The 141,842-nt window shown below is 41.9% G+C and overlaps 1 protein-coding gene across 1 annotated transcript; it reads right to left on the bottom strand.

Moving 5' to 3' along the window:
* Positions 1-20,977: 20,977 nt before the first annotated feature.
* On the bottom strand, positions 20,978-77,872 carry FUT9 (fucosyltransferase 9). Its single transcript, XM_035110684.3, has 2 exons — positions 77,731-77,872; positions 20,978-22,723 (listed from the first exon to the last, which is right to left on the bottom strand). The coding sequence occupies exons 1-2, from the start codon at positions 77,870-77,872 to the stop codon at positions 21,639-21,641; spliced, it is 1,227 nt and encodes a 408-aa protein (XP_034966575.2). The 3' UTR covers positions 20,978-21,638.
* Positions 77,873-141,842: the final 63,970 nt, after the last annotated feature.

Below are 141,842 nucleotides of genomic sequence, written 5' to 3'. Positions count from 1 at the left end.
GGGAGGTGGGCGAGCGAGCGGGCGAAAGGGACGCGGAGTGAGCCTGAGGGGGAAGTAGGCGAAGCGCAACAGCCGCTCTCTTGATGGAGCCGGGTTTCTCTTCCCTCTTCCCCCGTTTTCTCCTCATAGACACTCGGGAGGGTGCCTGGCTTTTGCTCTGCCCCCCACCCCCGAGCCGTCCTTTGGCTTCTCAGTTCCGGCGGAGCTGCTCCCCGGGGGGCGGCTGGGAGGGAGGCGGCGGTGACGGCACGGGTTCCTGCTCTTCCCACTCTGCCGCCGCCTCCTCTCAGCCCCTCGTGATGTAGGGCTCCAGATGGAGTCACCTCGCGGTTTGAGTAGGTGGGAGGGGAATTTGGGGGGGGGGTTTCAAGCCTCCTCTGCCTGTAGTCCCGGTAGGGAGAGGCGGTGGCGAAGACGACAACAGCGCGGGTGGGGGGAAGAGCAGCTCTGAGGCGAAGATGCACGTCCGCTGGGGCTGCCTCCGCCTTCCTCCTCGGGAAATCCGCTGCCCTCCCTCAGCGGGAGGGGAAGGGACTCTGGCGCTGAGGAGGGAGGATGCAAAAGCAAAGCAGGGAGTTGGCGCTGCACCGCATGTTCCTGCCCCTCTCCAAAGCATGGGGTGGGTTGCAGCGTGTGGCATCCTGCCTAGCGGGGTTTGGGTGTGCGCAGGGCGGGAGAGGGAAGCCCTCTTTCCATCTGCAGGTTTTTAATCCCAGCAGTGGCTTTCTCCTTCCTGCCGAAGGTTTAGTTGAGCCCCCCCCCCCCCCCGGAAGCCATCGATCCCCACCTTTTGTTCAAATTTCCCTCGTTTACATCCCCTCCCACACACGCGCCACGACGCAGGAATGTGATCCGCGTGGGGGCGTGAATGAGCTTACATTATTACAAAAAACAGTAATAATTGAATGCAGTGACAATAATTTATGATAATAAAGAGTGGACACATAGTCCTATAGACACAACCGGCCCTTTGAGGGTGACCAAACTGCTGATGCGGCCCCCGATGAATTTGAGTTTGACACCCCTGCCTTATGAGGAATGGCTTAGGGAGCTGGGCATGTTTAGCCTGGAGAAGAGAAGGTTAAGGGGTGATATGATAGCCATGTTCAAATATATAAAAGGATGTCATATAGAAGAGGGTGAAAAAGATTGTTTTCTGCTGCTCCAGAGAAGTGGACACGGAGCAATGGATTCAAGCTACAAGAAAGAAGATTCCACCTAAACAGCAGGAAGAACTTCCTGACAGTAAGAGCTGTTCAACAGTGGAATTTGCTGCCAAGGGGTGTGGTGGAGTCTCCTTCTTTGGAGGTCTTTAAGCGGAGGTTTGACAGCCATCTGTCAGGAATGCTTTGATGGTGTTTCCTGCTTGACAGGGGGTTGGACTGGATGGCCCTTGTGGTCTCTTCCAACACTATGATTCTATGAATGCTGGACTAGGACCTGGGAGACCAGAGTTCAAGTCCCCACTTGGCCATGAAGCTCGCTGGGTAACTTAGGCCAGTCACTCCAATTCCGCCCAACCTACCTCTCAGATTTGTTCTGAGGATTAAATGGGGGAAGGGGGAACCCTGGATGCCACCTTGAGCTCCTTGGAGAAACAGGTGGGATATGAATGCATTAAACAAATAAGTAAATAAATGGCCCACTTGCGTTGAGGAGTGCTGGGACAATAGGGGCACATCTAGCATGGGCACAGCATGGCTGGTGGGCTAAGGTTGTGCTGAAATCCAATGCAGCCCTTCTTTGTTCTGTTCTTAATGTACGAAGGAAGCAGAAATGTGCCCAAAGCCAGCAAGGTATTGATTCTCCCAGCACCATAATTCAACAATGCCATGTAGCTTTTTCTGCAGATGGTTCCTGCCACTCTTTCCTCTCTCTTCCTTTTCAAATTAAGAAAATCCTTGTTAGAGTTTCAGAATTAGCATTTCGAAGTGTTTGGCAGATGGTTATCAGAGGAAGAGGGTGTTACAGGGATTCTCAGGCATTTAAAAGCCTATGATCATAATTAACTTCACAAGAGCAAATACAAATGATTCAGCAGTTTGGTTTTTTAAGTGGGACTTGGAAGAAGTATATGTATAGGTTCCTATGAGAACAATTGTATCACCTGTACAGGGCCAGCCCACCCAAGGTGAGGCAACAAGGTGAGGCAACTATCTCAGGTGGCAAGATCCACCAGGGCAGCAGATCCCAATCTTCCTCCCCCCCCATCACTAACATAGATCTCCCCTCACCCCTTCTTACCTAGCAGAGAGATGCCATTTTGGGGACTATGCCTCAGGTGCCAAAATGTCACAGGGCAGCTCTGTACCTGTAAAATGCATCTCCCTTTTGGTAGTTTTGGAGAGGTTCTTGAAAGTGGGCAGAAATGTTCATGCACCCTGCATGCTAGTATATGGCGATGTTAATCATAATGCAGAGTCATTCATCAGCTCGGAGTCCTATGTGTTATTGTTTGAATAGGGCAGCATCTGCAGGCTCTCCTGGTGGATCTCCTAAGAGGGAAAAAGTAATGCTTTGCTTATGAAACTTAAAATTAAAGCACACTTCACAACACACCACACAGAAATCCTGGAGCACTATGTAATTTGCAGTATCAAGAAAAGTATGCTGCTGCCAGCCATATAATCCTGTATCTGGGAACATCATTGTGTCTGGACTAGAATTGGGGAGTGTGAGGGTGCTTGGTGTTGTGCATGCATGGGACATGGGTGCAGGCTTTATTCCTTGTACCCAGTAGCCTATGTTCTAGTATATGTTCACCAGTCACTTCATGGCCAAGTAGGATTTTCTTTTTTCGCCTATCTGCACCAGGGCAGTCTTAAGCAGGTCGCGCGCCCTGGCACTGAGGGGCGGAAATCGCTCTGGCGCCCCCGCCCTTGCAGGGCGCAGCATGGCTTCCGCGCGGCTTTGCCACGCAGCGCCCGGCTTCACGGCCTGGCGCCCCGGCGCCCCACGCCACCAGGACTCTACCTACAGCCGGCCCTGATCTGCACATTGGGCAGGGGTTTTTTGTTTTTTTTTGCCTACTCTGCACTGAATTTAGGTGGTGTTGGTGTTTAGCGGCCAGTGCTGTTAAATAGGTTTGTTTGTTTTCATGCTTAAGTTGGTCACATTGTTGGGAAAGGTTAAGGTTAGCTAAGTGAACAGGTTAGCATCCTTAGGGACCTTTGAAGGGGAAGAGTGTTTCCAGAGACCAGCTGCTTTGGGTCGTGAGGCCCTTAGCTTGGATATGGAACATCCTTGAAGCTCACCTGCCAAACCCTCCCAGAGTTGTGGGGTCCAGAAGGTGGTGAGTCAGGAAGACCTCCCTACTTGCCATAATGCATTGGGGCAATGCCTCATCATGCCCCTTGGAATGGGCAGGGTTTGAAGTTAAGCTAGGTTTCTGCTCTTCTCATTTTCCCTGCAGATATAGTTTAATGCGGTCCTAGTTCAAGCCATCACTTGTGTCTCGCCTCTTCCTTCCCGGGTCTGGTCACAAATAACCTCTCAAGCAGGAGCTGTTGTTCACCATGTGAAGCAATTTCTTGCACAGGGAGTCCAGCTGGTCTTTTGATGAAATCTTTGAGATCTGTGAAAAGCAAACCTCTTGAAAATTCAGCACAGACTATGAAACATGTTATCGCTGCAGTATAATTGTACCACTACAATCAACCATTCTCAATAATTGTAAAGAGACTAGGTAGTAATGAAGTGGGGAAACTGGGGAGCTGGGGGCTGGATGAGGCCTGCAGAGGTCTGATAACTGCTTAGTTTCTGCCTCTCTGCTCCATAATTGTCCCCTTCCTAGGCTTCATTTCCTCTTGTTCCTGAACTGAACAGGGGAGGGAAGTAGCATACAGCACAAAAACCAAGTGGTGGGATGGAGAAAGTGTGCATGTATGCATGTGAATTGAGCGCAGGTATGTGTATACCTGCTTGTATGCTGTGGCCTCACTCACTCTGGACTTCAGCTCTAGCCATTGCAGATATGTGGCTCCTAAACACCTTTTCCTGAGGGAATACAGCCCCATGGTCAGTTTCCCCATTCCTGATGTAAAGGAACCTATGCAGGACTTTAAAAGATACTGAATTGATCTTGTACTGGTAATGAAAGGCTTATACATATTCAGGGTTGGTGAACTCAGATCACTTTGTGTGCCACATCCCCAGGCTCCTATTTCTCCACCTTGTGACCGTTGCAAGAGATAATAGAGAATGAAAAGAGGGGGTTGGCCTATCCCTAAACCTTTAAACCTTTGGTCTGGAGAAATGAGCTTTATTTCATTAGAGGAAGCCTGTATCAGGTTCAGTTGTTTGCTGTCTGCACTTTGGAATGTGATCTGAATACCCCATTCCTTTTTAATTATATTGATTGAGACTGTCTTTTGTGAGCAGGACAGGGGAAAAAATCAATCCCTAAATAGACGTGTGGTGAAGATCAGGTGGTGATTCAATGATGTGTTCTTTTCAAGGTATTTCCTAGACTTCCTATATGTCAAAGATAAAATTTGCTCTCATATTGCTGAACTAAGGAGGAAGACTGTGATGACAAGCAATTTTGTTACAAGTTCTTAGAAAGTTAAAATGAAAGAGTACAAAGGAATTATAATACATATGGCTATTGACTTGGTATAGGCTAAGGGTGCAATCCTACCAGCCCCTATCATCTGATGTTCTCTGGGTGGTTATTTTGGAGGGGGGGGATTCCTGAATGCAAATTGTTCTGGACAGGGTTGCACTTCCTTTGTGAGACCCAGTTTGCAGTTTGGCAATGCTCCTGGATCCAGAACAGCTTCTGATCGGCCAGATGGTTGTGTGGCTAGGAGTGCCTTTGCCTTATTTCAACTAATGCACTAACTGTCCCTTCCTGTTGAAAGCAGAGATTGCATCCACATTAGATTACTGTGATGCCCTCTATATGCTGCCCTTGGAAAGTATCTAGAACAGGCACCCCCCAAACTCGGCCCTCCAGCTGTTTTGGGACTACAACTTCCATCATCCCTAGCTAACAGGGATCCCTAACCAGTGGCCAGGGATGATGGGAATTGTAGTCCCAAAACAGCTGGAGGGCCAAGTTTGGGGATATCTGATCTGGAAACTTCAGAATGTGGAAAATGCTGTAGCCAAAGTAATTTATGGTACTCATTTTTCTGACCATATCTTGTTGCTTGTTTTATGGAAACCTCAAATGTCTTGGGACCATGATCTTTGAAGGATTGTCTATTCCTGCAAATGGGAAGAGATAACATCATCTTTTTAATCACACCCCCAAATTGTGGGATTCCTTCCCAAAGAAGGTTAGATTGCTCCTTTTTCTGTTGCCATTCAGCATGCGGTTAATAGATTTTATTTTTGTTCCACCAGGCTTTTAACATATTTCAGTTCAAGGTTTTATCCGTTTTGTGTGTGTGGCTTTTTTTTTTTTTTTTGCTTTTTTCTCCGAGCAACAGCATTTTATTATTGTAAACTGCTTGGGGGTTATTTGTAAAGCTGAAAGGCAATGTATAAACCTTTTATAAGATTTTAAAAATAAATCAGCAACTGACAGCTCCCCTGAGAGATATTATCACAGTGTCAGTATAGAGTGACCATGGGATTTGTGGGTGATACGAAGTAATGTATGGCAACCCAGCAGCCTTTACCTCCTTCTGAAATAATCTTCTGCCTGAAAATAGATGCTCATCAAGTACAGATTGATATTTCTGTGTGGGACAGAGTGAGGCATCTGTCTCCTTCATATTTGCCTGTACCACGATGATAACATTCCCTTTTTTTAATGTCCCATCAATTTCAGTAAAACTGACTTCTGAATAAGTAAGGCTGCAATTCTAGACACACTTAAAGGTAAAGGTAAAGGGACCCCTGACCATTAGGTCCAGTCATGATCGACTCTGGGGTTGCGGCGCTCATCTCGCGTTATTGGCCGAGGGAGCCGGCGTACAGCTTCCAGGTCATGTGACCAGCATGACTAAGCCGCTTCTGGCGAACCAGAGCAGCACACGGAAACGCCGTTTACCTTCCCGCTTGGAGTGGTACCTATTTATCTACTTGCACTTTGATGTGCTTTCTAACTGCTAGTTTGGCAGGAGCTGGGACCGAGCAACGGGAGCTCACCCCGTCGCAGGGATTCGAACCGCCGACCTTCTGGCAAGCCCTAAGCATGTTTTGCAGCTCGTGGCTGCAATCCGAACTGCACTTACCTGGGAGTAAGTCCCACCTAAGTCAATAGTACTTACTTCTGGTTAGACATTATTAGGATTGTGCTGTAAATGCCCCTTATTTCAATATACATAATAAGTATGGCCTGGTCAAAGTAAAATTGCCTACAAAATTGCTGTTTAATTTGAGTTCAACATGCTTCTGCTTAAAGAAATCAGGAAAAATATATTTACTTTGAGTGAACATTTCTAAAGATGTGTAGGCCTGGAAATCCAATGCCCCACAAATTGGGGGGGGGGGTTGAGATTCCCCCATTTTTTATGAAGCCTTTTTGTCATCTCCCACCCCAAAATTTGCAAAATGGGGGATGGGCTATGAAACATTTTCTTTAATAGTGGTGGATAAAAGGTTTAGACAAAGTGTTCACATATTTACTCTCACAAAATGATGTCTAAAACTGTGAAACAGAAAAAACTTTTATGTAAGACTGTGTACAATATCAGACCATTATCAATTCCTGTATTTTCAAAAGCAAGAACAAGGTTCATTTCTGCCTCTTGGAGGGCACTGCCATTGGCAAAAGGAATAAAACCTTCCTCTTATTGACACAGTTGGTGAATCTATTTCTGTCCTCTTGACTAGGACTCAAAGGATTGGGAGAAAATACAGAGCAACACAATTTTGTGGCTATCAAATTCATGTTGCTTGTGAGTCTATTTTATCCAGGATTCAAAGGTGAATATTTAAGTGATGACAGCACAACTTCTGCATTTGATTTGATTATAGGCAAAAGGTGAATTCAGACTCCTTATGAAGATGCAAAAAGAGGCAAGGGTTATTTTTCAGTCAGGATTCTCCCCTTCTGAGTACTGTGTCATCACTCTATATTAAAAAAGGAGTATTGTTTTATTTCCAGGGACACACGGTTTATATTCAAAGCACATCGTCCAGTGCTTTGAATACAAACTGATTTCTCTGCAGAAGGAAAAAATGCTCTGGTCTGGGGAGCATTCCCCCCTCTGCAGAGACTTCAAAGGGGCTTCCTATAACCTTGATGCCTCTTTGATGGTTCACCCCCAGTGCCATTCAGCTAATTGGCAGTTAAGAGTGACCATCTTTGAACTGGACAGGGGCGAATCACTTGCTCTCATTGTGACATCAGGTGACTGGCAGGTGGGTGATAACATCCACCTGTCAAAGATGTCCTGCTGGGAGTGGGAGAGATAAGGATCAGACAGGTAGCTGGACCCAGTCCCACAACACTGCCCCCTATGTCCACTATTATCACAGCCCGGGGTTCCCATTTGTATGCAACTGCAGCAGTGTGGTCCGTGTGCGACTACTTCAATAGCGACATCTTTCCCAGTTGGTTATTGCCCAGTGTGGAACGAGTTTATGACTGGGTGACCCATATCGTGGGTTTCAGTTGTACTGCAGCAGTTACACGCGTACCACAGGGAAGCATCACTATTGGTATGTGTGAAGAGAAGGCACAGAATGAACATAGAATGAAGTGGCTCCTTTGTGGAACAGGTGCAGCTGGCAGGAAAATGATGCCTATTATAAGAAGAGAGACAATGATGGATTCAACAATCAGAGGTTCAGTCGGGTGTAATTATAATGAGTTGGTTTTAATATACCATGAGAGAGGTATACAACATTTTATGGCTACGGTGGGTTAGGTAGGGAGTTCTCTTTGGGAAACACATTAGAAAATAGGATGCACTCTCAGGCAACAGATCAATAAACATAATTAGCTGCACAAAAGATTAACACAAATTATTAAAAAAAGTATTATTGCGATTCTGTTTGGGAACAGTGTAATGTGATGTATGTTAGCGAGCACCGCAGTATAGGAACAATGTAATCAAGAATGCCTTAGTGCTGAAATCATTGTACGTCTTGGAGAATTTTAATTACCGTGTTAATAAGATATGCTGAAGAAGCTGGCGTGATTTATTATTGCTTTATTTATTAATTTATAAAAGTTCTCTGGGCGGTTTACAATAAAAGTTAGACAGTTAAGTACAAAATTTAAGCCATAAAGCCTAAATGCAACTTAAAAACTAGCAGCAGAGGATGAAACAATGTAATAAAGCTCACAGCAGCACCAAAACATTTATGAGGTCTTAAAACACAAATTCAAACACAAATTCAAAAAGATGAAAAATCCTGAGAAAATCAGAAAAATGTTATTCGCTTAACACCAAAAATATCAGAGCATAAGCCTCCAGCGAACCTGTCCGGGGAGAGCATTGCATAGCACGGGCACCATTCCTGAAAAGGCTTTCTGCTTTACACAAGGTTTTTCAACAGTGTCATGTTTCTTATGTGCTAACAAAGAAAGCCTTGATTCTTGGGGCTTACTTGTCCATGTCTTTCTATGGTTCTGATCTTCTCTCTTGTTTCTACAAAGGCCATTGGACGAAGCTTACAAACTAAGGTTTTGTTCAGTGTTGGTCATACTAAGAAATTATTTGAAAATAATGAACAAAGCTAATTTAGGTCCATTGATTTCAGTGGGCCTACTCTGAGTAAGGGATTATCCACACTTACCTTTCCTCTGTGCTTTCCAGCCACGCTTTAAAGATCCATGTCCAAGTATTCTTCCGTCCTGACTCCAGAGCTTCCCCCCATGAAAACCTGCTCTTTAAAGCTGAATCAGAACTCAAGCCTACTTTATGAATCCGGTGCACAGCCCTAGCTTCTACAAATAACCACACACACATCTCTCAATCCAGGTAACCACACACACGTCTCTCAATCCATGTAAACAAGAGACATTATCTCAATTCAAGGATGTATCCCAGCCAGGCGAAAGCACTTGAGAGGGATGTAGAACAGGGCTGATGGAGGAATATGGTATGGGAAGATATGGTTTAGTGTTGTGTTGGGGGTAACACATCAGGAGGAAAGCAGGCCTCTCAAACACAACACTCCTTTGCTGCTACAAAACAAGAGTGGAAAAAGAAACTAACTCTGGAGCTTTGCAGCACGCAAGCTACAGGCACTTAAGAGGTCCAAAAAGTATTACCTTGAAACTCAGTGCCCCTGGCATACATGACACCTACGACATTCTTTGTCAACCTGGTGCCCTCCATCTGTTTGGGCTACAACTCCCACCAGCACAATGTGCTGGCTATGGATGATGTTTCCCACCAAGTGGCAAAGGCTGGTCTGGGGAGTGTCCTGAGGGCTGGAATGCTATATTTGTCCAGTGCTCCTGAGGTTTCCCACCCCTAGCCTATTTGGACTTTAGGAATACCCCCCCCCCCCACTGGTTTTTCTGTGTCTAGATCACATGTTCTTATGAACACTCTTTTCATCTTTATAGCTAGCAAAGCTGCAGTGGGAATAGAATATCTCCTCAAAGATTAAGGTTGTTTTTACCATTTTTCTAAGAGGCTCTGAGTAATAATGTTAAGTGATATTGCTTTCAAAGCACATGGGTAAGAGGATGCCTTTTCGTATCAAACAAATAGCAGATAAGAACATCTCCTTACATGCAGCGCAAAAGATAATTTGGCAGAGGAGGCTGACTTTTGATGACGGCCTGAATTTTTCAGCTTACAGTCATTTAGGAAGAAGAGGTTGAAAGAATAATGCGCTCTGACCAAATTAATTTATGTTTGAGTCCCCACCTCATTCCAGATCTCAAGATCTGGCTGGCATGACAGACTGGCTTCAGGTACTGACTCTCAAGACGAAGGCTTTCCGCCTCAGTAGAATCCAGAAGGGGATGGGATAAAGAGAGCACAGCTTGAGTTCATATTCTCCGACATGCCCCAGAGGAAAATTGGGACCCACGTCGTTTGGGGCCGTGATCCCATGGGAACCAGGTGACTCACATAAGAGCATAGCACCCCAAAATGTATGTCTTTTGGGGCCATGATTTTGTGGGAGCCAGGTGACTCATGTGAGAACATGACTTCCCGAAATGGGATGTATCACTTAAATTGGGACAGTTGAGGGGTATATAAGTTGCATTTGGGACTTGTTTATTGGGGAGAAAGTGAATTAGGCTGAAATAGAGAACCAAGGTGATTTGTTCTAAGCCTGTCTTCATCAGATATATAGTTGCCCTATCCTTTAAATGACCCTATAGTTATGGATAGGGCTGGCCCAAAACGGCACAAGGGAATTAAAAAATGTTTCACCCACACTGCTGTTTTCTATTTGGATTCTACTTAGGAGAGGCAAAATCACTTTGGTAGACTGGACAATCAGAGCTCTGACAGTATAAGCAGACAACTTTTTAAAAAGGTGAATTTTGGGAATCAAAATGGCTGCTGCAATGAAATAGATAAATCATAGCGCTAATCAGATCATAATATAGAACATTTCCACTGAAAATACTGGACAAAAAGCAATCTTTATTTCAAATCAAGTGAGATTTGGATCAGAATCACAGGCAGAAATCTCTAAATCAAACACAAAGGAAAAAGTACTTTTAAATTGTGTCTTTTATTTTAAATATACCTATTACAACAACTTTATACACATATTGATACCTATTTACATATCCAGTGTTTATCATCTTTTGGGGAGAATTTCTGTGCTAATCTTTTAAAAAATCAATGAAGTGCTTGAAAACTTGTGGAAAGTAAAATTCCACACATTATTGAAGTCTTTATTACAGTTCCCTGGCATTCCACAAAAGGGAGTTTTGCAGACTGCCACATGTAATATGTATTCATAAACAGAACCACAGATAATCAGGCACACAGAAATTCACAACATAAAAGAGGAGGGGAAATGCACCCACATATTTATACTTCCACATATTAAGGTGGCAAAATGGTAATCCAAGCAACAGGAAACCTGGCTTTATTTGAGGTTACACTTGGGATCACAAAGAGGAAACCTTCAACTTGTAATTAATATAAAAGTATACACATTTTTTTAACAAGGCCGTTTGTCCTTTCATGGCTTCTTAAAATGTATATTTTAGAAGTGAGCTATAATTTCCCACTGCAGTTTATATCACAGTTGGATATTTCGTTCTATTTATGTACAATAAATGATATGATAAACACAATGGCGCAAGTGTCTGGAATAACAAAGGAGTTCTGCTTTAATATTATTATGCAAGTAAATGAAAACTTGGCTTCTGAATTGCTGGGCGTGAGAGGAAATACAAAAAGGGAACAACCCCTTTCTGCAAGGCTAGAGTAGTTCACCCAACCAGATAACGGAACCATGCTTCTGAACTCCCTCTGAATTTGGGTGTTAATACTGAAAGTACTTGCTTACCTAAAATCCTGTTTTACCAACTCATAGGGGACACGTGTGGTGCTGTGGGTTAAACCACAGAGCCTAGGGCTTGCCGATCAGAAGGTCGGCGGTTCGAATCCCTTTGACGGGGTGAGCTCCCGTTGCTCGGTCCCAGCTCCTGCCAACCTAGCAGTTAGAAAGCACGTAAAAGTGCAAGTAGATAAATAGGTACCGCTACAGTGGGAAGGTAAATGGCGTTTCCGTGCGCTGCTCTGGTTCGCCAGAAATGGCTTTGTCATGCTGGCCACATGACCTGGAAGCTGTACGCCGACTCCCTCGGCCAATAACGCGATATGAGCGCCACAACCCCAGAGTCGGTCACGACTGGACCTAATGGTCAGGGGTCCCTTTACCTTTACCTTTACCCATGTGATGTGGGAGCTGCTTCACTCTCTGTGGGTGAATAAACCATACCCTCTTTCATTTCCCAGCAACCAGGATATTACATTGTCATGACTGGGTAAGTTCTTCAGCTTGCACATGATACAGCGGCCTTTTCCCTCTTGACAATACCATGAGGAGTTCAATCATTGCTTTTGATAGTATGCAATTTGAAGAGGTATGGGTGCAGCAAACAAGACTGCTCGCTATTGTATTCAGCTCGGTTCCAGCTTCCACCGGATAATCAGTTATTGATAATTTAACCAACACATATTTATTAAATGTCAACATTATTCACTATCAGAATGAAAGAACAGCAAGACTAATAGCACCCTTTTTCATTTCGTAAGACATTTCAAGTAATTTGGCAAGCTAGTGATTGCGTAATTCAAAAGCATCTTGGCTCACAGTTTCAATTGGTGATCTGTATCTTAAGATATTCTCTAGCAACCTGCTATTCTACATCAATATTAGCTAAGGGTTTTATATTTCACAGACATGGAAAAATACAAAAATAAGTAGAAAAAGTGATTTATGAAAGTAGCCAATATAAAAATTAAAACAATCCATTGGTGTGTTGGGTGTGGTCATTGTTGCTTGAGTCAAAATAGTTAATTATACATCACATTAACACTCAGAAAAACAAGATAATTAGATAAAGTCAGCAAAATATTTTACATACTGTACATTTGGCATGTTTTAGATTTTTAAAGTTTTTTACAAAGTAGTGCAAAATTACAGTGCATTAATACAAGAGATAAGAAGTCCTATATAACAAATATTTTCCCCATTTTTAACCTTTGTGCTCATTCACTGGAAACAAGTTTGCACATTAAGACTAACAGCACAAACCTATGCATGTTTACTAAAAAGTGAATCCTGCCAAGTTCAGTAAGTTCCAGGTAAATATGCATAGGTTTACAGCAGTTGTCACAGAGAACATCCATTAATTGGCCCTTGAAATATTTAAAATGTGTGAAAGGATGTAACGTTTCCATATTGTCTTTCTGGTTAGAAATGTTGGAATGGCCCAGCAATTTCTTCTGCAATAGACGTCAGAGAAGAACAAACAAAGTCCTTCCCCCCACTTGCTATTGAAGGCTTGATGGATTTTCCAATGGGTTTACTAAAGGTGTTGCCTTCACCCATTTGTAAGTGCTCCTGACATTTGCATTCATTTGCCTCCCTAGGATAAAAAATTGATCATTTTTTTTCTTTTATTGTCTAGAAAAGTAAGTTGGAGGTTTAACTTGTAGAATTAATCACATGAAGCATGATCAACCAGAAATTAAGAACTTTTAAGTCCCTCTCATTTCAGTAGCAGAATTACACCAATACTAATATTGGCTCAGTCACTGTCAAAATCCTTTGCGTACATCTAATGCATAGTGAATTATTTCACTGACTAAAACTACTTAAACCTCTGAACTTTAAAGATTGCCAGTGCTGCTAATAACATCCTTAGGAAAGCTCATGCGTTCGCTATTCATTCTTACTACACTGTGTTACTCCAGGATGAAAAATTATGGCTGTGATATAAAAAGACCAATGTGCATGGACTTGCGAGAAGACTTTTTACGGTAAGTGAGAGACAAAACGTGGTGTAAAGGGGAAGTGAAAAATCTCCATGAGCAGAAGACAATGGGTAGCTTTTCAGACCCTAGTTTATAGGCTTCCAACAACGGGATACTTTGTTGAAAGTAGGAAAGCTCAGTGTGAATCATATATATCCCCTATTTAAATGCATTTTTTTTGCATGTGCAATAGTGATTCTGATATGTTTCAATTAACACTATAATGTAAGTGATTCTGATCTGCTCACTTATATCCGTGCATCCCAAAGAAGTGTATGGCCCTTCTGATTGCCCTCAGTGAATGAACAGTTTGCAATCAGATCTCTAGCCACTAAAGACTGAAGTTATATATTTATAGTTCACATTAAACAGCTATCAAAACCAATTTGGTTTCAACTGATTATCAGCCAAAAAACAAAAGGCTTTGTATAGCTTTGTTACATCACTATGCTGACCACCTCTCCATGACTGCACACAAATGGTACTTTGTGTTAGCTGTAGAAAAAAGAATAAAGGGACACAAGCTCCCAATGAATTTCATATAACATAATGAAAAGAATCTATGATAGCTTTAAGGAGGCTGTTTCCCTGAGGAATTATTTCAATAGGAACACATATGGTGTAAAGTCATGCTTTAAAATTGTCCCAGTTTGCATGAGAGTATTCAGTACTGGCTGCACCACTTAAAGGCAATTTAGGATTACAGGTTTAAAGGTTGTATGGGGAAAGTAGTCCTCTTGAAAGCACATATTCAAAGAAGGAAAAATTAAGTCGTATGAAGATTTTGTTAGGAAAATGAAAAAGGAATGATTCTCTTATTTTGATTGAAACACTAGATAAATTAATGGAGAAGTGCTTGAGGAAAGAAACAGAATTTAAGAAGATAAATGATGAGTATAAATAAAGGCATGTTATCTACAGTATATCCGATACTGATAGAAAGTAGAAGTTTAAAAGAAGAATTACTCAGGATGAAACAAGAATAGGAATATAATGGATAACATTTTGTGGTATTTATGGACAAAAGGAATGAAAATGTCATACTGCATTTTGTCTAACTGAAAACGTGTTTATATAATGGCATTTAACTCCATGGCATTTGGCTCCATAGAGGCTAAAATAAATGTATTCAAATATATCTGCTACCTGTTGGCACTGTGGTTGTATAGTAGCAAGTATATTTCGAAGAGTTGTGCTTAGGACAACTGATTTAACATCTCTTAATGGATAGCAGTGTTTTAATAGCCCAATATTGGTGGGAAAGGAGGTTTCCATCAATAAAGCAGTAGAAGAAAAGTGCTGGTTATAAGTTGTTTAAAACTCATATATGCATTGCAATACAGTGAAGGTAGAACTGAATATACAGTATTGGAAATGTTGAGATGATATACGTTGTTGATTTTCCAAAACAGGAAAAATAATGATTTAAAAATGTGTAATTGAGTTAAGATGATGGCATACCGTGGTACCCCAGTGAATACCTGGTTCAGATATAACGACCTAGGATATCAAAGCATGGTTTCATCCTAGCTTGTTTTAGCTGCTCATAATACAACAGATCCTACCTCAGAATAGGGTTTTGATTGAAATAAATACCTAGTGCTCTATATCCCCATAACATGATATCATTTTACAATTGTAGTTTATGGATTTGTGGTTTATTTCTTGGATGAAAACCTGAATGGATGAGAGGAAAGAAGAAAGGTGAATATACTAGAAAGTATTCCAATAAAATGCAACTGGCAGATGAGAAAGGTAGATGGAAGTGAAGCAGGAGCCTCACATATAGAACAGGGTCAGCCCTACCATGTAAATGAAGAACCCCAAATGAAGAACCCCCAAACCTTAAAAACAAATCTTTTTAGAATAGTTTCTTGGGACTAAACTAGATTTTTCAGGAGAACTGCAGCTACCACAACTATACATCTCTTCCCCTCTCTTGCTCATACATCATTGCTAACACACCTGTGAGTTCCTAGAAGAGCATGCTGAGTGAAGAGGTGGATTGTTTCATCTGGCAAGCCAAAATGTTTCCACTGACAAGAATGATCAAAAGAGCATGCAATTGAATTCCTCCCGCATATGATAATAATAATAATTATAGCATTATTTGCTCCCTAGGAGGGGTGCTCTGTGGGATTTTTGTTCTCATGTCAACTGCCAAGATGGGTACTATACACCTATGGATGGGGAGGACATTTGCAGTTATTTTGGGCCAGCCGTGCTTCTAATTACAAAGTGAAATTATGTCACAGCAGGCACTGGATCTAGATAAGGAAGAAAAGGTAGAAGTTGTGTCAGGAAATTGTCAACACACTTCAAAAATTGCCTTAGATGCCAGCATCCTTCATAGTTAAGATTGGTCTGCCGTAGTTTCACACACTCCAGCAATCAACAGAGTGTTGCAGTTATCATAATTGTAACATGTGTGACCTTGTCCATCATAACTTATGACTGAAGTTTTTGCTGGGCCAGTTTTTGCTGGTCTTCAGAGAACTAGAGTGACATCACAAGCAGGCTTCAATTCCTCTCATCAGCCTTGTGCCCCACAAATCTGCTCTGGAGGGTTCCCCCAACCCTCTGTAGCAGATTTAGGGGGCTTGCAGGGGCTTGCAGGGGGAGGGGGATTTGTTCAACCTGTGATATCTGCTCTTAGGTTCTTGCTATTTGTTTTGATTTTATGCTATGCACCAGAAAGGTAGAGCCTGTAGGTAATTATACAGTTTCAAACCTACTTTTACATTTTGAGCAAGCAAAAGGATAAACATCTAGTTTATCAATTCAAATATATGTTCTTCAGTACAAGACAGAATCAGTTGCCATTGAAGACAATACAATGCCAATACAACTCAAAAGAAAAGAGCTCAGGTTCTAAGTTACTTCGACATGGTATGGTCTTTTGGATTCATTTCCCCAACACAAAATAACACAGTTTTGATAATGCAACCTTCAGTTTGCTTTGCAGCATATTGCTTTCAAAAAAAGCAAAACAAAACACATAAAACATACAAACATTGCCTGTATATTTGATTACACACATACACATTCAAAGAAAATTTGTCCTAAGGACTGAGAACAATGTTTCACTCTTAGGAAAGGGCTTTTCCACTCCAACCTCCTCACTCCAGCTTCCAGCACCACTGAAAGCCAATTTTGAGGTTTGTGAATGCTGTGGAATATGGCACAGGCCACAGCGCAAGGAGCAGGGAGTCTACATAAATCAGGGATCTCCCTTATGTGAGCAGAAATGCCATTCAGCTCACAGTAGCTACTTCTGAATCCAAGCCAGGATTTTCCTTTTAGATAACGAAGGTTAAGATTTCACAGTCATGCATATTATTGGTTTTCTCTTGTAGTGTAACAATGTTAATGCTGGTGAACGGCGGAGATTTACAGTTTCCCCGCAATAGAGCTTTTTTTAAAAAAACAGTGGTAATACCATAGATGATACAAATGTGTGTGTGTGTGTGTGTAGGGGAAGTATCAAAGTTTCACTTGGAAATAAAGGTGTCAGCATCTCGCTCTACTTTAATAGCTTTTTGTTCTTAAATGTTACATTTTCCAAACCTTTGAAGCTACTGTCCTGATAAGAGTTCCATGCTTCCTGTAGTGAGGAATTCCCAAACTGTGGTCCGTAGACCCCCAGCGACAGATAGAAAAATCATTAAGTAGTCTGCTAAGACAATCTGCAACTTTTAAGTCTTCTGTGGGAAAACAAGTTTGGGAACTACTGCTGTAGCATACAAACAGAGCTCTAATGAACAGAATGCTTCCTCATTCAGAAAAGAACACCTAGATCTGTTTGCTCCATTGAAATAAATGGGGAAGCTGCTGCAGCCATGTCTTATCATTTAGATATTGGGTAAACAATTACCATCTTCTCAAACAAAGAAAATGGAAAAAGTTCGATGCATTATAGAACCATTTGCCTAAATGCTCTGGGGAACATGCAAATCATTTTGAAAGTCCAAAGTTCAGACAAAAATGAGCACAATTTACATACGATTAACTGACACAGAGTTTCATTGCAACCCCACGTTATATTTCAGATAACAAAGGTTCATTTGTACAATATCTATCACTTAAAGATTATCCATTATTCATTATCCTTATTGCCCAGAGGTCGCATAAGAATAAAGCACTAAGGACATATTTACATAAGTTGCTAGACTGGGTAGGGATGGAAATAAAACAAATACAGGGGGAAAGAATTTTGAATCACAGATAGAGTTATCACAATGCATAGTTGTACAAACACTGTAGCCCTATTTGGGTGCTCCCAATACTCGTTTAAAAAGTCCCTGCTGGCTATGCCTTGATACACTGTAGAAAGGTGCATGTTCTACATACAGTATGTAGGGTTCTCCTGCAATGTGGAACCCAGATCTCCTCTCATCATGGGGAGAATCCATGTGTGTAGAGGGTGTGTCCTCTGAAGACATGCTCTCAAATGCATACATGGTAAAAGGCAAGGACACGATAGAGGGATTTGAAGCTAGCTCTCCCTCTCATACGATTGCTAATCTTGTTGATGAGCAAACATCAAATAGGGCTTGACAGAAAATGAATTCCAAATGTTTGCCCCCAAAACTCTCTCTCTCACACACACACTTTTTTTTTTTGCTGAGAAATATGAGAAAGGTAATGCTTCATTTTGAATTCTACTGGCTAGTAAACGTATCACATACTGAAATGTGAGCCTTAGAGTTCCGAGCACAACTTTTGTGCACAAAGACATTTTAGTTTTGTAGATTGGTGCAGGTTCGAATTCAACTGCATCAGTCTCTGGGACCCACCGGTTGTAAAACCTTTTTTAAATTGGATTTAAAAGATGTGCAAGTCTTCACTGTTGCACCACTATAATATCCAAGCAGCACTCATTTAAAAGCACACTTTATTATTTTCCGGTCATGTATTGAGCTGTTGAATGTTATCTATGTTACACTATATTCTAACACAAGGCTCCCCAACTTTTATTTTAAAGGCATATTTGGAAATCTAATAAACTGTCCTGGGCAACACAATATACCAGGGCTGTGCTCATGCCCCAAGATTCAACTTGTATCACCTTGTAGTTGTGCATTTTTTTAAAAAAAGTGATTTGTTGCTCTGTGTTCAATCTGACTTCTGAGCAACTTTATATAAAATTGAGCTTTGTGTGCCCCATTCACTATAATGGGAAGTTTAAGAACAGCTATAACATCCTGTGTTTTCTCTCAAAGTAGATGAAACTTACAAGAACAGGAGCCCCCCCCCAACCAAAAAACCTATTGTACAAAATGATGGGCAGGGGGCCTTGCTGAGCACCGGGGGGGGGGTGTATCTGCACCACACCAGGGACTCAAGTTCTAATACCTACAGTTTTTACCTCTTTAATAAAATACATCTAAGCAAACAGCTTAGTCCTTCTCTTAGGGGAAGTGTCTACTTGCAGTGCCTAAAAGGCTGTTCTTTTTTATTGCATTGATTTAGTGTTAACGAAACCCTTGATTCATACATTCATAAAAGGACAGGAATAGATTTAAGCTACAAAGTACTGAGACAATGTAAAATCCTTTGAAACAGAAGGATGGGTGCTTCTCCCCAAACACATTAAGAAACACATGGATTGGACTTGCTATATATAGGTAGATCAATGTATCTTAGGAGCAATAGTATTCTGCAAGTAGCCATCGCCTAATATTCAATGTCCTATGTGCCAACAGTCCCCACAATGTGGAGCATTTATAAATGTGATCAAAATAAATTAAAATGTTCTACTGCCGTTGCCTATCAAAATAAACCACCATTATATCCAGGTTTCTGCTCACTGACAATAGTGGCCAGTGTGGTGGGGTAGTGTCACAGATTTGCATCCAAACACCAGTGTTGCTGCAGGTTACTTGGCTAGTGCTGGGGCAGGGATGGAGCAAGGTTAGGGCTGTGCAGGTGTGCTGGTGGAAGTGCTGGCTTGGCTCTGCTAGCCCCTATCTTCCCACTGCTCTGCCCTAGAGCTATTCAGGTAAGCTGCCTCACCTCATTGGCTGCTACTGCTCATCCCTTCTGGAAGTGTGGAGAACAGGGAGCACCACATCTGTCATCAGCTCCCAAACTCTATGCACAACCCCTTCGGAAGATAATGAACACTGACAACTCCGAAGACACTGACAACCTTCTAGTTGCTGTCTTGCTTTCTCTTCTTTCACTTTCCCAACAGGTGAAAGGTTCTGTCAGCATTCGTGATTCACTCTGCAGCCTTCTTTTGTGCTGTGACGTCTTGATAATCATGCTTTTATGTTTATTGTTAAAACATGAAGTAATCAAAAGCATTTGTATTCATCAATTTAGAAATATGAACTGAAATGTTTGCTTAGATCTCTGACCTTAAAATATTTGTGCGCCAATAAAAGTCTGCAGTATCATCACAACATAATGACACTGGAAAACTCTTTTCTATGGACTTAAATTCAAGCCAAAAACAGCTGCAGCAATTTTCAAACATTTCCCACCAGTAAGTGTCCCAGTACTGTCTTAATTGTGCACATAGCTCAGGGATCACTTCTGAGACTGAATATTCCTATCATAGCAGCTTGCTAATGGCTGAATCATTGTCAGATGGTTACAATTGAGAAGTAGATAATTTGCAACTGTCAGAAATACAAGACTAACAATAGAATCCTATGCACCCAGCTACCCAGAAGTCCCACTGAGTTCAGTGGTGATTACTCCCAGGTATAAGATTGTCACCTAACTGATAAACCGTTTAGATAAACCGTTTACTCTTTTCAAGGCATTAGACAAAATATCTGCCTACTGTTGAAACAGTGGTCCTATCAGATAAACAACTTCAAAAAAAGATTGATTATTGCTTATGGGAGGGACCAAGCTCAGGAGTGGAGCATGAGCTTTGTTATGCAGAAGGCCCCAGGCTGAACTGGTGGGATCTCCAGTTAAACACATCAGGTAGCAGTTGATGTGGAAATATTTCTGCATCCTGAAGCGATGAACAGCCTCTGCTAGATGGACAAATAGTCTTACCTGGTATAAAGCTGCTTCCTTTGTCCCCAAATGGAAACAGACTTTCATTTGCTGCCTTCTGAATCTTCATTTCAACAAAGCACTCAGTTTTGCATTTAATTCTGACTGTGTGGTTTCAAAGCATGCCACTTAATACTTCGCCAAGGATAGAAAGTGTTCACTTTGTCAATCAACCAGCATTCTAGAGTAGATGGAGGAAAATGCACATTTTTTTTTAAAAAAAACACCCAAATGTATTTGTTTACAAAAGCCAGAGTTCAAATAATTAGGAAACAAGTTCCATGAGCAGAAGGGGTGTTTAGACTTATTTTTACTCAGAAGAAGCCTTCCAAGCTTAATAGAAAACTGCTTTTGAAACTGTACCTTGTACAGTATATAAAATGGCATGGAAGATCACACTGAAACTCACACTGAGACTCTGGATCTGAAAATATGTATTTCACTAAAGAGTTGAACCCACAAATATTTTTTCTTTAAATCCTATATTGAATATTAGCTAGAAATTTTAATTTTTTTCTATGCCTCTTTTCTCCCAGAAAGAAACTATCTGAGCCAATGTAAACACCATTACTCTATGTATTGGCCAGTGACTGCTGTATTACAAACAAATAAAAAATGGGGGGAAGTTTTAAAAAGAAATGGTAAACAATAAATTACTATTCAGTGCACATAACCAGCTATATACATAGCAGGATTTCCAACAAAATATAAATAAGATAGCATGCCAGTGGCTCAGGAGGAATAATTTGTGCAACCACGGTGCACCTGTTTCACATACAGATCTCTAAAAGGTGTCCACATAAGCTACTTCTCAGTTTTTCTCAGTACACATTGCAAAAAAAAAAATGATATTTGTGTTTGCATTTGATGAAAATATAACAAGAAATCACCATAGCGCTGATTGCTTTAACAAAATAATTAAACTTCTGTTCAGGTTGCCAGCTCTTAATTCCTTTTCAAAGTCACATCTATATAAAATAAAATGACCACCTCTCCAAATAAGCCAACAACACAGAAAATGGCCAATGTCCGTGGCATCATCAGTCTCTTTTAATCAGATACCTTTCTGTGGAAAGTAAGGAGAGTTTTGGATGAATGATCCAGAGATAGTGTAACTGGAATATGTTGTATCCAGGAAACAAAGATGTCACATATTCTGGAGGGATTTCCCCCACCATCTTCACTTGGAATAATGGTTTCGTTAGCTTTTAAAAATATATATGTAAAGTTCAAGTAAGGGATAGGAGTTTAATTCCAAAACCATTTTTCTAAATTGCCAACAGACCTGTACTCCTGGTGTCTTTTTACATGATCACAGGCAAGGCATGCATGTGATTCCCAAAATCGAGGAAGGTGCACTGAAAAATCCCTCCTCCAGTCGAAGTAGCTAACATACAGTTTATCATTTTTGTCAAGCAAAAGAAGATACTCTGAGAGGTCCCTTGGAGAGAGAAAATCCTCCACGTGAATGAAAGAACTAGCTGGGATGTAATTCTCATAGTTTTCTCTAGGAGGACCTAGAACGACTGGCACAGATCCAGCAAGAAAAGCATTGTAAAGCTTCTCTGTGATATAGTCTCTGTGGATAGAATTCTCAAAGGAAAGGTAAAACTTACAAGCGGAGATGGTTGGGATCAAATTTTTATCACTCACATAGTCTCCAAATGCTTGCCCATAGGTATGGATCTCAAGGTATTTACTTAGTTCATTATAATATTTGACCCTAGCATGCTCTGGGTTCCAGTTACTCACCACCCAACACACCAGTCTTTCTTTATTCGGTATTTCAAATGAAAAGGAGCTGGTGCTAACTACCATAGAGCCATAAGGCACATGAATGTCTGAATCTCGACGATACGTGAGGGTCAAATTGAATAGATGCTCAATCCCACTCTTTTGTGGAGTGTGTGTTGGTGATTCCAAGTTCATCCAGATCCATTTCTGAAATGGCGGCCTAGGTTGCTGAGGTAAATTAGTCAGATCCCAACTGATGTCTCTGTGGTGAATAAGAACGGCATGAGACTGGTCATATAGTGTGCGGTCAGTAGTCAGGTGGCACCCGTGGATGTTAAATGCTGGGCAGAGTTTCAGATCAAATGTCTGACCAAACGGCCATACCCATATCAGAATAGTTGTCTCATTGGTATAATAATTTTTGGTGGAGAAGAAGTTCTTCATTTTTATAACAGAGCTAGCTGATTCAATAGGACCAGATATCCAGCTGCTTGTTGGTTTGATATAAATAAGCAGACATGCCATGAAGCATCCCAGCACAATGAAGATAAATAGAAATGGCCGGAAAATTCCTTTGGGTGATGATGTCATAATTTGATCTGTGAAGGGAAGATGGAAATAGGAAGTCATCATCAAGCATTAAATTATTGTAATGTTACCCCATGGTAATAATGTCATACATTATACATTATTGTTACACAAAGTGGTAGAACAACACCATCTGAGAAAAATCCGCTTCAGGAATCCTATAAGTAAATAAATAGCTCACTAGTAGAGCAGTTGTTCTGCATGCAGGATTTCCCAAGTTCAGTCACCAATATTTCCTAATGAGTGGTTGTTTTGTTGGCAAAATTTTCAAAATATCAGGAAAAAGCAGGTGAAACATTTGCTTGAGCTATACTTGCAATTGGTACATCTCTTTCCATAAGTGTAAATCAATACTTCAAGGGACACTGGAATCTAATTTACATCTCATCTAAGTTACTGTTACTGGATAGAGAATATGTCAGATGGATGGAGTGAAATGCAAGGAAATTATTTATCAAACATTATCTCCACAACCCCTCAATATTCCTGCAAGCAGCTGCCTAGTAGAAATTAGTTAAACTCTGCTGAAGTAGATGAGTGGACAACCATAGCATATCATGAAAGGTTAGTGTGCCAACAGTTTTCAGTATGTTGTCTCTAACCCTCCCCACCATAAACAAACTTTGTAAGGCATTCTGTTACATTTTTACATGTATTAAATAAAATATAACAACAACAACAACAACAACAACAACAACAACAACAACAACAACAACAAACAACCTATTTTATGGAAAGATTTGAAGGAGAGTGAAATGACTTGATAGCAAATAAAGTCTAATATTCTTTATTCTTATTTTAGCAAAAACAGTAGTCTTTGTGGCAACTTAAAGACACAGTAAATTTTAGTCACAGTAAATTATTTTCCCAGGACACTCAAATCTGAAGAAGTGTGCATGCACATGAAATCTCATACCAATGAGAAACGTAGTTGGTCTCTAAGGTGCTACTAGAAGGGTTTTTTGTTTTGTTTTGTTTTTTACTACGGCAGACCAACACAGCTACCTACCTGTAACTGAAATCACAGTGATTGGGATTTTTTTTAATTAAAACCTTATTGCTTATGTTTGATGCATTTCGTATGTTCTTTTGATACAGAAGATCAATTTAATTAATAAATAAATTCTACAGAAAAGTTTAGTTCAATTTATGGAGATTTCTATCAACAGCTCTTAGGTATGATAGGTACATGGAGTCTTTAATTCAGAACACGAGAGACAAGTCCGGTTGGCTGCTGTTGGAAAGAGATACTTGTTGCTTTGGGCAAAACTTTGCTCCTGGTTTCTGTACCTTACTACCACCCTTAATGTCCCAAACAAATTTTGATTGCTGCAAACTGGAAGCCCCAGTGAATGCTAACTTTGCACACCCACCATCATGTTAAACTGTGAAAATTCTACCATTGATGCAGGCCAACACAAGTTCTCATGGTTGTAATCCTCTTGCTAAGAATGAATCTCAATGAATGAAAAAAATGCCAAATTCCTCCACAAAGAGTTTCTGTCTTCTCTCATTCATCCTAACAACATAAACATTTGAGTTTCTTATACAGTGTGAATCATATAAGATATACTAGTTAAGCTATTAAATATTTATGTTTTCCCAAAAAGATAATACAATGAAGGGGGAAAAAAGGCAGAACTTCATCTTGTTCTGACTAATTATTTTTAACAAGACACTCTATTAATTTAGTAAATTGCTGGAGAAAAGGCAACCCAGAAGAAGAAGAAAGAGAAAGAGAAAGAAAAATGTGTCTTTACATTCAGGAGAGAAAAGTCCCACAGAGAAAAATCAATAATGCTCTGTTATGAGAATGAGTCACACAAGTCAGATCATTCACTAGTGATTACAGTGAGAGAAATCAAACATTTGATTGAAGTCAATAACATAGCTCTCACTGAATTTAATGGTGTTTGATTGCCCCCAATAATGGTAGATTATGTCCAACAACTGTACATAAAGCTAAGTACCCCAACAGATCAAAGCAAACAAATATAGTGAAAAGGTACCACAGAAACCAGAAAACTAGAACATATAATTTTAAATGTCTTTACAAACATTTCTATTGAAAACTATAATATGTAAAATCTTCCCCTCCCCCTCAAAAATACAATGAAAATTTGATCTACACCATTGTTTAATACATAAGGTTTAATTTACAAGCCACCATCATCTGTAAGGAAGCTAACTAAAAAAAATTCCACATCTAATTATTTACTGCTCAGTAATACAGCTATTTTTATTGCGGCTCTTGAAAAACAAGTAATACATTTATGTTATGAGTGTATAACAGACAATTGCTTTTGATTTGCTTGAGAAGGTAGATCTTGCAAACAATATCAATGAATGTTGCACTGACTGTAAATATGTGCAGAATAATCAAGTCCAAGGTAAGATTTCAATGGAAGCTGGGGGGGGGGAACTAAATAAAGGGACAGGAAACACACATGTTGTGAGAGAAGTTGGGAAGAGGGTCGCAGGAGGAAAGAAACATGAGAAAATATTTTCATGTTCTCAGCATCCATGGCCCAGCGCTACCCTCAGGGGGCTCAGATGACTAACAAGTCACTCCATTTGGGGGTGGGGGTGGGAGGGAGATCCTGCAGAGCACTCCCTTCTACTCTTACCTGACCCTCCCTCCAACCCAGCCCGAGGATACGGCTTTCATTTCACCCTCAGACTCAAGGGATGTAGTTTCACCTCCAGAAGCATGTAACCACAGAATTAACTATGGGTCCTTTAATGATTGCAGACAGCTATCCATTGTGGTTCTGGAAAAGAGGCTTAGGGATTCTATGGCAGACAGGGTAATGTGGGAAATGTTTCCTAAAGGAAAAAAGTTTGGGGGGGGGGAAACCTCTCCCCTAAACATTTTAAAGAGCTTAACAGATGGCTCAGCAGAGTTTCTATACTTCCAGTATTCCAAAGATAGTAATACCTGACTGGAATTCTACATTATTTCAGATAACAAGTAGAACAAAATGCTTTATCATCCAAATACGTTTTTTGGGTGGATAATCCTTAGCTGATAAAGTTAAATGAAATGGAATAAATTCCAACTGTTCTGATACCAGCCTTGCAAACTGAACGCGCTTCTGTAGAAAAGTTCTAATACAATTTCAAAACCAGACTATGACCAGCCTCCCATAAGTCAATTGGAAAGGTACTTTAAATTTGAGTTTTAAGTAAATTGGAAAGGTACTTTAAATTTGAGTTTTGTGAAAGTCATGAATATGTAATTTGGAAACTGATGTTGTTTTACCACTATAGCCATTTCTCCTTTTATTCCACCAGGGGTACACACTGTTCCTTTCTTAGCTAAAATAGAGGGCTTTTCTTGGAGGGCATGCTGCCAAGGCAAATCTGTCATGAACTGTATTTTGTAATGTCATTTCTACAAATTCTAAGAATGATCAACACATTTCCATGGCAGTTATTTTAAGCACAAAGTTCTGATTAACCATTGTTTATTGAAGCAAGCCTACATCATAAACAAAGGTTTGAAGTTGGCACGCTTGAGAAAATTTAGTTAAAACTAACCACAGTTTGGATAAACTGAAGTTGTGGTAAAAAGGGAAGGGACATCCTGCAGGCTGTATTTTATATACGGTATTGTATCAGTGCTGTATCTGTGTAGAGAATTTGATAATATGTTTCACTTATCAGTTTTACAGCTTCAGTTATCATCATATTTGTACTTTTGTCTCACATTTCATTGGCATTGAAGCCATTAAAAGGGAACAGAAATGGTTTATTTAGGTGTGACCGTCAGCGATAAGGGTTGTTTCCTCAGAATGTAAAGGGACCATTAGGTCCAGTCGTGACCGACTCTGGGGTTGCGGCGCTCATCTCGCGTTATTGGCCGAGGGAGCCGGCATACAGCTTCCAGGTCATGTGGCCAGCATGACAAAGCCGCTTCTGGCGAACCAGAGCAGCACATGGAAACACTGTTTACCTTCCCACCGGAGCGGTACCTATTTATCTACTTGCACTTTTGTGTGCTTTTGAACTGCTAGGTTGGCAGGAGCTGTGACCGAGCAACGGGAGCTCACCCGTCGCGGGGATTCGAACCACCAACATTCTGATCGGCAAGCCCTAGGCTCTGTGGTTTAACCCACAGCGCCACCCGCGTCCCTCAGAATGTACCTTATGCCAAAAGAAATCTTGTGATTTTGACACATGATATCTACGATGGTCAGTGGATAGAGTACATACTTGGCCATATAGTTTAGATCACCAGTTCAATTGCTTTGGGAACTTGACTATCAGTCATAGTTTCCATTTTTTCATAGTTTCTGAATACCACTTGCTGGAAACCACAGGAGCGGATAGCTCTTCCAGGTCCTACTTTCAGACTCTCTATAGATGTCTGGTTGGCCGCTGTGAAAACAGTATGCTAGACTAGATGAGCCACTGGACTATTCCAGCAGGTTCTTATGATCTTCTACTTACCTTGGGAATGGTTCTATTTAATTGTCATCTCCAAATTTTACTTATGTTCATGTTTTCTTTGTCATGCCCACAGGCTTTTATATGTATTTATATTTATATGTGTTCATCACTATATATATTTTTCGGTTTTTATTGCTTTATAAATCTTATGGCATTTTTAGCCTCCTTATTGCAAGCCATATTGAAGCTATCTTGTGAAGGGCAAGGTGTAAATAATTTAAATGCAATGAATAAAATCACAAAACAATGGCAGGTTGGATTTTCCGGTCTTTTACATTGGTACACAGCAGTACTAGGGCGGGTGTGGTGAGGAATTAGTGAGACCATAAGCAGTGTAGAAGCCAGCTCAAATGAAAATCTTCTTTGCTTTTTTGGAAAATCTTCCTTGTTATTTCTTGCCATTAAGAACCAATTCATAATATCCTGCATCAATCCTAATTAATACAATTTTAGGATGAGGCATTCAATATTTTCTTGATTTCTTTCTCCCTTTCTATAAGCCCCGTCTCTCACAAAAGACTGACATTTCCAAATCAATCCTATTCTGCTACTGTGTTATGTGTGCTGCATCACTGATCAGGCTTGTAGGTAGCCCATTACCACTGTACATTGTTTTCTTCTATAGCAATTTAGAAATCTTCCATTGTAAAGCTAAGGAAACATACTCTCAGTGCGTTCTATTGTTTAATGTCCTTTTTTAGAATGACAATATGGAGGAGGCATCTTTGATGAATTTCAATAAAGGGGTAATTTTCATTTTCCTTCCGAATCCCTCCGGTACTAGAGCTAAAAAAAAAGAAAAGTACTAAGAAGAAAATATGATGATGTGCAACCAGAAGATTAAATATTAAAGGTCAGCAAGTGCTTGCTTTATACTTCTTGCAGCACAAAATCATACATAAAATTAATTTTTAAAAGCTGCTTATAGAACTGTTGTGCAGTGTATTAGGAAGCTACTGAATTTTAGACAGAGATTTGAATTTTAATGTAAATCCGTGGGGAAGCTATCAATATCTAAAAATCTGCACATCATAATAAAATACACATTTAAATCTTAGGATGGACTCAAATGAATTCTTCTTCTTCTTCTTCTTCTTCTTCTTCTTCTTCTTCTTCTTCTTCTTCTTCTTCTTCTTCTTCTTCTTCTTCTTCTTCTTCTTCCCACCATGAAGTGATCCCCCTCTCCATTGCCTTGTAATGAGATCTACTTTACACAGAGGATCATAATGAAAAAGTTTCATCTGCAAGACTTGCATTTGGCAAAGCGCATTATCTAATCAAAGATAATGCGGGTTGTGGAAGGGATGCAGAAATCCTCCTGGTTTGGGTGGGTGCTGGGGATCTGCCAGTATGCTTAGGGGGTGTGCATGAATGAATGTGTAATTCTGATTGGCTAATGGGCTCCCTATTTATTCCTGGCATCTTTTGATTTTGGTCACTCGTGCTGGTTTTGAATCTCCCTCCCACCCGCCACTTGTTTTTAAGGTGTTAGCCTGACATTGCTTTGCCTTTCAAGGGGTCGCCTGTATTCAGGGGCCCAGTAGGAATTTTGCCATCTGGCTGATTGGCCTTGCCATTTGGTTTTTGCCTACTGCTAAGCAAATTGTCACAACTTGTTAGGTTGGCGGTTAGGCTTTTGGTTAATTAATTTGTTGGAGGAGGGGTGTGGCATCTACATGCCGACCCTCTTCTTAACATTGCTCCATATAGAAGTATTCCGTTAAAGGAATCCTGGGGCTTTGTCTCTCGTCCTTAATCCACGCCATATGGCGGGGCTGGGGGGCCTCTTTACAGAGACTGAGCCTTGGGGAACACTCATGGTCAAGAGGGGGGAATGTCTGGGCACAGCTACCTCCTCTCCCATTGGGTGTTTACTTGACTTCCCTTTACGCGTGGGGAAGTCGGAGCTGGTCCTGTCCAAATTGGACAGATGGTGATGGTCCTGACCCAAGTGGTCAGATGGAAATGGCCCTGCCCCTACGGGCAGATGGAAATTGGTCCTGTCCCAAATCACATGGACTCTAACCACCGACCTTTCGATCGGCAAGCCCAAGAAGTTTACACCACAGCGCCACTTGCTCCCTATAAGTCAAGGAAGATGACGTAGAGGAACAGCATATGTAGGAACCATGTTGAATAACCCTGTTCAATAGGAGATCTATTGCGAACAGGAATCTTCTATAGCAGCTTTCTCCAAAGCAGCACTATTGCAATTTTAATACAGAAATTTTCAGAATTTCTAACATTTCTCAACCATAATAAAAACAAAAAATCCTTCCACACTTCTTCAGATACCTCAACCATATAAAAGATAATCTTATCTTCATAGCTTTATCCTATTAAACATGTTAAAAAATGCAGGACAGGGAGGGGGAGATTCAGCAATATTTTAACATGTTTCAAAACTACCAACACATTCCTCTTTAAGAATGAAGGATGCCTAACAAAACTACACAGGTAAAATGAACAACCATAGCAACTGTTAAGTCTAATTCATTTGCATAACAATAGAAGCAAATCGAAGAATAAGACATAATAAATAAGGATTGTAAGAGGTTTTCCCCCTAAAGACGATGAAAGTAAAGAAAAAATGGTTGTATGACAGCTTGGATAGGGTGGTTGCCACAAGCAGCAATAGCAGTGCTATTTTTCTAGAAAAAGATCTGCCAGAACTCACCATGAACACATCCCTTGTTCTCTCATAATAGCAATGGCACCCACCTGAGAGGTGCCAGAACTGAGTTCTGTTGAGTTCTGGCTGGAAAAAAAAAGCCCTGAGCAATAGGAACGTGTATGAGAGATGTAGTAAATTAAAATGCCTATGTATTTTAGGAAAGTAGGTACAGTGGTACCTCTACTTACAAATTTAATGTGTTCCGAACACACATTTGTAAGTCGAAAAAAATTGTAAGTCGAATCCCATAGGAATGCATTGGGAGAAAAAATTCGTAAGTCGAAGCAACCCTATCTAAAAATTTGTTAATAATAATAATAATAATAATAATAATAATAATAATAATAATATATTATTTATACCACGCCCATCTGGACGGGTTCCAACAAAACACCAAAATACAGAAATCCATCAAACATTAAAAGCTTTCCTAAACAGGGCTGCCTTAAGATGCCTTCTAAAGGTCTGGTAATTGTTGTTCTCCTTGACCTCTGGTGGGAGGGCATTCCACAGGGTGGGTGCCACTACCGAGAAGGCCCTCTGCCTGGTTCCCTGTAACTTAGCTTCTCGTAGCGAGGGAACCACCAGAAGGCCCTTGGCGCTGGACCTCAGTGTCCGGGCAGAACGATGGGGGAGGAGACGCTCCTTCAGGTATACTGGACCAAGGCCGTTTAGGGCTTTAAAGGTCAGCACCAACACTTTGAATTGTGCTCGGAAACGTACTGGGAGCCAATGTAGGTCTTTCAGGACCGGTGTTATGTGGTCTCGGCGGCCGCTCCCAGTCACCAGTCTACCTGCCGCATTCTGGGTTAACTGTAGTTTCTGGGTTACCTTCAAAGGTAGCCCCATGTAGAGCGCATTGCAGTAGTCTAAGCGGGAGATAACTAGAGCATGCACCACTCTGGCGAGACAGTCCGCAGGCAGGTAGGGTCTCAGCCTGCGTACCAGATGGAGCTGATAAACAGCTGCCCTGGACACAGAATTGACCTGCGCCTCCATGGACAGCTGTGAGTCCAAAATGACTCCCAGGCTGCGCACCTGGTCCTTCAGGGGCACAGTTACCCCATTCAGGACCACGGAGTCCTCCACACCTGCCTGCCTCCTGTCCCCCACAAACAGTACTTCTGTCTTGTCGGGATTCAATCTCAATCTGTTAGCCACCATCCATCCTCCAACCGCCTCCAAGCACTCACACAGGACCTTCACCGCCTTCACTGGTTCTGATTTGAAAGAGAGGTAGAGCTGGGTATCATCCGCATACTGATGAACACCAAGCCCAAACCCCCTGATGATCTCTCCCAGCGGCTGCATGTAGATGTTAAAAAGCATGGGGGAGATGACAGAACCCTGAGGCACCCCACAAGTGAGAGCCCAGGGGTCTGAACACTCCTCCCCCACCACCACTCTCTGAACACGGCCCAGGAGGAAGGAGCGGAACCACTGTATGACAGTGCCCCCCAGCTCCCAAACCCTCTAGACGGTCCAGAAGGATGTTATGGTCAATGGTGTCAAAAGCCGCTGAGAGATCCAGCAGGACCAGGAAACAGCTCTCACCTTTGTCCCTAGCCCACCGGAGATCATCAACCAGTGCGACCAAGGCAGTTTCAGTCCCATGATGAGGCCTAAATCCCGACTGGAAGGGATCCAAATGGTCCACTTCGTCCAGGCGTGCCTGGACTTGTTCAGCAACCACTCGCTCGATCAAGTAGAAAAAATCCTATCTAAACCGCGTCCAAGACAGCGGATGGAGCTCCGTTCGTAAGTAGAAAAATTCGTAAGTAGAGTTATTTGTAAGTAGAGGTACCACTGTATAGCCTTATCAACTCCCAGAAAAGAAAAGATGTGCATTTTATATTGATATGACTGCAATTCTAAAAATATGCCAAGTGTATCGGAAGCCTAGGGCTATTTAAAGAAGCATTTGAAACACTGTCATACAAATAAATCACAGAAGCAACTACAATCCTAAGATCAATAGATATCTAGAAAAATGTTTTGCCTGCTCCAAACAGCTACCCTTCATTAAATGAGTTTGCAGTTTCCTTCAGGAAAACAGTACTGTTTTCACCTAGCTAGGTGTCTGATAAAAGCCAGTCCCAATAAATATGCCAAGTATCTGTTGCTCTCCTTTGGTTAGTTAATTTACGGAAAAACAGTTCATAATTCTACACTACATTCATTTCTGATTTTAAATCAACCCAAAACAATAAAAGCAATTTATATCCTCCTTTTCACTAAGTTTTGGTAGACCACCTCAAAAATTTTATGTAAAAGTGGTTGGTGTGTATTATCCTTCAGGGGGAAAAATACATCATGAAGTGCCTGGTTTTTTTAATTGCCTGGAAACTTTCAACTATAGAAATGGCAACTGGATCATAATTTGTAGTGCTTATAGTAATACATAGTGCTCTGTTAAATTCAGTAGAAATTACTCCTAACAAAGTGTTTAGGATTAGACTTGAGGCAGTTATGGCTGCTTTAGGATTAGATGTTCTCTTTCAAGCTGCCATTTTTGGGAGTCAGTGAAGCAGAAACAAATGGCTATTGCCGGGGAGATAAATGTTGAGGCTGCAGGCGTATTTCACATAACTCGATTAAAGAGTCTCAATCATTCTTAAAGCCAGCCAAGAACAGGTCCAACTTTCATGAAAATACCACTGTATTCTTGATATTAACTGGAACAATGCCTTGTTAAATAATCATAATAGCAAACTACAGGTAGGTTGCAATCTGCTCAACATACAGCAGATGCAATCAAGCCGTTGAAGCAATCAGAGCCAAAATGATCTGCAAAGAGGCTATCCTGACAGTGGTTCACCTGCTATTTTATTCATTTATTTAGAATATTTATAAACCACTTGATCAAAAAGCTTTCTATTTATGAGTGATCTGAGGAATGAGGTAATCTCAATCTGTGCGTTGGTAGGGTTGCATTATTTCACAGGCAGCTCTAGAAACAAACGACTGCTTGTGATAAAATCAATGTGAAATAACAGTGATTGCATAAAATGTACATGAATAATTTCCTCACAAATCTAATTTAGGAGTACAGGTCTCATTTTTGCCTTTGGTTGCTTGGAAGGGCCAGTGCAAAACTGTGGCATGACTGATTGGGGTTAGGCATGTGACACTTACAGAAACTATAAGCGTGGAAGTAAATTTTGGTAGAAATCAAATATTTAAGTAGATTTGGAGTTTATATGTGAACTCTATTTTGAAACATATGGACTATAAAATTTTTGACTTTGGATTCATTTATTTTAATGTTGTATTCAGGTTGCTGAAGTTTGGGCATTGTGCATCTTTGATATTCCTGTGTTTTATTTTTTTCTTATTGTGAGTTTTTTTAAGTTCTTTATTTTAATTTTTTTAATCCAATTTTTAGTCCAAATGCTGCCATTACAAGGTTTAGAAGACTCTAAAACACATGAAAGTAAAATTACAACACACACACACACACACACACACACACACACACACACAAAACGGCAGCTGCTAAATATTTTATTTCCAAGTAGGTCAAAATTCAGGAAAACACACTTGAAAAAAATGTACCTTCTAATAACTGACATATATTCAGAGGTTTAGAACTTTGTATACCAATCTCAGAAATAAAACTTATAAACCACAGTCTCGTGTTTTGAAAACTTGACTCAATTTGAATTCATGCAACATTCAAATTCTGTTCTGTTGTAGAATTACATGTGGTTTTTTAAAATGTAAACCATGGTGCTTAAAGGATTAGATTGTTAAAGGACAATGTCAACTTCACTGTAAATGGAAAGAAAATGTTGCAGATACTCTTGTGACATAATTTGAAATGTTGGTATACTTTGAATATCCAATTTGCTTATTTCTTCAGTATCATATTCATTCCACATTCATGGCTGAAGAGATCTCAATACCCTTTCTATGTAAAAGCCTGTATTCGATTAAAAAGTATTTCCTTCTACAACTTTCTATATTGGTTCTTAAAAGATCAAATGCTTTCCTTCATCTCTTGTGTATACACTTGAACCTGCACTCATTGTCCCATCAAGAGTTTCCTTTAATTTGATCTTGAGAAAGATTCTATCCCTCAAAGGATTTTATCAGTGCCAGTTCCTTTGTCTACAGGCAAGCCTTTATGAGAATGAGGGCTGGTTCTTTTCACTAATTTTAATAACTATCATAAAAAAACACAGGGACACATTTTTATGTTTGATGTCTACATTTTTTCTATTCCCATTTACACCTACATTTTTATTTCCATAACATTATGTTTTCTGGCAAAGGTCATTATAAAATGCAAAACATTTCGATAGTGTATTATGTTACAAACTTCCTTTTTCAAAGGAAGAGGAGAGGAGCTGCCGTTATTTCCCTTTTTGCTGCAGCCCCCTGAGCCTATTTGAATGCTGCTCCAGAGGCTTCTCAACATAAGGCTGTTGGGTTCTGCTGCTGAAGGTGGAGTCTGAAAATTCTCAGTGGAATCCTGGATGATGAGGTACAGCCTTTCAATCACAGCCATGCAGTATTAAGTTCCAAGGTCATGTTTCACATAGCACATGGCTAGACCACTAGTGCCGTATCATGTTCTGATTAAGCAATTCGCTGATATGATTAGCCCCACTTTTTAAATCTTGGAAATATTCTGTATTTCATTCACACAGAACCCACAGCACATAGCTGGTCACATAGTACTAAGCTATGTTCTTTTTTGTCATTATATTTGCTTATTTGTTTTAGAATATACTCTACATCTGAATAAAAAAAAAGTTTTAAATAATCTTCAATGCATGTACAACAATGAGACCCTTTTATCTTTCCATTGAAATAAGGGTGCACATTAGTTAACTTGTTCCATCCTCTGCAACTGAGTATGAATAGTTCTTAAGTGACGGGGTGAGCTCTCATTGCTCAAAGTGCAAGTAGATAAATAGGTACCACTCCGGCGGGAAGGTAAATGGCATTTCCGTGCGGTGTGCTGGTTGGCTGGTTTCGCCAGAAGCAGCTTACCCATGCTGGCCAGAAAAACTGTCTGTGGACAAACGTCGGCTCCCTCGGTCAGTAAAGCGAGATGAGCGCCACAACCACAGAGATCTAGGAGCATGCAAAGAGAATTCTTAAGAATATCTATATATTAAAAAATGTAAAAATCGTGAAAGTGCATGTTCCACTTTTCTCCGTAACTGCTTGACCGGTCGTCCTGAAATTTTGACACAACGATCCAGGCCACTCCCCGAGCGTTGTTGGGGACAAAAATCCCTCAAATCACACACCTGGGCAGGTATAGACCTGGTTTTCCACCAAGTCAAACAGCGCCCTCAAGTGCTGTTATACCCTCCTCCACCCCCTCCCTTCCTGTGAAATCTAAGCCACACCCATAAACCAAATGACATCATCAACCAAGCAACTGAAACCACTAAGTCAGCCATTATCAGACCCCTAGGCCCTGCCGGGCTGCTAGGCCCCCACTAGGCTCGGGGGGGGGGGAGAGGGTGAGCACCCGGATTGCAGGTCGCAGCACGGCCTTTGTTTTATGTAGGCTCCTGCCAGGCCCCCACTAGGCCCGGGGGGGGGGGGGAGAGGACAAGCACATGGATCACAGGCCGCAACATGGCCTCTGTTTTATGTAGCCCCCTGCCAGGCCCCCACTAGGCCCAGGGGGGAGGAATAACCCACAACAACACACTTGGGGGCACAGCAAGGGGTCTTTACTTTACAATTTAGCACCACTACCCCCCCAAATCCCCCACCAAATAACCACAAGACAACAATAAATACCATCCTTCAAAACGTCATGAGATACGCCGGTCACGGAGGGGGGGGGAGGGAAGAAACAGAATAGATCATGGATCGGGACACGTGGGGGGTAGTCACAGGGATTAGCCACAACATCTGACGTAGTCAAAGCAAAATAAAAAAATTCCTTCCAGCAGCACCTTAGTTGGTGCCGCTGGAAGGAATATTTTTATTTTGTTTCAACTGAAAACAGGCCTTTTCCAGCAACAAGGCCCAATGAATAGGGAGCAGGGATACGTAATGGGTCAGAACAGGGTGGGGGGAGACACAGGGATGAAACCTGCCCTCTCCAGAGTATCTCGCCTCGACTCAGGGGGATCTGAAGGGGGGCTATTACCCTCCATTTCACATATACTATGACGGGTTCTCCATTACAGAGAGCACGATTTGCGGTGGGGGCAGAAAACCACGCCTATGGCAAAGGTGGGGGCATGAGTGGCCACCGTTTGATTGGTTAAGGGCTGTTGTTGGGCATATTGGTATGTATCATTTTGTAAATCAAACCTTGGGGTGTATTTAAGCTTAACGTTGGTTTTTCTGGACCCTTCTCTTTGGCTGCGTTTCTGATCACGGCGTGACCACATCAGCACCAGAGATTTTCGGTTGTATTCGGCCTCATTCTACTTTGAATTTATTATGTCTCCTTTTAATTTAATTTGGTTTAATTTGCCTTGATTCATTGTCGTCCTGTGTCTCTTTCCCCCCTTCTTCCTACCCCCCCTCCACTCCCACCACAGGCTAGCTCTCGCTGGGTGGTTCTTATAATTTAATTTATTTCGATTTCTTTTAAAACATTTGGGTTCTCCTACCTGGGGTTGCTCGTGGGGTGCAGTGGTTGGGCGCCGCGCTTTGCGCGTGCCTTCCCGGTCCGGGTTGGGTGTCGGTTCTTTATTTTAATTTAGGCTTGTTGGGGGCTTCTTCCTCCGCTCGGCAATTGCTGGCATTCGCGGCCCCACCCCACCCCACCCTCGCGGCTTTCTGCTGCTCAGCAGCCCGGACGCCTTGAGCTTCGCGTGCTCTCCTAGCCTCCGCTTTCTGCGGAGTCTTTTTGATTCGGGGGCAATTTTGGCGGGCGCAGCCGCGGCGCCGAGGCCGTTGGCAGTTCTTTTGGCCATTTTTTCTGGCTCTCCCCCCTCCTTGTGGGCTGGGAGCACGTGTTTCGGGAGCGCCAGTATAGCTGGCTGCCCGCTCCCGGGCTCTGTTTGCTATAGAGCCTTTTCGGCCCGAGCGGCATTTTTGGCGGGCGCTGCTGCTGCGCCGCGTCCTTTGGCGGTTCCTTGGGCTTCCCATTCCTTGCCTCCGCTTTCTGCGGAGCCTTTTCTTTGATTCAGGGGCATTTTGGCGAGCGCTGCCGCTGCGCCGCGTCCTTTGCCGGCTCCTTTGTCCGTTTTTCTTTTGGTTCCCCCCCCTCCTTTGGGCTGGGAGCGCGTGTCCTGGGAGCGTCATTTTAGTTCCGCTCCCGGGCTCTGCCTGCTATTGAGCCTTTTCGGCCCGAGCGGCATTTTTGGCGGGCGCTGCTGCTGCGCCGCGGCCTTTGACGGCTCCCTGGGCAGTTTTTTCTTGTTCACCCCCTACTGTGGACTGGGGGCGTGCGTCCTGGGAGCGCCATTTTAACTTTTGCGCTTCCCGATCGCTTCTCTGAGGGACTGAGGCGATTTTTTGCAGCCGTCCTGGGCTTATCGAGGCTTGTTGTGTGGCTTCATAATACTGGGGCGTTACTGCCATCTAGTGCTGACTAGGGCTTACTGCAGTTTATTTTGGCATTCTTTTTCTGGCTGCTAACTTGGACCTTAGCTTTACTGCCATCGTGTGGTGGCTGGGGCTAATTGCAGACAGATTATTTAAATTTGTTTCCTGGGTTTGAATTTAATTTAGTTGTATCCTGTTATATTTGATTTTGTTCCTTGTTGAGGATTATTACTTTTGGCTACTTGGGGGAAATTTATTTATACAAAATAATTTGATTGGTCAAGTATTGATTAGTTGTTTGACTAAGTTAATTAATTGAGTATTATATATATATATATATATATATATATATATATATATATATATATATATGAAAGGAAAAGGAATACACTAATTTCACTTTTCATTAAAATTGCATTTACTTGATTTGGGGTTTTTTTTGCTGCTTTGGTTTCCCCTGTTTTTCCTTAAGATTCCAGATGGCGCCAAAGCGCGTTACGACTCAAGTTGAGGTTCACCTGCCACCTAAAAGGGTTATACGTGGGCCTTCTCAGGCTTTACGTTCACCCCGGCCCTCGGGCACGATGGACCGTGTCTAATCTTATGTAACTAGTTTGGCAAATGATCCACGGGCCTTGGCTTCTTTTGAATCTCGCTTGGATGGCCTGATGCGTCAGGCCACCTCAAGGCGTGGCCCGCGTCCTTTAGCTCCCCCTGCTGAGTCAGTCTCCACCCAGTTGTCTATTGGTTCCAACCCGGAGGATGATATAGTTCAACCTTCGGGTGTGTTGTTCCCGGTTTCACAGCTTTCTCGTATTCCGGTGCCATCCACTTCGTTGGCCAACCCGCGGGCGGAAAGGGTTCTCATGCAGCCAAGGGTTAGGGGTTCCACCATTCCAGTTCCTTCACATGTTTCTTCTCTTCCTGCTGTCCCAGGTACTTCCAATCGGGATCAGGGGTCCGATTTGTCTGCTGAAGATGGTCGCCCTGAGCCGGTGAGAGTGGCGTCAAGGAGGAAGGGTCGCGGTAGGTCACGCAAGTCCCGGGTGGAGCATCAAGCCGGAGATCGTCGCACACCAACTTCCGCATCGGCTGTGAGTCCAGGTATGTGGCCTCAGGTTCTGGATTTGGAATCTTCTGAAGAAGACAATCTTCCTGTACCTGCGAGAGTGTCTTCTGGGGGGAAACGTCGTCACAGGGGATGTTGTGGGCACCGTTCAAAGCGTAGCAGGAGAGATACTTCTTCCTCCTGCTCGGACTCGTCTTCGTCCGTTTCGGACGATGACTCTGATGATGCACCAGGCTTGTATTGGGGATTTGGTGAAGGGGCTGGGGGTCTCCCTCGGTGGGCGTGGCGCAGGCATGCCAACGCTCACCATGCCAAATATGGGGCCCCCCTTGAGTATTTGGATGGTGCCCCCGTCCCTGAGATTATGGTATCCACCAATAAGGCCAAAGATATTATCCCGGGTTCGCACTTGTCTTCTAAAATACGGAAAAGGATTTTGGAGGGTCGTTATGTTGATATTTTTAAGCTTGCCCCCCTGGAAGAGGATAGGGATGATCAGGACAAAGCAGCTTCTTCCAAGGGGAAGCGGTCCGGTTTGCCGAAAGTTGAAAGGACTTTCGAACGGTGGCTTGACTGCTTCCAGGTATTTGCTGCTGTTGTTGCTGCAGCTTATCCTAAGCGAGCACTTCATTTGATTGTGTATCAATCCATCGTTCGTCTGGCTTTTACTATGGCCGGGGAAACTGCGGCGATTTCATATGACAAGAAATTCAGGATCCGGGCTAACCGGATCCCGTCGGCAAGGTGGGACCGCAGGGATTTGGATGTTTGGTCCACTTGTGTGGCTCCTCACATTAGGAAAAGACCTTCTGACATCCAGAAGTCGAAATTGCCAGTTTTTAGGAGTGATCGCAGACTCTGCTGCTGGGCCTTTAATAAAGGGGTTTGCCGGCGCCCTTCTTGTAAGTTTCCTCATGTCTGCGAGAAATGCGGTGGAATGCACCCCATTTCTTCTTGCTTTCGGGTCGATCGGCCCTTTCGTGGGGGAAAGGGGGGTGCTCAGCAGGTCGCTCGGGCGTCCCCCTCTCAACCCGCAGTCGCTTCCTCTTCTAAGTGAGGATCCGTTTTCACTGGCTGTTACCCCTGTCCGTCTTGTACCCCTTCTTTGTTGGCTTCAGCGTTACCCTAATAGAGAGGCAGCTTCCTATTTGCGGGAAGGATTTTCCCAGGGCTTCCGGATTCCAGTAGCCTCGTCTCCCGTTGCGCGGAATCCTGACAATCAGAAGTCTGTGCGGGAGTTGCCGGAGGTGGCTCGGAAGAAGATTGAGAAGGAAATCGCTTTAGGGCGTATTGCTGGCCCTTTTGCGACTCCTCCGCTTTCTGGGCTACACCTTTCGCCCCTTGGGATTATTCCTAAGAAGGCCCCTGGTGAATTTCGTTTAATCCACAACTTGTCCCACCCCAGGGGTACTTCGGTGAATGACATGATTCCAGAGGACCTTTGTTCGGTGAACTATGCTTCCCTGGATCATGCCATAAAATTGATACGGTCTTTTGGTAAGGGTGCGCTCTTGGCGAAATGCGATATTGAATCTGCCTTTCGCCTGTTGCCTATCCACCTTCGGGATTTTTGGTTATTGGGTTTTAAGTTTGAGGGCGCTTATTATTTTGATAAGGCTATGCCCATGGGCTGCTCCGTAGCCTGTGCGGCTTTTGAAACATTCAGTACCTTCCTGGACTGGGCGCTACGGGTTAAGTCGGGACTAAGGGGTGTTACCCATTATCTCGATGACTTCCTGCTGGTTTCGGGGCCGGAGTCAGGGGGCTGCTTGGCCCTCTTACAAGCTTTTTCGGCTCTCACGGAAGAGCTTGGGGTCCCGCTAGCGGCTAACAAGACCGAGGGCCCGACTACTCAGTTGGTCTATTTGGGCATCCTTTTGGATACCGTTGCTCAGACGTCGAGTTTGCCAGGTGATAAGATTGACAAGTTGCGTCAGGTCATTGAGGAAGTTCTTCCCCTGCGCAAGTTGACTTCGCGCCAATTGCAATCCCTGCTAGGCCACTTGAATTTTGCATGCAGGGTGGTGTCCCCGGGCCGACCTTTTTGCTCGCGCCTGTCCAGGCTTACGGCCGGTCTTCGCGCTCCTTACCATCATGTTCGCCTTCCATCTGAGGTGAAGGAGGATCTCAGGAATTGGTTGATATTCCTGAGTGAATTCAACGGGGTATCGTTATGGCAGGACACTTTGAACCTGCAGAGCGATTTCCAGGTTCACTCAGATGCGGCGGGGTCCTTGGGTTTCGGCGTTTATTGGAAAGGAAGGTGGTGCGCGAAGCCTTGGCCGGCCGCTTGGCAAGGGGAAGCTATTACTCGGGACCTGACCTTTTTGGAATTTTTTCCCATCGCAGTGGCGGTTCATTTATGGGTTAATGAGTTCCGGGATTGTCGGGTCTGTTTTTGGACTGACAACCAAGCAGTAGTAAGTGTTTTGGCAAAGCAGTCGTCGCGTTCCCCCCGGGTATCGGCACTCCTAAGGGCATTTGTTCTTCACTGTTTACGTTTTAATATTATGTTTTCAGCACGTTTTGTTCCAGGGCTTTCGAACGACATTGCTGATGCTCTGTCCCGTTTGCAGATGGAACGGTTCAGATCCTTGGCTCCAGAGGCGCAGGAAATGTCGGAATATTTCCCGGACCATCTTTGGTCCCTTGGCAGCATTTAGTTCTCCAAGGCGTGGCCGCATCAGTGGCTCCATCCACCCTCAGGTCTTATGGGAAAGCGTGGGAGGATTTCCTGGCCTTTAGCAAGCGGGTTCGGGCAGGGGATATGGGGACGCCCCTGTCCACAGCGCAGGTTCTCCAGTACCTGGCACATCTTTTTGAACTAGGTAGGGCCCCTCGGACCCTTCAATTACACGCGGCTGCCATTTCCTTTTTTGCTAGGTTATTTTTCTCGAGGGATCCCTGCTCGGACTTTATCGTTCGTAAGGCACTGTTGGGTTGGGCTAGACTTTGTCCGGCTCGGTCGCCAGCTCGACGCCCAATTACTTTTGATCTTTTGTCCCGGATGCGAGCTCAATTGCGTCGCATTTGTTGGACTAAATCCGAAGCGAGGCTTTTTTCAGCGGCCTTTTCTGTAGCATTCTTCGGGGCCCTTAGGGTGGGTGAATTAGTAGTGGAGGCGCACGGGCATTCAGGATCCAGGGGGTTGTTGTTAGGGGACGTGACTTTGTCACCCTCAGAGGTGGTCCTCTCGATACGTAATTCAAAAACTGATCAGCAGGGTAGAGGTGCCATAGTGCGGCTCCCCGCAACGGGCGAATCTGGCCCTTGTCCGGTAAAGGATGTGGCGAAATATTTAGCGCTGCGACCGCCAGGAGCCGCCCCCTTTTTTGTTCATGCGGACGCCTCACCATTGGGTAGACATCAGTTTGCTAGGGTTATGCGTAAAGCACTAGCAGCTTGTGGTCAGGCGCCTCTTCTATACGCCCCTCATTCTTTTCGTATAGGGGCTGCAACAACAGCGGCTCATTGGGGTTTGTCGGCAGATCGGATCCAGAATTTGGGGCGCTGGAAATCAGCAGCATACAAGGGTTATGTGCGGAAATGATTCGGATTTGTGTTTAATTTCATGTTTGTTTCCTAGGTTTTTCGCCCGTTCGGATTTGGATAATCGGGCACAGCATTGTGCACTGGGCCTCCCGCAGAGCTTTGGAGTCGGGCCTTGGTTCCAGTTTCGGTTTCCCGGCTCGGGTGCAGGTGTTCTGGCTATCCAGGAGAGGGATGCGGTGGCGAGAATGTCTCCCGTTGATTTGCGAGCAGTTGCACGTTTATGGACTCCCCTCGGCAATTGTGCTGCAGCTGGGGGAAAACGATTTGCCCGCCATGGACTGTCGCACCTTGAGAACTGCTATATGTTGCGATGTTCGCACCCTGCGTGCAATGTTTCCACATACACAGTTGATTTGGTCTCGCTTGTTGCAGAGGCGGGCATGGCGGGGGAGCCGCTCTCCGGCAGCCACCGAACGGGCCAGGAGACGGGTGGATTGGGCGGTTGTTACACTGTTCAGGGAGATGGGAGGTTTGGTTATTGATCATCCGTGAATTTCGTATCATGCTGCCCAGGTTTTCTGTCCTGATGGGGTTCATCTTTCCGCACTGGGTTATGATTTGTGGTTGGCAGCTGTTAGAGGCTGTTTGCAGTTTTGGTTGGGTCTGTGAGTGGTTTTGGCGGTTGAGCCTTAGGCTCTGGTGGCGGTTAGGCATTGGTTATGTTGTTTGTATTAAGGGTCTTAAAGATTAGTTGGCCCCAAGTTTATGCCTGAGTGGTGGGGAAATCCTGGTCAGGTATACAGTGGCTCTATGCTGTGTCCGTAACCCCTAGGTAGGGGCCAGGACGGCATATTGAAGCCTCTGGGAGCCTGAAGGGAGAGGGGAGAGTTCTGTACACCCGGTCCCCATCTCTCCCTGTGGGGATTTCCCCGTGTTGACAAGGCAAGTTTATTTTATTATCAGATCTGTCCTTAGGTGACAGTTTGGAACCAATGCCTACGCAACCACTCACACATTGTTTTGGATTTTAATAAAGTTGTGGCCAAATTCATGCCAAAAACCATTAAACTTAATTCTGTGTACGCTGTGATTTATTTAAGGGTGGTTTGGGGATCTCCACACGCAAGACGGGTTCTCCATTACAGAGAGCACGATTTGCGGTGGGGGCAGAAAACCACGCCTATGGCAAAGGTGGGGGCATGAGTGGCCACCATTTGATTGGTTAAGGGCTGTTGTTGGGCATATTGGTATGTATCATTTTGTAAATCAAACCTTGGGGTGTATTTAAGCTTAACGTTGGTTTTTCTGGACCCTTCTCTTTGGCTGCGTTTCTGATCCCCAGCCTCCCTCCCTGTTTTTTTAGGCCTCTGTGTTGACATTGCTATGACTTTTCTTGGTCGCCTGTATTCAGGGGCCGGTAGGAATTTTTCCCATCTGGCTGATTGGCTGGTGCCATTTGGGTTTTCGCCTACTGCATAGCAAATAGTCACAACTTGTAAGGTTGGCGGTTAGGCATTGGTTATGTTGTTTGTATTAAGGGTCTTAAAGACTCGTTGGCCCCAAGTTTATGCCTGAGTGGTGGGGAAATCCTGGTCAGGTATACAGTGGCTCTATGCTGTGTCCGTAACCCCTAGGTAGGGGCCAGGACGGCATATTGAAGCCTCTGGGAGCCTGAAGGGAGAGGGGAGAGTTCTGTACACCCGGTCCCCGTCTCTCCCTGTGGGGATTTCCCCGTGTTGACAAGGCAAGTTTATTTTATTATCAGATCTGTCCTTAGGTGACAGTTTGGAACCAATGCCTACGCAACCACTCACACATTGTTTTGGATTTTAATAAAGTTGTGGCCAAATTCATGCCAAAAACCATTAAACTTAATTCTGTGTACGCTGTGATTTATTTAAGGGTGGTTTGGGGACCTCCACACGCAAGACTGAATGCAACCCTCTGCGTATTTTTTTTAAAAAAACAACAACCATGCACTTTCTCTCCCCAGTTTAAGTCCTCAGATATTTGCAGTGCCCAATTCCCCCCCCTCGATTTACAATCCCCTACCTTCCCCTTGTCACTTCCTGGGTTTTTTATGGAACTGAACAACTCAGGTGCTTCTGTTGCCAGGCCCTTGCAGGGCCAGACAGAGGCCCAGCCAGGTAGATAATTTGGCCCTGTTTTTAACCCTTTTATTACTTTTTCCATTTTACTGATTGTGAATATGCTGACGAAGGCCCCTTTGGATTCGGAGGCCCGCACCAAGTGGCCCATATGACCCCCCTCCTTCTGTCTGGGCCTGTCTGTTGCTACGGGGCTGTGGGGCTTCGCTATTTGACACCCCCCCCGGTCAGGATTTTTAAAGTAGTTCTCTGGGTCCCAGGGCGCATCATCACCCCCGATCCTTAATCTAAATATAATAATAAATATAAGACCCATCAGCTTTGATTTCATGTAGTACAGTGACTGTGCTATTGAGAGACTAAAATTACATGCGATGGTCATCTATCAAATTATTACTTATCATTAATCTGCATGTAGCTTTTACTTGAGCAATACATGCTGTTATCGTACTGAGTCATTTGAGAAAGCAAGTAAATTGCACTAAAGCAGCTGATAACAAAGGAATTGACAAACATCCTTTCCTCAGGCTTTATTGTATTTCTAATTCACTTACTTGAAAAGTGCCAGCATGGTGCTGCAGCATACAATGTGGGGTGTGTGTGTGTAAGAGTTTAAGTGTCCCACCAGTTAGCATATCTTCCTAGTTCAGCTTATGCCAAAGGTAGTGTAATAGTAACAATGACTGCTACTGCTTTTTATTCTTCGTATTTCACCCATCTGACTGGGTTGCCCCAGCCATACTGGGCAGCTTTAATCAGTATGCCTATACATACTGATTGTTTATGTTCTTTGTTTCTCTGGTGTTTCATAGTAAGTTATGGTTGCATATTCAGTATTGAATTATTGCAACAGCAAGCGTTAGCTTGTATGTGTGAATGAATTTACTAGGCCACTTACAGAACAAATAGCAGATTCTGAACTTTCAAAGTCTTTTCCTTTTAGATACAATGTCCATGGATTCAGCTAGTCAATGGATTCAGTTCATATACTCAACTGAGAATTATCAAGCACTGCATAATCAATAAAGGCGAAATTATGCTGCGTGCATGCATTTGTGAATCAGGCTGCCCCTTGCAACTCATTGTGTATTCTCTGTACATATTCTCAAACCTCCTTGGTTCATTGGATGAGCTTGCATTTGAAAATGGCAGAAATGCCTGCTGTGGTCTAAAAACAAGCAAATCACAAACAAAACATTGATGGAGGGAGAGAGGGAGGGAGGGAGGACAGAGACCTTTCTGGATTTATCAAGAGCCACGAACTGTGTACATATAGAGTGTACAAGAAAACAAAAAGGTGAGGGAAAGGGGACAATGGCTGAGTCAAAACTATTGCAAAAATCATTTGTCCAAATGACCACAAAGCATACTGGTAAGGTTAGTATCCTTTTCCCTGTGTCCCTCAGTCTGAAGCTCAGGGGGCAGCCATTTTAGAGTGGGCCTTGTCAGTGGTGACCCCCTGGCTATGGAATGCCTAAGGAAGCCTGCCTGGCTCCAGTTTAAGAATTATAAGAATTCTGGTTTTAAATCCCTGTGGTATGGTGGGTGGTTTTAATTTACATATTTAATGTTATGTGCTAAATATGGTACTTTATTATGCTCATTTTGTATTTGAGTTTTTATGCTGATTGTCTATTGAGCTTATTGTGGTTTTATTATAATATGGTTTTATTCTTATATTTTATTCTTTTATTCTGCATCACAATAAGAAAATGTATTTTATGAGGAATCTCACAAATCTGATTAATAAAAATGAAATGAAATGAAATCCAGTGGAAGGAGGCATCTAACTAAAAGGGATTTACATCGGTGAAAACCTATGTATGCTTTGAAAAATTAAATCCTTTGCATACTTACTTGGAGTTTAAGTCCCACTGTATATTCTGGGACTGACTTCTGGATAAAGTGAAGGTGAACAGGTCTGGTTTGCAAATCCAGTTCAAAATTAGCCAGAACATTTGCAGCAATACCAAGTTGCTTTTCATCTCTGACAATAACCACATATTGGCCACAGATATGACAGCTAAGTGGCTGTTCTTTTCTTCAGTTTGTGCTTTTCTGGTCCCTTCCCACTCCTTCTCCTCCTCTCCCAAATCTTATGCTGTTGTGTATGACCCATATCTCCTTTTAAAAGGGAAAAAAAATCTTTTCAGACCTCTGCAGTCTATTTTTACACACAATCTAAATTTAGATGGCTTTCCTCTCCCTCTGTTACTGTCACTGTTTTTCTCCCTCCTACTTCAAACCAGGGTTGATGCATCTTCCCTTTGCACCACTGTGTGTGGGAAGAAAATGTGTTAAAATTTGAAAAGTGCCTTGGAGATAAGAATTCAAGTAAGCACTGCACTGTCTGCCCCTGGCTAAGGATAAAATGGATCTGAAAGAGCACAAGAGATGGGCTGAGGGGTGATGCAGTGTCAAGGCCAAGTAAAGAAGCCTGTGTGTCTAGGGTATTAACTATGTGTGTTTAAAGAAAATAAGCTTGATGGGAAATATTGCGGCTTTCCCTACAAATCTTCATTAAGAAGAACCAAGGATGGGAGCTCACTAAAGACATGGCAAGAATATAAGTGAAAGAAAATAGGTCTATAATATAAAAATGATAGTCGCTTAAGGGATTGCTAATGGGATGTATTATTAAGACATAGAATTACATTCCATATGAGCCCTCATTATAGATGAGATCTTCCAGAGTAGCATTGCTCCATGTCACAGAACCAATTCATGGGCCACTGGGGCAATACAAGAACCAATTCTGCCGGGCTGAATCTTACATTGCTCTGTAAAGAAATACCAGATGGCTTGGATAAACAGTGTGACCTCTAGTGGGAATGGGAAAGAAATCTGATTCAATTCACTTTTAAAGGTGGATCAATTGAATTTGCACCTTGCAAAATAATTAATACTTTCTAAAACACAACCATCCTTCAAAATTTGCATTTATCCAAATTTTGAAATGCAGTTCCCCAACCAGTGTTTATAGAAGTGCATACATTAGGTAACACTGTGCATACAAATGAATACATTGCTGAAAGTAACATACAAAAATGCAGCCACTAAGAGAAATTGCTTGCATTCATTCATTCTATTAGATGTATTAGATGAAAGGATAAAGTCTCATGCCACCCCACCTCTCTCTCTCTGTATGCAGCATCTAGGGCCGATCATGTAATAACTGCTACTGGATTGGGTCCATGCAATGACAATAAGACGGAAATAATGCATGTTATGCATTCATGGAATGGTTGTTTCCAGCTGTGTGCTCATGTTAGCAGAAAACTCCTTTATTGCATTTGAATAAAATTCAGCAAACAGAACAAAACCCAATCCTGCAGGTATCAGCATACTACAGTTTTCACCGAAACATAATTCCTCTTTGCAACAGTCACTTCTGTTGCAAAAGGAACAAAATACTGAATTTATTAAAATTAATTGCATATTTTTAAGAGATGGAACTTAGTTTCTTATGACCAAGCTCTAAAGAGCTGTGTAGTTTTGTAATTGCTGCCATAACTTTGGCTGTTAAGAAATGGTCTGCCAAAGGAATTAATGATAACATGAGGAACTTTATTAAATTAGCTGTATTTCTAGATACTTATTATTAAATGAGTGTTCAGCACTTGAAATATCCCCACACATAATAAAGACAAAGGTAATAACTCTGGAATTCATAATATTTCACCAATTTATAATAGGGTACGGCGATGTCACTTATGAAGCTTCATAAAATTCAGGAAACATTTTTCTTTGAAGAAGATAACATTTTTCTGTATTGGTAAGCTTATAATTTTAAGTATCAGAGTAAGTTTTATTTCCAGCATTAAATCAGTAAACATGGTTGGAGTAGATGCCCACTCAGATCCTGATAAGTTTTGACACAGAATGGCTCTAGAACCATGCAACATCAAAAAGCAAATAATTTCTCAAATTACAAGCTACTTCATATGTCCATGTTACAGTAGACAGAGAGCTGGATTCTTCCCACATCCATTTCTGGGTCTCATGCAAGGGATGGGGAAGTGTGATTATTATCCCTGCTGCCTACAGCTAATCTCCTAAAGAAGACAGAATGTCCCAATTTGCATGGAAATCAGGAAGGATGTCATATAAGGAAACAACCTTTTCATTCTTCCTATTTGTGGAATGCTTGCAAAGTAGATACATATTTAATATATATATATATATATCTTGAAACCACACAGAAAAGTTCAAATGGTCAATTTAATTTTGGCTTCTACTGCAATATACATATTTCCAGCACCCCTGGAGGATGTCTTGCCTGAGGATGTCTTGCATAGGACTGCATTGTTTCAAAAGATTCAGAGAAGGACATTCAATTGAAAACATCCACCACACCATTCTCCCTACATGTGCAAAGCTATAGTGTCAATGAAAAGACTATTGCCCCTAATGTAGTAGCTGTACATAGGTGTAGAGCTTTCACATGGGGCAGACAAATTCTAGTACTGTATAGTTTCTAGAGAGTTTGACAGGGAAACAGTGTATATGAATTGTGAACAGGATAATACCACATGAAATTTTTGAACTTGTCTCTGGAAACACTCCTATTGATTTAAACAAAATTGTCCCAATTGAAGTGCCATTGTGCTTCTGTTTAAGTAGTTTGTGAACAGCTGTGAGATATATTTTTAGTAGTAATCATGTTTAACTGCTTGCATAACATAAAATTAATGTACAATTCAATTTATATTTAATTTCAGACTAATTTTTAGAGACCATGAATATCCAGGGTTTATGAATGGTAATGGACACGCCAGTATGCCATAATGAGACATCAAAAATTATTATACTCTGCAGTGCAAACTGGTGGTTTAAAAATAAAATAAAAATCTAACCAATTTGAATCCTTTTGAGATGTGGGTATTGGGATGTAAATAGGACACACAATGATCAGATTGCTTCTTCAGCAAGGTAAGTGATGAAGTCCATTTTCTTGTTTTATGGAATAAGAATAACTGAATAATAATTTTGAATTCTTTTGCTTGCATAAAGTGAAAATCAGAAAATAATAAAGGTTTTTTTGTGTTTAATAGCATATGGAACACTGAAAGGACATGTATCTGACTGTTAACGATTTATAGTCATTCTTTGTCTCACTAGAAGCAACTGCAAGTTGTCAGATTTCTATGTCTGATTACCAAACACACTTCTGAAGACTGAAAATGGAATTTGCTTTCTGGCATGGCACTGTAAGTGAAACATTTGCTAACTTCTCCAGACCACCTAGCAACAAAATTCACATTGGCAGAGAAAACAAGTAAATATTTGTATGGAATTATTAAACGTAAACTTTTGGTAATCTTTAAGGTGCTATTGAAAAATTGCTTTTCACTAAATCAGCCCTTCCAATCATCTTTCCATTCTGCCAGTACCATGCTGCTCAGGGTTTATTCTAACCTGCAGTTTCATTTTGTGCACTGTCAAAAAGAAAAAAGTGCAGTGTGAAATAAGTTTGGTTTTTTTTTTTGCAGTTGGGCATATGGATATTAAATAAGGATCTGGGTAGCTTCTAAAAAAAGAAATAGAAAAAGAAATAGAAAACGACACCAACTTTGTGCTTGTCCTAGATAGCAAGGAGCACTTTCCAAAAGCAAAGCAGTGTGGTTTAGTGTTCATATGCCTGTGTCCCAGAAGCTACTGTACAGTTCTATCCAAGCCTTGAAGCTATGCTTCTTGCTCAGCCCTCCAGTAGAACTTAGGTCTTGAACCACAGTTAGTTCTCTCTCTTTCAACAGGCATCTTGGCAAATACAGTAACAGGAAAGCCCCCCCCCCCAACTTCCTTTCAGCTCTTTGTGCAGGTTCTTTCACCTTCTTCCCCCAGCCTTTGGTCAATTGAAACAGCAACTGCAACGTAGGACAGGTCTGTGCTATGCAATGCTACAGTTGCCAGGATTCCTGGAGCTTTATTCCTGTTTGCAAGTATTGTTTTTGTCTTTCATCTAACCTGGAGAAGTAATAATTGAAGAAGACTAGGATCAAATAACTAGTCTCCTGGAAAGTTCAGAAGGCCACATCTCAGGGAGACTCTCAGAAAGAGACAAGGCCTCCCTACACTATACTCAACAGATTGCAAGGCTTTATAAGCCAAACAAGGTCCCCAGATAAACTGAAGGACTAGCATATATATACTGAGGTACCCTATGATACATAGCAATAGAACTAATAAGAAAAAAAGGTGTTGTTAAATGGAAATTTGTCCTCTCTACAGATTTGCTTCTGCATATATTTGTGTAAAGGACATTTGCAGCCTTTATTTGTTTTCACCTATGGATTATTTTAGGTGCTTTACTGGTGGGTCAAATTTTGTTTTATCACAGAAGAACACTGGCTGGACCTCTAAGAATTACATAAATAAGAGCTTCTTACAAGGGTGCTGGGTGAATGTAATGTCTCATCAGCAACCATCAATTGTAATATATATATATATATATATATATATATATATATATATATATATATATATATATATATATTCCAAGGAAGAACAATATAAAAAGGAAAATGAGTTTATTGGTGGCAGACCAAAAAGAAAGAGAAAGAGAGGTTTTAAAAGTTGCTATCAACTAGATTTTATCTATCCTCTGTTTTCTGCTTAAATTGTCTATAATCCAGGTAGCTTAACAATATTTAAAATATTGTAAATATTAAACACGCACACACACACGAAAAAAGAATAGAAAAATGAAAGGGATAAAATGAATGGAAAAATGCCTTATCTAACCCCCTTCTAGGGAAATTATTGAAAGCTCTTTTTTTAGCCTTCCATTCTACAGGCAAGAATCCTAAACTAAAGTAGTGTGTCTCTGTTCCAGCCCCTCTCACATCCACAAGCCTTTCTCAAGGGTCACCTGCAGTTCTGGAGTCCCAAATTCCACCATATGTTTGATTTTGCTGGCCCTGTGCTGTGATGTTTTCCCCCGTCTGAAGCAAGTTGTGTCCTAAGTTTACATCTTTAGATACACAATATTGTATCCAACTAAATTTTACTCAGACCTCAATGGACCTCAATTTCATGGGTTTACTCTGAATAGGACTAACAGTAGCTAAAACCCTTTTTTTTTGTATTTTTCCTAGGAATAACATTATACTGTACCAGAATTCAGCTAAGTCATGTAGAAGTATGTATTTTTTAAAAAAACCTCTGAGAGGTTAAATTCTTACACACATTCTATAAATAAAACATGGGTGGAATGTTATAATTGATCTAAATATCAGTCTAAAATGTGTTACACACTGTTCCTATGATAAAGTGACAGTTTGATTAGTTGATTTTGTCAGAAACCCACCTGAAATATTTTTTCTTTATCTAAAAATTCTTTAGTTGCTTTTCTACACACAAAACATGCAAAACAGCTTACAATTAAATTATGAACAACAATGTAAAATGTATTTTTCTCCATATTCATTATTGTAAGTTCAGTATTGTAATATCAGCAGAGATCTGCTGTATCAGACCAAAGGTAAGTATCTTGTTACTGCTCATGGAAGGTGTGGATGCCTGTTTTTTTCGGGGGGGGGGATCCTGTACCATGACTCCTTAATTCTAAAAGATTCCTCATTGTAACAGAGAGTTTTAAGGGGATCACAGTGAAATCACCTTCCACCAAGCCCCCTCCACCAGTTCCTATGGATCCACGCTACAGTTTTTGAACAAGGATATTGCATACAGCGACTTCTGTGTTGACTGCACACAGGCAGGGTGAGTTCCCAGCAGAATAATTATGTTACTGTGTGATAGCCTTCATATTTCAGTTCAGGGCCACATTTTAGCATGTCCCTTCAGATTAAGAGGCTTTTCATATTGGGTTCCACTGGGCAGAGGTGTGGATGGATAAGTCTATCTGTTGCCATTCACTAATCATGCATGTGAACTTTCGTCTTCTTTGTGCCTTCATTTACATGAGTCAGGCAGCTTCTCTTAAATTCTAGTTCCTTTTGCAAAGAGACAATTGATCTTATAACACAACAGAAACCAAATAATTAAAAAAATATTTGGAAATTTCTATTTTACTGTGTATGTATAAAAGTGTTAATTACCTTAGGAGTTACAATTTATTTCCCCTTGTTCTCTCTTTAAACTTTAAAAATATAATAATTATACATTGTCACAGCTGCACCTCTGAGCAGCCTGCTCTGAAAGCATTCATATGAATTCTTTGCTGGCAAAATCTATTAAGAGGTTCAGCATTCAGTGACATGTCATGAGAAATAAACTGTCTATTTTTATTTTGCTAGAAGGAGCTCAGTATTTTATTTACCAACATTAATATCAAAAACCCTCATGCTTACCTCCACAAAACAAGCTTTTGATCTTGTGCTATGTACCATATGCTCACATGCTCATGCTTTTTTGCAAATTTCCTGCTCAGAATGCTGCCATAAAATTAATATTATATAAGCAAATACCAAAGCAATCCTTTCATAATGTAGAAGTCAAATAGTGTGCCTAAGAAGTTAAATCAAGATCACTTGATTACTGCTGAACCCTTGATAGTGCACTGTTGAATGTGTAAAATGTCAACTCAAGACGTAATTATTTGAGGTGGGAACACTGGCTGATAATGGAAATCCTGTCCGTGGTGATTGATCTTTGATAGCTCATTCACCCATGCAAGTCATCACTTCATGTGATAGGCAGTGAATGATGAACATATACATCGTAACTATACTCTACAGCTCATTGAACTCCACACCATTTGGGAAGGGTAAATAAAAGTAGCAGTTTGTCACAAGGTTATCATTGCTGGACTGGATTTTATTTTATTTTCTTGTGCAAAACTTAGCTTCTTGAAAAATTTCATTTCAGCTCCAGATACAATTGCTACACCATCAGGAGAGAACAGCCCCCTTCAATAACCAGTTCTGCTGAAAAGTCATACTTCGTACTAGCCAAATAGGATTCTTGGAAGGCCAGTTGCCACAGCTGTCACTCCCTTCATATCCTCCCTCTTCTACTTTTGCGGAAGCAACTGGTGGACAAGCAGCACCTCACAGGGAAAACATAACCCAAGATCCACCCTAATCAGTAGATAAAGGATAAGGGAATATACCTGGGAAGCTCCACAGCCTGCAGAGGCGAACATCTGGAAGTTTCCCCACCCAGGAAAGCTAAAGAAAAGAAATAAGTATCCTGGACTCTGGGGAAAGAAGCTAGACAGAGACTGTGATTCACAGAACTCTAAAGCTTTATGAAGGGGTGGGAGAGAATAAGACAGAAACTAAACTCAGGGACTGTATAATAACTTATTAAATGAGATGGCCAAACAATATAACTTCAAACTTAAGATCTTGATAAGAAGAGCTTGGAACCTCCATTAAGGATAACAGCCTCACCAGGTCTTCTCTTTTTAATTTTTATACATTTTTCTGCTTGCAGAAAAACTCCTAGTAGCATAAAACAGGTTTTCCCTTTCTGTTTTATCTTCTTTTAAAACTTTTTGCCACTGATAACCACAGCAATGTTAGCAACAGAAACAGAGGTTTCATTCTGGTGGAGCAGGAAGTTAAGATTTCAAATTATTTCTATAGGTCACTTTTTTCACACATACTAAAGGGAAAATAAAAAAATTCCTTCAGTAGCACCTTAAAAACCAACTATGGTTTTGGTATGAGCTTTTATGTGCATGCACACTTCTTCAGATAAACTTGAAACAGAAGAGTCAGACCCTTATGTATATGCAGAGGGTGGTGGGGGTGGTGGGAATGGGTGATGGGCTGATGAGAGTGGTAAACCTGTAGATGGCTGTTAACGACTGCTGATGACTGCAATTGGTCCTGCGGGGGGAAAGCAAGGGCTGAGGCACTAAAGAAAGCTTGATCATGCATAATGAGATAAGAATCCTATGTCTTTGTTCATCCCAGGTGGCTCCATGGTTTTAAGCTTGGTAATGAGTTCCAATTCAGAAACTTCTCTTTCCAGTCTGTTCCTGAAATTTTTCTGTAATAAAACAGCCGCTTTGAGATCTTGTATAGAATGTCCTGGGAGATTGAAGTGTAGAGAACACTTCAATCTCCCCGGACATTCTATACAAGATCTCAAAGCATGTAATTTGAAGCATATGTTGTGTTTATTGTATTATGGTTTATGTATTATATTATTTTTTTGTAAGCTGCTTTGAATTTAATCTAAAAAGAAAAGCAAGGTATAAAATTTAAAATTATTAGCTGGTGGAAATGTTTTAAAATAAGGGTACACCACTGTGAACACAGGCAAACTATTATAGTGTCTATTTAAAAGATTTAGTTTTTTTACAATCACTGTAAAATATTATTTCCAATTATAAAGCCCAAACACTATTAGAGAAAAATGTAATTAAGGAATATCTCACTGTCTACATTACAGCCTCCTTAATCAAACTAAGGAACATGAAAGTTAAGTGTTATTCAGTAAATTAAATTTCACTGTTTTCTTTGGAACTTATCTCTTGTCTGTCCATTATAGTATTAGCTGCTGTTCAGTATATATGTAAAGTTTTGAGACATGTTGTATCTAAAGAAATGAAAGGCAGTTCAATCACATCATATTTGATCAAAGTGGAGCTGATAGATATCATGGCCCTCAGCCAAAAAATTGCTTACTACGTCTGCTGTTGCTTACTATTCTTACAGAGAGCAATCTACCAAGGATTCTTCAGAAGGCAGGGGATGCCAAGAAAAAAAAGCAACTGGAGGACTGAACACATTGTAAGCAGAACCGCAAAAGTGAACAGCGCTGAATTTTAAATGTCAATTGGGCTGCAATTTTGCCAAATGAATGCATAGTGTGATGATACTACATAATAGTGGCAGCCACAGCAAATGGCATTGATTACAATGCTCTAGAACTTTACAGTGGAATAGAATTGTGCATCATTTATCCTGGAATGAGATGAAAAGGTCCACTCTGAAGATAAGTACTGTGTAACTCACATCTATTTCAGATGAATTAACTTTCTCAGTTACTATATACAACCTACAACCTTTGATGTTGTTTGTGTGAGCAATTGTGGAATGTCAGTGTCTGCTTTAAAAGACCATTGGCTATAACATTATAAATTAGCATAATATTTCCACCTCTGACCTTTTAATATGATATTTAATTCCCAATTAAGAAAGGCAATAGGCAGGTAGGACATTCTTAAAACAGTTGTTGGCACACTTGGGTGTTAAATGCAGGCAATGACAACCACCAATGATAATGACTTGGCTGGCATTATAAGGCTCCAATCATGAACATTTACTTATTAAGTAAGGTTTATTTATTACATTCATCACTTCTGGACAAAGATGTGTAGAATTGGGTTCTAACCTGGACTAGAATTGGGTCCTAACCTGGGTTCTAAGAATGGACTATTATAGTTGTGTACACAATGGAAAATATCAGAGAAAGAACCAATTTTTATGAAAAACAACTGACTTGTTGCCTGAACTGCACCCAAAACATGTCTATAAGTTAGCAGGTTTGCTGGGATAGTAGTCATCAGGTTAAGATGCATGCTACCTTTACAAGAAAAACAATGTGCCAGATTGGCATAGGCAGAGGATAGTTTGAAAATATAGCACCCTACTTTAGGTTCTTCCAGAAATATTCGTTAAAAATATATTTTTAAAAGGAGAGATACAGATGACTCTATTAGTAAGTACAAGTTGCTACTTGTTTTTCCACATTTACTGCTGCAGTATTTTGTAAGCCAAACAAATGGCTATGGTCTTCCCAAATGAAATAAAACAACTCTCAGATGTCTGACTAACATCAATTCTTACTCTAATAGACGTCATATTTTCCTTTCAAGCCACTTCCCAAATATTGATGATTGGTTAATCAGGAGGGGTTAAATCAACAGCTCTGAATTGATGGATGTCTTCCTGGTGAGGTTTGAGTTGCTGGTGGCATTTTCCCTCCTTCACAATTGAGAAACTGATAAAGATGGTCTGTCCTTAGAGATTTGTGGAATCTCACTGATGATTTGTTAATTATTCTATATGTTTTATGTTGTATTTGTGATCCTCTATTACAATATATCATGTTATTGTTATTTATTGCTTGTAAGCTGCTTTGGGATTCATTTGAATGAAAAGTGGCATAGAAATATAATAAAACAAAATATGCCCATGCCCATGCCCCTGTGATCCATAAAATTGACTCTGGGTGGGGTGGGGTAGGGTGAAACCCTAGAACAGAATGTAGAAGGAGGGGGGTTGTTCTGCCTGACAAGCTGATATGCTGCAGAAGACAGAACTTTTGTAATAGCATGATGTTGAATGCCTTGGTTTTTGCTTCTTGAATTCTGTTTAATATCTCCTTTCTATCTTTTTTTAAAAAAATACATTTTATTCCATTTTCCAAATTCAACAAATTAACAAAACCAATCTTTTATACAAAATCTTATATTCACATCTTTTACCTTGCTCCGCCGAGCTATGACTTCCCCCCCTCCCTTCATGCGGGTTTCTTATTAATTCCCTTTTTTGCAGTTCCTTTTTTGTCATATTGGTCAATTCGTAAGGTTTATTTTAATCCTGCGAGAGTTTTTAACGATCTACAGTTTTTCTCCATATAGTCCACATATTTACTCCAGTCCTTTTGAAACCTTGTCTCCCCCTGGTCACGAATCTTGCATGTCAATCTAGCAAGTTCAGCATAGTCCATCATTTTTGTCTGCCACTCCACAATTGTAGGTAATTCCTGTAATTGCCATTTTTGGGCTAACAAAGTCCTAGCCGCGGTTGTTGCATACATAAACAGTGTTTGATCTTCTTTTCTAATCTCTCCTCCCATTATTCCTAACAAAAATGCTTCTGTTTTTTTTGGAAAAGTATATCTAAACATCTTTTTCAATTCGTTATATAAACTTTCCCAAAATCTTTTAACTTTTTCGCATGTCCACCACATATGATAAAATTCACCATCTTTCTCTTTACATTTCCAGCAACTTTTGTCACTCATTCTATACATTTTAGCTAATTTAACTGGAGTTAAATACCATCTATACATCATCTTATATACATTTTCTTTCAAGGCAGTACATGCTGTAAATCTTAAAGTTTGATTCCATAATTTCAACCACGCATCATATTCAATATTATGCCCCAAATCTTTTGCCCATTTAATCATCACTTCTTTTGTCAACTCATCTTTTGTATACCACTCCAACAACAAATCATACATCTTTGCCAAAAGCTTTGTTTTGCCTTCTAGCACTTCTATTTGAAATTTGGATCTTTTATCCTCAAAACCTATTTTTCTATCTTCTTTAAGCACATCATTTATTTGATGGTATTCTATCCATCCTGTTAATACTCCTTTAATGTCATCAAAAGGTTTTAAACTCCATCCTTTTTCCGTTTTCGTCAAGATTTCCTCATACGTGGCCCGCCTCTTCTCCATATTTACTTTCTTAACTGTTAATACCTCTGCTGGTGAGACCCACCAGGGTGTTTTAGTCTCTAACAGCCTTTTATTTCTTTCCCACACCTCGTATAGAGATCTTCTTATCACATGATTCGTAAACCCGGTATGTGATTTCTTTTTGTCATAACATAAATATGCATGCCATCCAAATCTATTGTTAAAACCTTCCAAATCTAACAAGTCCGTATTCTCTAGAGTTATCCATTCTTTTATCCAACAGATACAAGACGCTTCATAATAGAGCCTCAAGTCTGGCAGGGCGAATCCACCTCTTTCTTTCTTATCTACCAAAATTTTATATTTTATTCTAGGTTTTTTCCCCTGCCAGACAAATCTTGATAAAATCTTTTGCCACTCTTGGAATTGCCTCGTACCTTTAACCACAGGTATAGTTTGAAATAGGAATAACATCTTAGGTAATACATTCATCTTTATTGTTGCGATTCTTCCTAAGAATGACATTTTCATATTAGTCCATCTTTCCAGGTCTTTCTTTATTTCCTTCCATACTTGTTCGTAGTTGTCACTATAAAGATTAATATTCTTTGCTGTCATCCATATTCCCAGATATTTTACCTTTTTAGCCACGTCGAGTCCATGTTTTAACTGTAATTCCTGTTTTTCTTCTTTCGTCATATTCATTGCCATAACCTTGGTTTTTTGTCTATTTAATTTGAATCCTGCCAATTGGCCAAATTTCTCCATTACTTCTATTGCTTCTGCAACACTTTCCTTTGGATTTTCCAATGTTAAAACTAAATCATCTGCGAAGGCTTTCACTTTAAATTGCTTTGCACCTACTTTAATATCTCTAATTGTAGATAGGTCTCTTAATCTGATCAATAATATTTCCAGGACCATGATGAACAATAACGGTGATAAAGGGCAGCCCTGTCTAGTTCCTTTTGTAATTTCAAGATATTCTGTTAGGGTGTTATTAATTATCAATCTTGCCTTTTGCTCTGAATAAATCGCCTCGATCCCATTCACGAATGTATTCTTCCCAACCATTGATTCCAAATTCCTCTTCATAAATTGCCAAGATATATTGTCAAAAGCTTTCTCAGCATCTACAGACATCAAAACAGCTGGTTTATCTATCTTGGTCTCCAGATATTCTATTACATCTATTATGTGTCTTACATTATCCTTTAACTGTCTACCAGGAAGAAAACCAGCCTGATCCTTATGTATTATTTGATTTAAAACTTCTTTCAATCTCTTGGACATTATATCTGCAAAAAGTTTATAATCATTATTCAATAGTGAGATTGGTCTATAATTTTTAACTTCTAAGCCGTCCGTATCCGGCTTTGGAATCAATGTTATATATGCCTCTTTCCATGTATTTGGGATCTTTCCCCCCAACAGAATATCATTCATCATTAATATCTCCTTTCTATCTTGGCCCATCAAGGCCTTCCTCCTAAGTTTTACCCCCATCTTCCAATAATTTCATTTATTTTATTTAAATGCAAACCTACCCCACTATTCTAATGCATGCACTTCATTCAGGGTGGTTTACAGGTATAATTAAAACCTTAACTTCTAATGAAATAGCAATATATAAAGCAAGCACTGAGTTCAGCAGATAAAAATAAGAATAAACAGATTTTTCTGAGTCTATCTTCTGAATTTGTGTGTCCTGGCTCTGGTCTGACATAGCCATAATTTGACAGTTCCATTATAGTTAGGTGAATAAGGAGCATTTGTATGTTTTAAACAGAAGTGACAGTTTCAACCTGTCTAGGACATAGGGAAATAATTAGCAGTCACTTTCTGATGGACTTAGATGCGTAATAGGAGCAAGTCTTAGTGGCTACTGATTTAACAAAAGCAAGGTACAAACAAAAATTCAAAATACTACTGTGGGAAACTACATGTCCTAATTTGTTAACTTGATGAAATGCAAAAGGCATCTTGCACAATTTTTTGATCTCAGGAAAACGACACTCCAGCCAAATTAACTGAAAGTAACTAGAAGCATAAGCTTTTTGCAAATGTTCTGTTCATGTCGGCTGTATGTAATTTTGTAATTTTGGATTATGCGGAATGCTTTATCTGAGTGGATGTAGCAACCGAGTAATTTCGTTGTTCCCGCAAGGGGACAATGACAATAAAGATATCTTATCTTATCTCTTATGTATGGTATGCAGGCCATTGGGGTATATGAATTACAGGCCACTGTATGGGCAGTCATTAAACACATGGAGGTTTCTGTGTTGCAAAATGGATCTTCAGACTCTGCAAACTAGATGTGCAGAGCAAATTAACATGAATCTTAAAACGCGTACTTGTATTGTTAATTTATAGAGCAGGGATAGGGGTCCACTCTATACTGCAAAATGAGCATGTGAGAAAACAGAGTTAAATTTGCTCCTTCTTTCAACACACCTTGCTGTGCTCTGTAGATTTATGGCATTTTCTCCCTGCCTGGCTCACTTCCACTACTGAAGGTAGGCTGGGGAAAATATGACTTAAAAGAGCACAACTTAGCTAGGCAAGATGGAGGAAGGCTGGATTTTGTTTCTTTCATTGTGAACTCCTTTGACTGTGCAGCAACTTGACCCTCATCCTTGTTTTATACTACATTAATAAGGCAAACTCATACAAAAACGAGACACAACTGTCCCACACATCGAGTTTGACTGTAAAGGTGCCGCTACATGGGGGAAATATACCTAATCCTTTCCATTTCTGCCACTTTTCTACTAAAAGATGAGCTCAAATCACCTAACCTCCCCTTAAAATAAACATATATGGGTACCTGAGAACAAAAAGGGTGGGTGGTGACTTCTGCTTCAGTCTGCAGCCTTTATATGGTTCAGCACTAAGTGCTGACTCAGAGAACACAGAGCTACTGGGTGACAGGGACTCAAATCACAATCCTATACACCTTTTTTTTATAAATAAATTATACTATGGCTTCAGGGTGCTAATGAGTCTTTAGCACAAATTATTTCCCCCTCTTTATGACAGTGATATTGTTTTACTTTCTCTCTTAGTTCAATGTAGGAAAGTCCCTGAAACCTTGCACATCATAAGAAAATGTTCTGCAATGTATTCTTCATCATTATATTTATTGACCCCACAAAACCAACAAAATATTAGATGTCATACCATTACATTTAGTTTTTTAAAAATAATAATATGTGCCTCGTATTATATGGAGTTTGTGGTGAATGTCATTTTAGTATTGCTGCAAAGCTAGAGAAGACGTATTAATTCAGCCACCAATATTTTGGACAAAGCGTTGTGCTCCATTGTACAGAATTTAATGTCTATATGTTTGTTCCTTGTTCAGTGGAACTTCCATAGTGCTCAGTTGCTTTACTAAAAGGAGTTTTGTCCTATGCTTCAAAGCCTGGCCATTTCCCACTATTGCACTTCATGTTATCAAACTTCCAGTGCTCATGAATAGAGTTCTCCTTTCATAACTCCTGTGATTGCTCCTCTCATTTCAGCAAAAGGAAATCAAGCATTTTTACTGAAAATTAAGCTGACATGTTCATTATACCACCCCTTTTACTGAATGAAACATATTCACACAAAAGAAAGCTTGTCTAGGGCATCTGTTCATAAGGAGGTACTGTTTTCCTGGGAACTTGAAAAGTTTTACCTATTGACAAATGGGAGAAGTAAAATGGAACAAAACTGAATGCAACTAAATGTGCCTCAGATTTCCAAAGGTCAAATCAAGGGTGATCAGTTACATTCTCCAGTACCACTGACCCTTTAAAGCTATTGAAAAGAAAGTTTAAATATTAGACAAATGGGAAGTAAGAACTTCACAATTGTGAAGTAAGAACTTCACAATGGAGATGTGACATGTCCTTATCTGCTGATAATAGTTTAGAAGATATTGCACAAAGGAGAATTTCTTAATCACTACATAGCCAAAAATTTCAAAAGAGATGTGCCAAAAGCCATTGAGGTTTTAATAGGATTGTTGATGCTAAAGATTTGCAAGGTATTGAGGCTACAGACATACCCAGTTCCAGTTACTGGGACTCCATCAGAATGTTAGAGAGCAAAATTAGGAAAGAACTGTTTTTCGCTGTATTGCCGCAAGAGCCACCCAAATGAGTACAATTTTTAAATTATCACTGCTAAAATATATTTTAGGCTGCATTGATCTAATAACAATTTTCTAATTTTCTGCTGCATTCATATGCCAAGATTCAAGCCCATAAAAGTGTTGTTGTTTTTAAATGAAAGCCTAACTTTAATTTAGTGGTTTAGCTGTCTTCAACGATAATAATTCAACTTGATATAATTAGAATTAAGGATCTGCTTACAGCCAGACACAGTTGCATGTTATTTACAACAAATCTACTTATTTATGGAATAATTCAGTTTAATATTGCATCTTTTATTATTGTTGTGTAGACAGAAGGCGTCTACTTGTGATTTAATGAAATTGCATACAGAGAGGTTTCTGTTGTTTGCTACACTTAGGTTTAATCACCATCCTGTTCTGTATAGTCTAAATAAAACCTTCCACATTCTAGAACCTGCAAGTGAATATTCTGCATGCTAAATACACACAAAATATGTATGACAGAAAGAAACTCATTTGCTGCTTTTCAATTATGTTAGTGTGTAGAATGGTGGGCCACAACCAGCCCAAGGGTCTAATAGCCACACCAAGCCTGCCAAGCTACGTATTATTAGTGAGCCACATCCACCTTTACAGTGCCTGATGACACTAGGTATGGGAAAGTTCAAACTGCAGGTCCTGCAATGTGCACTCATGATTCTTCTTTTGCATGCAAAATCCAGAACTTCTTGAGTTTCTGCACATTTTCCTGTTGCCCTGATACTTCCTTTATAGCTGCAACTTGAATAGATAAAATTTACAATCTCCTGATGTTATATGATGCCTTGTGATTGACAGGTGGGTGGCCCTTTCCGTATGCCAAAGTGATCCGTGAAAGGCTGGTAATTTCTGGCTGGTTGCATTTCCCCACCTCTCACATAAAACACAGGACAAATACTAAGTATTGCAGGTTTGCAATGTCAAATAATTTTGGAAAAGAAAAGAGAATGAGCCCGGCAATTACTTATTTAAATTGGGATGCTTAAATGCTTACCAGCCACCACAGAATATTTCAGTCATTCCTCCAACATTTGCCAGTGGCTTAGCAACAAACTAGATATGATTGCACAAGAACATGCCGAAAATGAGTAGCCCTATGTAAAAAGAGGGAAAAGCCATGTCAAACAATAAACATCTTTTCCTGTGTCCCTCCATGTACTTTTGGTAAACAAATATTACCAAAATAAGGAAAACAATGACAAGATGGTACGTGCTATGGATGGAATTAATGGAATGCCTTCGGTGAACAACAATGACCATGGCTCCCTTAAAGCTCTACAATTTTACCTCACAGTTTGCTAATAATAATAATATTGGCACAGCATATTCTAGAGGGCGAGGAAAACATTAATTGTATAATTAATTATTATGAGGGGAAAATAAATATTTTACAAAGCTGCTCAGCAAGGGGAAAAAAAATCATAATTGCTGAGTGCAATAAACAGTCAAGGAAAGCAAAAGAAAATTATATCACTGTGACATTTTCAAATTAAAAGCAAAACAGTCAAAATTGCATCCCCTAGTTCAACCATGAACCTTTTATTATAACGTAATGTAGAAATGTTGGTTGAGGTGGCCAAGTAGATGACATCCCTTCTAGAAAGCGCTGTCAAAAGTGGGTCTACTCCACATTGCTACATAAGAAGCTGTGATAGCCCTATTAAAAAACAAAACAGTCAATGGAGCAAATGCTCACCTGGATCCTGTCCTAATATATGCTCTCAAAATAATATCTCCGCATTAAAAGCTTCTCTGAAACTGTCCAAATTCAGGCACTATTTGTGGACTGTTATATGGATCCTAATGTCTATAGGTGACTTGCTAGTCTTACAGTGAAATATAGAGCCCTTGATAATAAATACATAATCTATATTTCATTTGCTATACAGAATCTATTTCTAAGGAGCTAACCTTTGCTTGTTATACGAGAAAATTTCTGATTTCAACAGAGATTAAAACTGTTAACAATTATCTGCAGCATATTCTCTATTCAGAGAACTTCTTATAAATTTATTTGCTTTTAAAATAAATATATTTTACCCCTACTGTGGGATTTTAATCACATTTCTAACTACATATAATAATCATCATTATTTTGAAAGTACTGTAGTTTTATTTATTTCAAATGTTTCTGCTATAAAGAAGTCTGCATAAGACCAAATAAAATGACAATCATCCTAAACAGTTTATGAACTACTGTAGTTTGAGGAAGAGGTCAAATGCCAGGCATGCCGCAGAAAGATATACTGAAGGGAAGCACGTATACTAATTAAAGAGCTACAGTTTCCAATGTATTAAGGACCACTGAAATGCCCCTGGTGTAATTTACAGATGGTAGTGCCATCACCACCTGTATTTTAATACTTTACTCTGAGCACATAGAATCCAGACCTATAGTATCTCAAAGGGAAGAGCCAGAGATCAGCTATCCTCCTAGTAATTAAGTGCCTTGAGGCAGAATAGTTATGTAGTGTGGGCAAGACTGCCCAAGCAAAGGCTCAATACTCAACCTCAGGTCTCTAAGATAGCTATTAAAGCAAAAGAAATACTAGCTGTATTTAAATAAAACAAACAGTGTTTCTGAACTAGTCCTAACACTGGATATAAATCCTTTAAAAAACCCAGTCTCAGTAACTTACAAATGAGAGCAAGTCATTATTCTGCGTGCCTATAGGATGGGTTCCGGAAGATAAGACGCAGAGCTTCCCCAGACCAAAAAAGCATGTTTAAAACCATCTATTTCTTAACTTGTGATTCAGCAGTAGGAAGGCTAGCTTGAGAGAAAGCCAGCATCGAAATGGGACTTTGAGTTTCTAAGAAGTCTCTAAGATAGCTATTAAAGCAAAAGAAATACTAGCTGTATTTAAATAAAACAAACAGTGTTTCTGAACTAGTCCTAACACTGGATATAAATCCTTAAAAAAACCCAGTCTCAGTAACTTACAAATGAGAGCAAGTCATTATTCTGCGTGCCTATAGGATGGGTTCCGGAAGATAAGACGCAGAGCTTCCCCAGACCAAAAAAGCATGTTTAAAACCATCTATTTCTTAACTTGTGATTCAGCAGTAGGAAGGCTAGCTTGAGAGAAAGCCAGCATCGAAATGGGACTTTGAGTTTCTAAGATTAAATATGTCATGGGGAGGGGGGGGGAACCTTATGAGGTGTAAACCTGAGAAGATATTTCATTTTGTAAACCTGAGAATATATTTCATTTTGATCCAGATATTTCATCTGGATCAACTCAGTGAAACCGTTTTCTTTTGGATTTATGCACACCTCAGGTGATGTTTCTGTTCCTTGCTGTTATGGAGGAACAAAGCCTCTAGCAAACATAGTGACAAGAGGGTTTAGGGTTTGGGTACTCTTACAATGTTTAAAAGAGTAAAATGTGTAACTTACTCTCTGTGGGTTGTGTCCAACTAAGCTATACTCAGAGTAGATGCATTGAAATCAATAGACTCGAATTAGTTGTGACTAACAAGGCCATTGATTTTAAAGGGACTTAGTTGGATATAGCATTGTGTTTGAACATTAACAATAATAAATTCCTTTGGTGAGGATTCCTACCATGATAGCATCTAGTAGTGCAGATGGAGAAGCAGGAGCTCAGCAAAATATTTTTCAAACTTGTTGCTGCTGTTGTGGCTCTCAAATAGTACTGAGTAAACATGTGAAGAATAGTACACTAGCAAGGCAATTCTACCATACCATGCATGTATAACATGGAGTGGGTGGTGGCAGATAATCTAACATAGAACTTGCCATGTCCACTGCCAGGCCATTTTGCTTTGGACAAGGCAGGAGATGAGTAAATAGAAGTTTTTTACCCCCTGAGTCACACCTGTGACTCTTCACCAGTCTGACTCATCTTTGCCTCTTGGCTTCCCTCCTACCCTGTTTCAGCTTTTCCCTCTGATTCTGGACTTCTCTGCTATGGACATTCCCAGCTCACTAAGCCCTGTTACCCCTTCAGCTTCCAACACCTCCGCTTCCCATTCTTCTCCCTCTTCTACCTCTGCCCACTCATCATTGTCCCACCAAGACAACTTGGGCTCTAAGCCATCTTTCCTTCCACCACCTCTCTGCATCCAACTAGTCCATGACAAACAATGGATATGTTATACTGCTTAATAATAATACTCTTAAAATATAACAGGTACCCCCCCCCCCAAATACTCATATGGTATAGAATAATGTTAAACAATACAAAAATAATGTGAACTAAACTGTGGCCAATAGTCCATGTGGCAATTTTGGAATTAATTTTAAAATTTTCCTACATTAAATTAGATAAGAGCAGAACAAACCCCCAAAACTAGAAAGAAAGAAAGAAAGAAAGAAAGAAAGAGGCATATAAATAGGGAAATCTGCTCATTCTTATATGAATAAGATACATGTGTCTGCCAACATTCATAACATTTTGAACATTAATAATAATAATAATAATAATAATAATAATAATAATAATATTTATACCCCACCCATCTGGCTGGGCTTCCCCTGCCACTCTGGGCGGCTTCCAACAAACATTAAAATACATCAAATATCACAGATTAAAAACTTCCCTTAAGCAAGACTGCCTTTAGGTATTTTCTAAATGTCAGGTAGTTGTTTATCTCTCTGACCTTTGATGGGAGGGTGAGGGAACCGCCAGAAGGCCCTCGGCACTGGACCTCAGTGTCAGGGAAGAAGGATGGGGGTGGAGACGCTCCCTCAGGTATACTGGACCGAGGCCGTTTAGGGCTTTAAAGGTCAGCACCAACACTTTGAATTGTGCTCAGAGACGTACTGGGAGCCAATGTAAGTCTTTCAAGACCGGTGTTATGTGGTCTCGGCGGCCGCTCCCAGTCACCAGTCTAGCTGCCGCATTCTGGATTAGTTGTAGTTTCCAGGTCACCTTCAAAGGTAGCCCCACATAGAGCGCATTGCAGTAATCCAAGCGGGAGATAACCAGAACATGCACCACTCTGGCGAGGCAGTCCACAGGCAGGTAGGGTCTCAGCCTGCGTACCAGATGGAGCTGGTAGACAGCCGTCCTGGACACAGAATTAACCTGTGCCTCCATGGACAGCTGTGAGTCCAAAATGACTCCCAGGCTGCGCTCCTTCAGGGGCACAGTTACCCCATTCAGGACCAGGGAGTCCTCCACACCTGCCCGCTTCCTGTCCCCCACAAACAGTACTCCTGTCTTGTCAGGATTCATTCTCAATCTGTTAGCTGCCATCCATCCTCCAACCGCCTCCAGGCACTCACACAGGACCTTCACTGCCTTCACTGGTTCTGATTTGAAAGAGAGGTAGAGCTGGGTATCATCCGCATACTGATGAACTCCCAGCCCAAACCCCCTGATGATCTCTCCCAGCGGCTGCATGTAGGTGTTAAAAAGCATGGGGGAGAGGACAGAACCCTCAGGCACCCCACAAGTGAGAGCCCAGGGGTCTGATCCCCCCCACCACTTTCTGAACACGGCCCAGGAGGAAGGAGCGGAACCACTGTATGACAGTGCCCCCAGCTCCCAACCCCTCTAGATGGTCCAGAAGGATGTTATGGTCGATGGTGTCAAAAGCCACTGAGAGATACAGCAGGACTAGGAAACAGCTCTCACCTTTGTCCCTAGCCCGCTGGAGATCATCAACCAGTGCAACCAAGGCAGTTTCAGTCCCATGATGAGGCCTGAATCCCGACTGGAAGGGATCCAAATGGTCCGCTTCTTCCAGGCTTGCCTGGAGTTCAGCCACCACTTGCTCAATCACCTTGCCCAAGAATGGTAAATTTGAGACTGGGCGATAATTAGCAATATTTGCCCGGTCTAAAGATGTTTTTTTAAGAAGCGGTTTAATGACCTCCTCTTTCAGCGGGTCTGGGAAGACTCCCTCACAGAGGGAAGCATTCACCACCCCGTGGAGCCCATCGCCCAGCCCTTCCCGACTTGCTTTTATTAGCCAGGATGGGCAAGGGTCAAGGAGACAGGTGGTCAGTTTCACTCGTCCAAGCAGCCTGTCCACATCCTCGGAGGTAACAGATTGGAATTGATCCCATAGAACATGACTAGACAGGGCTCTGGCACTCTCCCGCCCCGGCCCTGCTCCCACGGTGGAGTCTACCTCTTTCCGAATCTGAGCGACTTTATCTGCCAAAAACTTTGCAAAAGCATTGCAGGAGATCTTTGGGTCCTTGCCAGGCCCTGATGACAAAGGTGGTTCTGATAGATTCCGAACCACCTGGAACATAAATCACAACAATTTCATCAGTCTAAATTCCTGTTTTGCATTTTGTATGGCTTTCTGTAACAAGTTATGTGCTAATTTGTGTGTGAATATGTTAATAAGTATTTAAGAGATTGCAATTCCCTGATTCAAATATTGAAGATCACACTGTTATATTTGTGTTGCTAATGCCGATACTGAAAACATTTAATAACATTTTAAAGAATCAAAGTATATAGATATGTGTTCAAAAATTGTAACTGAGCAAAAAGTTACTCCAAATATCTTACCCTTAACTGCCTCAACTCCTGAAGCTCAAGGTGATGAAGGCAAAACTCTAGCTTCACTCGCATGCTTTCAACAGGGCTTTAAAACACTAATGAGGGAAGGAACCAAAACTCTCTTTATTGTGCTGTAGGGGAGAAAAAGCACAAGTTGTACCCTCTGATTTGTGTCTTCTCCTCCTGCTGGAGAATGCTAGTGTGTATATCATGTTTCAAGTATAGAATTTATGATATAAGTCAGCTTTTGGATAATACTCACCTTGTGCCCAAAGGACACTTAAATAGACAACTCTCATATTAGGAATGCTGTGAGCATTCACAGCCTTGTGAGTCATACCAAGCTGAGAATGGTGCCCAAGATTCTACTTGCCCCAAAACTACCATTCCTGATGTCCCTCACCTATTCCCCTAAGGCCTAGCAATTTGCCTATGGCAACGGGAAAGACAAAAGGTGGTCCTAGGAGTGTCGTCTCCAGCTGGGGATGGACTGGAGCCACTAATCTCATAAACCTGGGGTGGGTGGGGATGCTGCTTTTTTTTCCAGAGGGCATTCTTTCTGGGAGAAATTATGCCAATAGGGTGGCCCCAGTCTCATCCCTGGCAGGAGAATATGCTCTGACAGGACTTTGTCAGTATTTGCTGCTGCCTCTAACATTATCACCAGTAGGTTTCTGGGTCCATGGGGACACAGAAAAGGAACAGAAGGTGGTTGCTCCATGAATGTGAATTACACTGACAAATCTTTAATCTTTTTGGGTTGAGCCAGCCTAAGGAAGAAATTTGGTCTGGTTCACATTTTAGTGCAAAACTCTTTAATTAATACACAAACTGAAATGCAGCTATGCTTCGAAATTCACGCTTCTCTCTGAACAAGCAATACTTTTTAAAAAATGTGTATCAGGAGAAATTTGCATTAAAATGCTGGTGACTTTTCATGAGAACCTCTTTTTTTAACATCACAGTGATGTGGGAATGTGGAGACATGGACCTAAGATTGGAAATATAACAATGTGAGAGAAACCAAAATTCATAGATTTGTCCTTCCTTAGTTGAACCTTGGCATCCTTATATAGTACTAGTCAACAGCAAGTGAAAACCATTTCTACCCGACTATTTCTGTGAGTGTTTTAAATTAGGGGAGGGAGGAGTTTGCTGCTGCTGCTGCTTTTGTGATTGTACTATATCGTCACAATCTTTTGATGGTTTTTTTTATTTAATTGATTATTTTCTTGTCTTGTCTTGTTGAAATTTTAATTTAACTTGCTTTTATCTGTGTGTATTCTAACTTAGGTGCAGCTACATTTACAGTAGAAAATCCTTAACACATCTATATAGGCAGGTCGCCAGAGCTGCCTGGCCATCCTCCAGAAGCAGTTCAAGACATATTTATTAGAACTGGATTCTGGTGGCCAGGACCATATGGGATGAGGGTTTAATCCTTGGAGACTCCAGATCTAGCATAGGTGGGTCTTGAAAATATATGTTGTAGTAGTTTCCCCCTCATAACAAGAATGCTCCTGTTCCAGCCATGACTTCATCCAGGATACTATATGACTAGGGTAAGGAACTGGACTTGGCCAGTAGGTCACATTATTATCTTCCCTACCACTCGAAGTCCAAGACTGACAGGTGGCTGGAGTCACCCACCCACTGATCACCTGGGGGCTTCCAGAACCTCCATTCAAAGCACTATTGAGTCTTCAAAAGTCTCTTAAAGTTCTGGGCAAAATAGTGCTCATTTGCTTTGGATTTTGGACAAACTGGTTGCACTATTCGAGCTGGTACTTTCCCCTTGTTTCCCCAAATGGGGAAAATGTGTCTTCAAAAGTCTCTTAAAGCTCTGGGCAAAATAGTGCTCATTTGCTTTGGAATTTGGACAAACTGGTTGCACTATTCGAGCTGGTTCTTTCCCCTTGTTTCCCCGTTTGGGTTACAATCCTGTTGACACTCACTACCTGAGTTCATTATTAAAGCAAGTGGCACTTTTACTTATTCTAATTCTGGGAAAAGTTACTGGAAAGGATTGGAAATGAATCTGTAAACATTAGAAAACTCAGTTTGCAAAAGTTGTTCCTAACCTCCCATTACATTTCCGTAAGAAGTCTGGTTTAATGTCAGGTAACATGGCAGAATAATAAGCCCTGATCAGATCCTAGTTTATTACATGGGTTTGATAATCAACATTAAGCTAGAGTTCCTAAGTTTGGATGTAATGAAGAATTTGGGGTTAATGTAAGCAATGATCTCTATCCTGAAGCTGATGTACTAGTAGAGGAGGGGAGGGAGGAGTGTGTAGCCATGGCACTAGTTCACAGGCTGCAGATGAAATCGAAATGAATATCTGAACACAGCCAATTAATGCCTATATAATAAAACTGTCACTGCATAACTTGTACATTTATTCTCATAACATTACATCAGTCTGCAGGGCTGCCATGTTTTATTCCCCATGACTTTAACAGCTGAACAGGCAGAATTCACAGATGATCATGTCCCCATCAGTGCACTTGTTGAATTTCTGTCCGCCATGCAGAAGGTATAGACACAGAAGCTGTCTTAAGGGAGGGATCAATGCTTTCATGACATCCACATGAATTACTCTAAGGCTGCTCAGCAGTGTGTGAAGTAGACCTCACTTGCAACTTAGGAGGTAGTTTTTAGGGAAAATAAGTGTTCTGCCACACTTGCACATAATCTTGCACAAGAATTCACACAGTGTAAGTTTTTGTTGCAGGTGCCACTTGTTACATTCTATTTTAGAACTCTCAAAAATGCAGGTTTTGAATTATTTAACTTATCAATGCATGCTTCAAAGAACTGATTTTTTATTTCATCATTCTCTGTGAAAACTGGTTATGTAAAAGTACATTCAAAATTCAAAAATACAAAGAGGAAAAAAGGAGAAGCAATGGAAACAGCAAAAGCATATTGACTTTGGTAAGGTAAAAGGTAAAGGTAAAGGACTCCTGACAGTTAAGTCCAGTAGCAGATGACCCTGGGGTTGTGGCGCTTATCTCGCTTTACAGGCCGAGGGAGCTGGTGTTTGTCCTCAGACAGTTTTTCCGGGTCATGTGGGCAGCATGACTAAGCCGCATCTGGTGCAATGGAACACTGAGACCACCAGAGCACCACACGGAAACACTGCTTACCTTCCCGCCAGAGTGGTGCCAATTTATCTACTTGCACTTTTTGGCATGCTTTCGAACTGCTAGGTTGGCAGGAGCTGGGACCGAGCAACAGGAGCTCACCCTGTTGTGGGGATTCGGACCACCGACCTTCTGATCGGCAAGTTCAAGAGGCTCAGTGGTTTAGACCACAGTGCCACCCGCATCCCTGACCTTGGTAAGAGTACATACCACATTTGTGATTTCCACCAAGCCCTCTTTGAATTCATGCAATTCATGATGTGCCCCATCATCTTACTTAGCCTATGCAATAATAATACTTTTTAAATGCTGTCTTCATTTACCCACTGTAGTAAGATTGTCCATTTATTTAACAATGAGCTGAAATAATCCCCAGTGATTTCAGGGCAACTTACTTTCAAAAAAGTTTGTTTAGAATGAAGGTGTTGCAGGATGGAATTATTAAATCATCAAGCATAAGTCAAGTACAATAGCATTCATGAGTAATTCCTAATGGACATGGATAATATTGCTACTAGATCCCTTGTGTCTGTGCATGGTGTGGTTGATTAATACTGTCATAACATTGTCATTGTGCAGGCTTTATGCAATGCCACTGTAAATGCTTATAGTACATTGCCAGAATGAGAAACAAAAATGGTTGGAGTTGGGGAGTAGTGGCAAGGGAGATGCCAAACCTTTTTGATCTTATACTCTCCTCAATTACAATGCAATGTGACAAACCAACAGCAAATTTGGGCTAAATTAAAACACTCCCACCAAAACCAATGGTGAAACCAATGTGAATGTCTCCATCATCAGCTCTCAACACTTTGCTCTCTTGTTTACATGAGAAAAGAGGATTCCAAATAACTAATCAAATAATCATGACAAAATACCAGCGGTATATAAGTCCTGCAAAGTTCATTCACAGGGCTACAGCATGCCTAGAAGACTGGGAAGTGGGTCTCAGCTATGGATTTATTTATTTATTTAGCAAGTTTTATATACAAAGTGATTGTAGTAAAACCTCAAAACAGTTTACAAATAGAATAAAACAACAGAATTAACAGCAAAAAAATCCAGCTATGTAAAACATTCAAAGACAATTAAAATCAGCAATAAACTGAAAACCAGATTAAAACACATGTCCACCATCTACATGTTTGTATAGGCTTGCCAAAACAAAAATGTTTTTAGCAAGTGTTGAAAGGAGTACACTGAAGGTGCCTGCCCAATGCCATTAGTGAAAGAAACTACTCTGCATGAACACAACGGACATTGCACAGACAGGAATCTGCAAAGTCACAAGAAATGTATCTCACATCAAACCACGTTCCAGTACCACTGAAAGACCTGAAGATGATAACTTCATAGAAAGGGACAATGTCATCCCGCTCACCACTCCTGCTGCAACAAATCCAGCACTCCATGGTCAATGCTACCAAGCAAGGACCAGCCATCATGCTCCAAGCTATTTGCAGGATTATGTTACATGAAGGAATCTGTTCTTCTGAATCACAAGTGAATTTTCCAGTTTTATTCCATTGCTTTATTTGTTTAGTTTTATTATATTAGTTGCAGTTTTTATTGTACAGTTGAAAATGTTATCAAGTGTTCTAGGATTTCTCAACTGTTCTGTGGTTTTATATTTAGGGGGAAAGGAAGGGTGTAACCTTTATGTAAAATGTAGGGTACATTTGTAAGCTTAGGATAATGAACTGAGCAGGGAGGGGGAGACCACGCCCCAGAGCATTATATCTGCATTTCTTCCTTAAGCACCCAAAGAAAAGAGATGGAACTCCCAAGCACTCTTGACACATGACCATGGAGGGTCTCCATATCCCAGGCATGTCCAAAGTCCATTTTGGGGGCCTAATCCAGCCCGCTGGTTGGTTTAATTAGGCCCTTGTGGCAGTTTATTTCCTGGGGTAAAATCCTAAAAAAAAAAACCTCAACAACTCCAACCCTAAAAGAAGCTCAACAACTTCAATCTTAAAAGAAGTTCAACAACTTCAATCCTAAAAAAAAAAAAACGCTCAACAACTTCAATCCTACCTTCACTTCATCAAATCTTTGAAAAACTTTTTCATACCACTGCCATATCCCATAAATTCTGTCCTGAAACATAGGGGAGTCGGTGTCCTAGCTTAAAAAGTCTCCCTTATTTAACAGGTTGAATCAATGTACAGGGGATATATGCACTCTGCATATACAGGGACATCATAGGCCACAAACCCCAAACCAGCTCCATTATAAGTAAGTCATGTCCATCTGATTGTGCAATTAATTTCTGTTTGTGCAACATGGTTTCCCCTACCTTCCCCCCTCCTTGTAATCCCTCATGAAACATATGTGTTTCAGGGGGTCCCAAAAACACTCCCAAGATGCTTAATGTGATTTAAATAATTAAGGTTTATGATTTAAGTTGAAAATATATATATATATATATATATATATATATATATATATATATATTGCATGTTTAAAGGAAAACTTTGTTGTTATCCTCTCTGGGTGCAGAGAGAAAAAACAAAGAAAGGGGGGGAACCACAGCCAAATAATTTGTGAAAATTCATGCAATTATCTTTAACAAGAATTTGTATTTAGGCTACTGTAACCATTCTAGAGATAAGGGTTGCTGAAACAAAGCCTGTGAAGAGCCTTAAACACTTGAAAGTTCTAAATATTATATAGTATTACAGTATTGTTATTTTCATTATATTCTTTATTGTTGTCTGTTCTGGTTATCACATTAATACTTTTCATGCCCTTGGAACCTCGAAAGGACTTTTTATTTCCATTTCCCCTTTTTCAGTGAAGAATTTCAGCCACTGTTCTCTAATTCATTACTGAAGTTTATATCTTTACCTGTATCACACCATTTTAATGTTTTGTTTGTTTCCAATATAATATCTTCTTCAGGACAGAAACCAACTGATTGCATATGATTAACACAGATTAGAAGTTGGTAATTTGGTAGCATTTTCCAAAATGCCCCCCATCAACATTTGGAGTCAGCTGCATTCTAGTTTTTTAAAACACAGTAAATTCTCATAGTGTTATATTAAATATACATTTTCCTACATAAAGCCCTGTACTTAAAATATTATTTCATGAAATAATATAATTCATATATTTCAGGTTTATGAAACTATCATTTAAGAGCATTAGTAGTGGAAATATCTTTTATCCAGCATATTTCTTCCTCCCCCCCACTCTTGTAGGTAAAATTAACCAATTTAGTCATACAGATTTATAAACCAGTGAGATGATTGAAACCCCCCCCCACTACTTCAGCCATCCACTCAGCCATAATGCTCAGCTATTGGCCTTGGACTTGTACGGCCTAACTTCTTACCTTGACAGAGCTGTTACAAAGACAAAGCGAGATAAGCATATACTGTTGAACTTTGACATTTTCTTTTAATAAATCAAAATCCAAGGTATATAATTAAAGAATACACACAGAAGTATGAATTGCCAGCCCAATCCTTCTTAAAAGACAATAAGCCCACAGTATCTTCCCTATACCTGTGTTGAAGTATTATCCTAAACTCAGTCCATGCTAAAATTCACCTTCACCCCATCAGTGATTATTCTGGTGCAGAGAAGGGGAGGCAATGTTCAAATCCCATATCCAATGAAGATTTTCCCCAGTTGTAGATGGGATACGAGAATTTCATGCTGATTTGGCAAAACCAATCTGGGTGCAGGTCACCATAATGAGTGCATCTCATACTGTATACCTAAAATGTGCTTGTGGATGGGGGCTAAACCTTTCTATTCAGCATCCAAGGCTGTTCCATCATATCAGTGATCTTTGCAGAATTAAGCCTGCGTGCGTATGTTAATCTCTTAAGAGTAGGTTGGCTGGCATTTGCTTGAAGAAGTGGGACGAATGAATCAAAGTGTTTCCCCCAGTCCTGCCTTAGTCTCACTCCAATGGAGCTAACTATCTGTATGGTGGATGCAAATAGAGAGCCCTCATGCACAACAGCATGCAAGCATGCAGCCACCTGTCACACACAGAGGATCTCCAGATTGGGTTCAGTGCCTGGAGTTTTCCTAACTAAGCACCGTCATCAGAGTTTTTTTGAATCAGCAGCAACAGGCTTATGTCAAACTGTAAGGTATCTGAAGCAACTGCTGCTACCTGGATCATGGTGCCTGTTCATGATGTTGGTTCAGTTTAGGGGATAAAATATCCAGTTGATATTTGCTTTGATGTAATATACAATCCAATAACAAATGTTTCAATTAATTCCAATTTCTTAATAAATTACTTTATCTAACCAATGTTTGTACTAAGGCAAGTCTGCAGAATTCCTCTTTGTCTATAAATGCAATTATTTCTTATTTTATTCCCTTTATTACTAGCACCTAGCAATTATTCTATTTAATTTTTCATTCCCTATATTATGGTGAACATATTAGACACTTATTTTATTTCATTTTATTTTTTGAAACAAAGGCACTGTGTTGCATTTTCCATTTCTTTTCTTCCTCCAGTTATTTTATTGTAGTCCTTTCCTATTCTCGTAGAACAAAGGTTTCTAAATATATGGAGGTAAACTTCTCATAGATCTAGGCTAAAGTGGTACAAATGCAAAAGCCTTTAAAATGAGGGGGAGGTAGAATTCTATGTTTAAGTTACAACCCTCCACATGTGGCTAATGAAATAATGCTTACCTTAAAGGGGCGGGGGGGGGAGGTGAAGGTTAAGATGAAACAAGGAACTACAAATGTAGCATTTGTATATATATATGCATACAATGGTGTCGCGTGTGAAAAAAAGAGAGAACAAAGAACCAATTCTTTCTTTTTTCACACGCGACACCATTCATATATATACAAATGCTATATTTTTTCTGAAAATAATTTTTTGGGGAAGAGAAATTAGAGGAATAGATTTTGAGCTACAGCTTCATAAGGTGATAGAAAAGCAAACCCTCCATGACATAACCGTTACTAGTAATGACAGACTGACTCATTGCCATAAAAACCCATGGAACTGATAGTTTTGAACTACCAACAACGTTTCAACTATTAGCAATTACTACCTAGTTTTCAGCAATCCGGGAGCTCTCAAAAGTTATTGTCAATGCTCACAAATCAAGCAATACAACCTTGGTTTCTAGGTAGATACCAGCATTCAAAAGACATTTCACTGTGCCTGTGAAACTTATTGTGTGTGAATGTGTGTGTGTTTTTTAAGCATTTCCATCCTATAATCCAAAACCTATGCTGCTGCAGTATAAAAGAACATAAGTCCCTTTGTCATATTTGACAAACACAGACACACATGCACTGAAAACTGGAAACCCAAATAGGAATTATAGTAGGATTACTAACACATGCTCAGTTCAACAGAACCGTTATTACAATAAACACTGACTCAGGTGTGTGTGTGTGTATGCACTCATATTTCAAAGATTACAAGATTGCAGAGTTACTTCAGCAACAGGCTCAAAAACCTATGTGTCTAATGTAGCCAGCAATGCTGTCTATAAAGTAATGATGGGGTGTGGGGGGGGGGTGAGTGGAGAGAGAAACTGCTGTCATAACAACCCTTCCACAGAGCACTACTGAAATGCTGAAAATAGTCTGAAAATACTACACCTCCTACAGCGGTATAAAGGGAGGGGGAAGAGGAAAAAGGCATTTCAGTAATGCAACATCCCCCTTCTCCCATCTGGAAGGAGACCATAGAAGAGGGGTGGAGTGCTTTGGCCATTCATTCTTGGCGTCTCCTTCCTGCCTTCGCCCTGAGAGCATCCTAACGGCTTACCTATGGCCCCCAATCACATCACCGCAGCCCTGGGGAGCCAGGTGTGCAGGGTGCCCTCTTCTTCTGCATAGATGGCATTCCTTGCTTAGTCTCGAGGAATGGTCCAGCGCTCCAGTGGAGAAGTCCTGGCGCGAGCCCAGCCAGCTAGCGGGCAAGCAGGAATCTCTTTTAAAGACTTCATTGTACGGCAAGGAGCAGCAGGAGGAGGAGGAGGGAAAGGAGAGAAGCCTGCAAGGGCATGAAGGGACTGTCGAGGGGGGAAACCTCCACAGCTTCACTTCGCCCACTTCTCTCTTTCGAAACGAAACAACCACCAAAAAAAATCAGGAAAAGTTAATAGCTGCTCTGAAAGGAGCAGCTCTCAGAGAAAGGTCTCTTTGGCTGGGCTGAGCATTCAAAATGGGTAAAAAAAAGGGATGAGCGAGAGGAGGAAGGGAAATGCCTCCTGGGTGCCCAGTGACCCCAGAAGGCCAAGAGGGACACGTGCTATTCAAAAACCATGCTTCGCCTTTGCTTCTGGGGCGCTGGACCCGAGGAGATTGGGAAGCTGTTGTTTCTATCCTCGTCCCAAGAACAGGCTCCCTTTTTCGCTCTCCTTCCCTCAGACGGTCCCCTCAGCTTTGAGGGGCTGCCCAAAGGCGAGAGCCTGCTCCCTTTCCCTGCGGGGCAGGAATGCCGCTGACTGACTGACTCGTCCCCCTCAGGCAGCCGCCCGCCACTTGCCCAGAAGACCGAGAGCGCTCCAAAATTCACCCCTCGCCCGCCCCCCGCCGCCCCCCCCCATGCCGGCTAGAGCAGGTGCTCCGAGGGAGGAGCCACTCCTTCACTCACCCGTCCTCGGTGGGAAAAGGCGGGAGCGCAGCCGAGGCGCCGCCCTGGGGGCAGCGGGGCAAGAGGAGCAGCACGAGCAAGAGCGGGCGCAGGGGGGAGCGGCCGAGCCGGGGCTGCTCCTGCGCGCGCTCTCGCTGCCCATCCTCGGCGCCGGTGCTGGATGGAGGAGGCTCGGAGAAAGAGAGAGAAGCAGGAGAGGGAGACACGGAGAGAGAAAGGACTCAGCTTAGGGCTCGCGCACGCGCGCGACCGGCCGGCGCGCGACCGAGCAAGGTGGGGAGGGGGAGAGGGTGGCTCGTGGCTGGGCTGCTGGTGGCGATGTGAGGCGCGCACGGGGTCGCTGCTGCTGCTGCTGTGGAAGACGCCGGCTGGTGTCGCCGCGGTCTTCCCGCTTCGCCTTCCACCCCCCCCCCCCTGCAGCGAAGCCTCGCGGTTTCGACCCGCTCGCCGAGGAAGTCGGAGCCGCTCGGCCGGGTTGGGGTGGGCGAGAAGGAGAGCAGAGGCTCACGGAGCGCGCAGGCAGAGGGGTCTCCTTTTGTGAGGGGCCTCCACCCCCTCGGTTTCTCGCGGCCCCCTCTTGGCGCCGCGCACCCACAGCAGCTCCTTCCGCGGGGAAGGTCGTTCTGTGGGAGAAGGGCAGCCAGAGCCCTCGGCCGCCCCCTCGCTCGCTCTCGGCTCTCCGTCTTCTTTCCCCTCCCGCTCCCCCCCCCGCCCGGTTCTCCAGCGCTGCCTCCTTCAGAAAAGGAGGAGAAAACGAGGCAGGCAAAATCAGGGTTATGCAAAAGCCAGGCAGAAGCATCCCTCATGGTCATGGATGTGTGACACATCGCAAGACGGGCTTTTTCCTCCTCGGTGCACTGATCATTTGTCCTGCTTGTGTGTGGTTTTGCCACATCGCCTTTGTTGGCAACAACGAAACGCGCGTGCAACAATGAGGAGGCGAGGAAACCGGATGGCCAAAGAAATGTCCGTTTCAGATCGGAGAGGGGGGTGGGGGTGGGTAGGCTGGATCTGCCTCTTCGCCTTTGCAAATAAAGGTATCATCCAAAGACGGCGGGGGGCGCACGCCCGAGCTGGGCAGCCGAGCGTAAAGGCAGATCCAGCAGCAGCACCCGACGCTTGCGCACGTGCTGCTCTCCGTACAGTATTTGTTTTCTTGTCTAGCTGGGAAGGAAGAAAGGAGTTCGGGATACAGAAAGGATGCTCTGTTCTGAGCACTTGATTCTAGCCAGCCAAACAGACGCAGGAAGGAGACCTTCTGAAAATAGAAACATCCTTACACTGGGATCAGGAAGAAGTTTGCGATGCACAGCTTTGCAGGAACGCACAGGGCATCTCAAGGGATTTGTTAAAACTAACAAATAGTGCCATCAAGTAAATCCACGTTTAAGCCTATCAAAACGTATTTTGACATGCAAGGCCCAAGGGGGGGACGGGACGTAAATATATGGAAATTAGGCAAGCAGGTGCCAACAACAGATACTGGACTGCCAGCAGCTACCTAAGCCATACCTTTTCAACCAAGTGCGATTCTGAACACTGAATGTCTACAGCTCATACATATAGGAAGCTGTAATCCACACTGGTTTCTTGCTGCTCTAATTGGCTGAAAAGAACCACCTATGATGCACAGAGTGAATGATATCTGGTAGGAAAGTATCAGCTTTCCCCCCTCTGTGGCACTTCTTGAACTCTGCTCCACTCAGGTTCTGGTGTTCTGCCTCATCCTACAGTAATTAAGGACTAGGTAAGACACACAACAGCAATGAGACTGAATTGAGTGGCACTGCAAAGTGCTTTGGAGCACAGAGTTTTAAAACAAATTAAATCAAAATGACACCAAAAAATAAAATTGATATATTGACTAATAACAACAAAATAAAGACAGAACACATTTGAATACAGTGGTACCTCGGTTTATGAACACAATTGGTTCCGGAAGTCTGTTCATAAACTGAAGCGTTCATAAACTGAAGCGAACTTTCCCATTGTATGTAATGGAAAGTGGATTAATCCGTTCCAGACGGTCCGTGGAGTAACCGTTCATAAACTGAAGCGAACTTTTCCATTGAAAGTAATGGAAAGTGGATTAATCCGTTCCAGACGGGTCCGTGAAGTACTTAAACTGAAGCGTTCATAAACTGAAACATGGGTGTAATTGGTTCCAGAAGTCTGTTCATAAACTGAAGCGTTCATAAACTGAAGCGAACTTTCCCATTAAAAGTAATGGAAAGTGAATTAATCCGTTCCAGATGGGTCTGCGGCGTTCATAAACCGAAAATTCATAAACCGAGGTGTTCATAAACCGAGGTTCCACTGTACAGTAGAAGGTCTATTTCAAAATACCATATTTGAATGTGGGTAGCATTGCTATTTTCTTACCCTACCAGTATTCAGCTGGAAACTGAATACTATGATGATGATGATGATGATGATTGATTGCTGCTTCTCTCCCTCAGGTCCCAGGATGTGTTACACATTAACACAATACTAAAAACAATATGAAACAACTTACTAGACCAGATGAACATCTGGACTGGCCTACCATAGCTCCTCTTAGATTCTACAGTGCTACAACAAGAAGGGGTCAAATGCAAAAACGTGGGGGGGGGATTGAGGAGACAAGAAGAACATATGGACATAGACTGCAGGGAGCAGCTCATTTGCTCTGCTCTGCAGCTGATCTTTGCAGAGCATGGTATAAATGCCATCACTAAATGGCTAAATGCTGGCACAGAAGCAGAAGGTGAAAGAGGATATAGGAATTACGTGAACATGAGCCAATAGTATAATGCCTCTTTTCAATGGCCTCTGCGTCTGATGTGTGCCAGAGGTGTGCATGCAGTCTAGGTGAATCCAAGAACTGAAGCAATCTGCCTCAGAAAAATTCAGGAGTCATCCAAGCCAAATTGGGCTGTTCAGAAACCCATTTGAGACCAATTCAGAGATTTGGAAGGGCACAGAGACACAGGCAGCAAATGTGTAAAAAATTGATAGATTTTCCTGCAAGCTCTCTATGTAAGGAAAGCACCAGAGAGTAGGAGGGAGAAAGGCATAATTTTATGGTTGACAGCTCTGCTTCCAACCAAGGGATCATTTTACCTGGACACTCCTTTCCCCCTCTGTTTTCAGTAATGCAGTGCAGAAGGAAATGGTTGGCTAGCATCAACTGAGCAGGAACAAATATCTAACCCCTTCAAGAATGCTTTGATGGTGTTTCCTGCTTGGTAGGGGGTTGGACTGGATGGCCCTTGTGGTCTCTTCCAACTCTATGATTCTATGATTCTATTATTCTTCCACCCCCACTCTACACCCATGTTTCTGAAAATTTTAAGGTTATTTATCTGGGGACAACTACTCAGTATACCCCCCATGCAAATTTCCACCAACCCCCCCCCCCCACAGGGAAGTAAGTGATCACCTACCTTGCACAAAAATCTTCCCAGGCATCTTTCTGAAATATTGAGGTACCCATCCACTAAAAAGGGGCTAAAATACCTACAGGTTTCTTCGAATTCTGCTGAAAAATTCAAAAAGTTATAGGCAATCCTTAAAAAAACCCCTCAAAATGTAAAGCTTGCTTACATTAAAAAGCTCTGCATCTATTTGTCTGAAACTTGGTAGGTTTCAATCCTTCAGAAGGAGCTACTGTATGTACCTGCATGTTTCATTCAATTTGGTTAAACAGCAGAAAGGTTGCTGCCATTTGTTGATTTCCCTTGATATTCAGTGTGGAAGTTAAGAAGCTTCAGATATTCTGCGTACACACATTTAAAGAATTATTACATACCTGAGCTTCTTGCCTCTTGCCAATTTATCCATCTCTTTGACCTCCCTTCCTTTGCTTTATAATCACTGTCCATACACTGTTCTAATGAGGCTCTTGTGTATTGCAGGTTTGTACTGGACTGTGCTAATGGATCCACACAGAAATACTACTGGAAACCTAGTAAAGTGGCCTAGTAGTATGCTTTTTACACAAATTGCAGGTGACCCATCTACATAGGAACTAATTGTTAGGACATTCCTGAAGGAGGACATGCCTTTCTCTTCAATTCGCTCAGCTGGGGCTTTTATAAACTTAGTCTGTCTGCCTGGAAAGACTGCAGTTTGAGTCAGAGACTGAACAGAATTTTGGGGTGCTTGCTGTCTTTTCCAGGATATTGATGTGGGAGCAGTGGACATTTAAGCTGTGCCTTTCCCTATGCTCAATCTGTATATTTGAAAATAAAGCCAAATATGGGAAATATCAACAATTTTCGATGACCTTTGAAAAGTTGGCTAGGTAAAAGCAGAGTTCATGGAACTTCTCACGTCTCAGAGAAATGGGGCAAGCATAACTGTATGATGCTCAAACTGCTGCCATATGGACCTTTATAAAGTTAATGGGTATTATCAGATGAAAAAGCACTGGTCTTCTGCTCTCCATTAATCCTAAGCAAGGCAAGTCCTCCCCTCCATTAAGACTGAATGAGCCAAGCATGTAATATCTGCAATGTCTCCAAATCCACAAGTTATAGATTAGCAGGAAGATGGAAAGATCTGGGTGACAATTTTCACCAGCACTTTCCATCTTCCTCTACCTCAGATGGTATCTAACATCTTTCCAAAGTCCCAGCCAGGTGTGGGTTCCAATTGGTCACTAAATGGCAGTTGTCAATCCAACAGGGAGAATAGAATCCTTAAAAGTGGTTTGTGCCACCACCACCCTGCCATCTTGGTTCATCACCCCTCAAGAGCTAACCATCTACATTCTGTTACTCATCAGTAGACTGAGAACCTGTTTTTAATTTTCGAGGCCAACAAGATAGATCTACAGCACTCCTGTCATTTTAAACCTGCTTTGTGCACTTGCTTCTTACCTTCCTTCTTAATCAAATTTCATAAAACTTGACTGCTAGGGGTCAAGAGTGTGTGCACTTTCCAGTCTCAAGGGTTCTTGTAATATCCCTCATGCCAGTAGGTTGCTTGGGTTCTGTGATGTAGAGTTAAACATTATACTGCTACTTCAGGTATAGGTGGCACTGTGTGAGTCATGCTGGGGTTTAGACTGTTCTTTGTGCAACGAAGCTGTTCCACTATTCAGCAACCATTTTGGCCTGGCCTAAGGTTACCAGACGTCCCCGTTTCCCGGGGACAGTCCCCAGATTTACAAACAACAACAACAACAATTTATTATTTGTACCCCATCTGGGTACAAATTTTATTTGTTTCCCCAGCCACTCTGGGTGGCTTCCAACAGAATATTAAAATAATCTATTAAATATTTAAAGCTTCCCTAAACAGGGCTGCCTTCAGAAATCAACCCCCATACAAAATTCATTGAAGTTGAACAGTGCCCCCAGATTCATTGAAAAAAATCTGGTAACCTTAGCCTGGCCTCTTTTCTGAAATCACCTGTAAGGTTCATATAATAATAATAATAATAATAATAATAATAATAATAATAATAATATAATTTATTATTTATACCCCGCCCATCTGGCTGGGTTTCCCCAGCCACTCTGGGCAGCTTCCAACTGAATATTAAAAACAGTACAGCATCAAACATTAAAAACTTCCCTAAACAGGGCTGCCTTCAGTTGTCTTCTAAATGTAAAATAGTTGTTTATTGCCTTGACATCTGCTGGGAGGGTGTTCCATAGGGCAGGTGCCACTACCGAGAAGGCCCTCTGTCTGGTTCCCTTTAACCTCACTTCTCGCAATGAGAGAACCGCCAGAAGGCCCTCGGTGCTGGATCTCAGTGTCTGGGCTGAATGGTGGGGGTGGAGCATACTATAGAAGTATGCTATTGGGGGGGCATACTAAAGATCAGCAAGTTTTGTGATCCCTGGGAGAGGCAGGTTTCACTTCCTACTGTAGGTAACAGTGTTTCTGGCTGAGAAACACTGGTCATATTGCATCAGGATCCTGAGATCTAGTATTTCCTTGGATGTCGCAGTATTTCTTCTCATCTGAGGTGCTGTGAGTTAAGAGTGAAGTGGAATCCTAAAGCACAGAAAACCAAACATCAAACTGTCCTAAAATGATTTAATATGTAAGATGCAGATTTTAGCATGTCATTGAGTGGAAAGTGAGGATGGGGGCGGGGGTAATCATGGAGAAAGGAGGTTTAAAGTTACATGTTCACTATCAGCATCCAAATTATGGGAGGAGTCTTTTGTAAAACTCTTTTAAACAAACCTTTAAATGAACAACAAGTGCTTTTTATCTAGTCAGAGAAATGGACTGGGTTGTAGTTACACATACACACTCCATTTCTGCTACAACACCATGTTTACTATTATCCATTTTCCTGGAAACATTCCAGTATCATGAATTTTCAAATGCAATATCTGCATTTTGAAATATTATCTTGTAAATAATAGTGCCAAAGAAGCACCAAGTTATTTAGCCTTCTCTGCATCATCTGCCAGTATCCGTCTTTCTGAGATGAGGAGTCGTGTCAGCCTTCCTTATATATTATGAAGTGTTTACTTAGAGGTTTTTCTAAAGTTATTCATTGAAAAAATTAACTGAGTTTGGTCATTAAATCAAACAGGAGACCAGTGTCCCTACACTGCTACATTAGAACCAGTAATGGTTTCAGGGTGTTTTGGGTAAACTATTACCAATTTGGCAAATAGCATCACTCATTCCTTTGCAAATGTGGGGTGCTTGTTTGATGGTGTAGAACTATATAGGAACAGAGCAAGCCATCTGATTTATTCATGTTTTCAAAATCCTGCCTTTGCATTAGCATTCTCAAGATAGCTAACAAAATTAAATTCCACAAAGAAAATATACTAAATAAATGAAAAAGCAATATAACAGTCATGCAAAGTGTGTGAATCCCCAATCCAAAAATAGCTTAAAGGTAAAGGGACCCCTGCCCATTAGGTCCCGTTGTGACCGACTCTGGGGTTGCGGCGCTCATCTCACGTTATTGGCCGAGGGAGCTTCCAGGTCATGTGGCCAGCATGACAAAGCCGCTTCTGGCGAACCAGAGCAGCACATGGAAACGCTGTTTACCTTCGCACAGGGGCGGTACCTATTTATCTACTTGCACTTTTACGTGCTTTTGAACAATGGGAGCTCACCCCGTCATGGGGATTTGAACCGCCAACCTTCTGATCGGCAAGCCCTAGGCTCTGTGGTTTAACCCACAGTGGTCTGCCAAGTGCATGACAACCTGTGAGTGTGCCTGGGCATTTTGCAGTCAGCAAAACAGGAGCTTCATTGAGGCCCTGGTGGATAGGCATGCATGATCTGTGGGCTACACTTGCTATATAGTTCACAAGTTCTGCAAGTGTGCAATATACCAAAAATGAGAATATAGTAATTGTGGGGGAGGGGATGGATGCCTGGTTTTTTGGCCACTGTTTCTGCTTCTGTTATTTGATGTTACCCACTAGCTTCCTTTGTAAAATTTTGAAGGCGGGGGCTCCAACAGACTACCCAAACAGTTAAGACAGTCCAAGGCCTGCCTGCCCATGAGGTGAGATGAGAAGGTGACCTCAGGCGGCAGATCTGGGCCTGAGGAGTGCATTGCTCGCCACCACATCTCCTATTCAGACATGTTGCACCCTTGTCATGTCTGCACTGTGGACAAGCTTTCCCGCCCCGTGGGTACCCCCTCCCTCCATGGCAGCAGTGGGGTGTGTGTGCCCACATCAGCCACAGGGAGCACCAGAGGATGAGGAGGCAAGGGTTTGGGCAGGATGCATCCATGCCAAAAGGCAGAAGGTCCCAGGCCAGCCCTGGAAGAATTGCTGGTGAAACTCACTCTGTGGGAAAGGCAATTAGTAGCAGATTATTAAGTAGTACTTTGACAGATTGAGGAACTGCAGCCTTTGGAATAACCAAAGTAACCCTTCTACAGAAGTATAGAAGTAACCCTTCTGCATCTCCCTCCCTCCCTCCCTCCCTCCCTCCCTCCTAGTTAGCAACAATGACTCATTTGCTGGAAAGCTATTGTGGCAGTTCTGTGCCACCCGGAGAGTCACTTCACAGAGGTTCTTCTTAAATACAGTGGTGCCTCTGGTTACAAACTTAATTTGTTCCGGAGGCCGGTTAACCTGAAACCGTTCTTAACCTGAAGTACCACTTTAGCTAATGGGGCCTCCTGCTGCTGCTGCCGCACTGCCGCTGTGCGATTTCTGTTCTCATCCTGGGGCAAAGTTCTTAACCCAAGGTACTACTTCCGGGTTAGCAGAGTGTGTAACCCAAAGTGTTTGCAACCTGAGGTGTTTGTAACCTGAGGTACCACTGTATATTATGGCTAAGAGCAGATGGCAGACAAACCCCTCCAATAATTTGTCTAATCCCTTTTTAAATACATCCTTTAAAGATGTGTACAGTGGTACCTCGGGTTACAGACGCTTCAGGTTACAGACGCCACTAACCCAGAAATAGTACCTCGGGTTAAGAACTTTGCTTCAGGATGAGTATATCTTGTGGCAGTGAATTCCACAAGTTATCTATATATTGTGTACAGGTGCACTTTATTTAGTTTGTCCCAAAGCTACTGATCATCAATTTCATTTGCTTTAGTATTATGAGATGAGAGCCAAACAAAAAGGCTCTTCCTCTTCTATCTTCCTACACCATGCATAATTGTGCAAACCCCTTCACTCTCCTATCCCAGAAATCCTTATTTTTATAAACTCACAAAACCAGAGCCCTCTAAGCAATGCTCATAGGCAAGATTTCCGTTGCTCTTTTCTGCACACCTCTGCAGTGTACTTTTTGAAATGGGCTGACCAGAACTGTCCAGAGTATTTCAGATGCTGTTGCACCACAGATTTATACAGAGCCATGCGAACTGACAGTCAACATCTATGAGGAGATATTAATTCTTAATGATAATTAAATGATTGCGCGCCTGTCCCCATTAGTTGATTAGAGTGCTACATTTAGGCAGCGAGATGGAAACGGCGTTAGAAGCTTTCTTCTGTAATAATACACAAAGCTGTCTATTCATCTTGTCCTGAGCTGGCATGGATGAGAGGAGGCATTTTCTCAAAGTTGGGAGGAATGGGGAACTGGGCTGCCTTGGACCCAACAAAGAGCCCACAAGGCAGCAGTGAAGGCCAGTGGTTCAGTGCCACAGGTAGCTCTGAGTTAGTTAAGCATGAAGGGGGACTGTGTTCTTTTGGGCATCTGTTTCCAGTCCAACTCTCCTGTGCTCTGCCATTTTTGGAGCTCTAGGTACTCTTAACGGGCATGAAGATGGATATTCCTCCATTATGTGGCCTCCCTCCTGGTGCTATCCCTGCGGCAAGGTTGTGTGGTCCATTGGACTCAAGAAACGGCACCCATTTGTCCTTTAAAACAAGACAATTTAAAGAGGAATCGTGTGCTTTATAGCACAAAATTTGTTGAGAGGTGGACAATTGTTGTGAATTGTTGCAATGCAAATTTAGGAAATATTAGACTTGAAAGTCATTTATTTATGTAAAGTATGGGAAAAATGTCAGCAACCTTAGCAAAGCTTTCTATGGGGGAAGAATTCTCTGTACCTGAATTTGGTCATTCATTGCTCTTCCAAAGTAGCCAAGAGGTGTTTATGAGGTTATAATATGCTTTGTATATAACAGGTAAAGACTGTAATGACGATTTTTGCCCTCATTTTAATTTGATGTACTTGCTTCATGTATGCAGATTTACAAATAGATAGATATAGATATGCTTTGCTTTTCATTTAAGATGGATTGTAATGTCCCCATGCTAATCCAAAGAGTAGATTGTGGCTGAAACAAAACTACTGCTAAGGACAGGATGCAAATAATGTAACTGAGAAGTGGAGAAGCCTGACAATATGATCTAGTCCTTAATCATTTTCGATGTTTGAGGTGGAGAGATATCACTTATGGGAATGCTAATGTAATTATAATTTTCATCCAAGTTTCTTCATTTATTATTAAAACGGGAAGATAGAAGTTATTGTGTTGCAATTACTTACCTGTCCTGAAGCAAAAAAAACCATGGTGACTAATTAGGGAACCTTGAATGTTGCTCATTATGACATGGGATATGGTGAAAAGATTCAAGTAGAAATTTCAGGGTTGTCTAAATAACCCCTGCATCACTAGCATTGGTTAACATCTGCAGTGTTTCAATTAACACTGACTTATCCATTGGGCAGGATATTTTTGGATGACACATACTCAAAGGGGTTCTCTGAAGCAGTGGTTCCCAACAGGTGGTCCGGGGACCCCCAGGGGTCCGCGAGCTATGCCAGAGGGGTCCGCAAGATGCTATTAGAATAAAAAATATATTAAATATATTTCGTATGATAACAGATTTTTTGTTTTGGCCGCTTCCTGCATGAGCAGAGTCTAGCGCAAAACTAGAATTAGATAGAGGCAGTAGTTCTGCTGTATGCCGTTAGGTGGCGCTTTACAAACACTAATGTTTTGCAAAGAGGCAGTGTGCGCATTCTACTAACGCTCACCTCCCTAAGATGCTTTGCGCGCATCGGCTTCATTTGTGCGCTACTGCGCAGGTACCCTGTCTTCTCCATTCCCCTCCCTCCTCCCTGGCGCGCGCTGCCTCTTTGCAAAACAGTAGTGTTTGTAAACAAAGCAAGCATTTTCTTCCATGTGTTTCATGAAAAACAAATATAGGAATCGGCTCGACATGCGGTCAGATTTCAGAGTGAAAGTTTCAAGTTTGGAACCTAATATTTCAGAAATAATGGACTCAAAGGACAGATTTAACTTATCTCAATAAGAACTGAAAAGTAAAACTAACTGTATACTGTATACTGATGGAGTACTCTGTTGTAACTGTAAAAAACGTATAAATATAAAATATAAAAAGACTCTTAATTTGGCTCTCACTTTTTAATCTTAGGATTAGGAATTAATGGGGGTCCTTGTCACAATAGTGGCTTGATGAGGGGTCCTCGAGAAAATTTTGTTGGGAACCCCTGCTCTGAAGCATTGGAATCGTAATAATTACATAGGTATGTGATGACCAGTTTTAATTATTGTGGATATCAGATGTAAATAAAGGAAAGGCAAGATCTAGCTCATGACAACAAACTAACCCCATCAGATCCTTACAGGAAACTGAGAGGCTTGGCTTGCTCTGTGTGCTGAATCCAAAACTATGGCTTTGAGGATTCCCCTGGGAATCTAATGGGGAAGCAAAATCTGTTGGAGTGTTAATGCTGTTAGCCCAGGCATCCCCAAACTGCGACCCTCCAGATGCTTTGGCCTACAACTCCCATGATCCCTAGCTAGCAGGACCAGTGGTCGGGGAAGATGGGAATTGTAGTCCAAAACATCTGGAGGGCCGAAGTTTGGGGATGCCTGTGTTAACCCTTCCATCTTATGCGCAGGTTGCATAGAGGTGTAAATAAAACATTGTACTGTATCATAAAGATGCCACAGTCTCCCATGGTCTTCCTTGCAAGGAAACTAAACCCAAGGTAAGTGCTGGAACCCATGAAGTCTTTCACTGATCAGAAACTGAGCTGCATGCAACAGTTTCTGAAGGAGCATCTCCACCCCCATCGTTCTACCCGGACACTGAGGTCCAGCGCCGAGGGCCTTCTGGCGGTTCCCTCACTGCGAGAAGCCAAGTTACAGGGAACCAGGCAGAGAGCCTTCTCGGTAGTGGCACCCACCCTGTGGAACGCCCTTCCACCAGATGTCAAAGAGAACAACAACTACCAGACTTTTAGAAGACATCTGAAGGCAGCCCTGTTTAGGGAAGCTTTTAATGTTTGATGGATTACTGTATTTTAATATTTTGTTGGAAACCGCCCGGAGTGGCTGGTTAAGCCCAGCCAGATGGGTGGAAAAATAAATAAAATAATAATAAAAATATTATTATTATTATTATTATTATTATTATTATTATTCAACAGTCTGCTTTTTCCATTTTTCTTTCACTTAGCAATCTTGTAGTACAGTTATGCACCCACCCCCTTACATGTAGTTTTGACTTTATTTCAAAGTAAAATGCTATAATAAAATAGAGGAAGAAACAAGGAACAAGGTCATCTGGAATGGTCTGTGTGAACCTTTGGCAAAAGGTCTCTTGTTCAGTTCCTGGATTTCTGTATACTCTGATGCTTTATTTTCCTTGTTTCATTACCATCAGCAATAATAATTGCCACCCTTTTAATAATACAGAAGAGGATAAATCACAGACTACTCTATTGCCTTCTAAATCACTGCATTCTTTCAATATTTGTTTACAATGTGCCTGAAATTGATGAATGGTTAAAAACCCTATTATGTGCGATGATACATTCTAAAGGAGCTTCATTTTCCTGCTCTGTGGTGTGCTAATGCTCAGCCAGGGTGTACATCAAGGTGACGTTCAGGCTGGGCACAAGAGAAGGCAGAGTTCAGGCCAGATACAGGTCAAGGCTTTGGGGAAACGCAGAGCTGTGAAGTTGTTCCAGCAAGGAAGAAGCTGAGATAGAACCCTTTCATAGCAGAAGCACCAGGCACACCCTAACTATCAGCACCATATGTGCTGTAAGATGATGCTCCCCTTCAAGGGGCCTGCCCTTCTCTAGTTATCTGTGACTGCAATGAAGCCAGGAAGGCTCAGGTCTTCCAAGGTCTCCTACAGTGGAGCCCTCAAGGTAAGAGGACAAAGGTGCCACTTGTGCCTCACCAGGGAAGAAGAAATTATTCAACAGAACAGGTGACAAAAGAGGGCAGAGACAACCACAGTGCATGCATATGCTAACTTATATGAACAGATGCAAAGTTAATTTAGAAATAATTGGTGCAGTTTAGATTTTTTTTTTTGTGCTTTTCAAGGGTCAGAGTAGGAAATGGAGTGACTGCAATCTAAGAGCCTTAGGGAGAAGGAAATGAGGTGACCAAAGGGGAGAAGCAAGTGGGAGAGTGGGAGAGAGCACCAAAGAGAGAAAAAGAGAAAGTACATAAGCATTAGATAGAAGTGATAAAGCAGATCCGCTTCAAATTGCATAGCTTTTTCATTACCACCATCATTATCAAATGACAGGTCACACCTGCCTCCATTGGCTAAACCCAAACAATCACCGATTTTGTGCTTTCGAGCAGTGCTATAGTGCAAAAACATGTTGGCACATATTGCTATTCTCTGAATTCTCTGTTGTTGTTGCTGTTGCTGTTGCTGTTGCTGTTGTTATTATTTTACAAGGGATCCCCTCAAAATGATTGATCTTCAGAGCATAGGTCAGTGATGCGTTCTGTGATTTGTTGTTTTCTTCGTCACCCTATGTGAAAAATGTGAAGATCCATGAAGATCTGTTGAGGTGCTGGCAAGTATCACATCTATTGTTCTACTGTGCCCTCCTAACACTGTAAACTTTAATTTGATGGTGTTTGTGGGATTGACCCTGTATAAAATCATGCAGATTCAAGATGATGCATTTTAATTCTAGTAGATTGTCTGACATATCCAGATGCCATGAAATAACAAAGAATGTGATTTATAATATTGATAACACCACAGGTTAGGCAGATTTTCTCCTTCAACTTAAACAGTGACTCTTTTTAGAATGAGAAAATCTGCCTAACCCGTGGTGTTATCAATATTATAAATCTTGGGGAAGGATGATCTGTGAGGGCTAGGTGTCTGCTACCTTCACTGCCACCTACTGTACATGGAAATGCCATCATATTAATACCATTGCCTTAATATGATCTCTTCCATTACTGTTACTATTTAACTGAACGCCATTGCAGTGATTCCTCCAAGTCAATTTTGTGCGCCAACATTTTCTTTCACTGCTCCTTTTTACATTAGGCTGGCCAACTTAGCACCCAATATATAGGTCAGCAATACATTGCACTAATTCCATCTGCTCACCACCCCCTATATACCCATTGCATTTGAAGGGTGCAGCCTGTGAAATGCTTTTGAAATGCAGGATTTCTGATTATGTCATGTGTTTGTTCTGGATACAGTGGTACCTCGGTTTATGAACACAATTGGTTCCGGAAGTCTGTTCATAAACTGAAGCGTTCATAAACTGAAGCGAACTTTCCCATTGAAAGTAATGGAAAGTGGATTAATCCGTTCCAGACGGGTCCGCGGAGTACTCAACCTGAAGCGTACTTAACCCAAAGTATGGGTGTAATTGGTTCCGGAAGTCTGTTCATAAACTGAAGCGTTCATAAACTGAAGCGAACTTTCCCATTGAAAGTAATGGAAAGTGGATTAATCTGTTCCAGACGGGTCCGCGGAGTACTCAACCTGAAGCGTACTTAACCCAAAGCATGGGTGTAATTGGTTCCGGAAGTCTGTTCATAAAGTGAAGCGTTCATAAACTGAAGCGAACTTTCCCAATGAAAGTAATGGAAAGTGAATTAATCTGTTCCAGATGGGTCCGCGGCGTTCGTAAACCGAAAATTCATAAACCGAAGTGTTCATAACCCGAGGTTCCACTGTATATCTTTGGGTAATACGTGGCTAGGCTTATATATGAGAATCTCTGAAGTCACATGTTGGTGTGCCAGTTGAGTTTGTTTCAGCATCTTTAATTAATAAACTAATACTTCTTTTTATATACAGGACAACACTTTGATCTTTCTTTCTTGTTATTGTTAACCCCAGGGGTGCCATATTTTGGAGTGCATTCAAGCCTCAGTGTGGAAAAGATCCTAAAGGGAATATCAGAGTTGCATGTAAGAATGCAGGTTGTATACAAGCTGCATACCTCAGAACTTTTTAAAAAATGAATCTAGTCTCTTACTTTTAAAGTTATGGTGTGCTTTCCTAGTAAAAAGTTATGGTGACATTAGAGACACACTAATATTATAGACACAGAAAAGAAAATCCTTTGCTGCCATTTTGTTTGTTCGGCTTGGATGGAGTCCTGCCAAAATACTTTAGCTGGGATAATGGGCCAACAGTGATAATAAATCATGGGGGGGGGGGAATAAAATGTACAAGAGCAATAGATTTCTCTAGGTCACCTTTAATCCTAGCCTCAAGTTCATTTCAATTTTCACACTAAATTTCTTTCTTTCAAGTATGTTTGCTAATTGTATTTAATTTCCCAATTATCTGGTGCTTTGGGCATGGGCTGGCATACATGGTCATTATGGCTTAGGGTGAAAAGAAAGTAATCATTCTTTGTGTCACTCACTTTGGAAGATAATTATCTAGGAACGAGAGCACATGAATCTATTAAAATGTTCTTTACACAGTATTCCTGGTACATATGAATTTGATCCTTGTCGGAACCTGCTACTTTGTTTGCAGTCACACACAGTTGTCTATTCCAAAGTCCCACCAATTTAAATGGGATTTTATGATCCAGGAATGATTCAGAGGGATGTTGCCTATTGTTTCTCACAGATAATAACAACTGATTTGGATGTTTTTTTATAATAAACATTTGTGTATAATCATGTTACAATATTCTGTAGAACAGAGGTGGAGTGCCCTCTTCAGCCTTAAGACCACATTCCCTAATGAACCACCTGACAGTGGTGGGTTGGGCCAGAAGCAAAAGTGGGTGGGGCAACCAAAGCAAATGTTTACCTTTGTAAAAAGGCTAGTTTTACTGTTTAGGGGGGCTTTTAATGTTTAATCGATTATTTTATTTTATTTTTCTGTTGGAAGCTGCCCAGAGTGGCTGGGGAAACCCAGCCAGATGGGTGGGGTATAAACAATAAATTATTATTAATTATTATTATTATTACCCCTCTCTATCCAGCAGCCCTACTAGTTCCACTTGCAGGGAGTCAGGAAGGGTAAACCACCCAAAAAGGGAGCCACATCAGGGGAACCTGCCTGCAGCTCTCATCAGTGTTCCCAGAGGCCTGGCATGGCCCTAGCCCCTCACTCAGACTTCGGACAGGATCCAGGCCCTGGATTCCTTTAACAGAATACCCTTGAACATGGAGGGGCATGCAATGGTCGACCTCCCCTCCCCCCCCACATCAATTAGCCAACGCCTAACCGCCAAAACTTACAAAGTTGTGACGATTGCTAAGAGGCAGGCAAAAACCAAGTGGCCAGTGCCAATCTGCCAAATGGAGAAAATACCTATCCGCCCCCCATCCCAAGACAGGCGACCAAGCAAAGTCCAAAGCAAGGCCAGAGGACACCTAAAACAAAAGGGAGGGTGGGTGAGTGTTTAGCAGCACGAAGAAGGTGCTCAGCACATGTCGCGCTGCTGCTTTTGTACCCCCACGATCGCCCTACTCAATTGTGATTGGCCAAAAGAGGCCTGGGGTGATTGTGGTGCCACCCTGGCGTAAAGGGCATCACATCCTCCACACCAGGGAGCGGGGGGAACTGTGTTGTGGGCCCGCCCGCAACCAGGACCATCCTTTAAGATGATCCAGTTTGGTGTTCCCAGTCACAGGGAGTCTTCTAAATGCATTCAGTAGAACATGCAAAGAATGTTCAGTCCTTCTACCCAATGGGCAAAGTTCTGAGGCTACACTTGGCAGGGGAAGAGATAATGGAGGCAGGGCTAGGATGTACAATCCTGCTCCTCCATTGACACATATTTAGACCAACACCTGAAAAGGACTCGTGGAGAACCAGAATGTGGTTTAACCTAGGCTTCAGGTCTTCAGCTTGTTTCCCCGCTTGAAACAAAGTATGCATTTGCATATTTTCAGGAAGATTATGTGTCAGCTGTTCCTGTGGTCCTATACTTACAGCAAACATGTAGATTCTGAATGTGCAGTTCCATTTTAGGAAATTCAGTAAGGTTCAGGTGAGTTCACGCCTAGCTCAAATGGTCTACAAATAATTCATGTCTCTAAGCCTTGTGATCTCTACCTCAATGAAACTCAAAAAGTAAGCCAACCATTGATTTCTGAAGATCCCTTTTTTAAGGCTCAGGACAGGCAATATACCAGGCATCCCCAAACTGCGGCCCTCCAGATGTTTTGGCCTACAACTCCCATGATCCCTAGCTAACAGGACCAGTGGTCAGGGGTGATGGGAATTGTAGTCCCGAAGTTTGGGGATGTCTGCAATATACACTAAAGCTACATACATTAGGACTAGATTCCTATTTCTGCCTGCTGAAAAATTAGCATTGTGATTCATTTTAAGGATCTGCATATAAATTTTGGTGGACCCCTAAAAAGGGAGTTGCCGAGCTAAGGAGCAACTCTCAGTAACATCTTTTTTTCACTCCTTTGCACCACCAACTGTGGTTGTGTTGATTGCCACTGTTTTTACTCTAAGTTTTAACACTGCTGTTTAGTACACTAAACAGATTTACACTAAACACACTGTTCCATCAGATTCCTTACACCAGATGTATCATGGGTGTCTTTATTTCCTGATTGACACACAATACCTTCAACAGTTTCATGAAATGCATAGCAACAGTGCAAATTTCCCATCATGACATTTTCATGCCAGAAAAATCTGCACCTATTTGATTTATGTCACACAGCTGTTAAAAACAAATGTTTCTATCAAAAAGGATATTGCAGTCTGAAGCCCCAGATGAAAATAAAAGTCTTGGGTGAATATATGTATGCATATATGTTTGTAAAATGTCTTCATGGGTTGTCAAAACAGTGCCTGTGGATGCTCTTGTTCCCTCTAGTGCCTCCTAAATATCCCCTCAAAAAAACACAATGCATGAGAGACTATTTGGTTGTCTTGCTCAACTTCTGTTTACACTGGCTCTGACATGCCTTCATGGCAGCCATTTTGTGTTATGCCACACCCCAATGGCAGCCATTAAACTTACTTTACTTTTGACAGAAATGGCACCTGCAGCATGATCTTCCTGAAGTGATATGATTCTTTCTACCACTTCGGGATTCTACCACTTCATTCATCTAAACACCTAGCAGTCTGACATTTCATTGCCTCATAGATAGAAAAGTGCCTCTCTTTTCCACTTGCAGAACCAACTGTTGTCACAATCAACTTTGCTGCAGTAGCCCTTGGCCTTGACAACTTCCAGATAAAAAATCAATATAAAATTTACATTACACAAATGACTATATATACTGTATTGCTATTTTAACCAGCCCAATATAGTCTCAATTTAAACCAAATTAAAAAGATCTGTTATCTGCTGAGGAGTCCCCTACATGACCTGCCCTGGTTCTTTCCATTTTGTTCACTTGAAGTTTCATTGTAACAGAAGCATACAACACTATTTCATTGGCTACAAAACGATGAAAATCTTCTGATAAAAAACAGAGGATTTCTCTGCCAGAATAAGTTGTTAACCTAGACAAAATCTTTCTCAAGCATTTCCTCCCCCTCCCCCCCCTTGGCCCATCGTATAACAGACATTTCAGTACATAATGGCATTTCCCTTCCAATTCAAATTGCAGACACAAGTCTGTTGGGTGACAGGAACCTGTCTGCATTTGCCATCCAACATGGCATGAATTATGATCTGTAAATGCAGTTTGAGAAAGACACTATGAAAGGGAAAGAATGTCAAAATTTCCTCAAGTTGTCAAATTTCCTTCCAAATACAGTACAGTGGTACCTCGGGTTAGAGATGGCTTCAGGTTATAGACTCTGTTAACCCAGAAATAGTACCTTGGGTTAAGAACTTTGCTTCAGGATGAGAACAGAAATCATGTGGCAGCAGCGCGATGAGCAGGAGGCCCCATTAGCTAAAGTGGTACCTCAGGTTAAGAACAGTTTCAGGTTAAGAACGGACCTCCAGAACTAATTAAGTTCTTAACCCGAGGTACCATGGTACCTAGATTTTTTGATGGTGCTTTGGGAAAAAAAATGCTGCTGAGATAATTTAAATGGTCACAACTGCCTCACATCAGCCCCATTTTTTACTTCATATAACCTTTCCCTTAGTTTGTTTTTGCCTAAAGCTAGGTGATCCCAAAATATGATCGGACTGGGAGCTGAAGCTTACCTCAGTGCAACTATTATTTGCAACATCTGAGGGCTCCAGGCTTTTTAAAAGTGGACTGGGGAGGCTGCATGTCTACACACAAATCTGTTCTCCAGCAGAGGGAAACAGCCAGGAAACAACTCATGAGGAACAGCAGTTGGTCCTGCCCCTGCCCAGCCAGCACCTGGGACAGCGGTCTCACTCTGCCTAACAGTAGGGACAGCTCTGGGAACTAAATTATAGGAAGTGAGAGAGAAAGCGAGAGAACTTTACAAAAATCACTTTGCATACTGAAAGAACAGGGAAAGGCTCAGCCCTCGGAAGCATCTGCAGAACAGCCTTTTGAACCTTCTCCCCAGTCTGCCTGAGTTATCCCAGTGGTGAGCTCAGCCCATGCAGAAAGTAGGGTGCCTTTCAGCATAGCCATCTGCTCCTCAGCCTGTCTGTTGGTTCAGGAGGGTCATGAACTCAAAGCCAAAGTAGTTGTTCCTCTAAATGGCATGGCTGAAGGAAAGGAAAGCTTGCTCATTTATGGTGCTCCCAGGACCCCAAACAAAATCAGTGGACACTTCCCCCTCCTGTGGTATAATTCCTGATGCACACGCCATGTTTTCCAACCCCCTTCACTTCAAGCCAGTCTTTTTCCAGTGACCAGCTCTGTGCCAACACTCAACAACTGCTTAAAACATTTACATTGCATATTCATATGACAGCGAATGTATTTTAGGCTATGATGCTCCATTTAAAGAATAAGCAAGGCATGCTGCATTATCCCTCTTGCTGGAAGAAAACAAAGCAAAACAAAAGCAAGAAGCAAGAAGCCACCAAGGTCATTTCCTTTTATTTCCTTTATTATTATTTTTTGTAGTCACTGCCATTTACAATTATCACTTAAGGTGCAGCCCTGGTCCAGTCATGACATACATGTCACGAGCTGAAAGATCCCTCACTATTATTATGAGTGCCCTCTTCCTTACACAAACACACACAGCAAATGCTGCTCATAGTGGAGTTAGCTGAGGGCAAAATTTATTTTTAGAAAAATGATACGTTTGAAGCAGCAGCCCTCCTGTTTAACAAATGAAAAGAGGAGTTGGTGAACTCATTTGAACTCTTCCTGCACATGAAATGGTGGACATATAAAGCATTCTGACATTGATGCAGAAAACATAAGAGGAAAGGCTAAGGCTGTACATACATTACTGTTTATTCTGGCTGCAGTGCAATCCCACTCCTGGAGTCCGGAGCTGTGTGCCCATGACGCTAGCCACAGTCCGTATCTATGCTGTTGTTTCTTGAGAAATGCTGCTGTGTGGTGCATTTCCTCCCAAACCAGCTGAAAGAAAAACATAAGCCATATACAGTACACTTAAGAATTAAGCTGAGATGCATACACTTGAGACAGTGCGCATGTCTGGATGACAGCACATGCACAGATGGCAGCTTCATGACTATGAGTTTAGGTGCAGGGAAACCAAATAGGTAATGTGCATTGGCAGAAAACATCCCTACCCCTTCTCTGGTGTGTAAAGGCAATGTGGAAATGTGTTTCCTTCGCTGGAGCGAATGACTTCATTGTACTTTAAGCCACTAATGTGCATGGGCCTCAAGGATACTGCAAAGGAGGGGTGACAATGTGACTCTCTGCATGTTTACTCAGAAGTAAGTGAGGCTTAGGCTGTGTCCATGCTTCAGCCTCCCAATTTTGTATACATTGGAGGAAGGAAGCACTCTGGGTTGTGGCCAACTAACATCTGTTCAGAGTAGATCCACTGTAACTGAAGTGGTCCTGAGTTTGCCACATCTATTACTCTGAGCATGACTAATATTAGATACAACCCTCTGTGTATCCAGGGGTTTCCTTCCCTTGTACCATGCAGGCAACTTAGGGACTAGAGAGATTTTCTTTTGGCAGAGTATGCTCAGGTGTTGCCTGTTCTGGTACAGATAATTACTGATTGGCGTGCATATTTTATTGTAACACGCTTGTGGTATTATATGCTCAGTGTCTGCCTGCACCAGGCATGCAGGCAACAGTCCACTGTTTGACTTATTGAATGAGGAGCGCAAAAGGTAGGGGAGGCACTTCAGACTTCCAATTTATCTTCTCCCTGTAATGCCAGTTAATTCCACTGGAGACATTGTGGTTTCTTAAAGGGCAACATAAACAGCTAGCAACATGGACATGCCTCCAATCTGTCAAACTGTCTGTCATAAGCAGTCAGATGGTGTGGTTCTTGGAGGGAAAAGTGCATTGTGATTGCAAAGTTAAGTTGAGCTTCAGGATTTCAATAAGCTGGAAGGATTACTTAAAATAATAATTTTAAAAATGCTACGGAGGATGCCAGCCAAAATTTCCAATTGTGTTCACAGACAGAGGAGAAAGAGTTAAAGGGGACCGTTTTCACCTGTCCTTTTAAAGAGGGCAAAAACTTAATGGAGGCTCTTTCTGGCTGCCTTTTTCAAGAACAAAACATTAGTGAAACCTATGAGACTCTTCAGATATTAAAATACCACTCTACTTATATAGTGGAAAATTAGTACAAAAACACAACTTGATTATCTTTGAAGTAGTCCAGAAAGAACATCAAATGGCTCAGGTTAACCTCCACAGATATGTGCATGGAGTGGCTATAGAAGTATAGCCAAATAATGTGATAAGACCCTCCCACAAAGGAGGTTCTTAGAAAAGGCTGTTTCCGAACGAGTCCAGAGCTGATTCAAGATGTGCCGCAAAATGTCAGGCACCTTATAACTGTTCCAGCAAAAAGCACCCACAAAACACCAAAGAAACAGTATACCAGCAATATGAAGGCACAGAGTGTCACTGCTCGAAAAATGCATCTGCAGAAGGCAGCAAATCACACTTATGGGCTGTGTTTTACTCCCAAATCATGGGCAAAGGATTGGAACCTAAATTAAGTATTTCCAGCCAGCCTTGCATTGAGAGATGCAAATAGCTTATCACGTTGCTTTTAAATCATCCAATTTTCAACCCTACACGCTCCATCACTTTTCTTACCTAGTAATGATATTTTAATTAGACTGGATTACTTAAAGAAGGAATGTTATAATAAATAGAGAAATGAACAGCAACAATGTGTCACACCCAGGTAGCATCAAACCACAAATTTCCAAAGTGCTTAAACTGGTTCTTGTGCCTTCTATCTTATTTTATTCATGCGCCTCCAGACAATTCTCTGGACTGTTCTTTGCAGCAGGAGATATGCAGATGCCTTCCCGCTATGGAGATGTGAGTGATGATGGAATTTTTGCTTGCCATCATGCCACTAAAAACACAAGAGCCCAGCTGGAAATGAAGTTAACAATTCAGATCCTAAGCATGTTTATCTCAAAATAAGTCTCATTTAACTCACTTTGATTCTATGTTTTTGACCTGATTCAGAAATTCCTCCTGGGCCCAGGAATATCAGTGTGTTCACTTCTGTTGAATGGGGCAGTTCTATGCATATACTGTAATCAAATGTGAGCATGGAGTTGCTCCTTCAATTGGGATCAAAGGTGATACCTTCCGCTGCAGATGCTGGTGTGTTTCAGACTGCACACAAAGCTTTAGATTAGGTGTTCCATGCTTCAGATGTGAGACTGGGACAGGATACTTCCAGGTGACCTGCTTATTGCGCTTTCACCCTGGTTTGGTTGCAGAGAGATTGGGGGAATGTTGAATATTTTATAAGCATTCAAATATTTGTTTATGGGGAGATTAGATCATGCTGTGTCAAAGCAAGTGTCACCCCACACTTTCTATTTTACTGCCACATTTTACTGTCATTTTCCATTGCACTTTCCTTTTCACGAAAAGCCCAATCTTTTTGGGAAGCCGGCTACCAGTAGTTGAGCAATAACTCCAAATCAGCTTTAACTGCTCACCTTATCCTGAGCATTTGCTGTGAGTTGCCTTACCAAACATTTATCAAAATAAAATGAAATAGCCTAATGCCTTTTCCCTTTCAGTTCTATAGCACCAGCTTAATACTGGTAATTAAGGGCTTAATCCTTCAAATATCCATTGGAAGCAAGTGGCACAGCCCTTCTTTGACCACATACTTTGATACGCAAGTGAGAAAATGCCTGTTTGTACGGCGCATAGTTTTAAACAACCAGGCATGTTAAACAACCAGGCACAAGCTGCTTGCTTTCAACACAATGAGAGGTTTTGACTTCATGGTGCATTCACATATCCCACTAACATTCAGAAGTGTCAGCTTAAAAAGTATGTTGTGGTTTGAATTCAATAGAGGCTTTGCACTAATGCAAAGCACTTCTGCTTGTGAAAGTTGGGACATCTGATTTTTGTGAATCTGCTGAAAAACTGCTCCTGCAGGCTAGGCAACCTTCTGGAACATGATGGGATAATCCACGGAGGGCTGCAGTAAATGGGGTGAGGTCAGTGAAAATTAAAGTGTCCAACTTTATGCAAGCACAAAGCCAGTAATGGATACTAAACTTTAACTTTGATGCTACTTTAAAAGGACACTCAAGCTCAGATGTTGACACACTTCCAGAGGTATGGGGAGCTTCCCAGTAAATGACATTATTGAAAAATAAAGTACTTCTGTAACATTGTCATTTGAACCTGGCACATGTGCAGAATTTGTCAGTCGGTTTTAAAGATTTTCAGCAGAGAAATAGTAAGGAGCATTCTCACGGCTAGGCAAATGTAGTATGAAGTATATAGACTCTGAATTGCAACTGCCAAGTTTCCACTTTATGCATGTGTCAGGACTGCAATCCTTTCAACCAAAACATGTGCTTATGAAAAGAGTTTCATCTTTTTCAAATCACCTCGGTGTATATCCTATATATTGTGACTTTTTTATTTTTTTATGTAAGAGGATGCTAAACTTGGTGTTCCATAAATAATTAGAAGCAAATGGATACAGGGGAAAAAACACGAGACTTTTTAATTTACTGAGGCTAGTAGCTAGCAAAGGAAGGGCAGTGGAGATTAGTGTTAGACAAGGAATTTGCTAGGGAAGAACAAAAGGATATGTTTGAGTGAGGCAGAGGCAGCAGCATACTAATTGTGAGAAACGGAAAAAAACCCTCCACAGACTGATGCCCAGAGTACCACTGAAAAGAACACCAACAGAATACTAGTGTTGTCTCTGGAATCATAAAACAAGCAGTGATAAATAAAAAAGTGGTGAACCCAGCCTTCTTGGAACATGTGGATAGTTGTGGGGAGACAATGACAACAGCTGTGACGGATTTAAAGAGTAATAAACCACATCTCATAGGCATTTAACATGTACTAGGAGACAATATATAATGTCCCCTTCATTCCTTGTATCGCTGAAGTGGGGTATCCTTTTGATAATACGTTACATGATTGCTGACAGCGACTTATAGTGCTAGCCTGTTTCATTGCACATTTACATATATGTAATGGAATGTAGAGTCTTCTCTTAATGAATCACTTGCCCCTCTTTGCTGCATCTTCAGCAATCAAGATGGACGGATGCCTAGCAGCTACTTTGTATTATTTGTTAGCTGAAGAAATCCCTCTTTACTCTTGTCTTTAACAATTAGGATATTTTGTTTTTCGGGGCCCATCCCTTTTGCTAAATTTACACAGTTTTGTTATGGTTGGAATGATTTTGTTTGTTCTTATAATTTTAACTAATTTTTGTGTGTTTTTTAAATAGTTGTATAATTCTTGTCCCCTGCCCTGGACATGTGTGCCGCTTTGCCTCTGTGATTGAGGGGGGCTGCCGTGGCCGCGTGATGTCACCTTTAGTGCACCCAGCAATTATTGGAACTACTTTCAGTTGTAATTCATAGATACTTGGACTAGTTTAGTGAACTTCATTCAACCAACCTATTTCACTTCAAGAGAGAGAGACAGTTTAGAGCAGGCATCCCCAAACTTCAGCCCTCCAGATGTTTTGGACTACGATGCCCATCTTCCCTGACCACTGGTCCTGTTAGCTAGGGATCATGGGAGTTGTAGGCCAAAACATCTGGAGGGCCGCAATTTGGGGATGCCTGGTTTAGAGCCCGCATGTAAAGGTACAGGAGCCCTGTTTTCCTTTGTATCTGGCTACCCTCTCCCCTGCCTTCCATTTGCTTGCCATAGATGCATGTCGTGTTGTATAAACTATCTCAACAAATAATCAATTAACCCCTGTGCTGCAAACTCCAAAACTTGTGACAAAAGAGGCAACATGTAGACCAATGAATGATAAAGGCATAAATTCATAAATTCATAAAGCATAACAACAAAGCATGGTGCAAAACCACAATGTATTATTTAGATTAAGGTTCCTAACATCATAATCTCTATAAACAAAGCAAGTACTAGTCTCTTAATAGTAACTGGAATAAAGTTCATCTGGCAAAGCACTCTTTGAAATGCCTGTCGATGCCTGTCGATGCACGTCGATACACGTGAACTGGTGCCAAGGTGATCGTGAGGACAGTGATCCGGATAATAACACTGTTTCTACTTAATCTTCCTCAGCATTAACTCAGCAATGAACAAAGTGAATTTCTAAGGAGCAGTGGTCATAAGGCTTAAGAGACTATAGTACTCGCTTTGTTGGTCTACGTGTTGTCTCTTTTGTCACAAGTATAAACTATCTCAGGCAGGTACTGCACAGTCTTTAAGGGTAGGAGGAGGTAAGAGGAGATCTGGCCAGGTTCCTAGAGGTGACTGTAGGAGAGTCCAGATGGCCAGACCTGATTAATTCACACACTGTTTAAAAATGTGTAGTACAGCCATTAATTGTTGTGGCATCATTGTTACTGGAAAATATAAATTATGCTTTTTGCCCAGTCAGTCACTATGGTAAAGGGCCGCCCGTACAAGAAATCATGGAATTTTTTTACGCCCTTCACGATTGCCAGACCCTCCTTGTCAATCTGTGAGTAGTTTCGTTCGGCTGCAGCAAGCGTCTGGGAGAAGTATGCCACCGGCACCTCTCTTCCATCCGGGAGTTGGTGTCCCAGGACAGCGCCGATGCCATAGGGAGAGGCGTCGCATGCCAGCACCACTGGCAGCCTCTCGTCGAAGTGTGCCAAGACCGAGTTCGAGACGAGCAAGTCCTTGACTGCCTGGAATGCGGCCCTTTGTTGCTGGCCCCACACCCAAGGGGCCCTTTTATCTAGGAGTCTGTGTAGGGGCTCCGCTACCGCTGCCTTATGGGGAAGGAAGGCATGGTAAAAGTTCAATAGTCCCAAGAATGACTGAAGTTCGGGCTTGCTCTTGGGCGCTGGGGCCTCACAAATGGCCCGTACCTTGTCACCGGTTGGATGGACCCCTTCTGCGTCCACCTTAAATCCCAGAAAGTCCACCTGCGGCACTCCCAGTAAACACTTTTCCCGCTTCACCTTGAGGCCCGCCGTCTGGAAACGGTGCAGGACGGAGCGGAGGCGGTCCTCAAATTCCTCTGGTGTGGGCCCGGCGATCAGTACATCATCGAAGAAGGGGGTGACGCCAGGAATCCCTTTAAGGAGAGAGTCCATTAGATTCTGGAATATGCCTGGTGCCACGCTAACGCCAAATTGCAGCCGCTTTACTCTGAATGCCCCTCTGTGCATCACAATCGTCTGAGCCTCTGCTGTGGCTTCGTCCACAGGTAACTGTTGATACGCTTGGGCCAAGTCCAGTTTGCCAAAGATTTTTGACCCAGCCAGGGTGGCGAGGACATGGCTGACCACTGGCACTGGGTATGCATGGGCCGTGAGAGCCTTGTTTATGGTGCATTTGTAGTCTGCACAGATGCGGACCGAACCGTTAGGCTTGACGGGTGTGACAATTGGAGTTTCCCAGGGGGCGTTGGGCACCGGCTCCAGCACTCCTTGCTCCACGAGCCGGTCCAATTCCTCGTCTATGCGGGGTTTCAGGGCGAACGGGACCCGGCGGGCCTTGTGCCTGATGGGTCGTACAGCGGGGTCTAGCTGTAGGGCAATGGGGGGTCCTGTATATCGTCCCAATGCCCCATCGAAAACCCCTGGAAACTCTTTGCATATGGCGTCCACGTCCACTTGTAAGCTAGTGCGGTTCACCCCGGTAACGGCTAGCCCCAGAGGTCCAAACCATGCCAGTCCCAGTAAGCTAACGTAGGGGCCCTTAACTACCAGCAAGTCCAATTGTTGCTTTCGCCCTCGATATTGCACCCTGAAGGTCCCCACCCCCATTGTAGGGACCTTACGTTTCTGGAAGTCCCGGAGGGTGAATGGGGCCGGCCTTAGTTTGGGACCCCCATTAGGGCACAGTTCCCTTAATGTTCGGGCCGAGATTATGGATAGAGTTGAACCCGTGTCCAGCTCCATGCGGCATGGGGCTCCCTCTATCTGTACCTCTATATAAATTTTCTCTGTGCTGGGATGGGGCAACTGGAATACCTGGTAGTCCGTGATCTCCGTCGAGTTGCCTTGGTGCATGGTGCCGTGTGACCTGGGGCTCCTGGGTCGGTCATCTGATGCTTGTCGACGGGTGAGTCGAGCCCGACACACCCGGGCGATGTGTCCCAATTTTCTGCACTGCCTGCACTCTGCGTTGCGGAAACGACAGGTCCTCCTCTCGTGGTTCTCCCCGCAGCTTGCACAGTTCCCTCCTTCTCGTCGAGGCTGCTGTGGTGTGTGTGCTGCTTGAGTGCGCCGCTGTACTCGGTGTACTTCCTCCCTGTCAGATTCGGATTCGTCGGTGAGGTCTTCGTGGTAGACCCTCGGTTGGGATGGCGGGGCCGGTCGTGCCTCTTGCGTTGACCTCTTGGCGGCTTCAGTGGCCAGGGCTTCCTCCAGAGCAATCTGGAACGTGAGGTCTTTTTTGGCGTAGAGGCGTCGTTGCAACATCTCGTCCCTCAGGCCACCGACGAGGCGGTCACGAAGCATGTTCTCCAACTCTGAGAAGTTGCATAACCGGGCGGCTTGGCGGAGGGAGGTCACAAACCCAGTTATGGTTTCCCCCGGGGCTTGCCGCTTTGCGTAGAAGGCATTTCGGCAAGCTACCACCGAGGGCTGTGGTGAAAAGTGCTCCTTCAGCCGTTCCATTATTGTTTTGTAAGAGACGGTAGCGACATCTCTAGGTGCAAGTAGAGCCCGGGCGATTTCAAACGTCTCCTCTCCACAGACGCTGAAGAATGTCGCCCTCTTCATGGCATCGTTGGTGACTTCTTTCGCTTGCAGGAGGAAGTTGAAACGGGCGGCGTACCCTTCCCAGTCTCCTGATGCTGGTTTGAATGGCAAGAAGCTGCTGTCGGTTGCCATTCTGGGTTCCTTGGGTCCTGGAGCTGAAGCCAGGATGCACGGTGCGATGCAGCGGTGCAGCAGGTGGCGGTGCTGCGGTGCAGTGCGTGGTGGCGGTCAGCTCAGCAGGATCCCACCTTCGTCGCCAGTGAAATATACTCGGAGTCGAGAGTGAATTTCATGCTCTTTATTCAGCTCATATTCATCAAGGAGAAGAAGAGAAGACGAATGGCGCTTTTCCCAAAACCATCTGCTTATATACATTATTTACACAATGGGCCTTGCGTGATTGGCTACTTCAGGGCTACACCTGTGGGCCAATTATATTGTGGATTGACTTCTGCCTGCAGCCTGATTGGCTGCTCCTACAGGCCAATCAGGTAGCAGATTCACTTCTGCCAGCCGCCTGATTGGCTGCTCCAGCAGGCCAATCAGGTTGCGGATTCACTTCCACCTGGAGTTGGATTGGGTAGCTCCCGCTGATTCTGAATCCTATTGTTCTAGGATTCAGCTCAGTACATAACAATTACCAATCTAAAATTAAACTGAGGAGATACGCTCCCTCCCCCCCTTTTTTGTTTCTTAAGATATACAGAGCATCTAAAATGTCAGTTTTATAGCACACATGGCAACTGTGGTGAAAATGTTATATGATAATTACTAGAGGGCAAACTTTAAGGAATAAGAAAGCAAGGTATCTGAGCGCACATTACAGCAAAATTAAGAAATGCTTTGAGAATAAGGGTAAGAGAGGGTTGAAATCGAAAGCTAGGGTAGTAGCCAGAGATGTCTGTCTGCTGCAAGAAGGCATCTCATTTCCCCATTAATCATTCCTTAACCAAATGTTACAGGCAACAAATCTCTAGCTTGTCCTTCTGCTTCATGCTTTCAAAACAAAAGCAATGTGCAGGGAACAATAAATTAGTTCCTTTCATTCATCAGTTTCAGGAGCACTGTTAACTACCTACTTCCAAATTTGATATCCCCTCCAGAATATAAAGTTTTAACATCAGACCACTGATCCTGATGAAACATTGAGTAAAACGAGTAAGCCTATGCAGCCCGTAACTTCTCACTCTATATTGACATTTTGTTGAATTCTGCTATTAGATTTTAAATGGAATATCTGCAAGCACTTAGTTTTCCTTGCATTTAGCAGGATGTTTTCTTCTCCTGTCCTCTTAGTCATATAGATATAAAGATATAGATGATACTGAAATAGATATAGATTGGTAAGTCATCACTTAAAAATTGATGACTGGTAGTAAAACATAATAAGTGCTTTAGTTGGAAAGCTTTGGTGATTCGAAGTGACATGAAAGCTTTGTCTTGGTTTTTAAGGTTGCCAGCTGATCAGTAAAAAGGCTATTCCTACTCCTGAGCATTTAAGAGTATATTGATATATAGAAATCAGTAAGAGAAGCTTGTGACTGCATGGCAATATCACCTGCTAGTGTTGACCGAGCCCACTTCTATCAAAAGACAGAGCTTAAAGGGAAAGATTAGCATCCATCCATTGTGTGTACTTTCACACATGCAGGTAATGCCCTGAAGTTGCAATAATCTGAAAAAACAACAACTTGTGTTAACTTCTATTTATAGCTGAACAGAGGTGGCACGTTTTTTTCCAGGAGTGTCATTATATGCATTTAGGTTAATTCAGGCCCCATTGGAATATTCCTGAAAACATCTGTGGGGCTGAGATTTGTGATATTAAGCATGATCTTCTGACTTTATCCAGTTGGGTACACCTTAAGTGCAATTCTTCTGCATAATGAAAAATGCCTTACAATTGAATTGGTTTTATTTTCATTTTTTTTGCAGGAGGTAGGATAAAACACTTTGCACGATTTTCAGGCTAGCAAGTACTTGGCTCATTTGCCCTTTGGCAAATCAGTTTCCAGGAGCCCATACCATTTTAAAAAACAAAGTATGTTTTCCAAATGGCTGCACCTGTAGGAAGAAAATAAGTAAAGCAGCAGCAGCAGCAGCAGCAGCAAAAGGTGTGTGGGAGCCTGACCCGAGGACCTAATAGTGAGCCAGGTTAGGACAGAGAACAGAGGGTTCAATTCACTTAACTGTTGGTGGAAGCCCTGCACAAGGACCTCTGCTTGTGTGATGGGGCTTTCCCCCTCTGTCCCCCATGCCTCTTCTGAAATGGACTCTGGTAGGGTTGGGAGTTGAGTGGGTGGTCCTTCCACCTGTCAATCTGCAATCCTTGCACAGATGGAATGATTGGAAGAGCCCAAATTTGGATTCCATCTGGAGGCTCATAGAAGAAGAAACGCAATAACAGATGGAGTAGAGGTGGGGGTAGGGTAGGGGATTCACAGCTGGGATGCAATGCAGGACACTGCACTGTTTGGGTTATTCCATACTTTAAGCCCATAAATAGAGTAAATTGAAACACAAAGCTAGACTTTATCAGCTAAGTGGCAGGCAAATAAATGGCTGCTTTCCCTGCCCCTGTGTCTCCATGCCAGAAAATATATATCCAATTCTGGTGCCAGCTAATTGTGGAAAAGTAATGTCTCAGCATTGCTAAAGCACTGTAGTGTAGAAGCAACCAATTACTGTTGAGCAGCACCAGTTAGAAAATTGAGAAAGTTAGGCACAAATAAAAGTCCTGTCTATTTCTGTCATGAGATATGGGAACTGAATACTGTGGGGCTATTCAGGCCTGGGTTTTATTCTTACTAATGACTGCTAGAAAGGAAATTCTGTATAGAAATCTTTAGGGGCTGCTTTCAAAGATCTGCTCCAAACTCTTCAAGCTCTTTCATGCACCTGTAGCCTTCCTGGGTGTCCAGATGTCAATTAAAGCCCTTGGCCAACTCACAACAGTAAGGTAAACTCAATAGACTGCAGACACCAAAACTCTAAAATGGGTGGAGGGGGGACCTTTGGCCTTCCAGATATTTTTGGACTCCAGCTCTCATTAGCCCCAAGCAGCAGAGCCCATGGCCAGAAGTGATAGGAATTGTAGTTCTCCAAATCTGTTCTAAATACATTACAGTATAAATCTCCTTGAAAATAAGACAGAAAAGGGGAAGTCAGATTTAAGTATTTTGAGAAGAAATTTAAGCTCAACATTCTCTGTGACCCGAGTCAGACCAATAACCGATACATTTTTAAAATTAGGTTGCACATACCCAATTCTCAAGTCTGCGTTTTCTGCCCTAGGCTGTTAAACAAGAGAAGTTATGTTAAAAGAAGAAAACTGAAGGGGACCCTTTAAACTTAATGGACTTAACTTAGTCATGTTGATTGATTTCAATGAGAATGCATTATTATTATTATTATTATTATTATTATTATTATTATTATTATCCTGTCCTATACCCAAAGATCTCAGGATGGTTCACAGAATAAAATCAAAATATAAAAAAACAAAATACATAATCAAAATAAAAACAACAACCCAATAACCCCACCCTCAAAAAACCCCACATTTTAAAAGGGCATAGGCTGTCAATCAAATCAACCGAAGGCCTGGGTAAAAAGGAATGTTTTTGCCTGGCGCCTAAAGGTGTTAGGCAAACCTCCCTGGGGAGAGCATTCCACAGACGGGGAGCCACTGCAGAGAAGGCCCGTTCTCATCTTACCACCCTCCAGACCTCTTGAGGAGGAGGCACATGAGGAAGAAGAGCTAACATTGAATACAACCCGTGTTTTGTATATGTGTGTGTGCTGCTTTTCTTACACATTCAGTAAAGTTTATCATTTCAGACACACTCCTTGGAGATAGTTCGATCATCCCCTCCACCTAATTAAAACGGAGAAGCAGCCAAAATCCTATCTCCCCCCTCCCCCAAGTTAAGTCCTACTGTATTCAAGGGTCCTTACAAGAAAGTGTGTGCAGAAGTGTGGCTGAAAATGAGGCTCCTTTCTGATTATCCTTTTCATTCGCAGAGAAGCCTAACTTTTGGAGCTAGCTATCCAGGCCCTTTAGATGTTGACTCATCATCATTATACCTTTCCTCATGGCATTGAAAACACTGACACTCAGGGCTTTTCCTCCCCTCCCAGCTTCTAAACTCTAAATTCCCTATGAACTACTCCCTGATTGGGCCAGAAGAGGCGGTTGAAATGCCTAATGAGCCATCACAGACTGATCACCTGACTTATACATGCTGGCTGCCTCTGGAATTGCCAACCTTTCTCCTTTAATTGCTCCCAGCTCAGGTTGGTTGGCCATAAGCGAATTGACCAGGCTGTTGCCTCATAAGGGCAGGCTCAAAACCCCACCACACCGTCATTGAAAGCACATTTATTTCTGCAATGAAAGAATTAGAAAAGGAGATGGAACGAACGCTGAGCATGCTTTTCTTTCTTTCTTTCTTTCTTTCTTTCTTTCTTTCTTTCTTTCTTTCTTCTTTCTTTCTTTTGTAATTAAATGTTTGTGAATGAAACATACTGAAATGAATGGCTAGAGAATTGAATCTGAGGTGATAGCCACTCCAGTACTGCATTTAAAATAGTGATTAACACACAAGGAGTAGACATGGGAACTTCAAATACATAATGTTAGGAGCTTTCATTCTTGCAGCCGAATCCTACACCTGTTTACATAAAAGAAAGTTACCCCAAGTTCAATGAGACTTACTTTCAAGGGCTGTAGGTTATATCCCATATGTTTATTTAGTACATTTATATACCACCTTTTCTCCAAGAAGCAGCAGGTGTGGTATGTGATTTCCCAACCAATTTAATCCTCATGACAGCCCTGCGAGGTTGATAAAGCTAAAGTTATTCAGAAACCATCATGGCCAAGTAGGGAATTGAATGAGCAACATCCCAGTTCTAATCTGACATGCCAACTGCTGCTGCTGTTGTTTAGTCATTTAGTCGTGTCCGACTCTTCGTGACCCCATGGACCAGAGCACGCCAGGCATTCCTGTCTTGCACTGCCTCCCGCAGTTTGGTCAGACTCATGTTGGTAGCTTCGAAAACACTGTCCAACCATCACATCCTCTGTCGTCCCCTTCTCCTTGTGCCCTCAATCTTTCCCAACATCAGTGTGTTTTCCAGGGAGTCTTCTCTTCTCATGAAGTGGCCAAAGTATTGGAGCTTCAGGATCTGTCCTTCCAGGGAGCACTCAGGGCTGATTTCCTTCAGAATGGATAGGTCTGATCGTCTTGCAGCCCATGGGGCTCTCAAGAGTCTCCTCCAGCACCATAATTCATAAGCACCAATTCTTTGACGATCAGCCTTCTTTATGGTCCAGCTCTCACTTCCATATACCACTACAGTGGTACCTCGGTTTATGAACACAATTGGTTCCAGAAGTCTGTTCATAAACTGAAGCGTTCATAAACTGAAGCGAACTTTCCCATTGAAAGTAATGGAAAGTGGATTAATCCGTTCCAGACGGTCCGCGGAGTAACCGTTCATAAACTGAAGCGAACTTTTCCATTGAAAGTAATGGAAAGTGGATTAATCCGTTCCAGGCGGGTCCGTGAAGTACTTAAACTGAAGCGTTCATAAACTGAAACATGGGTGTAATTGGTTCCGGAAGTCTGTTCATAAACTGAAGCGTTCATAAACTGAAGCGAACTTTCCCATTAAAAGTAATGGAAAGTGAATTAATCCGTTCCAGATGGGTCCGCGGCGTTCATAAACCGAAAATTCATAAACCGAGGTGTTCATAAACCGAGGTTCCACTGTACTGGGAAAACCATAGCTTTAAGTATACGAACCTTTGTCGGCAAGGTGGTGTCTCTGCCAACTGCTACATCACACTAACTCCAATTAGACAGCACATGGCAGAACACTGCATTGATTATCTAAGCAAAGCTGATCAATTTTTCAATATCATTTATCACCATCATCGTCATCATCAGAAGAATGTTTGCAATTATTAATTATGCTACATAGGAGTTGTCTGTGTACAGGTAACCTCATAATACTTTTCACCATTTTGGATTTAGACCTGAGCCCATTTCACTTATGTTTAGGAGCAGAGAAACACAGTCAAACTGCTTGTCTTATAGGAAATTTTTGAAGCTATATGAATCAATAATAATAATAATAATAATAATAATAATAATAATAATAATAATAATAATAATTTATTATTTATACCTCGCCCATTTGGCCGGGCCTCCCCAGCCACTCTGGGCGGCTTCCAACCATTAAAAACTTCCCTAAACAGGGCAGCCTTCAGTTGTCTTCTAAAAGTAAAATAGTTACTTATTGCCTTGACATCTCCTGGGAGGGCATTCCACAGGGCGGGTGCCACTACCGAGAAGGCCCTCTGTCTGGTTCCCTGCAACTTGGCTTCTCGCAATGAGGGAACCGCCAGAAGGCCCTCGGTGCTGGATCTCAGTGTCCGGGCTGAATGGTGGGGGTGGAGACGCTCCTTCAGGTATACTGGGCTGAGGCCGTTTAGGGCTTTAAAGGTCAGTACCAACACTTTGAATTGTGCTCGGAAACGTACTGGGAAAAGCTTGGTAAAATGATGAGGTGGGATGAGCAAATCTGTAGAGGTTGGGGATAGGCTAGTGATTTTCTGTTGTTGGGAAAGCGCCTGCGTCTCATCCAACCTGGTTTAAAGACACCACAGACTCCACTGCGGCTAATTGTCCAAAAGGGAACACAGACCCTGGCAAGTATACTTTGTACCCCTGGAATATTGCACTGCTGAGAGATTGCAGTGTCATGTAACAATATTCTTGTACAGTATTGAGCTAGCTGGTGAAATGTTTCCTGCTCGTTTCGAAGATCTTTAGGGCTGCACAGCTTCCAGTGTCAAAGAGGCAGATAGAAGGTAATTTGTGTTTTAATGAGTTTTTGAGTTTTTAATATGTTGCATGAGCTGCCTTAGGGGACTTAGCTGTGAAAGGCAGCTTGTTAAATGCCGGAAAAATAAATAAATAATGAATATGCAAGCGTGCTTTGAACATAAAACACACATGGTTGTTCTAGGTGTGTCTTTTCTTTGGACGGTCTTTGCCTCTACACCTGTTGATGGTGTGCATGATAGTTTGTATTGTTGTCTGAAGGTGACAGTATCTTTCTGTCAGGAAAGCTGTTGATTTGCATTAGGAAAACCTCTGCTTTATTGGTGTAATTTCTGTAAATTAACATGGGCAGGATAACTCTTACGATGGCTTAGTGTAAGTAAAATACACGGGCTTGTAGCCAACTAAGTTATCCTCAGGATAAAACCATTGAAATAAATCGACCCAAGTAAGTCATATCTATGCATCTCAGTGGGTCTACTCTGAGTACAGTATAACTAATATGGGATACAACCTATGGCTACATATTTGATGTGTCTTATTACTGACACCCCAAATGAAAACTGATTCACTTCAGGTACTGTTGCCTCCTAATTCTACTCCTAAAAGGATGAAGAAAGAAACAAAGTTTTGAACTTTTATCAATCAAGTATTGGTTGGTGAGAATTAAGGTGGAATCTCTGCTGGACAGTCAAGCAAGCCAACAGAGATGCTTGCCTTTCTTTAACCCTACAGCATTGCTATATTGTATATGGAATTGAGCAAAGAAGTGTGATCTCCTGGCCTGCTTGAAATATGTATTCTGATCTGGCTTGGTGCCAGAATGATGTGTAAATAACACTGAGTAACAATGAGGAGTTTAGTAGAGAGTATTCAGAGGATAAGGAACTGCAAAAAAGAGCACAGAGGAAGGTGTAAAACAAATATTAGCAATGAAATAATTATTTTATTATCTCTAAGTAATCAGAAATGCTCAGAGCTCATTGTTTGGAGAGGAACTCCTCGAAGTGGTAAGCTCTAATATAAACAGCAGAAAGGCTAACAAAAAACCTAGGGATTCGGGTTTAAAGGATTGTTTTGGGACAGAGGGATTTTTTAAATACAAATATATCTGCCCCACCTGCATGCATCCAGTTTCTTGCATGTGGAGTAGATGTAATTCCATTAGAGATGGGCAGAGGAATGTATTTGCATTGTTCTGGTGCCTGTATTACTCCACCATTATGCTGGCAGAATGGATACTGTTTCTAGTGGCTGAAAAGGGGAAAGACGCAGAAATAGAAAAGATAAAAATAGCATAAAGGTGCAGTAACACTAGCTTCCCAACAGTTGGGGGGAGGGGAGAGGATGGGTGAGGCAGAGGGGATGTTGAGGCTATGTGGGCACATTAGTTCAGACAGATCATTTCAACTTCCCTGTCCCCTCACCTGTCCCTGTCCCTCTAGGTGGCAGAGACACCTGAGAAGCTAATATTGTGGCTCCATCCCATCAGGTAAGCCACTTCTGTGAAAATGGCAGAGATATCCTGCCCCATGTGCTTGGAAATCACTACAACCCACCAGTGAGACCACCCCGTCAGCAGCATCTATGCCAACACAGAGGAAGCCACACAGGCCAGGGATGTTTGTGCCATGCCCCTAACAAACCACAAAGACTGGTGACCAGGCAGCAACTATAGGCACAGCCAATGAAGCCCTGTGGAACATGAAAGCAGCAATAGAAGAATCTTGCTTGGAATCCATGTTTTCGCCATTCAATTTTACCTCATTTAGAACCCTAAAGTCATGGACACCGCAAAAGGTTTTGAGCTTTTTTTAAGACATACCCTAAAGCTACCTTTCCTTTGGACATCAATTCTGCCTTCAAAGTCCTGGTAAGATCCAGGTAAATCCAGACATAAAAAGGTAAAGGGACCCCTGACCATTAGGTCCAGTCGTGACCGACTCTGGGGTTGCACGCTCATCTCGCATTATTGGCCAAGGGAGCCAGCGTATAGCTTCCAGGTCATGTGGCCAGCATGACAAAGCCGCTTCTGGCAAACCAGAGCAGCACATGGAAACGCCGTTTACCTTCCCGCTGTAGCGGTTCCTAGTTATCTACTTGCATTTTGACGTGCTTTCGAACTGCTAGGTTGGCAGGAGCTGGGACCAAGCAACGGGAGCTCACCCCGTCACAGGGATTCGAACCGCCGATCTTCTGATCAGCAAGCCCTAGGCTCAGTGGTTTAACCACAGTGCCACCTGGGTCCCTGTAAATCCAGACATATGGCAGCCCTAACCTCATCAGTCTACACACACACACTTGCCTTTGCATTGAACTTGAAAATCAAATCTGATTTTTCTCATCCACAACAAACAGGCATTTCCCCCCTCTTTGTCTCTGCCTGCAAGTTGTTGATATAAATGCACAAACAGGCCATATGTACAGGAATTAGCTGAGCAGAGCATGCACCCTTAAAAAATACCTTCCCCGCTCCCTCAAGAATTGCACAATATCACACACCTGAGAATTCGAAATGCAATACAATCTTGCACGCGCACACTTTACGTTAAATTCTGAAATGACACAGATTTCCAGTTCCCAAACAGGAAGATGGTTCTGGGAGAAATCAATACAGTAAAGCAGGGACCACTGCTGCCAGAACAGAACTAGCATTAAAGGGATAAAGGGCACATAGAAAGGGGACCAGAAAAACATGGATGCTTGATCCATCCTCTGGGGTGTGTGTGTGGCAGAGGTAGAGCTAGCTGCTCTGGCCCCCGGAGCAGCACACATGCTGTGTACCCAGGGGCAGGGCTAGCCACTCGCGGCGAGTGTCCCGGGAGGTGGCGTGGCAATGTCACCCCCCCTCAGGAATGACACCTGGGACGGACCGCACCCACCGCACCCCTCTTCCTCCACCAATGGGGGGAGGGGGAGGCAATGTGTCTATTCTGTAAAGTGAAGTGGTTTGGAGTCACATTTTTCTAAACTTATTGCAAAAACATGTGGAATTGAAGCTGTTTGGCAGAAACGTCATGAGGACAACACTGGGCATGCAAACAGCTTCAAGTACCTACTTGAGAAACCTCTGAATGCCTGTTCCTGTTGCCAGTTCCTATAATGAAACTGGGCATTTCTCCTTCTGAAGGTTGGCTATTAATGGCAAGACATCTAAGTAATCCTACCTACCTTGTTCACTGCTATCAATTCCGAGGGTTCATAATCTCATATTTTCTCATGCCCGGAGAATGACCTGACAGTGCTTAGTGACAAATATCCAGCATTAAAAAAAACCCATTAACATAAATATTTTTCTACTGCTTTATCTAATGCTGACTAAAGGAGCTGCGAGCCAAAAGTCTTAATTCTCCTCTCCAAGCAAATGCTACACGGGGGTGGGAAATGTCATACAGAATGATGTGCATAATATGTGGGTTACCCAACTGTTTTACACTTGTTGGACAGATGCATTTCCTGATCTCCTATCCAACAGTGGGTCATAGTTGAATAAATGAACTACCCTAAATTGGGGGGAAATAGTGCGAAAACTCTTCCTGTTGTGTTTTCATCTGCAATAACTGTTTCACATGTGGAAGCCTTCACTTGATGTTGCAGACCACAAGTGTGTGATGATAGGCAAGTGTGATCCCACTTCATTGCATGATGTCTGTGCAAAGGTGTATCCATTTGAAATTCTCACCTCTGATTGAAAAAGAGTTTGCCTTTGTTTCTTTATTTTTGTACAGTGGTACCTTGGTTCCCAAACTTAATCCGTCCCGGAAGTCTGTTCCAAAACCAAAGCATTCCAAAACCAAGGTGCGCTTTCCCATAGAAAGCAATGCAAAATGGATTAATCCATTCCAGACTTTTAAAAACAACACCTAAAACAGCAATGTAACATGAATTCTACTATCTAATGAGACCACTGATCTATAAAATAAAAGCAATAAACCATGTACTGCAGTCACACAATCAATCAATCAATCAATCAAGCAAGCAAGCAATCAGTAGCTGAATTGGGTTCCACACAGTCACAAAAACAAAACAAAAAGAACAGCAAAAACAAAAATGCAAAATGAATAGCATAAACAGACAGACCTCAGCATAACACTAAAAATGGAAGCGTAACATTCAAAACGGAGCATGTTCAGCTTCTGAAAAAAGTTTGCAAACTGGAACACTTACTTCTGGGTTTGCAGCGTTTGGCTCCCAAGTTGTTTGAGAACCAAGGTACCACTGTAAATATATATATATATATATATATATATATATATATATATATATATATATATATAATTTTATTTTATTTTAATTTTAAATTCAATCCCAGGATTAAACTGGCTATGTCCCCTCCCATCATGCTGGGACAGGGATATGGCTTATTAGGGAAACAAGCAATAGCAGATGCATGTGTCAGTATTTTCCAAGAAAGGACATTTTGTTTTAAATAGCATCAATACTAGGGATGGATGAACAGCTGCTGCTGCTGATGACAGGAACATCTGTAGGAATGGAGGCTTCTGGTGGAGCACAACCAGTTGGGGAGACCAGTCTAAAAATCTGGAAGATTCTGGTAAGAAACCCACAGGCAGTAGCAGTTGGAATGAGGGACAGGTGGGGCTCTGTTGCTCTCCCGGCTTCCCAACATTTTGGGTCACTCACTGCTGCTTACTGAGAGGGGGAGGGACAGAGAGTATGGGGCACCAGGAGCATCTCATTGGCCCCACTGCCATGTACCATACTTCCTGCACTTCCACCCTCCCCCTCTTGAACAGTGGCAGCGACCTACTGTGCTGGGAAGTCAGGAGAGCAACAGAGCCCCACTCACACTGCCTTGATGGCTGCTGCTGGCTGCAGGCCCTTGTTTAATGGTTGTCTTGTTGTGGGCACCATCCGTCTCAAGAGACAATGGAGTGTGCCTCTGGGAGTGAAGTCAAACTATTGTGTTTGTAACACCGCAGTGACCTCCCACTGTAAGCCTGGGCAGTGCGTATGGAGGTCCTTGGCTGTTCAGATGACAGGACCCCCCCTCTCAGCCTCACTGATGTGGTCCAAAGGAAAGCAGAGCAATATGTTTGGCACCAGCTTGGCTGCAGGAGTTGCCAGAAGGAGGCGTACAAAGCACCATCCAACCGTCTTAGAGACTCCGCCGTAAACCCACTGCTGCAATGTGGAGATGACTCTGAAATATTTTATTTCTAGAATGTTCTATTGCTAACAATTTTAATCCTCAAACTTAGGATACGATATTATGGCATGAATGATGTTCTTTGCAGGCACAACTTGTGATATAAAATGACAAATGATTTTGTTCTTTATTTTACTCCCAGGGGAACTATAAAACAACACACCTCCATTTGTACCAGATCTGGCTTCAGTGAATGAATGAATGAATGAATGAATGTGTCCTATGTTTTGCTCCTGCCAAACTGCAGCATCGCCATCAACAACAATGTATTAGAGTGACCTTGATTCTTTTCAGGCTCATCTATCATGACCAGAACATTGAAGAAATAGCATGAGATAATTCTATACCACTAGTAAGATTGACTCCTGTGCCTTATATCAAGAAATATGCATGGAACTTCAAGAAGGCAAGTCGTGTTTCTGCTTCCAATTGTCTGTGGCCTGATTTAGTGCTGTGGAAACAAGACAACATAAGCCTCAAGCTAATGTGCTTCTCCTCTCCTCTCGTTATTCTTTGATACATATGAAGAAAAGATCGAAAGCTTTCACTTTCAGTTTAGATTTAATCAGAGCTTCAAACTCAGGCAATTGTGGTTTGTTCTTAGCAGTGCTTTTTTCTGGGGAGACACAGGGGTACACATACCCCTAAACATTGTGTGAATCTACATTTGGCCTCACTGAGGGGCAGTATTTCAATATGAATAGGAAAATGAGAGTACCCCTAAACATTTTTTATAGGAAAAAAAGCACTGGGTGAATGTGTATTACATGTGTTATACATGAACAAATATAACTAGATATTGATTTCAAGAAACATTATTCTATCTATTATCTATCTATCTATGAAGTCAACAGGATTAAAATTTTAAAAAAATCTAAAAGGACTTTGAACGCCAATCTTTGAATTTCAATTCAGATTCCTCACCCCCAAATACTTATTGGGATAGTCCATCTGATTTCAAAAGAAATATGAAAAACATAAATATTTCCAGAGTCAGGTTGTTGAGCTATTAGTACTAAGGGATACATTGAATGGGCATTTGTTGCTTTATATGCACGTTACTTTGCTTATGCTTCCATTTTGTTAACCCAGAAACTTCAGCTTTAATAAACAGATAAGATAATTCCTTCTTCAAATATGCCTCAGAGGGGCTGAGGGAAGGTGGGGGAGAAAGAAAAGAGTATTCACAAGTGCAACTCTTTTAAATAATGCTGAAAGCTTCAGCTGATTTTAATTAGAGCTGCTTGATCAGTTTCACACGAAAAGCAAAGCTATGTAAATTTGGCATTTAGCCAATTCTGCAAAAGCAAGGTGAGATTAAAAATTGCTCTTCCATAGCACAGCTCTAATGCAAGCTCAGAGAAATCGGAATAGTAGACATGGGTCACACACATGATGGGGGGAAAAAACCTCCACATTCCCTCCTTGAAATATTTATTTAGTTTCACTTATGCAAAGTAAGCCAGGTCAAATATGTATAAGATGACCCTTTCATTTCAGTTTAAAGACCCAATTGATTGGCATTACACTCCTAGCTTTTTTAGGGAGTAACCTAACTGAATGTGACCTACCAGCTACCAGTTCCATGTTCTGACCCAGGAGACACCCCCATCTTATTGTATTGTGTTACATCATTTAGATATGCAGATATGCAGATGACACAACCTTGATGGCAGAAAGCGAGGAGGAATTAAAGAACCTTTTAATGAGGGTGAAAGAGGAGAGCGCAAAATATGGTCTGAAGCTCAACATCAAAAAAACCAAGATCATGGCCACTGGTCCCATCACCTCCTGGCAAATAGAAGGGGAAGAAATGGAGGCAGTGAGAGATTTTACTTTCTTGGGTTCCTTGATCACTGCAGATGGTGACAGCAGTCACGAAATTAAAAGACGCCTGCTTCTTGGGAGAAAAGCAATGACAAACCTAGACAGCATCTTAAAAAGCAGAGACATCACCTTGCCGACAAAGGTCCGTATAGTTAAAGCTATGGTTTTCCCAGTAGTGATGTATGGAAGTGAGAGTTGGACCATAAAGAAGGCTGATCGCCGAAGAATTGATGCTTTTGAATTATGGTGCTGGAGGAGACTCTTGAGAGTCCCATGGACTGCAAGGAGATCAAACCTATCCATTCTTAAGGAAATCAGCCCTGAGTGCTCCCTGGAAGGACAGATCGTGAAGCTGAGGCTCCAATACTTTGGCCACCTCATGAGAAGAGAAGAATCCTTGGAAAAGACCCTGATGTTGGGAAAGATTGAGGGCACTAGGAGAAGGGGACGACAGAGGACAAGATGGTTGGACAGTGTTCTCGAAGCTACGAACATGAGTTTGACCAAACTGCGGGAGGCAGTGCAAGACAGGAGTGCCTGGCGTGCTCTGGTCCATGGGGTCACGAAGAGTCGGACACGACTAAACGACTAAACAACAACAACAACACATCATTTAGAATACTCAGCAGTGTACAATGGGAGGCCTTTGTTCAGCCCTTGAAAATGATAGATGTAGCCATCATAAAAATTCAAAGTCCCATCATTTAATGCTCAGTCCAGTGGCTCCAGAATGTGAATGATGGAAGAATGATGAAAATACTGGTGCAGACATGCTCCCAAGTTTTCCCAACTGTATTCTCTGTGATAGGGAAATAGAAATCCATAGCCTCTAGAACCACAGCACAGCAAATATCAAAGCATAATAGCATGGAAGGATCCCACCAACTTATCACTAGTGCCAGACTTTTGATCACTGTCAGTTGGCCAAGCTCTTGTCTTCTATATATTATATTATATTTATATTATATTATACAGACCACCTTCCATACCCAATACCAAAGTGGTTTACAACCTTAAAAGAATATCAGTACACAAAATGTAAAACCAATAGGAACACATTACAATAAACACAATTAAAATACAATAATAAATTCAGTAACCATAACAGTTCTCAAAGACATGTATCGCTCAGTAATGTCCAAACACCTGGGTGAATAAATGTGTTTTCAGGAGATGTATTTTAAAGGAGACCATCTCAGATAATCCTTTCTAAGTAGAAGCGTTTCAGATTGACACTTGAGATAGCTGCTGTGGCAACACGGAAGACTGTCAGTGAAAAACGGCACATAATAAGTTTCATAAAACGGGGGATTTCTGATTGATTAATTGATTACATTCCTTTGCATTCTTATGAATTCCAAAGTAGCTTCAAAACAAAAAAACAGCAACATACCAGAAAGTCACAGTCACATACAATTACAATTAAATAAAAAAATAGAACAGTTGTTAAATAATAATAATAATAATAATAATAATAATAATAATAATATATTTTTATACCCTGCCCATCTGGCTGGTATTCCCCAGCCACCCCAGCCAATAGAATATTAAAAACATGATAAATAAATCAATAAAAATACTAAGAAAACAACCATTAAAACTAAGCGAAACATCATTTCATTCACCCATGTCCATGCACTAGCCCAATAATCATTCACTCTTTTAAAATACACAACCAACATGGAAGAGGACCCTGATATTTGAAGTGAGATTTCTCTCTGTCTCTCATTCTCTCTCTCTCTCTCTCTCTCTCTCTCTCTCTCTCTCTCTCTCTCTCTCTCTCTCTCTGCCACACACACAGAGGACACATAAATCCTTCATAGGACATATAAGTTCCTATCAAGACATGGCTGTTGTTAATGACTAATTTCAGACTTTGTCAGACTTTATATAGGAACAGCTAGCAGGGTTATACAGCTTAGATGGCTTTGCCTCTAGATCAGAAGTGGGGAACCTGTGCTCCTCCAGTTATTGTGGGCATCCAGTATGGTCATTGGTCAGGCGTGGTGGGAGTTATAGTCCAGCAAGATTTGGAGGGTCACAGCTCCCTTAGTCCTGCTCTAAATGAAAGTTTCCAGACATTGTGGCTTGTAATTTATTCTGAGCAGGTATGTACGTTGTTACCGGCTGGAGCATCCTAAACAGGCAGGAAAATCTGTGACCCACCCTTTTTGAAATTGCAGTAAGAGTCTGCTTTAGAAAACACAAAAATAAAGGTTAGTGTCTGAGAAGATCCAGAAGAACATTGCTGCATGAAAACTAATCAAGCAGTTTGATTCTGTTAATTTAAGCTTGAATCAAGACAAGGTTTCCTATCTCACTACAAGTGTTAATTAATATAGCCTGTTGTGAATAGTTATGTGTAAGTCTTACAGTTTCATTGCCCAATTTTTCCTCTACCTATACGTGTGCATGTGTGTGTTCTTGCCAACTAAGGAAAACATTTCATGCGTCTGATAAAGTGGACTCCAGTTCATGAAAGCTTATGCTATAAGAAAGTGTTAAATCTTTCAGATACCACAAGACTCTTTGTTGCTTTAGCCTGGTCTTAAGTTTCCCCGAAAGATCAATCATTTATGCACAGATCGCTATCATGTTTCCAATTGTCAGAGTTATCTGCAAGACCTTAGCTGTCCTAGGTATTGTGTTGAAGAGTCATTTGGCCAAATACAACACACAAGTTGTGAAGAAGCTCTGTTCCAGTACACTGCAGTATGAGAAAAACAACATTAATGAAAGCACATACTGTTTCAGTACAGTCTGTCATATAAAGCTCACCATTGTATTTGCTTGCCAACATATATTATTCAGACAGGCAATTGGGGACTTTAGGGTGGACAGGAAGAATATAGTTTCTAAACAGATTACATTATTGATTGGTTCGACCTGAGTATTTCATTAAAAAAAATCCTTCCAGTAGCACCTTAGAGACCAACTAAGTTTGTCATTGGTATGAGCTTTCGTGTGCATGCACACTTCTTCGGACACCACATGCTCATACCAATGACAAACTTAGTTGGTCTCTAAGGTGCTACTGGAAGGAATTTTTTTTTTATTTTTTTTTTACTATGGCAGACCAACATGGCTACCTACCTGTAACTAGAACTAAGTATTTCATGTTATCTAAAGATCCCTCCGGCAGGCCAGGTGAAGGATGACAGCAAAGGACCTTTCATTTTTGTTAATTTAGGTGAACAGAGCAGGGGGCAGGGAATTGTCCACAGGGTATTCTGAGGATTACTGATTTGCACAACCAGGAAGTCTAAACAACCGTCTGTAGATAAGATCTTGTTTCAGACAACAGCATTATTATCTAAGCTGAAACAGATGTTTCCACAGGTATAATAAAAGTTTGATAAAATGCATTCTTATTGATCTGGGAAAAAAAAAACTATTACAGTCATTCTTACACATTCCTCACAGACATTTTCCTGAGACTTACGTTATCTTTTCCTCTAATAATAAAAAATCTGCTCTCCGGAATCCAATTCAGTATGAAGATATGATAATTCTTTTACATTTTAAGAGTTTTTGTTCCCTATTCATATTGACTCACTTCATTAGGAATGGGGCCCTGAATACAAATTAACTTTCTCTGCTACACTCTCTGGAACTCCATATAAAGATTGTTGTAGAGAGCTTAGCAAAAACCTTCATTTGATGAGCCCTGGGTTTCTTCAGGAGCATCTATGTGGATAATGCAGCCTGTGACCTGAAACATCTACAGAGAAAGACATACAGTGGTACCTCGGGTTACAGACGCTTTGGGTTACAGACTCCGCTTACTCAGAAATAGCACCTTGGGTTAAGAACTTTACCTCAGGATGAGGAGAGAAATTGTGCAGTGGGAGGCCCCATTAGCTAAAGTGGTCAGGTTAAGAACAGTTTCAGGTTAAGAACGGACCTCCATAACGGATTAAGTTCTTAACCCGAGGTACCACTGTACCTTTTTAACAGAGATTTCCATGATTGTGGCATTAAATGTTTCAGCTGCCATGATCATGGGAATCACTTCTAGGTGACAATGGTTGTAACTGAGGAGAGCCTTACAGATTACATTTGTCATGTACGTACAGTTCCAGAGAGAGAGTGTGGGACTGTACGGTATAATGGTGTTGCATATTTAAACAAAAAACACCAGTATTGGGATATTTGGCAAAACCTGGTTCCTTAGAATGAGCTTATGTGCATCATTCACAATGGAGGCATGCTTTGGGTACAACTCCCATCACCCCTGGCTATTGGCCCTACTGCAATATTTGGAGGGCACCATGTTGGCTAAAAAGGTAAAGGTAAAGGACCCCTGACAGTTAACTCTAGTTGTGAACGACTCTGGGGTTGCAGCGCCCATCTCGCTTTACTGACCGAGGGAGCCGACGTTTGTCCACAGACAGTTTCCCCAGGTCATGTGGCCAGCATGACTAAGCCGTTTCTGGCGAAACCAGAGCAGCACACGGAAACGTCGTTTACCTTCCTGCCGGAGCGGTACCTATTTATCTACTTGCACTTTGACATGCTTTCGAACTGCTAGGTTGGCAGGAGCTGGGACCGAGCAACGGGAGCTCACCCTGTCGCGGGGATTCAAACAACTGACCTTCGGATCGGCAAGGCCAAGGCTCAGTGGTTTACACCACAGCGCCACATACCATGGTTTACACCACGTACTGTGGTTTACACCACGTCACATACCATGTTGGCTACCTATCACTTAATGTGATGTACTGCCACTTCTGTTCCCTGTACAGATGCTTGTGTCCTTAATTGTCAGAGATGATTCAAACAACACAGACAAGCAGGAAGTTTAATTGGACTACTGCAATTTGCCCTACGTGGGGCTACCTTTGAAGGTGACCTGGAAACTACAACTAATCCAGAATGTTGCAGCAAGACTGGTGACTGGGAGTGGCCGCCGAGACCATATAACACCAGTCCTGAAAGACCTACATTGGCTCCCAGTATGTTTCCAAGCACAATTCAAAGTGTCGGTGCTGATCTTTAAAGCCCTAAACGGCCTCGGCCCAGTATACCTGAAAGAGTGTCTCCAAGGAACTAGGCAGAGGGCCTTCTCGGTAGTGGCGCCTGCCCTGTGGGATGCCCTCCCATCAGCTGTCAAGGCAATAAGCAACTATCTGACTTTTAGAAGACATCTGAAGGCAGCCCTGTTTAAGGACACTTTTAATATATGATGAATTGTTGTATTTAAATATTTTGCTAGAAGCTGCCCAGAGTGGCTGGGGAAACCCAGCAAGATGGGAGGGGTAGAAATAATAAATTATTATTAATTTGCGAAAACAACAAACAATGCAGAGAGGCCTCAAGGCAGCATACTTAGCCTAGTTGCCAGGACTGATGGTTCTGGCTTCCCACTTCCCCCTAAGAGCCCATCTTCCTCCGGAGGCTGCTCATGTAGACGTAAACTATGGTGGGAGGGAACTTTTGCTCCTTCTTCACCCACATGCATAGCTCTTCATGTCCTTGGAGATAAGGCGGGAGGGGGGGGGTCTAACACAGCAGGAAAGGCAAGCTCCTGGGAAGCTTCACATACTGAGTCTGAACTGCTTTCTGCCCTTGGCTCTTCCCTCTCTCACACTCATGCCTGTTGCTTCTTCAGCGGCCAACTATTCCTTGCCTCTTCATATTCTGACCCGTCCCCAGTCCCCGGGCTCTGAACCTTCCTCCTCTGAGGCTTCCCCAGGGGGTTCACCAGCTGGTGCCTCCCACCACTCCTTGTCATCCAGCCAGTCCCTGATATTAACAGCCATACCATGCTGAAAAAAATCCAAGAGATGACACTTCTTTCTCATTTCTGGCTAAGAAAGTCCACCTCTGTGAAATTTCTCAGAGCCATGTTAAAGAGATACTGACGCTCCTGTCAGGATGAGAGATGATAATACTAAAGCACTGAGTGATAAACTGGTAAAAAAAAAAAATCAAGCATCCCAGACAGAGCTTTTATTCCACTTGCCAGCACCTCAAACACAGTATTTTAAAAATGGACAAAACTCACATGCTCAGGTGCGAGTCACTGAGTGATGACACACCAAGCTGGTGTGACTCATCAACCTATTTTCTTCTGCCTGCTGTATGATTACTTACTCAAAACACTCTAGACTAGAAATCATTTATTTTTCCTTTTTATTGAAAATTGCCTCTGACGTGGCAGAGATATTTACCGTCTCCCACACAGTGTTATTTACAATTCTCAAGGATTGCATGAACGGGGCAGACTTTGCAGGACTACCTGGATTGTGCCAGTGTCGTTTTATAAATGCTTCCATTTTGCTGACATTCAAAATCAAAAGAAACAATTTTCCAAAATAAGGACTCAGCCTTCAGCTCTTGCTTTCCTTTTGGAAAAAAAAACTAGTGCAACAAGGGATGTCACTTTAGGTTTTAAAGAAACATCATTTAATGCTCTTTTATTTACTGGACCATTTTCTGTGCTTGGAATGAACTAATTCAGTTTAACAAAGTTCCCTGAATTTGCTCAAAAATCTATGCCTGGGCGCATCACTGAATGTGAACTAAGTTCATTTTGAGAGACTTTAGAATAAATTCTAGTTCAACTTCAAGTTCATTCTCTTATGCTTTTATTATTACTATTAAATCTCTTGGGGCTTTTAAACTTAAATATTCTAATTGTTGGGGAAAATAAACCCCCCACATTCCACAGTTTATATGTTTTGACACACACACCCGTCCCTTAAGTACGTTTTGTACCTCAGCACAGCAGCTTGCAACATTCTGAATGCTGGGGTGGAATTGCCAGAGATCTGACCTGTAAACTGAACATGAACTGAACTAGTTTGCTTTGTAAAGGGAAGAACATGAAGTGGAGTTTGCTCCTTTTTGGACATGTGGGACTCAAACCAGTTGCTTTTTAAGATGAAGTTCCCAAGCTATGGCTGTTTTAGACAGATAACTGGTCAGATTTTGGTTTAGAAATGTAGCATTGCAGTTGGTTTGGCACATTGCTAACACATATGAAAATATTTTGGATCTCAGTCTACTTTTTCTTTAATGCTGTATGAGGTTGTCCCGAAGGGTAAGCAGAAATATCAAATATTCTGTGGAGCCAAAGTGTCATTTATCTCTCTGTTGGGATTTGTTTTATTTTCAGCAAGTTGTTAGAGGAATTGTGGGGAGGGATTTAACCAAAGGACATGAAATAAGTTTAGATGTCAACTGTCCATGGTTAAAAAGAATTCCACCTGGTATAATACCCCTTCAGAAGATTATAAGTTTCATTCTAACTCTTTGCTAATCACTTCAGCTGGAGGCAAAGACTATACAGGGCAGGAATGCAATGAAATTATTCAGGGAAACAATTGAGTGAATTGTTAAAATTCCTCCCTTAGTAATGTTGAATATAGTTCAAAGCAGACTTCACAGAATTAAATACAAAACAAACTTTGTACATCAGAGCTGCACAGCTTGGACATTTGGCCAGCAATGTGGTATAGTGGTTAGAGCATCAGGATTGGTATAAAATCATGTGGTTTGTCAAGCTGGTGGGCATGCATGGCTAGCAAGCTGTGGATTTATTTTCCTGCAGCAAAGTTTTATTTATTGCGATTATTACATTTCTGTCCCACCTTTCCTCCAAGGTACTCAAGGCAGCATACACAGTTTTCTGTTCTCATAACAATCCCGTGAGAGTCAGGGACTGGTCATCCAGTGAGCTTCATGAGCGAGTGAGAATTCAAACCCTGGTCTTTCAGATCAACACTCTGAACTACGAGACTGCAATGGCTTTACACAAGAGTTCTCCACCTTAGACATCCATACTAATGAAGGTGAGGAGAAGCCATACATTGTCAGGGACAGGGCACAGAGGCACATTCCCATAGCCCCTTTAAACCCACAGCCTCTTTAATGATGTCTATTTATACCAGTAATGCACAAAAGGAGATAGGCTTCGGTCTAATTATGTGCATGCTCCTGGAAGTGCTAAAATTTAATTTTAAAGGGAGATGGGAATAGGGCAAGGCAAGGCACTCCATTTTGACCAATCCATCCTAATTGCAGCCCTCTATGTCCCCGTAACCTCTCAAGAAGAACATGAGAAGATACATTTCACTGAGAGGCACTGAATCCATTCCCCACTGGAAAATACTTAACTGATTTCATAATGCGCAGTTAATAATCTAGCAGATTAGAAAAAGATGCCACATAGTCTCAAATTTCAAAACATGATACATTTTGTACTCCAAGGATGATCCGTGCTGTGCTTGGCTTGGAAGATCAAGACCTGTGATTATCATGTTGAGTAATCCTTGTAAAAACCAAGACCAATCTCAATGGGCCAGAAGAGCTCTAAAAGGGGGGGGGGATGGAAGAGATAATGCAATACGTTTCAAATAAGAAAAACAAAGCAGGTGCAACTAAAAAGAGTGGGAGAGGGCAACAATCAAAGACTTAAGACTGGCATGGAAGTCAGATATAAAGTTTTTTAAAAATGAAAAAAAAATTAACATTTGAATTCTGTTATTTTACACCACTTTTATTTTCAACAAAATCAGTTTGCTTACTGAAAATATGTAGAAATGAAAAATAATCAAACCCCACCACAGCTAGTTTATTGAAATAAAAGAAGTCCACCACAGTTCACCCTCCAGTGTTTAAGTGGGAAGTGACAGAAAGAAAATATAAAGGGCAAAGAATCTCCCTTTTATGAATGAATGCATAAATCAGGAGAATAAACGATCAGGTATGGAGCAGAATGCATTCCATAGCCAAAGTGCAATGTATCCAGCGGGAGACCATTATTTCTCCTTTTGATTTTTTCAGAGCATTAATTCCTTCTTGTTTCAGTGAAACTGCACGATTTTTTCTCCTTCTTTTGCATTTGGTTCTCAGGGTACTGTCATTTCAGCTTCTCTCTGCTTTGACAATTCTTGTTTTCCCACTGAAATAGTTACAAAAGCAAAACAAAACAAAACAAAATGACTTTTGAAAGGCTGAAAACCCCCACACATAAACTGAAAACAGTCCTGCTCATCACATTCATACTTTAGACCAGTGGATTTCAAAACATGTAACTTCAGAGTTCATACCTTCTGAGGGCCAATATTGAGAACTTCATGGGCAGAGACTATGTCTCCACTGTATGCTGTATCTCACTCTTTATGCCAGCAGTAATCAGTTGCAGAGTAGGTTTTTTTGTCTCACCACAAGGGAAACAGACACACCTGAAAAGTTTAAACTGGATCTTTCAATTTAACAACCTCAGCCATTGCTGGTTAGAGCAAAAGCAAGGGAGGAAACATGAATGAGAAACCAGGCTCACAACTCACTTTCTGTTCCTAGTGGATTTTTCTTCTCTCTACAGTGGGTATGGATCATGGAGTGTTGCTTATTCCAGTGTTTCCCAACCTTGTGCCTCCAGCTGTTTTTGGACTACAATTCCCATCATTCCTGACCACTGGTCTTGCTAGCTAGGGATGATGGGAGTTGTAGTCCCAAAACATCTGGAGGCACAAGGTTGGGAAACACTGGCTTATTCCAACCATCTCCACACATTGTTAGACTGCAACTCCCATCATCCCACATCATTTGCCATGTTGGCTGGGGGTTGCTGAAAACTGTCGTCCAATGACATCCAGAGAGCACCATGTTGGCCACCCCTGCTGTATGTCTTGCAATGGTGGAAGGAAAATGCATTTTGATAAATCAATTGGCACATGGTGAACAGTAGAAACTGCCCACGCTTCCCTGGTATGGGACAACATTTCATTTTCCAATCAAACTTTAGGGCATCCTTTGCAGGCTCTTGCACACACAGTAAGCATGCCTACTGCGTAAATTGCTCTTTGACAATGAGAGGCCCTTTATTAACAACACTCCCCGTGCATCATATTCAAACATGCCATTTTCGGCAGTTGTTCCTTATTGATAGAACCCTTCTCCCATTCAATAGCAAAGCCAAAGCCACAATCATTTGCACAACTCTTTTGCTGCAACTTAGTGGGCTTTGTACAACAATTGGTATTACCGGTATCAGAATATCTTTTAAAAGCAGCAGCTTTGAAATAAAGGTAACAAAGAACATTACGTGTCAAACTGCTTGTAGAAATTACATGTCTGGACAGGGTTTGCCTATTTAGCAGGTGCTAAAAGCAATACAATGAAGCTTCCTGCTTAATATTAATGGGCAGGGAATTCCAAAGACTAAGTGCTGCCACCCAGAAGGATTGATTCCTCGCAAATGCAAAATGGGTATTCTGTGGCACTTGCAGGAGTGCCAGTTCCATAGACTGAAGCAGCCAAGTGGCGTAAGGTGATCCTTCAAGTTTACTTATTTATTTGTTATCTTCTAATATTGTACCCAGAGTGACTTACAGCATAAGGGTAACAGCACTACACTGTAAGATTACAGTACAAATAACATTCTTGGTGAAATTTGACAAGGTAGGGAGGGGGGAGAGGGGAGAAGTCCTGTCTAAAAATCCTTCACTTACCAGAATGTCTACAGTGTTGCTATGAAGTAGAGTTATGTGTCAATTAACTTGGCATTTTTATTAATTGCATCAGTTACTTTTACAATGAAATTTGAAGGACTTCTTAGCATATTTTAGTAATGAGCCTCAAGAGGTGCACCTGAGTGCCTTGCCTGCTGCTGATACCACAACTTCAGATTAATTTCTGGTAGAAATCAATTAATGGGGTCAGGTGAAGCCAATAAGGTGCAGAACTTATTTGATACATATCCCCAATGTGTTTTGCTGATGTTCATGAGAATTTGTACCACAGTCATGAGATGCATATTGCATCTCCATCTGATAAGATACAGGCAATGGTATTAACACAGTGATGTTTGGAGGCAGTGTTCCTCTTTTGGACAAATTTCCCTGATGCACCTAAAGTTATGGTTTAAATAACTTATTGGTATTTCCTCCAGCATTCTTTCTTGCCTGCAGCAGTGCAGGACCTGCCTTTTCTGTAAAACCAGACCAGAAATAATGGACACCAGCTGAATCAAGAACCCATTGTCACGTTTTAGGTTGACTGTGGCACCCACAGATCTACAGATTTTCTGATAAAAGCTTTTCTGGACTATAGTCTGCTTCATTATATGCATGAAGTGTTTTTTGTCAGTTACAGTAATATATACACTTGGTTTGGGGTTTTCAGGATTGTGTACATTGAGGTCAGGAGGAATTGAAAAATCACAGTTTACAGCAGGCCTCCCCAAACTGTGGCCCTCCAGATGTTTTGGCCTACAACTCCCATGATCCCTAGCTAACAGGACCAGTGGTCAGGGAAGATGGTAATTGTAGTCCAAAACATCTGGAAGGTTGAAGTTTGGGGGTGCCTGGTTTACAGTTTTGCTCCAGGGTAACCATATATAAACTTGTAACTAAGGATAAAGCATCATGCATCTGATGAAGTGGATTGTAATCCACAAAAAGTTTATGCAGTAACAAATGTATTAGTCTTTAAGGCACTACAAGACCCTCATGTTGTTTCGTCTGCAAGAGACTAACACATCTAAGCCTTCGGAAATTATAAGAAGACAAGTACTGTGATAAGGTGCAAACTGAACCTACTGCAATCAATATGAATTTGCCACATACTTCAAGAGATTGATTCTGGTCAACTAATAAAGCAAAACCAGAGATTAATGTGAAAAGGGGATCACTTGAACATGCCAGCATTTCATTTGGTATGTGCTTCAAGCTTCAGGCAAAGACTCAGATCAATGTTTCCTTTATCTAAAATGATTTTTCTCATCCCTAATATTGTCGTATTTCATGCAAAGGCCTTCTTAATCAATAAAAAGTCCATCTACAAGTTTTAATAAGTGTGCCATAATTGAAGCTCTTAACAATAAAATGTTCAATAGCAGTATAAAAGCTCCCATCAAAGACACATCTCTAATTACATCATGTTATTTTAAGCATCTTTTTGCGTGAGAAAGAGCTACAGTGAATGTTAAGGTAATTATATCCTGTAAATAGAATAACAAATTATCATCCTTGGTATGTCCTATAAGCCCGGCTCAAATTCTTCATAGCAGAACAAGGATACCGGGATGCTTGCAATGTGGTATCTTTGTACCAGAAACAGGAAGATTTTCTGGCTGGCCTCTGTGAAACAGAGAGTTTTACTGCTTAGATGTTGAATTTAACCACATATGGCTACATGGCAATGATGAGCATAGCTGCCAAGTCTCCCATTTCCCCCGGGAAATCCCCGTTTTTCCAGCTGTTCCAAGCTGAAAAAACGGATTTTTTGTTCCCCCCCCCCCCCGGTTTATTCTGGTGCGGCGGCCATTTTGGAACTGGGCGGAGCATGCTCAGAAACGACTTTTGATGCTGCTCTGCCCAGTTCCAAAATGGCTGCAGTGTGACTTCCGGCGCGGTGGCCATTTTGGAACTGGGCAAAGCAGCATCAAAAGTCACTTCTGAGCATGCTCCGCCCAGTTCCAAAATGGCGGCAGCGCTACTTCCGGTCTTCTATTTCCGGCCCGGTCCCTTATTTCTCTGACAGCAACTTGGTAGGTATGATGATGAGTGGCACAAAAAAAAAAATTGGGCAGAGCATGAAATGTGAATTTTACCTTCTTACAATAAGCTTGTTTCTTCACAGTCACACATCCCTCTCTATCCTTCATCCAGAAGCATGATCAGAGCTCTCACAAACATTTCAACTGGGCCACTTTTGCTCCCATGGGCCGGAGGTTCCCCATCCCTGCTTCACATTCTGCTGAGGGTTTGCCATGGCAGAAGTGCAAATTAAATGAGAAATTAAGACAATCCCTTCCAAACACCTCATTGTGTAAAACAGGCAAGACATCAATAAAGAAAGGAGAATGTCCTGAAAACAGCACAGATTTTACATGGCTTTGCCTTGCTGTTCATGGCTAACAGCAACCATCTCTGAAAGAGGCAGGGCAGCACAGTTTCAAATTACATCTGCTATGTGAGAACTAATTATTTTTGTTCTTAAAACCTGACATCTTGGTGAGGATGCCATGGCGGACACAACTAATTGGTCAGGTAGTCAAGCACTTCATTTGTGTTGCTATGGATACTAGTGCTAGGAGAATTGAACGTACAGACCTGGGGCATTGCTAATATGCAGATCACTCTCAAGCGCTATAACAAGAGTCAAGTTTTGAGAGCTGTAACAGAGTGAGATGATGTGAGGAAATGGACATGCTCAGTCTTAACAAATTCTTCTGTATGGGATGCAATTCAGGCTTTTGCACCCACAGATACTGCACACACCCTGTGCTGCCAGCTGAAAAGTATATAGCTCCTCAACACTTTTGGGCAACCTGGCCATGACCTCCAGCTGATGTGTGATGGGCATCAACGTGATGGAGCCTATTTCTACACATGTAGGGTTTCCCCCACAGAGATAGATCCCCCCTGGCTGAGTGGGTATACCCCTGTATGAACATATAGATGGGGAAGGAGTAAAGAATGGCTGTCCTCTATGTCCATATCCTCCCTATCTTTATGATTGCCCCAAACTGAGAACAGATACTGTATACACAACTCATCATCATCATCATCATATTTGTATGCCGCCTTTCCATAGTTAAAACAATGCTCAAGGTGGCTTACAATATGAGAAGATTTACATAGTTACAAACATAGCAAAGTAGTCATAAAAATGAATAAAACACATCCAAAACTACATAACCAAACCGAACAATTTCCACATAAAAATAAAGATACAAAAAATTAATATTAAGAACAGCGACAAAACTTCCTCCCCAAAACCCCAGTCCTTGCTGGGCAGCAGCAGCAACTCTTATGAAGCCTGTCAGGCCCTGCCCTAGACCAGGTGGAGAGAGGCAGGAACAGGGCCATTTTAAGAGTTCCTGTTCACGTGGGGTTTACATCTACACAAATGATACAAATGGAGACATTGTCTACAGCTTAGGGGATGTAGGGTGGCCAGATACAACAGAAGACAAGGCTCCAGCACTTTTAATAACTGTAGAAAGTAGGGAATTTCATCAGTTTGTCATCTGCTGAGATCTCCTCTTCTGCACAACTGTTAGAGGTACAGAAGCCCCATGTTCTTTCTCCAACTTGCCGCCCTAGTGGAAGAGAGTGGGGCTCAGCAAACAGGTTATTTTGCTGCTCTAGCCAGTCTGTGCATTCATATTCCCACATACGTCTTGGAAACAGGGACTTAATTAGTACTAGGGTTTTGCAACGTATATGGAAACACAATAAAGCCAGCATAGAAGAGCCTCTAGTCATTTGAAACTGGGAAAAGGAAGAGTGATTCTTAGCCTAAGATGTGCTTCAGCATCCATATTCCCACTCGTGAAATACTGTACTGAGAGTGTTACTCAAAAGAACAAAAGCAATAAATAGACACCACTGTAACCCAACCCATAATTGTATGGTGACCCATATGGAATGGAGGAGCAGGCTCCAGAACCTGTAGTCATTGTGGCAGAAGAAGGAATCTTAGCAGCTGCGTAATTCACAAACTCTTCTGCATTTGGCATTTTACAAAATAAAAAAAAATAAAAAAAAGATTGGTTCTAGCGCCTTTCTGGAAAGCTACATATTCTGGATTAAACGAATCCCAAATTTCACAGCTGCAGAGGTATGGCTTCTCCTCCTTTCTTGACAAGATGCACCACAGATAAAGATGAATTACAGGCATCGTAGCGGCATTGTTTGTTAATGGAACTCTGAGTACCTGATGCATGTTGAAAACCACCTGGCAAAGACAGTTGCCAACCATCTGCAGTGTAGCATTTAGGCTTGGGCACCTGCAAGAGAGACAGAATAATCATCAAACCTTAAGGGGAAATGCAAAAACAGCAAGGATAATAGCTGGGGAGGAACTTAGATGGGATACCGTCAATGTCAAGAATATGGATTTGGCTAAAATGAGGGGGAAGCACAGAAGAAACACCATAGCTGCCAAGTTTTCCCTTTTCTCGCGAGGAAGCCTATTCAGCATAAGAGAAAATCCCTGAAAAAAAGGGATAACTTGGCAGCTATGAGAAACACAGAAAAACAACCTGTGTGTTTTGCAACTAGGGATGTAAGAAGTCAATGATTTCCATTCTGACCCATGTCCATCACATGGTCCTGTTTCCATTCCACTGATGTTTGGTTTCCAACAAAAACTATACAATTCATCTTGCTGTCCCTTGTGGTAGAAATGTATGTAATTATATTATGATTACCATTATTCCACCATTACCTTTATTCATTTCATTGCAAAGGAAATGCAATGTGCATTGGGGTGAACTGAAAAAACAACAACATAGAATTCCAGTCGTATTTTCTGGATTTATTTCTGTTCCCAACTTGGGTAAATTAGCAAACGTTGGCAATTTCCACTCCTGTTTCCATATCTGTTAGATTTCCTCCACATCCCAATTTGCAGTTCTGGAAAACTGAGGTTCCAAAACACACATGAGTTTCCACAATTACACAAGCCTTTCCCCTTTTGGTCTCCTTCTTGAAGACATGGAGAGTGAGGGGCATGGGAGTAGCATGAGTGTACCTATGCACATTCTCCCTGCAGACTGCCTGAATTTGGCCAGGCATATTTACACTCAGATTTGTTCAAGCAACATTGGTTAGAAACATAGCAAGCAGACTGATTGGCCATTCAGTCCAAAGCCAGGGACAGAGTGATGTTAAAAAGAATGTCAATAGAGGAAAAAGTTTAAAATATATATTGGAATGTCCCCAAATTTCTGTTTCTGCTTCGCTTTCCTGTTTGTGCTTGTGAGGCTTGGGAGCTCTAAAAGATTTCCCGTAAGCAAGTCCTGGTGTTTTTAGTCAGCTCTATATTGGGCAGACTCAAGGCACGCTTCTGGTTACGAGTCAAGAAATAGCCACACAAGTAAAGTTTTGAAATTAAAGGCATCAGACTGATGTTCCCTTGCTCTAATCATTAGAATCATTAACATCCAATAGAATCTAATGTTCCCCCCCCCCGTGTTTTGTTATTTTAGCTATATTTAAAGCTGATTTAAAAACTCAAGTAGTAGCCTGGATAGCCCTCTTCCCCCTGCATTAGCCTGATCCAGCAGCTTTTTAATGTTCTCATTTCCCTTGCCCTGTAGATCTTCTGTGACCATCAGAGCAAGGATGAACCAAGGTTTAGCCCTGAAATACGGTATGTGTTTGGCCTTAATCCTGGGACATGTGAAATAATAAAGAAGGCAATGCTCCACCTGGGCATGTCATTAATTCATTGTACTTTGCTCCATAAGCAGGGTCCTCTGTGTGCACAGTGCAGAGAGCCTCAGCCATGAGAGCCCAATCCAAGTCTCCAGGCCTCCCTGTCCAGCCTTTATGGTTCTTTTCAAGCTACTTCCTTTCTTTCCAGGTCACACACCTCTTATTAGCTCTGCTTTTGCCTGGATGGAATGTGTTCTTGAACTCTGATTAAGGGAATATCCATATACCATACATTTAAAGCACTGGCAGCACATATTTAAAGTGCATGGCTTCTCTGAAAGAATTCTGGGAACTGTAGTTTGTTAATGGTGCTGGGAAGTGTAGGTCTGGTGAACCACAGTGTACCCAGACTTACAGTTTTGCATGGGAAGCCGTGTGCTTTCAGTGCGCTTCAAATGCATGGGGAGGATGTGACTTATGACTCTTGCTTGCCTGGATGAAGATACGTGTGTGTAGAAACCACTAACTTGTGTGTGACTGGAATGTAGCCTACTGTACAAAGCTAAGGGACATCTCTGTTGCTCCACCTCCTTTGTGCCTCATCCATCAGTGGTATGTGCTGTTTCTCCCTCCACCTGGAAGTTGCCTATTTGGGGATGCAGACATCAGACTGAAAAAGTTCCCTAGCTTAAGCAAATAGATATAAACATAAAATCAAATGAATAGCAATGACAGCACCACCTTAAAATCCTTCAAAACCACAACACAGAGGGTAGAGAAGCCCAATAATTGCAGCTAAACCAATGCAACCAACCAACCCATGGTGATCTGGGATTGAGCAGAGGGTCTCCTAAATCAGAAAGTAACAAGATCTCTCTCTCTCTCTCTCTCTCTCTCTCTCTCTCTCTCTCTCTCTCTCTCTCTCTCTCTCTCTCTCTGTATATATTTGGGGAAGTGATTTTCAGTTTGCAGTGCTGTGCATTAGAGCTCTCAAAGAAATCTTACAGCACAATCCTAACCATTCCTATTGGGTTCAACAGTGCTTGCTCCCAGGTAATTAGGGTTTGGACTGAGGCCTCATTAGACACTCAACTGCGTCAGTTTTCATTGACAATTGATAGATTGCATGCATTTGCAGCCCTAGTGTATAGGTGGATGTTCACAATAAAAAGTGTAGACGCTGGAATCAATGATTCTAACACCCCCATCCTGCAATACATCACTAAAAGCAATATTACATGGTTCATCATTGTGTTACAATGAGCCAGAATGCTGAGGTGAGGTCAGAAGGGGAGAGTAGTGGCAAGATCTAAATTTCAGCTTAGAGTGGAATACAATTTATATATTTCACTCTAGAGAAACAGGCCCAGCAGGCAATCTTCAAACTTTGCTCCATAATGTACTGACATGGATATATTTCCAAGACTCCCCAGGAGGATCCTGTAAATACCTAGCCTTGCTAGCAGTAATCCTTTCTTCCACAAATTTGGCCTCAAGCAGCATGGCTTTATATACCTCAGTCCTGTCAGCTCCTTTTCTGGTTAGTTGAGCAGCTTGAGGAAGCAGAGACAATGCAGAGACTGGGTAGGGACATAGCCTTAAAGGCCCAGAATCATGGCTGTATTACACAATGTTTGGTAAGAAGGTACTAACAATTATTGACTAGGAAGTGCTCCTTTGGGCTGATGACATCCAGCAGGTATTGATCCCGTTCCCGTGTTTAAAAATGAAGATATTAGTGAAGGTAACAGACAGTATTATCTTAGGGGAAATTGCTTGCGAAAATATGTACATTGGTCAAAAGTGCACATGACAATGAAATTCAAACTAAAATGATGGTTAATTTTCATGTGGATTTTTAAAAAAATCACAAATTAGTTTAAAATATGGAGAATTTAATTTAAGACTAGAAATGAGAAACTGAGATAATTGAAACTGACAGGTCCTTCCATCCCTAATCCCTGACCATTGGCCACACTGCATGGATCTGAAGGGAATTGTAGTTTTTTAAATTACTCTTCCTGATCTTTTCAAAGAAATCTTTTTCAATACCAATTACATATAAAACAGGTTCATCCAGTGGAAAAATCAGTTTTACATAATTCAGCAAACCCAGTATGCAATCTGCTTTAAGATTTCATTTCAATTTATTTCCATGCAAAAGCAGTTTCAAGTTTTGCTCCTCTACATTGGGAGAAGAAGTCTGATGTGATGCTGATGAATAAATGCTCCATCCAAGATTGAAATTTCACCTGGAATTTTGTCCCTTGGGAATTGTGGTGAATGCTTCTAGAATGTACACTAATTGGTCTAATAAATCATCCACTCAACACAGAAAGAAAGAAAGAAAGAAAGAAAGAAAGAAAGAAAGAAAGAAAGAAAGAAAGAAAGAAAGAAAGAAAGATATCTGGAGAAAATGTGCAGAACTTGAACTAGATTGTGGGCTCTGGGTGGAGGTCATGAAGGCTCCAAACCTCCACATTAAAACCATCTGCCAAAGGAATATAAAAACCAAGCTTTAGAAGCTGTAGCAAAATTACTAGAGCAGTGCTCTGCCTCCTGGAGTCTCCTTATCAAGTGCCTGCCAAATGGAACAAGGAAAGCAGATTCCCAAATTAAAGGAAGGTTAAATGCTCTTTGGTCTTTATAGCTGGTATAAATTATTTAAGAGGTCTCTTTAAATGTTCTTTGTTTATCCCAGTGTTTAACAATGTATTATTGAGACCTTAGGGATCCTTTTGGCTCTCTTTGCATTATGATATATGATTCTCATCAGTTATCTCTCTCTGTGTGTAGAAGGTGTGTGTGTGTGTGTGAGAGAGAGAGAGAGAGAGAGAGAGAGAGAGAGAGAGAGAGAGTGAGTGTGTGAGTGTGTGTGTGTGAGAGAGAGAGAGAGAGAGGAGAGACTGGCTGCCTCCCAACACAGTAAAGAACACAATCTTGGGAGGATCCCACTGGGTTTGTTTTGGTTTTCATCTCAAGCACCCACCGTGAATCAATATGGTTCACAGAGGCTTTCTCCAGTAACTCAAAAGCAGTTGACATATTAGGATGCATTAGTACAGAGAGAAGAGGGAAGGGGGGGATGGAGATGTCAAGAAACACGTAAAAATATTGCAGTGTTTACTCCTGTGATTTGGTGAATAATAACCCAGGTGATAACACAGCAAGCGGAGTTCTGCAGAGGATGTTATGTGCCATGAGGCAGATGTAATCATTCGGTTCTGATATTTCAACCCTCATTTACTATCAGCACTTCTCAAGCCAGATATATGCCATAGCACGCCATTCCCTCTCCATCACGTTCATGCAGCTTGGCTTTCACCTTGTGCTGTACCAAGGGACTGACAAGGGCAGAGCCCTGTTCAAATGGTCCCTCTGCCTCTCCTGCCAAGGGTTTGTCATTCTGACATTTCCCATGCTATAACCTAGAAGTCCTTCACCGGACTCAACAGCACTGCTGCCAATGCTGTGTTTAGTCTGCTTTTGAGTATTGCTCCAAAAGCACAACAAAACATACACATTGTGCACGTTGCCCCTTTGACTAAATTAGCATGATCTCTGATGGAGAATATGCTTCTGAGATTACTTCTGGATGATTTGTTTATTTAGCATCCATCCTGTTTGGTTGCTACAGAGTTTGCAGGGAGGTTAGGTGACACTGCCTATTTATTGAGCATTCATACTGTTTGTGGGGAAGTTAAATGATGTTACAAGGGAGTGGGTGGTGCTGCAGTCTAAACCACTGAGCCTCTTGGGCTTGCTGATTGGAAGGTTGGCAGTTCAAATCTCTATGACGGAGTGAGCTCCCGTTGCTCTGTCCCAGCTTCTGCCAACCTAGCAGTTCAAACGAAACCAGTGCAAGTAGATAAATAGGTACCGCTGCGGAGGGAAGGTAAATAGCTTTCCCGTGCGCTCAGGTTTCTGTCTCAGTGTTCCATTGCTCCAGAAGCAGCTTAGTCATGCTGGCCACATGACACGGAAAGCTGCCTGTGGACAAACACCAGCTCCTTTGGCCTGAAGCAAGATTTGACTGGACTTAACCACCCAGGGGCCCTTTACCTTTACCTAAATGATGTGATATCAAGTAAATGTTATGCCATATTTCTTTCCTTCCTTTATTAGATTGGTGTATAGAATTGGTAGGCCACCCCCTTTTTAAAAAGCCACATGGTTAAATGTTGCTATTTATTCATGTATATAAACAGAGTGCAGTATATCAGGTCCTGGGGCCAAATGTGACTCTCAAAACCTTTCTATCTGGCCCTTGGAATGCTCCCCAGGCCATGCCCTCTTCCCATGTTATACCCCTTACTGCCCCTACTTAGCACCTTCCCTGGCTCAAATGTGTCCTTCAAATCTGATGATGCATGTTGCTTGATTGGATGGAAAATAGAGCTTCTGGTCCTGCTTACCTTGGAATGCTTCTCAAAAGAAAATGCAACCAAGGAATCTACCCTTGATTCAAAACATTTCATACTCACTGGTTAAACCTACGGAAACATTACTTCCTACTACCTAGCATTAAAAACATTGATGCACATATGAGAGGCATTGTCATTCTATTCTGTGGTGAAGATACCTTTACAAACATGCACACAGAAGCATGTTGATCAAATGTAGGCCATGACATTAGGGACAGGAAACCCACAACGCTCCAGCTATTGTTGGACTGCAACTCCCTTAATCCATGGCCCAATCAATCATACCACTGGGACAGAGGGGGCTTGGAGTCCACCAACAGCTGGAGGATCACAAGTTTGCAATCTGTACATTACATGCTGAAACAGCTCTACTTTAATCTTTGGCAGCTCCATTTAAAGGATCTGGGATAGCCTGTCAAATATGCCTGGAGAATACGTGTGTGTATGTGTCTCTCCTCTGATTCTGGCTACAGAGCACTCACATGTATCATGTTGTGCCATCTCCTCAGGACAAGGAGTTATTTGGCAGGCTGGTATTTCAATGACATTCAGAATCTCTGCTATGCTACTCTTTGAGAATGGCAACCTTTGCTAGTTCCACGCATGCCATAGTACAAAGCAGTGAGAGAACAGCTGTTGAGAGGTGACTCCTAGAAGGAGAGATTGCCACTTCATTTCCCTGTTCTCCCTGCCTCCGTTGACATCAACCCCCTGTGTCATGTGCCAATCCAAAGGCAAGCTTTTCCACATTCAGATAAACCTTTTTCTGCTGTCCTTTAGGACTCTTGACATTAAAAAACAAGTATAAATTTAAAAGACTTTGTAACACACAAACTCACTTTGGAAGAACCATTTAGACCTTACACGTCTGTCTCAAACTAATATCTGTAAAATAGAGATCCATAAACCAAGCAATTAACACAGAAGACGGAGTCTTACTTGAACCTACTTTTAACAGAAAGTAACGTTTATACTTTTTACAGAAATAAGAGGTGAAGAATAAAGAAAATGATATAACCTCATGGTCTATTGACTTTTTATGTTTGAACACTGCAGAAAAATACTATTGAGGCTTCCTCTCTGGCCAAATGCAGCTAAGAGACCAAATAACCTCCTCTGCCTTTATTACCCCTAAGTATCTACAGGCCTGTATGGAAAAATCCATTGCACCCCCAAGGGGCTCTTTATTTGGCAAAATGTCTCCAATTACTGGTGTGTAATAACCATGTATTACCTCTCAAGTGGTTTATTTGTTTGTGGGGGACAGGAGGCAGGCAGGTGTGGAGGACTCCCTGGTCCTGAATGGGGTAACTGTGCCCCTGAAGGACCAGGTGCGCAGCCTGGGAGTCATTCTGGACTCACAGCTGTCCATGGAGGTGCAGGTCAATTCTGTGTCCAGGGTAGCTGTCTATCAGCTCCATCTGGTACTCAGGCTGAGACCCTACCTGGCCGTGGACTGTCTCGCCAGAGTGGTGCATGATCTGGTTATCTCCCACTTGGACTACTGCAATGCGCTCTACATGGGGCTACCTTTGAAGGTGATCCGGAAACTATAACTAATCCAGAATGCAGCAGCTAGACTGGTGACTGGGAGCGGCCGCCGAGACCACATAACACCGGTCTTGAAAGATCTACATTGGCTCCCAGTACGTTTCCGAGCACAATTCAAAGTGTTGGTGCTGACCTTTAAAGCCCTAAATGGCCTCGGTCCAGTATACCTGAAAGAGCGTCTCCACCCCCATCGTTCTGCCCGGACACTGAGGTCCAGTACCAAGGGCCTTCTGGCGGTTCCCTCGTTGCGAGAAGCCAAGTTGCAGG

Source organism: Zootoca vivipara, chromosome 3, assembly GCF_965207765.1.
Source record: "Zootoca vivipara chromosome 3, rZooViv2.hap1.1, whole genome shotgun sequence".
Classification (NCBI taxonomy): domain Eukaryota; kingdom Metazoa; phylum Chordata; class Lepidosauria; order Squamata; family Lacertidae; genus Zootoca; species Zootoca vivipara.
Note: the sequence above shows the minus strand (reverse complement) of the source record. Positions and strands in the feature narration are given on the sequence as shown.

Coding starts and splice junctions, on each gene's coding strand:
- FUT9 (XM_035110684.3), bottom strand. CDS start 77,872: ATGGGCAGCGAGAGCGCGCGCAGGAGCAGCCCCGGCTCGGCCGCTCCC. Junction 22,724..77,730: donor CCTTTTCCCACCGAGGACGG/GTGAGTGAAGGA, acceptor TTCCCTTCACAG/ATCAAATTATGACATCATCA.